Source organism: Falco cherrug, chromosome 3 (assembly GCF_023634085.1).
Source record: "Falco cherrug isolate bFalChe1 chromosome 3, bFalChe1.pri, whole genome shotgun sequence".
In the NCBI taxonomy this organism is placed as follows: Eukaryota; Metazoa; Chordata; class Aves; order Falconiformes; family Falconidae; genus Falco; species Falco cherrug.
In genome coordinates, this window is record NC_073699.1 from 7,861,841 (window position 1) to 8,006,019 (window position 144,179).

The window sequence follows — 144,179 nt, forward strand, 5'->3', positions numbered from 1 at the left end:
TAAATTTATATGTTGATACAACAATGGAAAAGGGAAAAGGAAAGCAATGGAAAATTTTTTTACAGATGTGTTACGCATTGCACTGTGCGTTTTATCTACACAAGTACAGCCAAAGACAATGAACTTCACTGTCTTTGAAAGATTAAAAATCTTATCACATTTTTGAAACCAAATCATTTCATATATGGTAGTAAGATGAAATCCCACCCCCCCAGCCCAGGCCCTGCCATTTTGCTGCTTTGCTTCTTTCAATGTGCAGATGATGTGTTCACGTGCTAGTATAGCACATTACTGAAATGCTGACCTGTTTATCTGCCAAAAGGTTGTGCTTAGGTGGTGGGTCATTTCTGTTCCTGCTGGTGGTTACAGATCTGGGGAAATGACAGCAGATGGTTACATTAGGAAATGATACTAGGCATGATAAGGATCTTGTCTTTCTTTTTTTACTGTCTTTTTGACTGATTGTTAGCAGCTGAAAACAAGCAAAATATTTACTACTAAGCAGCCTATAAACAGTGTTCTATCCACTTCTGTATTAGATCTTCTAATAATGAAATAGTTTCCATTGTTACTTTATTCCTCACTCCAAAGTACATTTTTCAGCTCCTGTTTTAAGAGAATTTGGCTTTTTTTTTGTATTAATAAGAGTTTTTTACAACCAGAGAAAGTCCCTCATAACACTTTTCAGATAGAGCAATACTGACATCCATTGGTTTAATCTTATCTATTTGTTAAATCTCTCCTAAGTAATGTACATATAACTCTCTACAGTATCACAATGAAAGGATTGAACTTGATATGATCCAAGGAGGATTGTGCTAAGTCCAATTTATTGTATTCGAAACATGAGACCAGCACAGATTAACTTGATGAAAGGAACACATTGCAAAATGTTACGTCCAAATACAGTCACTAAAATAAAATAAAAATAGGCATCACAAGCATCAGCTAGGGAAAAAAATATTAATGGGGGATTAGTAGTGATGTTGACTTTTTTTTTTTAATAACCTCTGGAAATGTGAAAATACCTAATACTATATGAACCTGTCTTGTTTTATATTAATCATAAAACTGCTGAAGCATGAGGAAAAATGTTTCTAATCTAATAGCATAAGCAGTTCAATGAAGAAAATAACTACTGTCTGTGATTTCATCTGAGCCCTCCGAGGTTGTAAGTTAATTTGGCACCATGGTTTTTTTTTAATATATATATATATAAATATTCCATAAACATTGCTGTAAGATCACTGATGGTATAGGAAAATGCTTATATTTAATCCAGAAAAATACGGCACAAAAAGTGGTGGTGTTTTCAGTATTTATTAATATGACAAGCTAAGCAGATGAGACTGATTACCTTAGACTTCAAAAACAGAGAACCATTCTGCAAGCGAAGGGAGGGCGACAGGCTTTAACAAAAAAGCTCTCCGTTTGCTGTACCCTCCCACCGCATTCACTTGCAAATCACTGTGTGCTTGGAAAAGCCTGCGCTTCCCTAGTCTTCAACCTTCCCAGGGTAAGTGCTGCGGCTCCATCAGCAGCGCCTCGCTCCGCTCTTGTCCTCGGAGGGAGAGTGAGTGTGTGCGTGGCTCTGCATGTGTGCATGTTGCGTATGTGTGCTGCTGGTTGTGGTGTGTCTTTTTTTTTTTTTTTTTGTCTTTTTTTTTTTTTTTTTTTTTTTTTTTTTAATCAGGAGCTCTGAATGAAAGCCAGTCAGGGGGAGAGCTCCCCCTTAGCTTTGGTTCCTGGCTGTCCAGAGTTAAGCGATGCTGGGAGAAAAAGCCTGAGTTAGAACCAAGTAGGATCTGTCTTAGAAAATAACAGGAAAAAAACAAACAATAAAAGGACTGTAACAGCTCGGTTTTCAGTTTGGTTGGGGTGGACACTACTTCACTTTCTCAGAACCAGAGTAAAAGGTAGGAGCCTTTATTTTATTTCCTTAAGCTCTTTGTAGTTGTTGTTATTATTAGTATTATAGCATAAACGGTATGGTGTTTAATGCAATGCATAGAATTGTTCTACTACATAGAACTTTTTACATTTTATAAATATGCTTCACGAGTAATGAGACAAGGGATAGGAAATAACTGCTGTGTATTCTCTCCTCAAAGTAAACAGATGTTGTATTTGTTCAAGATTGAAACACGAAGCATTTTATAATTTTTTATTCATTTTTTTCCTCCTAGTAAGCAGGCTATCTTTTGAGCAGCAGTTTCCATCTGTATTCAGTTCTTGCAAATTCGGGGGGGGGGGGGGAGTGGGAGCAATACTACTTGAATTGAAAAAAGCACAATGTATCATAGTGTAACTGCTATGAACGTAGCATGAAGCACACATGTATGTGCCCTCACTTTCTGTATACCTGTGTAAGTCTGTTACAGCTTTCACTGCTATTTATTCTGCCCTGAACTGAATTTCAGAATAATTATATACACTCAAAGCAAATGCTTCTTATGAAGGAAATCTCTGTGGAGAGGAATAGCAGGGTGGATTCAGGCAATATTTCAAATTCTTTGCAGAGCTATATACACACAAATGGGGAAAATATTGCCAGGTTTGACATTTCAGTAAAGGGGGTTGGGGGGAAAAAGGAAAAGGTGGAGGGAGGAAAATTTCAGTCTGCACCTGTGTGAGCATTTATTGCCACTGCTGCAATAAAATCCATATTTGATGTGGTGTTAAATTAATGCAGCACAATGCAAGTCTAAATCCATGTTCCCAACTACTAACTATTGACAGCATAGTCAGCTGCATTAGAAATTTACAGTATGCTAATATTCTACATGATATTAGCTGCAGCTGTAAAAATCTAACAGTCCTTCAGCTTAAGAGAATGCATCTGCACGTGCAATCAGTGACAAATAGCAACGAACATTTTAAAAGTGACCTATCATCTCTGTTGCTTCCACACAAATGGAGCTGTTGCCTGTAATTTTCATCTTTCATTTCAGTAAAAGCCTCTGTATTACTTCAACAGCACACTTACTGCTTTAAAGGTATTTTCTGACTTACACAACTTGTTGTGTATGCATATGCATATATGAGTGTGTGATCCCACGGTGTGGGGAAGCAGGTTTGTAAAAAATTGTGGTGGTTTGTTTTTTTGTTTGTTGTTTGTGGTTTTTGTGGGTTTTTTTCAAGATATTAGGCTTTGAATTTACATGGTGATATTACTGGAGGGGGAAAGCAGGGAGTGGGAGACTGGAAGATACTTCTGAATTTCTAAATCTTTTTTAAATATGCTATTTATAGGAATATTATGAGTCTGGTACAAGCATTTATTGAGATTTTCCAGTTATTCAAACTTTTATATTAATTGGTTACTTTTTTTTAATGTAATAGTAGTCTGTGCTATGTTAGAGAGATGAAAGAATGAACTTGGGGAACTGGGAAAGGCAAGTAGAAAAGAAGCTCTCTTTCTCAAGAGTTGAAAAACAGCTTTTTAGAGTCAATATGGGCTTAGCAAGAGAGGAATACTTCTTGAATTATAAACTGGTAATCTAGTTTGTGCCTGAGGGAGTTTTCTTATATTTTTATATACTTTGTTAAATAAAAGTATGAATGAAGAGGTCATTTCTGTAGTAGTTTCTGTTAATTTTAGTTTAGCTTTATGGCTGTGTGTTGTTCATGTGCTGTCAAGATGATTTTGTACACTTAAATAGGGACTCTGTAACATCTGAGGAGCGATGATTATATTTCAACTTGAAACTACTGCTGCTGATCTGATTTTTTGTTGCTTTGGGTAACATTGGAAAACATGTCTTGATGGCTTGCTTTGCCAACAGTTTATAATGCTTTGTAACAGTTAATGGGAAAAAACCAACAAAATATGTCTTAAAGCCACTGTATGTAGGACCTTCTATGTTCTCAAATGGTCTTGATGGCTTTGCATTAGAGTTAACAAGTGTAAATATACTAGAACTTTGTATTTGTATGTTCTCAATAGATAGGATCTGTGAAGAAACTGATGAAATACTGAAATGTGCTCACAGTGGATCTGTGCCTAGCTGTATTTGCAACTGCATTAAAAAATGTTTTATGTCAAAGTAAATGAGCTCATTATTAATTATCTCTTTACATTTAATTATTGTAAAAAAATTACATTTATTCATAAGATACATATCTATACATGCACACCAGTATACAAATTTCGGCTAAGTAATACAAGTTGTTTTCAGCTTGTTAAATAATTAACTCTAAAAGGCACAAAAGATTAATTTGACAATAATATATACCTCTGATTCTGAGAGGGTAATTTCCTGATCTCTGTGTGATTTCCCAAGAAAACATGTGAGTGAAACACAGCCTGTCTCATCTGCATAATTCAGCGCAGGTGACTGTGTTAACCGTATTTACAGCCAGATTGCAGGTCATAGTACAGTTTTATACCTCGTAACAACCACTAGGTTGCAGCACTGGTGCAGGGGGTCAAATTAAGACTGAAGTACCATTGAATGGTGGCAACGGGGTGAAGTTTCGGACTGTTATAATATTATATTTTTAATTCATTATTATCACTTGTCATCAAGTCTGTAAACGCCAAGACTTATTATTGGGACTTCACAATATATTCTTGTTCCTAAATTTGAAAAAAAAATCTGCTGTACAGTTAATTCTTTGGTATTATGTGACAGAAATGGAAGGAAGACACATTCTGCCCAAACAATCAGGGTTTAAGAAAAATTTTGTGAGTGCCTTAAGTAAACCACATAAATAGACATTTTGTATTACTATTGTATTTGCTGTGGGTTTTTTGATAACATACTAATTGATGTATCATTTATTTTAAAGGAGGAAAATTGAAATTGAGAAATAAAACTTCTTTTCTTATGAGCAGCTTAAGTATGCCAAAGTAAAACATTATGAAGGGTGACGGCACGTAAGGATGCCATACCACAGCACATTTTCAATTGCTCTGAATAGTATGCGTCTATCAATGAAAGCTCATGCAAACAGTTCACTGAAATCTTGATTGACTATACAACATGCACACACTGCACATCCTACATCCTCAGGTCTACTAATGTGAACAGTTGCTTTTTGAAAAAAAACCCATACTTCCTCTACTGTCCAACTTCTGGAAAAACTTGACGGCAAGAAACAACAAAGAAATAATGATATTCTGAATTCCGTCCTGAACTAAATGTTCCTTAAACCTCTCCTCAGGCCAAGAGGAACTCCTATGTTGAATGCTGCTTGCTTTTCCCTCCCTGGACTTAGAGCTCTCCAGCTCTGAGCCCTTGTCATGGCAACTTGCCTAACTTGCTGATTTCTGTGGGTTAGCAGCTCTACAATAGAGCAATAGAAAATAATCCTCATCTCTGGAAAGCTGAGTGTGGTACAGTTATCAGGCTGTATTACTACACACAGAAAAAGAATCATCTAGACCTGAGCACTGTTTTTTCCTTTGTTCTGTTTTCATCTGGTGGGAAGCCAGAACACCACCCAAATGAAGTTGGTTATACAAGCTTATATATTCTGTTTACTGGCTTATTAGTCTAATTTTTAATACAGGGAGGATTTGTCAAAAATCTGCCAGTTGAAGCTTTATACGTATTTCTTCATACATGCAGTCTTCCTGATTATTAAACGTCAGTTACCTCAAGTGTGTGTATGTACAGTAGAGGCAAACCAGCAAGCAGAATACTGTACAAATTCTCTCTTAATTTATATCAGCTTTTTATTTGTTCACTTTTTCTGTAAGGTCCCACTGCAGTTTCTTGCTTCTACTAACCTAAACATAGATAATATTTACCACTTTATGCCTCCTGCTGGACACACTTAATGAAAAAGTTCTAGCAGTATCTCAGAGGTACTCCCCAACTTGTACTGTCACAGGGCACCTGATCTGGGATACAAATTCAGCTCTGATAGTTGGAAGTGTGTAGTACTATGTACCAAAAGGCCACATCAGGGGAATATGAAGACTTAGGAAATTAATGGGATATAACAAAAAGTAACATGGCAGATGTCCTTTTTAACATCGTTCCCATGTGCACATCATTCTTAACACAATGTTTTTGGGGGTTTTATTTGTAACTTTATTACAGCATCTCTTAAATGCAACTCCAAGTGAACTTTGAATCACACTTCCAACAGTAGGAAATTATGTAAAGAAGATGGTGTTTATGTGAAGGTAATGACTCAAAGAATGGATTGAGAAGACATGTTTCCAGAATTACGTTGCCCAAGAGCTAGAACTGTGTTCTTCTGTATTTTACAAAAATAAAAATAATTTCAAAATATTTTCTCATTAAAAACTGTTTATCATGTACTATATGTTTGTTTTATGATTTTACTGTTACTATTCCATCACCTGCCACATTACAGATTGGATTTATTGCATTATCCTATTTCAGTGCTTTCCATTACAGCATAAAAAACATGACATACCATCCCTTAGCCTGATCAGATCATGATCCTTAAAAATGAATGCAATCTTTATGAACTCTGCAGTGCTATAATATCCAGATTTTTAAGACATAAAGAATAGATACCAGTTTAATTTACAGGACTTATAAGCAAGGCTCAAGATGCAGTGTCCAGCAGGACTGTTATTTTTTTTTCCCAAAAACTTAACATCAAATTAAAATATAACTGAACTGCTATTGTGTGCTTGTGTCTACCGCACTTCAGTAGTTCACATGGTACTTACACCTGTTTGATGAAAAGATTATCTTGTTAAATGTTATGTTATCCTAATAGTAAGCACAATTAAAACAGAGATATACCTGTGTCTAGGAAATTTAGGTGCTCTGCATTCTGTGATTGGTTCCTCTAGGTATCACAAATGTACAGCTGTTTAACAGATGGAATTAAGAGAATTTTGTATGAAGACTTTCTTGAATATGTTTCACATTTTACATATAAGACAAACTACATGGACAAAATCTTTGAGTTTTTAAATAAAGGTGAGAAAAGAGATAGGAATCCAAAGTATTTGTACTTATTTAGTGGTAATATTCAGGACAGAAGGAGGATGGTCAAGTTTATCCTGCTTCTAAGATTTCTAAGAAGAAATATTCCCTAAAAGTATGAATTCCTTCCTCTTACAAATAGTCACCTGCCCTTTCCTGATGCCTTTTTTGTGGTGAGTGGAACTGGGACCATAAATGCACATCATATCTGAGACACAAGATTCAATCAGTAATGTTGCTGTGTGTACAGTGTTAACATCCTTGCCTCTGTCCCCTGTCCTGGGCAGTGAAATGTCCAGGGCCAAGGCTTCTGTAACCCTGCAAAGGTCTTTGTGCTGGTGCTGTTACCACAGATGTAGACCCCTAAAAATGAATCTGGGCACCATTTTGAAAATAGGTGATGAAAGATGAGGAAAAAAAGAGATCTGTTCGTCACTCAGACCACTGAGATTTTCCTGACTCGGTCCATGTGGTTTAATAAACATAATTTATTTTTTTTTCCTGATATGGTTATCATTCACATAACGTTATCTTAACAATACTGCCCCTCACTAGACCTTAAAATGCTTTCAGATATGGTCTTGACAGGCATATGGGCTTTAATTATGAACTGGGATTGTAGTGTCTTTTATCTACAAGTTCCTGGTTTTTGAAGGAAAGACTGTCATCTTTTCTGTGTGTATCTTTCTGTGCCACTGGTAGAGAGGAAAAAGGGGAGAAACACATACCTAATGTTCTTGTAATACTATTCACAGTTTTCAGTCAAGACTACTATATTGAATTCTTTCAACTCTCAGGTTGTTTTCTCTGTTTTTTAAATATATGCACTTATATTTTCATGTTCATTCTGATCTTAAACATTAGACAAAACTTGACTCTTCCTATTTGGGTCCCTCTCTGTTTTCTGGTACATAATGAGATTCCTTGAAGACCTATGGATCCTTTTTATCTGCATATTGCCAACAAATTAGTGAAAAGCAGACTTAAATATCATCAATTTCTCTACATCAGGAAAATTCTAAGTAATACGTTCACTGGAAGTATACATGTAGTAATTAGATAAATAAGATTTAATTCTTAAAACAATGTGGGGTGTTTTTCACTGTTGAGGCTACTCAGATGACCTGGATTCTCAGTAGCAGACTGTCAGTTGTTAGAAGTAATTGCAATACGAACCCCCAGAAACATAAAAAGAATACAAAGAAGAAAAAAAAAAAAAGTAGAATGTGTTTAAAATAAATTAAAAAAAAAATCCCCAAACATGATGAACTGAAGCAGGAGAATGTCCTGCATTAAATTGTAAGTAATAGTGCAGACCTCAGTTTATGAATGAGTTACTGGGGCGCAGCCCGTCATTTTACAGCTATATGAAAAAAAATTGCTCACTTCTAAGAGCAGGAAACCAAGACATTTTATTCTGACATGAAAGACAGTTTAAGACCTGCTTAAGCATATTACACCCAGGTTTCCTAAATATGCTACTGCCTCCCACTTCCCAAGGCCAAGTTTTAAACAGCATTTTTGTCTCCTACTTCTGCTTGGGATAGTTTCCACAGGCTTTTGGCAGAAATCTGTAGTGTCCATAAAAGAGCAGGACACAGAACACTGTCAAGAATACCATTTCAGTGAAGTGTGGTTTTTTTTGTTTTTCTTTTCTTCTCTGTTGGACAAAGTTTTTTGAGTAGAAGTACGGTGGTCATGGTCAAGATATCACTGAAGCCAACATGTTGATTAAAATGAGTGAATCAAGCTCCAGACATACTACGTACATTTCGTTATTTCCATGACTTAACACTTAGGGGCATTTTGTTGCAGTTTGTGATTAAGAACTTAAAAGCATATGTGTTATGTGTTACTGGATCTACTTTTTTTCTGGTTGTTACATCTGAAAGGCAGATAGATGTATTTTCCTCTGTAACTTTTTTCTTTTATAAAATATATACTTTTTTCCCTTGCTTATACAATTCCTTCAAATTTCTTTTTTTGAGTGATTTCCAATGAAGTAGTACCCTGCTTTGACTAATTGGAGAAAATCTTTTCACCTTTAGAAATTTATTACTTTTTAATTAATTTATATTATTTAGACAGTCTTTAATCCTTCTGATAATCAAAGAAGCTGATCTCTTTTCTAAAATCAAAGTATGTATGTGGAATATATATACAGAATGGAACATTAAGATAAAATCATACATTTCTTCTTTCTATCCTTGACTAGCAAAGCATCTGAAGCTACTCTGAAACACAGGCTGTTTGGACTATGTCCTAATTGTGACTTTGTTTCCTCTAGCTTTTTATTTGAGGTCAGAATAATGAGAATCAGAAAAAAAAAAGATTAACTGAGACATAACGTGTTATAGTAATAATCCCATTAAAGTTCTGATGAGCGAAAATCTTCAAGAGAATTTAGGAATCTGTGATGTGAATAAGTAAGTTCACTGGGCCTGAGCTATTCTAAACTGGATATCTAAAAGTATTGTGACCAACTGGAAAAATCAGTTGTTTAAGATCTGAAATGCAAAGTTTTTTTTTTTAAAAAAAACCCAACAGTATAATTACAATTCATTACATTCGGGGTTTAAATTCTACTTGTTATGCTAGTGTTTTAGAACAGAACTTACAAATAGCCATCTACAAATGAGGTTTTTGGGTTTTCGTTTCTAACACCACCCACTTAGCTGTAGTTAAACACAAATGGTAAAGCTCAAAGTAGTTCAGCCTTGTAAATTGCAGGACCAAGAAAACTTGTGTTAAGACAACAGTAACTTCTTCCTGAATTTTGGGTTATGTACAATCAGGAAAGGAAATAACCACATTTTCCTTCTTCCATGGCTTCAGCCATCAAGACCCAAGTAATAAGTTCTTATGATGTAGGGCTGGAAGTGTATTGCTGTTTGGACCACCTATGAAAGTCAGGTCCAATGGGATAAAAGCAACCTAGGTGGATCAGTCCGCCAGCAGCTAGTTAAGCTCAATCTCTGGAAAAGTACCTGCAGTCTTCCTTACAGATATACATGACTGTGGGGTCGCTTTAGTGATGTGACTTGTTTCTTGTTGCTCTGGGTATGCTGGTGTAGAGTCCATTCCTAGCTTTAGCATATTAAAATCCTTTTCACTAAAAAAGGCCACACAGGTAAAACCATGACACCTCAGCACTAAAAAAAATGATTTCTAGACTAGTCTGGAAGTTATTTTGTTATCGTTATCATGGATTAAAACTGGATTATTGGTTACTGGGACAATAACATGAAAAAATGTGGTGTCATAATGGCATCATGACTGCAAAGAAAAATACTTTAAAGCATTCAATTTTATTTAAGTAAACAGAATACATCTCAATGATCCTAATGTGTAATCAAGCTGACTTCTTAAGGGTGATCCATTAGTGCTTTAAAATACATGAGCTAAAATGATGTACAGAAAAAAATATTTGAAGGTAGTTTAATACGATTCTGTACAATCAGAAATACTGGCAACGAAAATCAGGATAATACTGACACAAATATAATTCTTTAATAGTCTTGACATCGTTCAGGGTCTTTTCCCTTTAAAGGAAACAATTATACTGGCATAAAGAAATTTGCTAGTGAATTACTAGCTTTATGTTCTGAAATGTTCGGTTGCTTTCTGCCTGAAGGCTATGAACAGTTTTTTAATAGTTGCTTTGTTGGATTTTTTTTTTTAATAAATAAATGAAATGTGTTACATGAAATAATTATGTGTAGCAATTACGATTTGAAACTTTTCATCCCCCACAAGGCTTTAAGGTTTTGGTTTGGTTTGGTTTTGTGCCGTTAGTGCAGTCTGACCTGTTCCTATCATAATACTGTTCTTTGTGAAGGATGAGGTTTTGCTGTGGGAATAGAAAAGCATTTATTTGACAGTGAGGTATCCTATAAGCTAGAAATACAGTTTCTTCAATATTTCTTACATTATATACCACACAGCTTTTTTAAGAGTTCACTAAATTTGGGATCAACTTTTTATTTTGATAAATTTTCCTTTGGGAAAGACTATAAAGCGTTGATGAGTTTGGAGTTATTTTTTCTTCCGTCTGTTTAGTTTTTATTCATACATTTACATACGTTCTCACTTTGCTGTCATCAAAAGGAAATATATCATTCCAAATGTTCACTGCTTGTTCATCGCAGTTTGTAGGAAACTTTAGCTTCAGTAAATATTTTTTTCTCCATATTCATTAACTCTATAGTAAGTCTTTGAATTTCAGCAGTTTGTCAAAATAAGAAGAGTGTTTGCAACTTGCTAACCAAATAAAAAGTCAAATGTTGATGGAATTTCTTGTGCAATTCCCTGAAGTTTGTTCATTTTTTCAGATGGGAACCTTAGAATGCAGGTATTTTTAATCTTTTGGTGCCATCTTGTGGCAAGAGGGTACTCTTCTAGCCCACAGTTTCTATGCCTACAAGCAAAATATCCTGCTTTGGTGATAGATATATATGTATGGTTTTTTTATAGCGACTGTAAAATAGCAAACCAATTTATGCACAGGACACAGTTCTCTTTGGTCACTTCTTTTTTAAAAATCTTTTCAAGTGCATTGCTATAAATATTGGAATAGAGAAATCTCGCAAAAAATTTACTATAATTAACACATAGACCCAGATTTTTAATCTGTAATGCATTAGATCTCTGTAGAATACTTAGATACTTAACTAGTTTAAGGCAATTGTCAATAGATTTTTTTTCTGTGTTACTGTGCTAGATCTCTGTAGAACACATTAATTCTCAGCTAGCTCAAGGCAATATATTCACTTCAGCATCCTGTAATGTGTAACAGAAAGCCAAGGTCTATGCTATCATTCTTGTTTTTCATTTTCTGGTTTTGGCTTGGGAAAATTCATACCAGCTTGCATCCAAAAATGCAATAACAGCAGGAATGCTGTTGATTTTCCTGATACTTTCATTGGGATTCAGCAAGACGAGTGGTTTGGTTCTGTGCTAAATAAATACTAGTTTAATACCTGCTTTTTTGGACATAATGCTTGTAGATGTCTGCATTCAGTACAGATCACATTCTTGTTCAATTTCCTAAGGAGTTTTCTATGTGATAGTCCCTATTTGCTTTCTTATTTATCTCGGACTTCCAGTCATGCTGTAAGTTTTTAGATGCAAAAATATTACTCTCTGTCAATAGCTGGAAAAGAGAAATCAAGACATCAGTCCTGCTTTTACTTAAGCCAGTGGTTGTCATTCTTCCAAAAGTAAGGATGAGGGGGGGTTTGTTGTGTTTTTTTGTGGTTTTTTTTGTGGTTTTTTTTAAAGACATTTGTTATAGTCTGGTCCAAATAACATCCTAATATCTTGTAATCATTGAAGATTAACGGCAAATTAGGACTTTGTGTGTTGTTATAATACCTTTTTACAGACAAGGAGTATGAAAGCACATAAAGATTAAGCTCTTGTACCTCAGGGCTAGAAAGCAGACAAATTTTGAACTTCAGTGCAGTACTATAGCCAGAAAAGAAAAAAAAAAAAAAAAAAGTAACAGTATATTCTCCCAGCTGAAGAAAGAACTACTATCAATCAAAATGAACACCAAATGAAAACACTGTTTAAGATCTCACCTCTGAAATGTAAGTAGTATTCCAGTTGGCTATTCTTGCAATGTCAGATACTTCCATCACCTTCTGTAAGTATGACCAATACTGCCTTGTTATGTATTGTATGCTTTCTAAACTTACACAGAAAATAAACATATGATAAGGACAAGATAATACAAGAAAATAAACACATGATAAGGACAAGATAATACAAGACATGTTTTCTAGCAATTAGATGGTATATATTAAAATGATAGTCACTAGAATGTGTTTTTTAATAGGCAATCACTGGCTGAGGTACAGTTGTATGCTGTACCAGCTCATGACTGTGATAAATCAGTCAACACCTGAAGTGTTCTTTTTGAATGGTTAAGAGATTGTGTGATTTCTCTGGTTAGGGTTAGCTGAGTTAGCCAGTGATAAAAATCCATTGCCTATCAGCAGGAATAGAGAGAAGAATCACAACGTTAATGTAATAACATACAGAATTTCAACAGCTTTGTACATATATATGATGGTGTATTTGTTAGAATTTTTCCTTCTGATCAAGAGTAAAATACTCTTGACACTTAACACATTCTCTTTTTTTCTGTATCTTTTGGTGCCTTCTATAGCGTACTTTGCCTACAAGTTTGAAGTGGTAGGTGAATTAACTAAAAGAATTGCAATTGCTCATTCCAGTGAATTCACATGGTGTCAATTCTCTTACAAGGAAGACAAACCTAACTATGTGTCAGTCTCTTTATGGAAAGGTGTGAAGCTTAAGATGGGACTCTAAACAGTATTTGTATAAATAAAGTTATATTATGACATATATAATATGCTAATAATAATTACACTGAAATCCAAAATCTAATTTACACCTTTGCGATCCATATAAAACCAGTTTCTATATCCTTCTATGATTTGTTTTCTAGGCCCAATAGAGACATTTTATAGAACTACAATTTCTGGGCCTGTTAGAGTTTATAATTTCTTACATTAAAAAATAGTCAGTATTTAGTCATTAAACATTAATTTCCGTCATTTCAGGGTAATCTGTGAATGGTCTGTAAAAATGGAATTTTATAAAGCTTTATAGAAAGTTATTTAGCAAAACAGCATCTTATCTTAGTCTGAATATGCATGGCACTGTAATATTCATGTGGTTACATTTAAATCAAATTGAGTACAGAATATTTTAAAGAATGTTCAAGAGGGGGAAAGTAGAATTTTGTTTTATAATATGAAAGTGGTGGTTTAAATTTTTTTTTATGGGGATTTAAAATATATTAAGTTATAAAAGATGCATGTAAGGCAGTCAGCATGCTTTACCTGAAACATGGAACAGGACAGGCAACAGATCAAGCAGAGATACAGAAATATGATGTAGCACATTGTAAGTTACCAAAGGGAAAGTCTTCAATGAGATGTGGTTGTGTTTATGCAGTGTAAAAAGCAGAAAGGTAACTGTGGTAAGTCAATGGATGTTGTAGAGGAACATACAGAGAGTTTCTTTGATTGATACACATACCTGAAGCACTTCAAGAGATTAAGTGAATGCTTATATGAACAGAAGAGTTTTGAAATTTGGAGAGAGAGTGTTGAAAAGGTTGCATCTCTTAATTCACATGAGAATGCGCTGCACTGGCTGTCAAAAAATGGAGGAGGAGCCCATTTGCAAAAGAAGCATGATATTCAGTGATAGAAGAAATAATGATTTAGCCAAGGATTTGAGCAGAAATAGCATTGACATGAGATTAAGAGAATTTACAGACACTGTTATGTGAAGAGGGATGTAAAATAAATTTAAGGAATAACAAGAAAAAGTAGATAGTTAGGAAAGTGCCCTGGAAAGATAAATAATTCAAAGTTTCAATGTCTCCGTGAGGTTAGAGAGGGAAGAGAAAACATGATCAAGTAAAGTGATTAGTCCTATTTATGGAGTTCCAGAGGGGGAAAGAAAGCAGAATAAGGCAATGATTTTGTGATTATAGTCAGGAACATTGGGAAATCTGTGTAGTACCATTTCAGAATATGTTTTTGAAAGAAGTGGAATTGCTAGAATTTCTTCATCTCAGGTTCCAAATCCCTTGTATGCCCCCTCTGCAAACTGCACCTGTTGAATAGTAGATTTTTCTCTTTCAACCCCAGTGTGCATAATTTAGTTAGAATTTTAGGTAGGTAAGTAAATACATTATTTATGCTGGGAACTGTTAGATCCTGTATATAAAAGGGAGAGTGAAAAGTTTCTGTCACAGAACTTGTCTAAATGATCAAAAGGAAAAAATGTTTTTTAAAACTGTTTCTGGGGTTAATCCATCAGATAAGGTTGACTGCTGATCTATGGAACTTGTATATTTAGTGTGTTCTTACTGTCAAAATTATTTATGTCTAGTGTGACTACCAGCTAGTCTAAGCAACATGCACCTAGGCTGTGGCAGTGAAAGAAGAAAATTCATCCTGCTGTACAACTGCAGTAATGTATAACTGACATGTTCAGGGCCTGAATGTCTAGAGAAATTCTAAACAAGATATAAAGGTCACAAAAGCACAGGATCCCAGCAACCATGGGTGCTATTCTTACATGAAAAACATAGGTGTACCATCTTTTCAGACACTTGCAGCAACAGTCTGAATTAGCTTGTTGCTATAACTTTGTCCTTCAGAGATTACAGTATTTAGGGCAACCCAGGAAGTGCTATTTAAGTTTAAAAGAGAACTGCTAAAGTAAGAGTAGCGACACGGACATTTCAGGTTATGTGGTTTTTGGCATTAGATTGAAAGATCTTTCCTTTGCCGAAGTGAACTTGATTGTTTTCTTCTGAAGATGAATGGAGAAGCTTACACATACATTAGCTGCAAATGAAGCACTATTCCTACCTTTTACAGTGTATAAATATTTTGAACTGTCTTTAAAGTACGAATATACAAATAAGACAAAAATTAAAATTATATTTTAGTGGACTAATGTAATGAAGTCTGTGTGCTTCAGTAATAAAACTGTAATTTCCAGCAATGGATTTATATTTGTCTCCCTTGATGCAGAGCATATTGTGACATACTGACATGGAGAAAGCTGTCACTTTTGAATATTATAAAGAGAATTCAGGAAATGAATGACAAAATAAATTGTAAATCCTTAAAAATGTAAGCAAAAAATCCTGCCTTAACAGATTTTAAAACAACAGACACACACACACCCCAATTTAACTATAATTTGGCAATAGCTTTGCAATGTCTTGTGCAGGAAAAAAAAAAATCAGATAAACTAAACCCTTGTGTTTCTAGAACGATCTCTCTCCAGCAGCCTTTAATCAAGTTCTCCTCAGCCAAAGCAAAAAAAAAAATAAAAAAAAAAATTAAAAAAAAAATTCCAGATACTCCAGTAGTCTTATGGTAGTCTTAGACCAGGCTACAACTCTTTTCTAGCTGCTCCAGTTTGTCACAACTGATTTACATGAGAAAGGAATGGTAACAAGGATCAGCTCTCCTGTTTTCTCTTTGTTAGTCCACACTGCTATCCACAAGAATTCTATATTTTTTTGCACTTTGACTATACTAGGGTTTTTCTTGCTCCTCATTTAAAGAAAAAATAAATATGAAGGAGAGTAAATAAAAGTTTACAGTGCCTCTTTCTGTGTGTTTTCGTACTTTCTTTGTAAGGCATTTTGGTTAACAGCAGCAGTCAGATGCTCTTGTCAGTTATGTTATGCTTGAAATATTGTGTACTTGTTCACATGTAAGAGCCATGCATTCAAGAACCTGAAGATGCAGGGCTGGACAGCACTGCAGAAGCTCCTCATTGTCAGTGAATTTCTGGTGCCTTCTTCCTAATTAGGGGGAAAAGGTTTGCCACCAGGGAGCACTGAAAGCCACCTCCTACTATGTATTGCAGTCTTGGAGGATGCACTAAACTGCAGAAGTTTGAGGGTCACGGTTTGTTGTTAAAACTAATGGGCTTTTGTGCATGGGAGACCACAGGATTTTGCAAATGACTTAAGCCTGTGTTTAATTTCCAATACTGTTGACAAAATTTGATCATATATATAAATTTTAGCACTTCTTATTTTTATTTTTTAATGCTGTGCAGATACATACACACTCACACGCTTCGGCCAACGTAGTCCTTAAAGCTGTGCCTTGTTCTGAGACTTTAATTTCCTAGCAGAAAGTAAGACTAAAATGGCCCTGTATTTCTGAGGTTAGTTGGATGCTGACCATCAACCTCATCTGTATTTGTCTCAGTTTGTGCTTAGTACTGTGTTCAGGACTTCTAAGTTTTTCAGACATTTAATCAGTTTCCACCTAGATTTTTATAAAACAGTAATTCTCATCCCTTATGTAATTCTAAAAACACAGTAATTTTTTTTTCCATAACCTTTTAATGATATCCAATAAGCATTTGTCAGGTAGTTGATTTAATTGATTTAAAGACCAAGATGAGCATTCTGCTTTAGTAATGAAATGCAGAGGACAGTTGGAATGAATGAATTATATATAGAATACATGTGATCAGAGTTCATCCTGGAAGAGAAGTGCAAAATGATAACTGAGCTAGGAAGCACTTAACTGCACTTTTGCTTCAGGGTGCGTTAAGCAGAAGTTTTCACATCCAAAGCAATATATAGAATTATATGTTTAATAAAATATCAACATGCTATCTCCTTAAAAAAGCTAAAGTCAAACACTGCCAAATACTATAGAATTGTTAAATCTTCAGCATAAGACTATGACATAAAAATATAAGGGAAATCAAATTACAAGGTTTCACTTCTGGGTTTTTTTTATACACATAATTTACTTCTAAGATTTTAATGATTTTTGTGTTATCCTTTGTATGTTTCTGTTCCTATACTTTCCAAGATTATAGGTGATGTTTTTGTAATGTTTCTTACATCCTAATGTTGCCCAGCTTTACTCAGATCCTGATGATCCGCTTTCTTTCTGCATTGTACAGGTGCTGGTATTTTGGTGTTTTTATGTGATAAGTTCTTTGCTTAGGACATGCTTCTTACGTTCATTGCATCTCACTTCATGTTTCGTGCAAACCACGAATGTTTGACTTTTGTCTGTATGATGTAATATAGCAAAATAAATGTTGAATACTTGCAAATCCCAGTTCTTGTGAATAAGAGTGGGGTTCACTGTGACAAGCTAAAAGGAGCCTGTGAGAAATTTTATTATGTAGCATAGAAAATAGAACTTTTAAAAAAAAAAAAATAAAAAGGAAACAAAATAGATTCATTCTGGCTAGGCATATAAAATTTCTGCTCCAGTGGGTTGCCAAGTACTCTCATGCCTCTTCCGGGTATGCCCGTCCTGGGCTGTATCACCAGGACCATCAAAAACTGGTTAAACTTCTGATAGACCTAAATTGAGTAACAATGCCCTGAAGAAGCATGCCATGTAAGAGACAATGTGTCAAGCTAGGAACAAGAAACATTAAAAAATTGTTCACACATAAACTCTCATGAGATAAGTCCCTTTACATCTGTTTATAAAAAATAGACTGTCTCTAGGTATTAGTCCACACATCCACATACTTCTTTGATACTCTATGGTGTGTTGCATATCCTTACAAATAATTGTTGTTGGAGTTTTTTCTTGTGTTTTTGCAGTCTTTTACTCATTTTTAAACATGAATTTTATGGTATGCTTTGGAGCTTTTAAGAATATTTAATGCTATCAACAGTGTTCATGCTGTACAGCTGTAGTTCCTGGATAATTTGTAGTATATAATGGATATTATTTATGAAGATTTAATTAATTATAAAGATAAGGCAGTTTTCATCATTTATTACCTATTAGTAGGTATGTGAAGTACTGGGGGTTTTTTGAGTTGCAACAGTGTCTGTGCTTAGGCACTGTCCTGTTGTCTATTTGGTCACTGTCTGGTGGTTTGCAGAATAACAAGGCATACAGTGTCACTGAAGAGCTTCAAGCCTTCTTTTTCTCCATATAATACTTATATTTATACCTATTATAATACATTATAATTAATGTACCTAATCACTGCGCCCCCCCCCCCCCATCTACTTTACTTAGTCTGTAGTCCTGTTAACTCCTAGAATTTTTTTTATTGTACAGACAATTGGACAGTTGGACGGACAACATACAAAAATTATTTAGTGAAATATAAAATCATTCATAATTCCATAACTGATCTTATTTGCGTTTAATCCAAACTGAACTAACAATCAGTTACCACTGTATACAAAACAAACTTAAAATCCAGTCTGCCTGATTATTTGGGATTATCAACTAATATCTAATACAGTTATGAGTGTATAGATGTTGAGAATGGCATTCTATCTCAGTCTCATCTTGGTAATTTGTCCCACTCATTGGGCTGCTTTACATATAATCACAGGGGTCTTTTCTTTGTAAAGACACCCTGGTGGGAATTGGGACTGTTCAAAAGCCTTCCATCTGCCTTGGAGTCCTGTTGCATGATACTTGTTTGTGGAAGGATAGAGAAAATAGTGTTTATGGGGGAGAAAACAACCAGGAAGTCTGAGCTACTTACTAGGAGATAAAATGTGTAACTGAGGGTACACATAATGTGTACAGGGACATATGGTTCCCTAAAGGTGTGCAGCTTTAGACATTTAACACTATGCATGAATGAAAAGCAAACAAAAGCATCTTACTGTGGCATGTTGGGGCTTCCAGCATTTAGTAAGACCGTGTAAACTGTTTGATCTAGCTGCTTGAATTTTCTTGCTCTTTTGGAAGTATTTCTATGGAACATTGCATGGAAATGTGGCCTGTTAAGAGACTGTCACAAATATAAGATACTTACAAACTAAGTAAACAAGATTGGAAAAAGCTTGGAGGCAGGGAATAGTTCACAGAGGTTTGAAATAACTTGCCCTAACTCACACTTTGCATCACTTCAAGATTTTTGAATAGAAACTCTTTCTCTGAGGTTCATCCCTGTCCAGTGGCTATGTATTGTATTAGTATGCTTAAGTAAAAACCCCATGAAAATATATAATAAAATAAATGTGGGAAAAGGAAGATAATTTCCTGGGACCTTTTGAGGCTTATGAAGAAGTAGTTTACCAATTTAAAGCAAAACCCCAAAAACCATGTTATTAAGATTTTTTTTTTTCTAGATTAAAAAATATTGATATGTTTCTTCTGCTTCTTCCCACCACAATCTCTTTGGAAACATAATGGCTTGTGTTTGATGATAAGTAAGATTAGATGAATCACATTAGATCTAAGTGTGATTTGAAATGACTGAAATATCTAAAAGAATCAGACATTATATTGGAGACAGGTCATCCTTCAGAGCAATGTGATTACAGTTTTCATACTCTTTTTCCTCTTGACAGCATTTTTTCTGCATACTTGGAATCATTCCATCTTCCTTTCCTTGAAGATGCAGCGGGTATATAAGCTATAACCATTGTGTGTTCAGGCCCTTGGGCTATGTTTCCTGTTTGCAGTCATGTTAAAAGGTACTTCTGAAAATCCAGTAGTCTAAAGTGACAGCACTAGAAAAGCAAATGTAGGGTGAGCTACTACTAAACAAAATATGAGTAGGCATTTAGTTTATCAAATTATGTTTAAACCCTAGAGGACTGTGGAAGCCAGCCTGCAGATATTACTTATTTTATTTTATGTTGAATCTAGGTTAGCAAACCCTTTTATTATTTTTTTATTTCACAAAATCGGGTGTATGTGATTAAGATTGGCTCAAAAAATTTATTTCTCTTACTTTGTTCTACTGTGTAGAATTGAAAGATATCTGAAAACATATATTATATGATAGCCTTTGTTACTTTTTTCATGTAAATAAGATAAAGTTCATGGTTGGTCTTCTGGGTATGGCATTTACAAGATTAAGGATGGATAGAGGTGGAAAGGGAAGTTAATCTCTAAAACAGTCTTAAGAGACGAATTGTACTATGTAAATGTGTGCTAGTTCTGTCTGTAGAAGTGATTATCATTAAAGTTACCACCCCCCCCCCCAAAAAAAAAAAAATCATTTGCTGGGCTGGGTTTCATGGGTTTTCCCCAGCTACAAATCATCTCAGCCATTACTTCATGTCATGTTCAGCAGATAAGGATAACAGATTATCCCCTGTCTCTTTTACATAAGTCATATATTTAAAAGTTGTAACTTGTTCTCCCCTCTCACACGCTTTTCTGATATAACCTAGTAGCACCAGTTTGTTCCCTTGTGCCAGGATAGTCATGGCGACAAGTAGTCTAACCTGACTTCTGCACACCTCACTTAAGGTGTGTGTACAAAATGGATTTATTGTTTCAAAGCTTTGAGCCCTTCCCAAGTGTTGCCTGAGTAAAGAAGTTGTAATTTATTTTCCTTGTAGGTAGTAATCCTCCTTATAGATCAGTTTCTTTTTTGGATCCAGATGATACTGTTAAATCATCTTCAGTGATCTGTTTGCCTCAGTAGCATTGTAAGATGGTTGACATTTACTGATATTTCTTTGTCCACAAGGCATGATAATTATTCAATCATAGAAAGAATTTAGAGTGGAATTGGAGTGGAAAGTACATTTTTAATTTTTAATTTAAATTTAGAGACAATACTGCTGAGAAAAGACATTGCATTCTCCAATTTCCTTCATTCTATCCATAAAATCACTATTTTTCCACTGATTTTTGAACCAAAGTTTTTAATCTTGCCCTGTTGCTAATGCTGTTACAGAATTATTTCATTCTAGATACCTCTGACTTCTCATTTTATGCCTTGGCTTCATCCATTTTACCTCTTTCTTTTCCTGCTATTCCTTTATACTCAATATTCAGCAATACAATGTATTTTATATTTTTTACATGCTTGTTCCCCTGTGTTTTGGATGAAATGACAGTGGCTTAGCCAAAGTCTGTTCTTTAGTACATTTCCTATCCCACTTTTGTATTAGGAAAGCTTTTGTTTGTGCCATATAGCTTCTTTCAAAAACTACCTCTACCTCTGGTATTCCTGTCTTTCCTGCACATAATATTATGATAAACTTCCAGTCCTACGGGATGCTTCACCAGCTCTCTATTATGCTTATGATATGATTTTCAACTTTTAAAACAAGACTTCAAGATTTACTAGGTTTGCTCATTATGCTTTTTGTATGTATTAATGTACAGATGTCAAAGGCATTTGATAGATGACTAATGCAGTACTTTCTCCATCCTTTCTGACTTGCTGTCACCTGTTCTTTTTATCCTCCTTGCCCTTAGACTGGTTTCCAGGTATTTCCTGCTTATACCTAAATTACATGTTTATGTTAGCATACCCATGTTTCATCTTACTTTAAAATCATTTTTACTGTTAGTAACTGAATATTCCTTCTCTATTTCCCTCCACGTGTCCCATAAGAATTCATCTTTATCTAATAGCTCAATGAAAAATTGCCCTAAGTGAGGAAGCCAAAACAGTCCAGATGACACCATCAGTTATGAATTTATTTCCAGAATATTATTTTATAGATGTTTCCTTCCTAATAGGAAGGTTCTCTAAAAGGTAATGAATAAAAGGAGCCTGCTAATGAAAAGAGTAAGACGTGGCTGCAGAAGTTGATACTGTGGACAAAACTTGCATACCTTGGCGTGAATGAGCATTTGTAGCAGACCTCAGCAGCTTGCATAAACAGAGCTTTTGGGGGACAATTTTTCCAAATTAATCAAAAAGGTTGTGAACAGGATTTGGAAAAACACTGAGGCACAGATGCTTTGGAGAGGCTGCTGTCCTGCTGCAGACCAGAAGAAAGGACACACATGCAGCATTTCTCAGGACTGAGAGTAGAAATGACAGCAGCAGTGCTGCAGCTGTGATCTAGTTACTCTGCGACATGACTTCTTGCTGACCTCGTTGTTTGTCAGGTGGTGTTTGACACCTTACCTCACAAGTTGCCAGAATTTCAACCGTATGAAAGTGACTTATATCATATTCAGTGTATGGCATTTTTAAACATCTGTCCGTCTCCTAGAGCTGGTGTATTAATTGTGGTTTTGGAGGGGTTTTTTCTTCTGTATCATACAGCTGTCTTAAAGAGTTGCACTGAGTAATGTGTTGAAGACATTGCAAATTGGACAAATTTATTTGTTTATAGGTACAGGAAAAAATACACTCAAGTTCTTTTGATCTTCACTTATGTAAGAGTTATTAGAGAAATATCTATTTTACTTTATAATAGTGCTTAAAGCAGAGGTAGAAAATCATTGGTTGACATTTTCTGTTTTGCTGATGTGTATGTATATAATATAGCATTGTAGTTCTGTGCTTCTCTTCACTTGGGAAGAAATCCCTAGCATTTCTTTAAATATGGTAATATACACTTTAAATATACATCATATTGAGCTCTGAGTGACACCAGTGAACATCTTCAGCAAGTACACTTCAGTCACTAAAGTAGCTGTCTTTTTGTTGCTGAAACTGAGAACAGATCCTTGACATTCTTCTAGTAACAGAAATATAACACTTTCATTGACATTAGACTCTTAAGCTAGCCTGCCTTTCTCAGACAAGTGTTTGGAAGAGGACTGAAAGAAACACTGGGGATAAAATGAAAATGTTAGGAAAAGAAGGGAAAGCTGTCAACATACCAGTGGAGATCCATGTTAAACATGTAGGCTAGAGCAAGTAAGTAATGAATGACACTGCATGGAAACTGCAAAAATTAACAGAAGGAATCGTAAGAAAAAAACAGTCAATGGGATGTCTTACCATTTATTTTGTGTGACCTTTAAAGCCTGTTGAGAATCACTTTTACTTCCAGTTTGGAACTATTGTTCTCTTGGACCTTAATGAATGGATGTAGGACCTCAAATAACCTTCCTCCTATGTTTGTCTACAGTCCTAACTTCTTGTAATTGCTTGCTTTACTATAAAGCGAGCTATAAATAAGAACAGAAAGCTTTAAATGTTCAGCATTGCTGACACTGGCATTCTGTCCATGCATTTTTCTTGGCAGGTGCAACAAACAGTGTTTGTAGTAGTATGACAGAGATTCAGCTTGATATAAGCCTTCCAGAAGTGAGAGGCTGGATGCCATTCTGTAAAAATATCAAGGCAGATTGGATAAAAGAGTAATTCTTTAGCTACTAGTTAAGTCGTGGTACGCTTTAGATGGCAATGGATTTGCTTCCCCAGGAGCGATTTTGATCACAGATGGTCAACATCTCCTTCATTGACATTTCCCAGAATCTTTTTGTGCAGAAAGTATCTGAGTATATTGTAGCTGTATTTGTACTCTTGTATCTGTATCTTTGTGAATTTATTTCCTAGCCAGCTTTTAGATGATAGGGTTAGTAGAAGAAACAAGATTCTGGTTTTCCTGATGATTTTGCAACCCAAGAATGTTAAGAAGAGTCTATTACAAATAGTTCTGTGTGTTCTATAGTGATTTCCTCTGTTTGAGTGACTTGACGGAATTTGTTGGTAAAAACATACAGGTCATCTGGTTCTTGTTAACTTGAAAGATTACATTTATTTAAGGTAGCTTTCTGTGAGAAAAAAATGGATGTATGTTGTGAGTTAACCCTGGTGGGCAGCTAAGCAAAACACATCCTCTCACTCCCTCCCTCTGCAGTGGGATTGGGGAGAGAAAGGTTAGGATGAAAGTGAGAAAACTCATAAAGACAGTTTCATAGGGAAAGCAAAAGCTGTCCTCACAAGCAAAGCAAAACAAGGAATTCATTCACTACTTCCTATCGGCAAGCAGGTGTTCAGCCATCCCCAGGGATGCAGGGCTCCATCACACATTAACAGTTTGGGAAGACAAATGACATCACTCTGAACATCCCCACCTTTCTTCTTCTCCCCCCAGCTTTATAGGCTTAGCATGATGTCATACAGTCTGGAGTATCCCTTGGGTCAGCTGTCCCAGCTGTGTCCCCTCCTAGCTTCTTGTGCACCCCCAGCTTACTTGCTGGTGGGGCAGCATGACAAGCAGAAAAGATCTTGACTCTGTGTAAGCTCTGCTCTGCAATGACTAAAACATCCCTGTGTTATCAACACTCTTTCCGTCATAAATCAAACGCAGCACCATACAAGCTACTATGAAAAAAAATTAACTCAATCCCAGCCCAAATCAGTACAATGGGGAAATGAATTGGGGCGTTATAGGGTTTTATGCATCTAGTGGGGTTAATCCATCTCGTTGTTTTCTGCCATAGCTGAGTAAATCTTTTCAGTCTTTGAAATTATTAATTGTTTTACAGAAATATGTTGTGTCTGTCCAAGCTATTAGAATTGCTTGACACTATAAACTATGTAAAATATCTTAGTTATATGCCACATATATCTCTATATAATTTCACATACGCAGATTTGAAGGGGGTTGCCTTTAAATATGGGAGAGCTATCACGTTCCAGTCGTCCTAAGAATTTTGTTCAAGGCAGTTTTCTCAGGGAACTAGGTGGTATTTACATCATTATTTTTTCACTTACGAGGATAAGATGAGATGGAAGTCTTTATCACTGAGCAGGCACTGTTTGAATACACTGTTGACTCTTGGAATTAGAGAATTATTTTTCTGCAGTCTCTTCATATTTATTTGTGAACTTTACAAGCAAGAGTTCTCTTCACTTGCTGTTCTAGACTTTTGATAAATTTACAGAAGAATATTCTGTAGAGAAAAATGTGTACATATAACCTAAGACAGCATCAGTCGTTCAGAATTAATATTAAGATGTTGCATATAATACAGCACAAGGTAGGGAATAAGCTGCTGTAAATTCAATTTAAAACTTTTGGTAGAAAAAAATTGCTGTGTAGTCTGTAAGCTTCAAAGATCAATACATCATTAATCACCGATAATTTGTTTTCAGTTTGAAAAAAGACTGTTGTTTAAAAAAACCCTTAAGTTATTAGCTGTGCATATTGTGATGAAACAGTCCCTAATTCTAAAAAGAAACAAAACCCAGAGACTAGCTAATAATTGACAGACATAAAGAATTCCGATAATCTAAATGACTGTATTTCTCTTGCACAATTATTATTCATTCACATTAAATACAAATAAACAGCATTTTTCATACAGAAGTGTGTTTTGACTCCTAATTGACTTCCAGTAAAAACTAAACTATAAACATTTGGTTTCCAATTGTAATAGTAATTTATTCACCCTAGATTCAAAATACAGACATAAAAAAGGAGGCAGATAATTGGAAAAAATTTATAAATACTGAACACATAAAATAATTTTTTGACTTATGTAAAACCACAGAAATCACAGTAGACCAGGTATATTGATATAAATAATTTAGTTTTACTGGGATAAATGTAATCCTACACTGGATCTGTCAGGAAAATTACTGGTATTCTAACTAACTCTATTTGTGGAAATATATAATGTTAATTACTATTCATTGTTTAACAAAAGAAGGAATTGGATAAACCTGCAACATACTAATCCATTTTCACTTAACCATGACAATTACCTTGCTATTGTAAATATGGTATTCTGAAGTTGTCTTGTAGCTGGTTTTAGTTTGCTTGCTAGCTAAATGTTACACCATATACATTGTTTGCATTATGCTTTCTGGCTGTTGTGGGTGCAGTTGGAGAATCATTTGAGCAAAACATCAAGACTCATTGTCACTTTGGATATGGTGTGGATAGTCAAATACTCTACCTAGTAGAGGCCCATGCAGATTTGCATTTTCAATTTGACTAAAGAGAGCTGTTAGGCAAAAAATAACCCCACTGGGTGTGACACGACATCATGGAGGGCTGGTCATTATTGGTTGAATAGTTAATATTGGTTGCTACTTTATGAATGTCCAGTAGCCATGTAAAAGGCATCTGTGACTATAGTAATACAGAATAAAATAATAAAAATAAAAAAGCAACCAGAAGAACAAATGAAGCACAGTTGATCAGAGGGGACTTCTCTGAGAAACAGAAGTGCATTTACTTGAAAGAGAATACGGAACAGAATTAATAATAAAATACAAATTAGAAAAAAAAAAAAGACTTGAATGTTTTTAGTTTTCTCGTACTTTCCCTTCAGAACAGATATTTTTCCATCTTCATATAATATTCTTACTACTAAATAATTTTGATGAATAAGTATCCCCATGTCTGCAGAGTTTATATATACACACATATAGAGAGAGAAACAAAGCAAACAAGTAACTGTACTCGGAGCTAGATAACTTAAAACTGTGTCAGCTGCCCAACCACCTCTCAGATAGCACTTGCAATAAAACCATTACTGTCTGAAGAGCTCCAGTTTTGTAATCCTGGGTTCAAAGCTCTTCACAAAATCATCTCACAGAATTAAGCTAGGAAAGAAACCACTGTAACACTAAAATCTATCCAAAAAACTGATTGTATCTGTACTTCTCCCGCTTTTTTTCATCTTGACATTTTACATTATTCCTAGTTCCTGACAATTTTACCAAAAAATTTACAGATCATTGCTTTGCTTATATGACTATTTTCTTCCTTTCTTTCATTCTTAGTTTTTGTCCAAAAGGAGGATGTCTCCTTTTGAGTGAAAAAGATGAAAACTCTCAGCAGATGCTAGTTTTAAACAATGCACTGGAAGGCACTGTAGCTGCTATATATATTACCTGCCAGTTGCCAATTCACCATATTCCGGTGTTCCAACTTAGAAGTCTGGTTCGCCAAAAATGGTTGTAAGTGTAGAAAGGTAACATCTGTCCCCAAAGCAATCCTTAATGAAGTTCTCACCTTCCAATCATTATTTTATAAATTCTGAAAGCCCACAAAAGTGGAACATTCCTTTTATTGTCTGAATTGTTTCTAGTGAAGATATTGTATAGGAAATTTAAGTTATTTGCAAATTATATTGTAACCTCATTCTTTTTACTAAAGATTATTACAAAATAAAGTTAATTTACTGTGCAGATGTTACTCTATGCCATTCTGCCACAACAAAAACCAAAACCAACCAACCAAACCCAAACCAACAAAAAAACCACCAACAAAAAACCTCTTAAATCTGGTACTCAATGCTATCCTTATTCTGTTAGGTACTGTCTAATGGTTTAATACAGTCTGTTGGATAATTGCTTCAGAGCAATGCTAGTGGTCATTGGGGAGGGGGGAAAGAAGGACAATCTTTTTCTGTGAGAAGGATCACAACCAACCTGTTCAGGTGTCCACAAGTTTAGAGCACTTCAGTTTTCAAAGTCTCTAAATAGAACAAGATTAACCTAAAATTCATGTGTAATTAGAGCTTTTTGTGATTGTTAAATGAAAAATTAGGTCTTGTAAGTCTTAAAATATGTTTTCAAATTGGGTTAGCGCCTTGGAAATTATTGATGAAAGTGCTGTTTTATCCAGGATTTTTGTATGGCTCCTAGAGATACTAATTGATGTTGCAAGCAGAAGGCAAGAGCAGTGAGAAATTGCCAGAATGCAGATTAGCAACAGCTATAATATTCTGCCTAGCTTTGATTTTTCCTCCTCTGAGGCCTTCTTGAAAGGTATGACTACTGGGCAGCTGTCATTCTCTCTTACCTTTTTTTCTGTTTCATCAACTATGAAAAAGTCTAAAGTGTTGAATAATTTCCATGAGAGAGGCTGTTGAGAGATCCTAAGACCTGGTGATCAGAACAGTCTTCAGAAGAGGAATGGCCTCGGTTAACATCCCTGCCTGATTAGCTCCGATCTGTACTGAATTTGTGAATGATTTTGGAGTTAATGAAGTTACACTTTGGAGAGAAAAATATGCTGGGTAGGTGGGGACAGGACACCAGATAAAAAAAAGAAAAAACAACACACCCTACCTTTTAAACAAATCATCCTTTCTTTTTTTAACAATTTTTAAAGTTTGTACTTTACAATGTTGAACCTACACATAGTGCCTGATAAGCTTAATGCCATGATACAGGACAATCTGAGGGAAAATAAAATTTAATACTGTAACTGTGAGTGAAGCTTTTTTTTTTTTTTTAATGCACTCTTTGCTACACCAATAAATTCAAAACTTAAATTGAAAACCTCAGATCCAGTAGAATTTTTTTAGAGACCTGTCTGTCATCTTTCTTCCTTCAAGCAGCCTGTACCAAACAGAAAACATCTCAGATGAATGGCAAGGTCTGGGGAATTTCCCCGATGTTCTGTTGTTTTCTTTCTTTCACAGCTTTTTAAGAACAAGCTTAACTATGATTACATGGTATTATTCCAGGCTTTCTTAAGCCAAATCATTGTGTCAGTTGACTTTCACTTTTACTGGAAGATCTTTACTTTCCAAGCTGAAATAAATAAATATGTACACATACCGATATCGAATAATAATTCCTTTTAAATTGTACTATGAGTCAGAGCTGCTTTCTTGCTTGCTACCTGATCCCTCTCCTGGCAAATGTCATTACTCTGGCATATCTTCATGCTGTACACCACGGATGTTGCTACTTCATTACTTGCTGCTAAGCAAGGTCTGGGGGTGGGAGAGGAGATTAAGAAATGGAGAGTGCTGATCCCCTACGGTCTTTTTTTCCTCTTACTGTCCTCTTTGTCCTGTTTGCCAATCTGTGCATTGCTTAACTATTCATTCTGCAGACACAGTGAACGATGCTTAGACCTTCAGGATACAACCACTCATGCACTAATTACAAATGGCTTCCTGAATTTGCCTCATATATCACATCTTTTGAAGACAAGGCCTGCTCATGCTTACCCACACAATTTCACCGAGTATTTCATCTGACACACAGTTTTCTTCATTTGGGGCAGCAAAGGAGATTGGTTTTGGTGACCTGTATATAGGAAGTATTTAGTATTTCAGTAGTTTTATTTTTCAGCAACTTCTTTCTGGAGAACAATGTCTCTCCTGTGTATCTTTTCAGCAGTTCCTTACACATTGTATGATTTATTCTTCTACTTTTTAACAGTCCTTGACATTTATGTTTTAATAGGTTACCAGCTTAGTCTTTTCATATGTAGTCTTACAAACTTTAATGACAGCCAGCACCAAGTTTTAAATTAATTTTATTCATGTTTGAAAATTACATACGCACACTTCTTGACTGCACACCATTTCTCCTATAATAGCATAATAGCTGCTGTAAAATAGTTAGCCTTCCTACATGCTAAGGAGATTCTGCTTGTTACTCCATTTTGTAGTTGCTCATCAGTCCACACTCAATTATATCAATGCTCTGTTACTTGAGTTACACAGCTATAATAATTTCAGTGTATTTATAGCTCTTCAGAGCATAGCTTTAACCTACATTTAGAAGCTTATTATTTTCTTTTTGTCTACTACACCCCCACACCCCACCCCACACTGAGCAGCTGAATGATTTCACTTGACTAATAGTAAATCTATTAATATTAATAAATTCGATGACCTCATCAAACAGGCTTGAAATAGGGTATATAAGTACAGGATACAGAACAGTAGTGTGTTAGAAGAGGAATGAAAGACCATACAGTATTGTACCTTGAGACTTCAAAAGACGTAGTTTGCCTCCTTGCCTGTCACATACTTGTTCTGCAATCTCAGGTGATCACTTTGTCTTTGCCTGAGCTTCTTATTCGTACAGCCTAGAATAACAGACTAGAATAATACAATAATATTTTATTATTGTGTTCTGTGTATTCCTCTTCTGCATCTTGGATGAAGCAGTAATGAATGCCTTAAAGACTGCTAGTGTTGCTGTAACTGTAATGATCCAAGGACTTACAGATGAGGTATAGATTTTTTTAATAAAGTTAAAATATTTTACTAGCCTGTCTGGGTGTATTTGGGGGGAAAAAAATACATTCTTTCAAGCATACAGACCCTTTCTTAGATCTGACATACAAAAAGTAGACTTAAAGACTAAACTAAAGATGAGGATAATTTCTCTAATTTTAATTAGATAGTTATAAATTACATGAACTCTGTAAAGAAAAGTATATATACCTATATATAGTTACCAGAAATGAAATAGACTAGCATGAGAAAGGTGCTGAAGAGGATTTTAAAGAAGAGATATTTAGCTCTCAAAGGAAAGAGAGATTTGGGTAGTTTATAACCTGCAGACATATGGAGGTTAGAAGGGAAGGGAGAAAGACTATGAAGTTCAGTAAAACCAGAAAATCATATGAGTCCATTGGTTTTGGCTTCTAGCTGAGTTTTGAAGTTGTGCTCTCCATTTATCTTTGAAAGGTATTTTTTTGGTTTCCCCTGAAAATTAAAGAGTGAAAGATCAGAGATGGAATGACTGTTTTGAAAAAAAATGTGTTTCCTGTGGCAGCTGGGTGTAGCCCTTCACCAGTTACCTGTGCAAGCTCATTCCAGTTGCAGATTTGCATCCATTTATTTATCAGAAAAGCATAGAGTACAGTGTGTAAAATGTGATACATTATGGGAAAAAACACATGTAGAATTTAGTGATCTGTTTCTTCAGAGGAGTGTTCTTGTTGGAAAGAGTTCTGCCTCATATTATTGAGGGGGTAATTACAAGTGTATACATTTTTTTAGTAATTTCATCCTGGCCCAACAAACTGCAGTCACCACATGAAGGGACTTTCACTTTGCTGTATAAGCTGAGAACAATAAAAAAAGCCATAGCAGGACTTTTAAATATGCTGAAATAGTTATAAAGGAATTGAACACAAGGTGAAACATTAAGTACGTTAATAAATATGTATAGTAAAATTTTTCAAATGCATTGCAAATATACCTTCTGGTCATTCAAGATATTTTTTTAATGCCAAATATGACATTGATGGGCTCTGTGAATAATAAAGTGCATTTCAATACTTTTATTCTAATAAATGTGAGAGATAAAATCATATTCTTTACCAACCTTTCTTAAAATGTGATCCTCTCTTACATTTCAACTCTGAGCTTCCATGAGAAATGCTTGTTTCCATTTATTCTTGTTTGCTAAGAATGTAATCCTTCTGCTATCACCTAATTAGCAGGAATGGGACTGTCCATGCTGCAGGCACAGGCACTAACACAAGCTTGAGGAGCCACTGTGTAGACATCAATGAACACTTTATTAAATTACACAGTTTTCTAAGCAGGCACAGTCTCTCAGTGCTCCAATTCTTTATGCTTTAGTGAACTGCCTCTGCTCTCTGAAGCTGTAAGATTTCAGCCTCAACTGAAGATATAAACTCCTGATGAGATTATGGCGAGTTTTTAGATATTTGGCACGCTTCTGTGCTTATTCTGTTTCTCTAATAATGGTTAGAGTTAGCTGGCAGGTGAAAGCATTGGATGGCAAAACCTAGGAGATTTAAAATTCCACCTGCCCTGAAGGACAAGAATGTCATTTTGTAACTGTTCAGCATTATTCATTACAATTCACCCTATTCAGGAAAACCTTTCAATACAGGGAGAAAGAACATTCAGTCCCTAGGTCTAGATATTCAGTGATCTCTCAGTTTTGGTTCTTGGCAAAATCCAGACTGAATTTTCCGATCTTTTCATTTCCAGAAAAATCATGGTCTGTCAAAGACAGAATGTAATGAATAATGAAAAGACAATGGGGTGTTAACAAATCGCTTTAGCATATGCTCTTGTGTCTACACTTCAGTGTTACAGTGACACAAATAGATTTACTTTCTCTGATAAATCACTACTTTCCTCCCACTCCATGCTTCTTAAGAGAAGAAAACAACATTCTGGAGCTTGTTTGCGCCTTCCCATCAGAAGGGGTCATTTTCCTCCTCTCCACTCTGACTCTCTTCTCTCCTTCCTGTAGCATGCATGCTAAATATCAAAACAGGTTTGTGGGTTTTTTAAATCGTGAGGGGTGTTTTTTTTCTTGGGTCATCTGTGTCCTGCCCCCCTCTCCCCATTTAAATTAAAAAAAAAATAATAATAATCAAATCCTAAAAGCTATTAACTGGTTTGGGGGTTGGTTGGGTTTAATGGATGAAAGACAGGACTGCTGCCTTTATAACAGAAAAAAATCTGCCAATAATGAAATCTGAATGTTTTAGAAGGTAGCATGGCCATGAGTTAAACACAAAGGGGATAACAACTTAGGAAGGAGTACATCAGGTGAATTCTGGGTGGAGTAGGAAAGAAAGCTAAATTCACTCTCTTATCTGGGAGAACATAGCAGACAACTGATGGGATAAATGCAACTCCAAAGTCTTATGGAGGAAGACTCAGAACTGGCACAGATCTTATCTAAATGCAGGGGAGCCATGTGGCTAGGACTGTACCTTTTGATGTGGAAAAGCATGCTATGCTGGCTGGCAAGCAAGAGAATTTAAGTTGTTTTCAACCCACAAGAGTAAATCTGCAGCTGCTTTTGAGATTAAACCAGATGAATGGGAAAGGATGGGGGTGAGCTGGAATGAATAATACCTGTTCATATATAAGAGAATACGGTGGCCACTGGTAACAGTGGCATCAGACATAGGAAGGCATAGGACAATGACACGGAAAAAGATGAGATAGAGTTCTATAGGATGGAGCTTGAAAAGATCTTGAGAAATTCTCTGGTTGCACCAGCTGCAGGCAGTCCATTTCTGAAAGCAGTTCACTCAGACTGTTCTTCCAAACCTTCAGTCACATCTCATATCTGCTACTGACTAACCCTGCAAACATAGAGAGGTTTTTCTTAATGCTTAACCTAATCATTGTTGTGATTCAAGTAAATTGCTTATACTATCTGTGCCATGCATTAAGAATAATTTCTTATTTTCAATAGTGTTTCTGAAAACTACAGTCTTATGATCTTCTTTATCTTTTTTCCTTCCTGTAGACTAGGCAGAGAGGTGTAGTTGTTCTTTCCTCAAAAATAAGTTTTTTTCTAAAACCTTTTGAGGCTAGCCTGATTTCTGATTATTTACATGTTGGTACTGTCATGTTCAAATCCAGACACAGCATTTGAAATGAGGTTGACTGGAGAGGAAGGATTATTTTGTATTTCTTAAGAATAATACTCTTGTTCATGTATCTCCTTCCCCGTCCTTCCTTTTTTTTTCTTTTTTTTTTTCTTTTTTTTAAAGATGGGTGATAGGAAAGTCAACTATATTGAGATTGTTCAAAACTATTATACTTCAATTCCTTGATTATTTTCTCCAGAACTGTGCCTAGGTAGTTTATTCCTGTATTGTACAGCCTATTGCGATCTTGCCACTTCCTTTTTTTAAATCATATCCTGCACTTTTAGATAATTTCTTTAATTTTATTTTAATACTTTGAATTTTTATTCTGGTGTTTGAGTTTTGTTAGTTAAGGGTGTGTGTTAATGCATTCCATAAATTTAATAAATTAACTCTGTTCATTCAAGTTACGCAGAAAAATACTGGGTAGCTACCAAGACCTTTGAAAGTTAACTCAGTATATATAACCAGATAGAAAAGAAACATCTGGAAGGGACAACAGAATCCAGCGAGGAATGAAATGCTATGGGGACTTCAAAGGGTACAGGAATGAAAAAGATGGAAGTAATTTTTGAATGTCCGCAAGTCACCTACCACTTTATCAATGCTGCATGCTTAACTTCTCCCTCAAAACATTAGATACAAAGGTAAATTTAAGTGTCTAAGGAGAGAATTACCATAATGGTGTGCTACTCTTAATGGCTTGCTGTGAGGAAATGTGAATTCACCATACAGACAGTTAAGAACTACTGTTAGGTATCCAAGTAGTCTTAATTAATACAGAAAAGCCTCATTACTAAACAGTCAAAACTGTTATGCAAGATAACGTGCTAGTAGATTCTGCCTTTTCTCTGGCGGTCTGCTCACCCTTTCCATGTCCTGCTATGTCTTAAGGCTGAGGGTTTCGGTCTTCCCTAAGATGAACAGAGAAGGGTTGTGGTGAGTCACCGGAGATCCTTACACAGAGAAGGACCGTGTTGCCCACAGCAGGGGAACTGGGAGGAGTAAGGTATTAATGGTTTCTTCCTCCTCAGTTCAATGTCTGCTTGGGGTTATTTTATACATTTTTTTGATATCAGATTTACTGAACTACCAGTGGAAGGCAGACTGAATCTTTAACCTTCGACTCTGAAATCAGTATAATGCCTGTTAACTTGTGTTTTTAATAACAGTTAGGATTTGTACCATATAAATACGCTTAAAAATAAGACACAAGGTATGTTCCTGTGTAACCTCTCTGTTGCCGAAAATATTAACTCTTGTAACAAAAGTTAAAATGCTTAGTATTTTCTTTTCCTTTTTTTTTTTCATGGTTTGGTTTTCAGTTTTTCTCCCCATTAACTATGAAAATAATGTGAAAAACTCTGATCTGAGTGAACTAGTTTTCATGATTGGGAAATATGATTAGTATCACTAATTAAAATACATTATTCCTGAAATGTTGGTTTAATTTTTTAGTTTAGCATCAAACTATGCATACTCAATTTAAATTTCTAAGTGGATCAAGTGTTACAGGACTTCATAAAGATGACTGAGTTCTAAAGTTCAAAGGTATAGCTGACTATTTTTGCAAATTCATGTTATAATTTAATAACTTGAATTGTGGTCACTGCAGTGTGTAAGCATTCCACTGGAGCAAAATGAAATAAGCAGCTTTTTGACAGTTTACCAATTATCTCCTTAGTTCAGAGCTAGGCAATTAAATTCTGAGAAGAATTAGACAGCTTCATTGGGATATAATAGATAAAGCAAGGACCATAAATCTATAATATAAGGGACGATGAGATTAGAATCCATTAAGAATTGATCATTTAAAAGAGCTGGGGTTTTTTCTTCAAGTACTTTTAAAAAAACCTTTATAGAAAGTATTGTTGCCTTTTTCCCTGAAGTGATAACTTACACCTCTAAGTTACACTTACAGAGGGAAATACTGCGTTTTGAGTAAGTCTCTTACAAAGGTGTCTGTCTAAAGTACTTTCATCATAATACTGTGCATTAAAGCATTAGAACCTTATTCCTGGCTTTGATAAAGAGATTGCAAATAAGTTAAAACAACTCAATTGGCTGAGCTGCAGGCCTTTCTAAGGTTCCTTGACAATGCTGCTTTTCCTGCACTTAGCTGCCTTCCTAATTGCATTTTTACTAGCTTGTTAAATAGTCCCTATTATTTCAAAACCTAGCCAGAGTTTTGAATTTCATTTATGATATCATAAGCCACAAGGCAGAGTTTTAATGAAATAGAGAGGCACCTTACCAAGTTACCACTTCAAGGAGGAATCCAAACGGTAGCAATTGTATCTCAACAAAATATGCTCCAGTGTCTTCCATTGTAATAAAATTAAAGATTGTTCTCTTTAAAATTCCAACGCAGTTTAACCTAATTTGTCATGAAGCATCTTTGGTCCCCAAAATATCTTTTTTTGTACAAACACAGCTAAAAAGGACTGGAAGGGAAGATTAGAGATGTGAATAGATAGTGGCTCCCCACTGAAACAGAAAGGGAGAAAACAGAAATGTCATTGCATAAATTTCTTTCTTTAGATGAGCTTTTTGAAATGTTACACAATTAAAATTCAGTTCAAGTTTGACCAAGGTTAAATATGGAACAAAAATCATAAATGGCAGCTATCCCTAGTAAAATTGTTTGCTGTTTGAATTTGTTCTTCATAAGGAAGAAAGGTTTACTAAAACTTCTTAATTAAAGAAAACCATACAAGGTTTTTACCTATATTACAGTTCTTACTTTAAATTTAATTATTCTGCCTTCTAAAAGCACCTATACATTAATGTAGACAAAAAGAGGAAATAATTTATTAAAGGAATAACATCTCAGCTGTGAAAGATCAGCCTCCTGGAGCAAGCTGTAAATGGAAGTCTGAGAAGTGTGTCAGTGAAAGGTATCCATGGCTCATCTTATATGTCCATTAAATCTCATGAGTTTCAAATTGTATTAGGTATGTTGTAGTATTATTAGGGAGGGTTGTATGTCTGAGCAAACAAAATATAATATTTTCCAAATTTTGCAAAACCTGCATTTGGAAACACATGAATACAGTTGTAGTTGCAGTAAAATATTTTCTTCTCAGAGATTTAGATGTGATTAACCTGTGGCAAGAGATAACTGCCTAATTGTTTTTAAATTGTTAGCTGAAAGCTAATGGTGAAATTTTTAGTAGCTTCAGTGATGATTGATCCATCTCCTCAATACTAGAAATTGTTCCAAGAAAACCTGCTAAAAATAATTCCAAAACAAAAACCTGTATAAACAAGAGTAGAGTTAGGCATAATGTTCCTCTGTAGTGAGTTTAATGTAATTTAGAATAATATTACACAGAAATATGGAACCTTGCACATATTTAATAGTTTTTAGAAGACAAATTATTTTTTTTTTCATTGTTTCTTTTCTGTTGTGGGAAAATGTTGAGAAAAGATCTTCTGGAAAAAGAGGTAGAGATTTGAGAAGAAAGACTGGTAAAATAGTTTCATTTAAAACTATTTAATGCTATTTAAAATTATTTCAGTTCTTTAAAAAAAATACTTATTTGAAGCCAGCAAAACTATTACAATTCTGCTGAGTTCTCAGATTCTCTTCTAAGATAAGATTTTTATCAAAATTTGGACATTTTTCCAATTAGGTTTCCAAGGAATTAAAAAAATAGATGATAAATTTATCTTCCTCCATTTATTACTCCAGCATTGGTAGGGTAACACAGAACCTAAATACGCACTCTATTACAGAACTAGGACTTCTGACTGTTTTCTGTAGTTATATATTAAAAGGTTTCCTTCATCTAATTGTCTTCAAGCAGTTCCTTTATTCCGGTGCTTTTTATTTAATTGTTATTAGTACAGTCTGATTTTTTTCTTGTTTGTTAGCGTATTTTTAAAGGTAAATGTTATTGGTTTAGTGTAGATTACTATCAAACTCATTAAATTTAAAGCAGGAAGCTGAACAACAGGAGTCTCAAAGGAAGGAAAAGGCCTTATTGATAGTACATCCATTAAGCAGCCATGCTTGCCAAGTCCATCTGCATTAGCCACTTTTATAACTTCACCAAATTTCATCTGAGCTTTTATTCTGCTGACCTAATTTAACAAGGAGGAAATTCAGTAACAACCCCTAATATTGAAGCATTATTTCCCAAGAGGAGTTTAACAACACTTCCACATCAAATAATAATGTGTGAATAATGGAATATACGTACGGCTGGCAACAAGAAAGTGAAAAAAGAAACATCCTCCACCACAGACACACACAGAAGAAAATTTTGTATCACCTTTAAAAAAAAAAAAAAAATTAGCTTTGCAGTTTTTATAGAGAGCTAATTTCAAGTTTGAAATTCCTATAGTCTTTGAGAATAAACATTTCTAAGTATCTAAGAATAAATTGCAGCCCTCCTCTCTCCCTCAGTGTACCTTTGTTTCAAAAGAACATAAATATGGGTTGTGACAAATAATTTCCAAGGTGGAGGATCACATCTCCAGTTTTTACGTGATGATATAATTAAGCATATGTGATTAGTGGTTTATATTAGAACAGATTGATCTGGGTAGTATTCATAGTTCACGAATCAGGTAAATGTCAAGGTTTTAGGAGAAAGGAAGAAGAGGTAAATGAAACAATACATAATCTAATATTTATTTAAACAAATGGAAATGAATGCCTGTGAGCTACTGTGAACAATCATGGAGTTGAAGTCCTTGAAAACAATGGCTTTGAGAAGTTCTTTAGTCTTTCAGATGTTAGAGGAGAATGGAAAACATTCTCCTGAGATAATTTAGCTCTAAAAACAGAAGCTGGCTCTTGGACTGAATCTGTTCAGTTATTGACACACACACACATGCATGCATGCACATAGAGTCTTTTAGCTGCAAGAAATCACTACATTTCATAGGCTTGCTACTCTAAACCCTGATGTTTTATTGCAAACCCTTTAATCAACACAAGCTTACTGGAAATATCTTAAGTAGCATATCACTATCAAACTGAAACACAGAAAGGATTTTTACATAGCTCTGCTTTGAAAAATAAAAAATATTTGAGATGATAATGAGCTATAGTGTAGTTTTATTGAAACCAGAAGACACATGGTATTGCTGTGTGCAGCATTACTTATTTATCAAAATCAGAAAAAAAGGACAAAAAAACTATCAAGATTTTTACTGCTTGGGGTTTCTGCTGCATGTGGAAGAATATACAAGGAACTGCAACCAGCATGCATGCATTCTGTTTCCTGTGGGCATGTTTAAAAAAAAAAAAAAAAACAACACCAAACCATAGCTCAAATGACAAGTCATAGGTTTTCATGATTTACTGAAGGAAAACCTTACCAAATGATCTCACTAGCAAAAAGCATTACTCTAAATGCTGGGATGGAGGTAAAGTGAAGAAAACATGGCTAATTTTTTCCTTCTAAATAACATCTCATGGTTCTGTCAGAAGAAGGAAAAACTAAAAGAAAACAAAGCAAAAGAAAACAAAACAAAGCAAAGAAGTAGAGGCAAGACAAGGATGAGTTAAACAGAGGGGCTTGTCTTCTCTCTGCAATATCACTTCCCACAATAAAATTAATTTTAGTACTTTCCAAAATTATATATTCAGGATACTTGCAAAACAGACAAAACATTTTTCACATACCTCCTACACGTAAGGCTAAATTTGCACCACTCCATAGTGCAAGATCATCTCAAGAACTTTTTCTATTTGAAAGTTTTCTTCTTGTCATGTTGTATTTCTTCTGATGCATATGATGTTCTCTTTTGCCATTTAAAATACCCTGGAGAACTGGTGTTTTATGATTCCCTTACTTCTAAAACTACTTTATTCTGGCTTTTCAGTTCTCCTGATAGTAAGATTAATGAAACACTGAAATTCTTGTAAATCAAATCAGGTGGAAAATGTTTGAAGCAAAGGCAACAGTGTTTAATGTATAAGTTTCAGCAATATTAATCCCCTATTCTATATAAAGAACACTTAGAAGTTTCTAAATTGAAATGTTTTAATGGTGAAATAGTTGTCCATCTCAGAACACTCTTACTTAGGAAGTGTTTTGAAAGCAGCTGCCTAACATATTCACAGTGTTCTCCCTATCTGGATAACCTCTGTATTCCTAACCAGGTTGCTTTATATGTCATAATGTTTTGGATTTGCAGGATACAGTAGCAGGGATGTTGGACACTAGGGAGTGAATGCATTTCAACTTACATTGTCTCTCCTCTGTTTATTTTCAGGAATTGGTTACTATGTACAGTTCAGAGATGAGTTGCTGGAAGCTGCTTGGCTGCATCAGCAACTAGAGACATAAAAATCAAGTCAAGAAAAAACAAAACTGTAGATTCCATTGCTGACCAGCTTGAAGAGCATCAGCAGTGGAGAGCTATGAAAACACAGCAAGTCCTGTTACTTCTGCTGCTCTGGATGTGGCTGCCGCATCCCTGCCATACAGAAATGCTTTTCAGAAGGACTCCTGATCTCAGACCCAAAACCTTTGGGGGACGTACATCAGGGAATGATGGAAAAGCAATTCACCGCCAGAAGCGAGGCTGGATGTGGAACCAGTTTTTTCTTTTAGAGGAATACACAGGATCTGATTATCAGTATGTAGGCAAGGTAGGTTTCTTTTTAAGATCTCTGTATAATTGTCAAGTTTACTTATCTTTGTAGAGCCCTAGTTTCTGTGGTTTATTCTAATGCATAAGAAGCAGATTTCCAGGCAATATATACATTGTTTGTCCTGCTAGAATTGCTAAATTTAATTCTGCTAGTTAATTCTGCTAGAAGGTATTCAGAAATATTTGAATGAAACAAATGAAGAAATCTTTGACAGATTTGTTTGCTTTAGGACATTGTTCTTACCAGCAGCCCATTTAGTATCTCATCTGTATCAAAATATAATTCATTATAAAACTATTTTTCAACTCATTCTCTTTGAATATTTTGTGTTTCATACAAAAGAATGCATTCCTTTTCTCTGCTTATGTTTGAAGAATGCAACCTATTTTGAAGAAAAAATATTCTTCCTCTTTAACTCTCCCTGAATTTCAATGAACTGGAGTGAGTAAGATTCATTAACTACTGTGTGATAGAAATGAGATGGTTAGGAAGTGAGCTACAATACAAGTCAGCAGAACTGCACATACAACTGCACAGCATACTAGATGCATACATAAAGGACACTGGAAGTGTCCTTTAAATTATTTTCAGTTGACACTTAGGTTTTGCCATGTGATTGATTGAAAAATATAAGAGCTACAAGGAATTAATTAAAAATGGTAATTTGCATGAAAATGGAAGTCGATGTCAACAGTAATGGGTACCAGATAGCACCAATGGTTGCTGATAAACATAGAAATCTAATTTTCTATAATCCAGATTTTCATTTTTTACATGATTTTGAATGTGTAAAATACTGCAGAGAGATACTGACTTGTTGAAAATCAAAGAATCACAGAATAGATGACACTGTAAGGTACCTCTGGAGATTATCTAGTCTAACCCCCCTGCTCAAAGCAAAGTCAGCTGGATTTTAAATATCTCAAAGGTGGAGACTTCAAAATTTCTTGGGCAGCCTGTTCAACTGTTTGGCCACCCACTCAGTAAAGAGTTGGTTCCTATATTTAAAGGGAATTTCCTGTGTTGCAGTTTGTACCTATTGCCTCTTGTCCTGTCACTGGGCACCACTGAAAAAGAGACTGGATCTGCCTCCCTCAGTCTTTCCCATCAGGTATTTATACACATTAATAAGGTCCCTGCTGAGCCTTCTCCGTGCTGAACAGTCTCAGCTCTCTCAGCTTCCCTTCATATGAAAAATGCTCCAGTCCCTTAATCAACTAACCAGCCTTTTGATGGATACTCTCCAGTAGCTCCCCATCTCTCTTCTTCTGGGGAGCCCACAACTGGACACAGCACTCCACATGTGTTTCACTAGGGCAGATCAGAAAGGAACAGTTGCCTCTCTTGATCTCCTGCTGGTGCTTTTCCTAATGGAGCCGAGGGTGCTGTTGACCTTTTTTGTTGCAAAAGCACATTGCTGGCTCAGGGTAAGCTTGCTGTCCATGAGAGCCCCAAAGTCCCTCTGCTAAACTGCTTTAACCAGCCATTTTGTCCAAAGCATATGCTGGTGCATGGGACTATTACATTATAAAATGTTTCTTGAAAGGATTAAGAATGCTGGGGGTGGGGGTGGGGTGAGAAAGGAAATGCCTATTAAAATTTACAAAATTTAAATACTAAATAAGAATTTAAGAGTGCAAGCTTATGAATGACTAAACTGCCTTTTTGTTTCTACTTCTTACATGTTGGTTTGAATCTTTTGTAATTTTATCACTAGCATTTGAATGATAGCAGCCATTTCCAAAGCATGTTAAAAGGCCTGTAAATAGTCCCTATGTTTATTTCATACATTTACCAAGTGTAAAATCATGCCTCCCAAGTGTTCCAAAGTATTTAGGCCCGTTCCTCAGTCCAGGCCAGACAGATAGCTTATGAAAATTGACTTTGCCCACAAAATAAGCTGTCACTGTATGGAAACACTATGCTATTGTATTTGGAAGTGTCTTGCTCCCAGAAGCTGCAGGAAATAAATAGCTTTGCAGGGCAGCCTGAATTTAAAATTATTTAGTCTCCTTCAGAAACCTACTGATAACTTTTCTTTGTTGCATTATTTTTGAATATTTATGATCCCAAATCATGAAGTGTGAGTGGTGTTACTTACTTTCTTCCAGTCACGATGAGTGAAGGAAGAGTCTTGTGAGGGAAAAAGGTTAACATTTTTATAGGCTAAATCGTCTGCATTTTAAAAAGAGAGGTGTTGATAAACACAGAACTACTTTGACTGAGAGGAAATAAGCGTTTGCAAATGGAATTAATAAGTAAAGATAAGTAAAATGGCAGACAAAAGAGTACAGTTCTAAGAAGAATCTTGAAGATCAGTTAAGACTGGGCTTTCACCCTTTTTGCTCTGCTTAGAGCAAAAAAGTTGTTAATTTGAGCAAGCATATAAGCATATGAAATTGCCCTATAGTCATTTTATGACAAGTTTGGGGAAAAGTGTAGAAAACACATCTAAAACGAAGAGTATCATAGCATTGTATTTGCACAGGGGAGAGTTTTACACAAAGGAAGCAAAAGGACAGAGATTGTATGTGGAACTAACAATAAACTGTTATACTAAATAATGTTTTAAATGTCTGATAGTCTAAATTCATAAATTATTAGAGAACAAGATAATTAATGATTCAAGTCTTAGTACATAAACTTTATAATAACTATATATTTTCCCTGGTGTCGCACTCTCCAAAGGATGTCTGAATTGTATAGTCAAACATTTTTTGGATGTTTCCTTTTATCTGATTTTATACAAAGCCAAAGTTATTGGCATAGGTGGGTGACATAAAAGGCCATCTACCTGTTAATTTCTCTGAAACATCTTTGGAGATGGTGTTTGGAAATTACGATAGACAGTAAGAGCACAAGTTAGAACTCAATGAATCATAGTCAATGACTAAAGAGAATGTTTGTCTTGGAGACGTTTCGGTCAAAAATAAGTACTAAGTGTGATTTTTAAAACTGACCATAGTAGATGACAAACATGCCAGTAAAATAATCAACATAAATTCTAAAACTGAGGCTACCAAATTCACCTGGATTTGTGATTTACATCTGCTTGCTTTCTGCGCTCATGATTGATCCATTTTTTCTTGCTTCTAATCTTGCATCTATATATCTGTCAAGGGAGCTTGAAAACTGTTGAATATCACATTACTCTTGAAAGCAGTGTCTACAATTCAAAATGCAATTTATGCATTTATTTATTCACTATTTAAGTCAGCTTTAGAATGTTCTACTAGAGTAACATGATGGAAATTAGGTTCAATAAATGAATGGGATGTGTAATCCAGTAACAGCTGAAGAGTTCCTTGTTTAAGTCAACCATGCTTGTGAAATGGTGACAAAGTACATGTTGACTGATTATGGACATTCACTGGTGTCTTCAGGGTGGTATTTATTATTATTATAAGAAAGGAGGTTGGTCATCCTTTCCTTCATGTAATACACAGTATCCTGAGGCTAGAAATCAAAATGATCTAAGTGAATTTTGTATGTGCAGAATCTCAAATAATAAGTACAGCTATATTTTCTAGTGAAGGCTGAAGCCAGAAAAAAGAGCATATGAGAAGCCAGACCTATGTATGCATTACACAACTTATCTTTGGCCTATCTTTGCAAAATATGCTATAAGAAAGTAATTCTGAGATAAAGTACTTTTCCTAGTCTCAGAGAAACACTGCAAGGATATTCTCAAGGAAGCTTAAACCTCATACCAAACCAGCCATTTTATTTGTATTTGGGGTTAGAGTTCTGGTGAATACGTCCTTTATGTCTTTCTCTGTGCAGAAAGTCTATGGATGTGCTATTATTCTTTCTTAACATATGGAAAGTCGATTCATAACTTTGATTTCTTTTTGTTACTATGTAATTTTAAGGCCCTTTTTTTTTTTCCAGACAAAGTGGTGCAATTATAAAGTATTATGCATTTTCAAACTTACTCTTACAATCTTTAATTTATTTTGAGCCTATCCAGAAGAAACATTTTTCTTTTCAATCCCAAAATCATACTCTAATAGTTGTCACCTAAAAGAAGCACTGCTGTGTGCCAACAGTGTCTTAATCCATAGTTATCCAAAAATAAATTTACAAATACATTCTTCATCCACATTAAAGTTGGTTGTGGGTTTTTTTTCCTTCCTTACTATTTTGCCAGATCTTGCCATTTGCTTCATTCTTGCAGATATTTTTCCCACTTTACTATCTAAGATAGATACTGGCTTTTTCCAGCAATTTTCATCATAGTAGTTTTATAGCATAAAGGATCAACTGACATGATTTTTTCAGTGCTTTGAGTGTGCTGGTTTTGACTGGATAGAGTTAATTTTCTTCAGAGTAGCTAGTATTGGGCTATGTTCTGGTTTTCTGCTGGAAACAGTGTTGATAATAAAGGTATATTTCAATTATTGCTGAGCAGTGCTTACACAGAGTCAAGGCCTTTTCTGCTTCTCACCCCACATCACCAGCAAGTAGGCTGGGGGTGGGCACAAGAAGTTGGAAGGGGACACAGCTGGGAGAACCGACTCCAACTGACCCCAGAGGGATATTCCATACCATATAACGTCATGCTCAGTATACAAAGCTGGGGGAAGAATAAGGAGGGGGAACATTCAGAGTTATGGCATTTGTCTTCCCAAGTAACCATCACGTGTGATGGAGCCCTGCTTTCCTGGGGATGGCTGAACATCTGCCTGCCCATGGGAAGTAGTGAATTAATTCCTTGTTTTGCTTTAATTGCGCGTGTGGCTTTTGTGTAGCTTATTAATTTTCTTTATCTCAACCCACGAGTTTTCTCTTTTACTCTCTGGATTTTCCCTGCTCTTCCACCGCAAAGAAGTAAGAGAGTGACTGTGGTGCTTAGTTGCTGGGATTAAATCATGACAGAGAGACTGAAGTTCTTAGTTATACTGCAGTGATTTTTAGTATCTCAGAGGTAGTTTACCCCGTATACTTGCACAAAATTTATCTATAATTTTGTGTTTGCCATATTAGAACTGTTACCAGAAAGGATTGTCCTGGCAGTATTCATAATTGCATACTTCTTAGTGTACTCATTATCTTTGATGGTGTAAAGAGCAGGACATGTCAACCTCACTTAGTTCCTCTCAGTTCAAGAGCCCCAACATAGACAGGATTCTGAGGAAAGGACCTGGAGTATTAGCAACATGTGCACACATCACACAGTTTCAAGAACAACAATTGCTAGTTCATCGCCTGTCTTTTCCTTTTAGCATTTATCTGTGTCTGTTGACACTGTAGATGATATACCACGGAACTGGTACCTGAAGGAGGGTCCCACATCCTTAACTTGATAAAGCCCGAAAGACAGAAATCCCAAAAGTGGCATTGATTTTAGACACCTCAGCAAGAGTTAAATGTGTAACAGAAGTGTCAACAGAGCCCAGGACAGCTTACCACCCAGTCATAAAGATGTAAAAGTAGGGAAGCCTCAGGTGTTGCTTGTGCTCTAGTTAAATGTATATGTATTAGAATTAAATATACTGGTTTAAGTTAGTACGGCTAGCATTCCTTCATACTGCTTAGTATTGTTAATATTGCTTAGTATAGTCCATAATCCAATGAGAGATATTATACATAAAATTTGGTAACACCGGAGATAAAAAGATGTATTTTCCTGAAGTCCATATTCTGTCAACATAAAAACGATAAAGAATGCCAAGATCAAATGTGCATAGAATTGTTGCTGTTGGAGAAACAGTCAGATTTAAGGAAAGAGTAAACAAAGTAATTTCCTGAGAGAAGTGAAAGCCAGAAACCATCCTGGGCAGGAATCTTGAATTTACTTTTCTTTTTGATAAAGTGGCTACTAAATATACTGATTTTGGAGAGAGTAATACAAAAAAATGTGTTGCCTTGATTTGAAGGGGTTTGCTGTCAAAAAAAAAAAAAAAAAAAAAGGGTCCCAGTGAAGTTTTGCTGTTGTAGTGGTAAGATGAAGACTTATCAAACCCTTTTAAAAATTTCTGTATTTTGATTCCTGAAGAGTGTTTCTATCATAGTTGGGGTTTTTTGTAAAGACCTTTGGTGCTACAATAGACTGAAGAGTAGGATTTTGAATCGAAAGCGCTCATATGGAGGCTTAATATTTGGTGTGAAGATGTGGTTGAGCATAAAATGCCTTCTCTTCCAGGTGAAAGAAATCAGCTCTGTGGCACTGAAGTTCTATAGGGGTTGAATTTTCAGCTAGAGCAGATTCTTGTGACAGGGATCAATAAAAAAGAATAGAAAGGGAGGAAAGATATCCTGAAAACTGAATAAATTAATTGTGATTTGCTGTGTCTGGGACTGAGGTTCCAGAGTAGAGAGAGGGCAGCTTGTCCTTTAACAGTTTCCACTTGATAATTTTTTGGTGTAACTACTGGATGCAAAAAGCAAGTTTTTCACAGTTGTGTATCTTCAAAAATCTTACCTCATTGAAGATAATGTAGTGTGGTGGAATGGACACTTGAGGGACAACAACATTTAGCAGTTTATTTCTTTCTCAGACAAACTTAACACGTAAGGCACCAATTTATGGCAAGAATATGAAAGCTTGTTTTTGAGGGTACATGTGTGGGGCCCTAGATATTTCATGGCAGGTCAAGAGTGTCAGAGTGAAATATGTATCAATTTCTTCTCTTTTTGAAGGACTATTGTGGGTTTTTTTTTTCTACCTCTTCTTGTAGTCCAGAACACAGGAGCTATGATGCCTTCTCAAAACACATGGTACAGCCATTGTTTTTCCATAACAGAGGCATCAAAATCTTCCTGAAAGATTGTCCTCGAGGCTAACTCATCTCAGTGAGTGCTGAGATTAAATTCTTTCTCAGATTCTGCTGGGATCCATCTTAGTACGGAGTTTATGACTATGACTGGTTAGATTCATAATTTACTCTAAATTGAAGTGTGCAAAGGGTTTATATTTTCTGTTTGCAAAAAGGACTGTTCCTTATGAAACCTCAGTGAATGTTGGAGTCTCTGACTTCTTGTTTCATTAAACAGCAGCAGAAGGTACTGGCGGCAAAGAGCTGACCTAGCTGAATAGTAAGTTTTTATTCCCATAAAGAATGAATTATTTGTTAGCTGCTGTACTGGACGTATCTCTACAAGACACTGAATTTTGCTGGGTGACACAGGACAGAATTAACAGGTGGTTGTTGAGGAATACAAAGGCTTTGTAATGTCTGCCGTTATTTTAGTGAAGACCAAAGAAGTCACAGTTGTTGTGTGCCTGAATCCAAAGCCAGATAAATTTGCTCAAAAACTGTGGATTCCCAGACCTGGACAGATGTCTGTGCATATGAGTTTCTTCAGAGTGTTGTCTGGTACCAGGGAAGAGGGGCTAAATCATATGAGTAGGGCATACTGAGGGTATACCCAATTGCTTAAGGAGGTGATTCCCAGTGCTCAAATTATCTGACGGTAATTTTGCTCAGATGTGCCAGGCACTGGAAATGAAAGACCAAAAGTGAGCATTCCCATTTGCTGCTTTAGACTGGCAAATCTTGCAGAGGGAGAAGAACAGAGACCAACAGTGAAACTCCAGTGCTTCACAGTGAAATAGTACTGGAATTGGAATGGATTACTGTCCTTTTAGACTTCTGATGCCAAAACACCACAGAGTAACTGCTCAGAGATGAATTTTTGTCTTTAAGCAGCAAACGTATTTATTTCGTGCAATGTTGGGGAGCTAGCCAGTTCACACTGGACAAACTAGCTCCAAAGTTTTCAGTGAAAGTCAGGTAATTTATACAGTTTTCATGTGAAGGTTACATCTTTACATACATACTCATTTAATTTTGACATCTAATCATCATATTCATAACAGGCAGGGTTTAGGCAGAGCTTGAGGCGGAGTCCGCTAGAATTGACTTTTGGGGAGACTTTTGGGTGGTCGTTCCATTCTTCGGCCTCACTTTTGGGGGTTGCTCAATCTTCTTCCTCGCTTGAACTTTTCAACTTTCTTTGTTCAACAGCCTAGTTTCTGGAGCTTGCAAAACCTCCTGACTCATGGCCTTCTTATCTCCTCCAAATGCCCACCTTATCTTTATTTATGACTGCTAGGTTGCTCAGAGTACATTCCACCTATCTCTTACTTTAGTACTGCCAGCGGAACAGAACAGGCCCTGCTGTTTCTGTTGTACCTCACCGTAAACAGAGGAACACCCAGAGCATGGTACCAAACTCATCCTAACTAATCCTTTAAGACCTTGCTCTGTTTCACTTTTACTTAGGGGTGTAAGCCACATATACCAGAGATGAGTGTAGATGTTCCAAGCCAGTGTTGCCCTTCTCAGAGAGTTCAGTGTCAGTATTTGTTCTGTTAAGGAGAAATGCTGGATGTGTTGAATGCCTCTCTGCTTTAAATCTTCCCTTAAAGACCAAACAGTCAGACTGGTTTGGGATTGTACTTTTTCTCTGAAGTGGTAAAGTCAACAGGACTGTTCATCCCACCAGAACCACCTAGCACTGCAAGAAACCTGTCTCATAAAACCAGTGAGGCCTCATGAGTTACTCATAGCTCAAAAGATCATGAGGTATTAGAGGAGATACAGCACACATTGGAAAGGAAGGAAGGAAGGAAAGGGGGAAGAAAGAAGAAAAGAAGGAAGGGTGGAAGGAAGGAAGGAAGGATATAGCCAAAGATAGCAGAATGAAACCAGAAAACTAAAAAGATGAAAAAGTAGGCTAACAAGTGTCATTTAGCATAGCAGAGAAGATCTGGTTTGACAGAACTGAAAGGCAGTATGTCCTATATTATTACTGTATGAGTTGGACACAAGGGAAAGAGCTCAGAGCATGCCAATGCCTGCATGGGTGCTTCTGGGGAAAAGAAGTTATCTAGCTAACGGGCTAATCAAGTGTAATCAAATGGATACATCTTCTTTACCAACTGGTATGGTGAGAAAAGGGGAAGCACTGTGGTTCCAGGTTTGTATCTGCATCACATCTTCAGTGGCAATGAAGTCTGTGCCAGTTGCAGGCTCCCATAACATATCCATACATAGCTACCTGCCACAGGACCTTGAATGATGTGGCAAGTGCTGCCCTGGTGAACAAAGTGAACCATGGCCCCAAGAGACAGAAACCACTGTTTGGAACTACCAGACTCCAAACAAAGAAGCAAGGCAAACCCCATGAAGAACTGTAAGATACTAAATTGCTCTAGGTAGACATATTTTAGGTAGACACATGTAATTATGCCTGTAGACAACAGCTTGAAGTTAGATACTAAGCTTAGTCCAGGACCTTTTCCACTTCTATGGATACAGTTTTATACATACATTGTGTAATTTTAAAAGGCATAATAACTAGAAGAGTTCTAACGAATGAAGTGGGATATCATCTCTGAAAGTCACATTTGTTCAGCTTTCAAGCAAATGCTAAATAGCCTATCCTTATTTCTACCTGGCCTCTATAGGACATAAGTGTTATATTTAGTAAGTTTAACACTGTTTAACATAAGTTTAGTACTGTCAATGGTCTTTAATTGAAATTCAAAGCATGTAAACTGCAATGGAGCCTGAAAAACATGAGGTGGTTTTAATCATTATTTTTTCTTTCTCCTGAAGGAAAACAAACTAAAAGTGTGTACCATCTGTAGGTATTTGTAGGACTTGCAAAGTAAAGGAAGCTGCTCATTGAAGTAGGTCTTGAAATATTAAATTCTGCTGAACAGAGTTAGTAATCAGTTGAAAATTAAATGAACTTTCTAGTTCTTCCTGACTGAAATGACCCTTCACCAGCATTTAAAAGCTTTCTGTTTTAAGCACAGCTTTTACGTGCTACTACTGGTATGTTTAGCTTCTGATGTAAAGGACTAAAATGTATTTCCTATTTTTTATCATATGTCATGAGCAGCATTTTGCCCTTTCTCAGCCCGGCTTTCCCCGAGGCGCCCGCCCGTGGCTGCGGGGCTCAGCTGTGCCCTGTGCTGGGGCCGGTGGAGCCACCTGGAACCAGCTGGAACCAGCTGGAACCAGCTGGAACCGGCTGTGCCCGGCACGGGGCAGCCCCGGCACCACCTCACGGGGGCTGCCACTGCAGCTCCCCCAGCCAGCATCTGGGCACCGGCACCCTATATGATGACATACTTAGCTCATGCATATTAAAGCAGGTTTTTTATTATTTCCTTTTCCATGTGTCTATAGATCTTGGTATTGTAGAATCATACACTATGCTCATATTTAATTTTAATCTGATGTGAGCGCTCCACAAATAACACGTTCAAAACGGTGGGAGGGGTTCACTTCATGATTTTCTACGTACATGTAATTGTTTTTGTGTGTTTACCCCTTATGCAAATACTTTTCAAGTCTACTTAGAAAATAATGCAAACATGAGTAGGGACCACTAGCTGAAATTTGTTTCTTCTTTTTCTGTCAAGTGACTGGAAGCTGTATTTAATGGTGTTCAGTGCTACAAGGTAGTACAGTAAATGAAAGCCACTGGGAAAGTATGAAGGATTTAATGAAAACTTGCTAGTTTTGGTACAAGAGTGAAGATTGTTTTGCTTGTCCGTTTTACCTTTCTTACACATTGATACTTGAATGAAAGCCATTTATCAATTTGATGAGAAAGTAAGTGATAATGAGTCTAAGTGGTCAGTACTAGTCACTGGGGTAGGTTTCCTGCCTCTGCCTTTCTCAGTTTCTGAGAAATCTATTTTAAACTATTTGACTTTTTTTTTCCCCCTAATAATTCCAATAGCAGTGATCGGCCATTTTGAAACTAATTTCTGAAAGCGACAGTTCTGTTCTTTGCAAGCACAAAGTGCAATAATGTCAATCATTTGTCAGGAAGATTTAGATGGAAGCTAGTCTATGTTATGGGCATCCTTCCCATATGTTATGGGCATAGGTGTAAAATCACCAATAAGATGCATTTCGCTGCTTTTGCTGCCTTCGTGGAGAAGAGTTACAGCTCTCTTGGATGGTTTCCAAACACATTGTACCTGATTATACATTGCACTTAAAATAGCATCATGCTTCAAAATGGTGTAAGAAACAGGGAAGTAGTTCAGCCTGAACTCTCCAGTTCCTTTCAGTTCAATTTCTTTTTCAATTTTGTACCTGTTTGTCACAAAAAGATATTCCAAAAAGGGAAGAACTGATAAAACTGAAATTATTTATATTCACTGTCATAGCTTGGAAAAAGTAGAGTCCACTTCATCACAGTACATTCATTCAGTCAAGGAATTAAAAAACATAATAGAAAATGGACCCTTATAAATGTTTGACCTACACCTTGTTTGAAATTATACATCTATAAATAGCCAATAGTTTCAACAGCAATTAAAAGACTGATGCTTTAGGGGTTTCCTTTATTTTTTCTCTCTCTTTTTTTTAAAATCAGATGCAGATGACCTTTTAAATATCATATATACATAGATAGCAAGGAAGAGCCGGGGGTAATACTGAGGGAAAACTGGTGACTTGCAATGAAGTACCCATATGGGAGAAAGTTCAAAGTTAAAAGTTGGTGTTTACCCTTTTAAAATGTTTTTCTGCTGGAAGATTTTCCTTATATTTATAACAGTGTTTTAGTCTTTGACGATAGTTAAATGCAAGCTAACCCAAAAAAGCTGCAATGGCAAATTTTTTCAAACCCTCTAATGCCTTCTGTTTTGAGGCAGTGAATAGCTATACAGTCAATGTATCTAAAGTCCTTGGCAGACAAAGTAGGTTTTGTTTGCAGGAGTAAACAAACAACATTGTCCCACTCACCAGTGTTAATTCTTTAAACTTAACTATGTCTGTGTCCCGAGTCTTTTCATAGCTGTTTAATTGAGGCTGTTAAAGGAGAAGTGGACAACTGAGAGAGGAAAATGCTCTCTAATTTGACAATATTTTGGTCTGTAGCAATTTTATATGTGTACCATAGATGAGTTCATACACTCCAAGTTGTCTTATTTTCATTTCAAAGATCCAATTGACAGACCAGCCAGTTGCGTGAAACACAGGTGCAAGGTATCTTACATGTCTGAACACACCTAGAAACTTAGAAAATCCTTTATGAACAATTATGTGGCTTGGCATGCTAAAAGGCATGTCCAAACAGATTGTATGCAAGCATCTAGATGGAAAACACAAGCTGGAAGAAGGAACATATTATGTTCTGGGATACTCAGGATTTTGGTTGGAAAGGATACTGCCTGCACTGTAAGACTCGGATGGCTGGTCACATAAAATTTCTGTGGGAAAAAGTTATGGATACTCCCAAGAATGTTTGAAATGTGAAGAAAACTTTAGTGCTCAATAGCAATTTTGTTCATCTCTTCTGTTCCCCTTTTCCTAGTTGTAGAAAAACCTTGCTCCTTCATACTGGCTTACTCTGATACTCTGTGCTTTTCTTCTGTTTCCTACATCTGTTCATCTTCAGTCCAGTTATGCTACCTGGATTTAGCATTATTGTCTTATACACGATGCAGAGTCACACCGAATTAATGGTTCTTGGGTAATTTTTATTTTCGCAATAGTGTAGGTGCTCTGTCTGATTCTGAACTTTTATTCCTTGAAGCCTGCCTTTCCTTTCAACTTGCCTACAGTGGTGGGAAGATATAAACATATTAAATTTCCTCTTCATGTAAAGTTTGGAGTAATCATAATGTCCTTCACTGCCAAAATTTTGGTTACCTCTGATATATTTTTATTGTCCATTCTTAAGAATTCTCAAGTATTAAAACAACAAGAAATAGAGGTTGGACTTGATTTGAAATATTTTAGGGTGAAACTGTGGTGCAAAAATAAGCGACAAACAAACAACGACAAAAAAAAAAAAAAAAAAAAAACAAAACCCCAAACCAAAACCCCTCCCCACTTTGTAGAAGAACTTGGAAGATTTCCATTCTGTATATTTGTAAAGTGACTGCATAATAGAGAGGATCATGCAGAATACTTCATCAAAAAACAGCTGAGTAAAGAGGCAACTGCTCTTTCCTTCCATTTAGTTTAGAAACTTTGATGTTACAGAAATATTTTCTAGGTTTTTTTCCTAAAAAGCTTTAATAGCTTTCACAATTATATATCATTTAGAAGTACAAAGACTACCATATAGTGACTAGCAGAATAAATTATGCTTGATATGGAGAGACATAAAGTATAATAAAGATTTCTTCCTTCTGTATTAAGAATCCCATCTTCCAAAGAGAACTTTTGCATATCCTTTTTGGAGGTATGGCGTTTGATGTAAAATATGCATAAATTAAAATTTCTGAGTCTCCATGTTTATGATTGCTAATTCCACTACAAATGGGATCTTTAGGAAGTATAAATATTTAAGAAATATTATTTTGGAGTTAATATAATAATTAACAGCTATTACTATCTAGGCAAGCTTGGTTATAAATTATCTAGCTCAGTACTGAATGATAAAAATGATATTGAGATTTTAAATTTTGACAGTGAGAAAACTTGACTAATGCAATTGAGTAAGTGGTGAAGTAAATGGAGAAAAAAAATGAGATTTCTAGACAAATTTTATGTTTTAAAGAGTAGTAATTTAAAGAAATGTCATGAAACAACCAATTTTGAGGAATGAAACAGAAAATATAGGTAGGGTAATACAGTGTTCCAGGACATGTGACTAAAATTTGGGAAAACTAAAGAAGTGGAGGTATTTGTGAAATGCTAAATTAATGCTACAGATAGACTATATGAGCTTCAGGTGAAGCTAAGCGAGTACAGCCAAATAACAGATAAATACTCTGTGAGGGGACATAGCTAGGAAAGATACAAGACTTTTGTAAATGGATATTAATTTCAGTTTTTACTTGCCAAACTTCACAAAAACTCTCCTGTCCTTTTGTACTTCAAAAATATCAGTCACTTATAAAAAATACTGTACAGGATTATGGCCACTTTTTACAGTGTCACTACTGAGGATGCCAGCTCCACAGAGGATTCCTCACAGGACTTAGAAATACCTTTAGCAATCAGCAGGCTGTCTTAGGTCAATCAAAAAGGATGAGTCCACTATATAGATAATACAGCTGGAAGATAAGGAAACCAATTCCTCAATTACCTTTTATTTAGGTGAGGTTATGTAACACTATTCTCTGTGTTAAGGGTGGCATTTGTCTATTAAAAGCCAGGTAAAATAAATGTAATAACTAGAGGACTACTGAGCAGTGCGACACTGAAAAGAGTTCCATGGGATAAATCAAGGCTTATCATTTAAGAATAATGGTAGAGATTTCAGTAATACTGATACATTTGCTAGGAAAGGGTAATGATGTGCTAGAGAAAACAGAGTAATTGAAGGAGCTGTTTAAAGTGCCATGTAAGACTATGTACCATAAAAGACAGTTAGGAAGTTTTCTAAGAGTAGTGTAGAATTCTTACTGCCAAATGGAGAAAGTAGGAGCTAATAGTGCACAAAACAAGAACTAAAGCTTCATGAAACCAGACTAATTCTGGGAAAAAGAGAATGCAAAACCTCTCTGTAGTTCTCTGAACAAACCAAAATGAATAGAGGGCTTTGGTATAAATGATAAAGCAGCAATTTATGACAAACCAAGGATATTTAAAAACACCCACAAACCAAACCCTAAAACAAACCCAAACACCACTAGCATAACCAATATAGTATATTTTATTGAAAATTAGGAAAAGAGAGATTAAGTAAAGAGTGCTTCTGATGTCTTACAAATGCCAGTGAATGTCATAGAAGCTTTATGGATGTATTGACTGGGCCCATCAGCTGATTACCAGAGTTTACAGAAGTTTGAAATAATTTTCATCAGTGATGTAGTACACAGACCAAATTTTGGAAAACAGAAATGAACACTGCAAGGGAAAGAAATTAGTATGGAGTACAGTTCTTAATCTGTAGTAGCAAAGATCAGGATGGGTATTCTATCTCCAGTAAAAGTTGAGGAATACAGTTCACTACACTGATGACGCTGTCTTGAATGTATACAAATATAATGTGTAATGCTCTGTATGATTTGTGTCAATATTTAAATCCAGAGCTGGGTTTTTTTGGTATTTTAAAGTCTAATAGAGGAATAAATATGCTGCTTTGGTAGGAGAAGTTTTAATTTAAATTTTAATTATAGCTACCTAACCAGTCTTAATACAAACACAGTGAAATTCAGTTAAATTTCGGTATGTAATTGTAATTCTCTATGTCATTGAGGTGCCCACAAGTTGCCTACAAGGCAGCATTGTGGATAAATCCCCCAAACTCTCTGTGGGAAATCAACATGCTGGGATTCCCCTCTTAAGCTCCTGTAGATATGGGGAATAAATGCAATGAATTAGAAATCTGCGTGCAGTTGCAGGGCTGTGATCTTTTGGGGATTATAGAGATATGGTGAGATAGCTCCCATGGTTGGAGTGTTGCAATGGAGGGATACAAGCTTTTTTAGGAAGGACAGGAAGGGAAGACAAAGAGAGGGAGTTGCTCTTTATGTGAGAGAGCAGCTGGAGTGCATGCAGCTTTGCTTGTGGATGGAAGAGGAACCAACAGAGAGTTTATGGATTAGGATTAAAGAAAGAGCAGGCAAAGGTGACATTATAGTGGGTGTCTGACCAGGAAGAACAAGTGGATGATGCCCTCTAAAGACAGATAGGAACAGCCTCACATTCAGAGTCACTGGTCCTCATGGAGTATTTTAAACACCCTGACATCTGTTGGAGAAAATACACAGCAGAGCACAAGCAATCCAGGAGGTTCCTGGAGTGAATTGACAATAACTTCTTCCTCAAAGTGACTGATGAGCCAGCAAGGAGAGGTGCTCTGCTGTACCTCATAGTCACCAAAAAGGAGGGTCTTATTAAGGATATGAAAGTCAAAGGTGGCCTTAGATGCAGTGACCATGAGGTGGTGGAGTTCAGGATCCAGAGGGGAGGGAGCTGGGTGAAAAGCAAGTTCACAGCCCTGGACTTCAGGAGAGCAGACTTTGGCCTCTTCAAAGATCTACTCGAAAGAGTCCCATGGGATAAGGCCCTAGAGGGAAAGAAGACCACAAAAGCTAGTTAATATTCAAGAATCACCTTTTCCAAGCTCAGGAGAGTTCCATCCCAAAGAAGTCAGGCAAAAATGCCAGGAGGCCTGTGTAGATGAACAAGGAGCTCTTGGCCAAACTCAGACACAAAAAGGAAACATACAGAAGCTGGAAGCCAGGACAGGCAGCCAGGGAGGAACACAGAAACACTGTCCAAGCATCCAGGGATCACGTTAGGAAAGCTAAAGCCCCAGTGGAACTGAATCCATCCAGGGACATCAAAGACTTTAAGAAGGGCTTTTATAAGTACATCAGAGGCAAGAGAGAAACTAGGGGAAATGTGAGCCCATTGCTTAATGAGACAGAGGACCCAGCTACGCAGGACAGGGAAAAGATGGAAGTACTTGAATGCCTTCTTTGCCTCAGTCTTTACTGACAAGACCAGCCTTCAGGAATCCCAGGTTCCGGAGACCAGGGGGAAATTTTGGAGCAAATAATATGTATCCTTGGTGGAAGAGGATCAGCCCAGGGAATACTTGAGCAAACTGGACCTCGGTAAGTCCATGGGCCCTGAGGGGATGCACCCATGAGTGCTGAGGGAGCTGATAGATACATTGCAAGGCCTTGATTGATAATCTTTGACTGATCACGGTGACTGGAAGCAATATCCAAAGACTGAATGAAAGCAAATGTCACCCCCATCTTTAAAAAGGATAAAAAGGAGAACCTAAGGAACTATAGGCCAGTCAGACTCACTTCGATCCCTGGTAAGGTGATGGAGCAACTAATCCTGGAACTATTTCCAGTCACATTAGGAATGAGAAAAGTATCAAGAGTAGTCAGCATGGCTTCACCAAGGACAGGTCATGCTTGACCAAATTGATAACTTTCTGTGGTGAAGCAACTGGCTGGGAAGATGAAGGGAGAGCAGTAAATATCACCTATCTGGACTTCAGTAAGGTCGTTGAAACTGCCTCCCATAAGCTTCTCATGAAGAAGCTGTTGATATACAGAGTGGATGAATAGACTGTGAGGTGGACTGAAAACTGGTTTACTGGCGGGTGCTGTTCAGTGGTGCAAAGCCTAGTTGGAAACCTCTAGCTAGTGGTATATCCCAGGCATCGATAGCAGGTACGTTCCTGTTTAACATCTTTATTAATGATCTGCATGATGGGGCAGAGCGTACCTCAGCAAGACAGCAGGTGACACAAAGCTGGGAGTGGCTGGCATGCCAGAGGGTTGTACTGCCATCCAAAGGGACCTTGACAGGCTGGTGAAATGGGCTGATGGGAACCTCATGAAGTTCAGCAAGGTGAAGTACAAAATCCTGCACCTGGGGAAGAACAGTGCCAGGCACCAGTATACGCTGGGGGCTGACCAGCTGGAAAGCAGCTTAGCGGAAAAGGACCTGGTGGTTCTGCTGGACACCAGCTGAACATGAGCCAGCAATGTGCCTTTGTCACAAAGGAGGCTAATGGCTGCATTAGGCAAAGTATTGGCAGTGGGTCAAGGGAGGAGATCCTTCCCTCTGCTCAAAACTGGTGAGGTCGCAGCTGGAGTGCTGTGTCCTGCTCTGGGCACCCCCAGTACAAGGGGGACATAGACATACTGGAGAGAGTCCCACAAAGGGCCATAAGGATGCTTAAGGGACTGGAGCACCTCACATTTGGGGAAAGGCTGAGAGAGCTGGAACTCTTTACCTTAGAGGAAAGCAGTCTCAGGGGGATCTTACCAATGTGTACAAATACCTGAAGGCAGGGTGCAAAGAGGACAAAGCCAGGCTCTTTTCAGTGGTGCCCAGTGACAGGGCAAGAGGCAACAGGAACAAACTGAAATGCAGGAGGTTCCTTTGAACATCATGAAACACTTTTGCCCTGTGAGGGTGACTGAGCGTTGGCACAGATTGCACAAACACCTTGTGGAGTCTCCATCCTTGAAGATATACAAAAGCTGTCTAGACACAGTCCTGGACAACTGGCGTAGGTGGCCCTGCTTGAGCAGGGGTGGTTTGGACAAGAGGACCTCCAGAGGTCTCTTCCAACTTTAAGTATTCTGCAATGTAGTTGTATACAATTATTTAAACTATAACTTCTTTAATTGGTAATTAATATATATATAGGATTTGTCTTGAGAATACTATTCTCTACCATAATGGATTTCATGTTGAACTGAAAGGAAAACAAATTTGATGAGTAAATAAAAATGTGAGTCGCATTTAAGATTTTATACATATTCTACCTCTCTTCTCTCGCAGACCTACCTTTACTAATTTGACTACCCCTGTGGGGTTTTCTTGGTTATAAGATACCAATACATCTCTCCTGGACTATGCATCTATTACATGAGTAACACCACTGATCTCACTGTAATATAAATGAAGCCAGGAGTGACCCACGACATCTTCGTCCCTCATTATTTGAAATCTTATTAGATATAGCATTAGTTCAGATTCATCAGTAGTTTCCTGACATATATGAAAAATATATCTACTCTCTCTTTTTCCCTTTCTTCCCTTCCTTGGGATTAAAATTAACAATTATACTGTATTATTATGGATATCAGTCTTTTGGAGATTATTGAAATAGCTCATTAATGTTTTTTTATTCCTTAATTCTGATATATACCCTCCACCTTAGCTGGCATTTTCCACCTCCTGGGTTGACATTGTCATTCAGTTCTCTGTGGTGTATTTGTTGTTACCTCTAAGTATACCTCTTCCAAAGACATATATACTTATATTCATGAGAAGAAAATACACACATAATAAATGTAAAAAAAATTCACAGCTCTTACCAATTTACATGTTGCAGTGATTTCAGATGGTAACAAAGACAATCTTTAATGTATTTTTAAATGGCCTCCAGCAGTAGGTGAAATGAGCTAGCATCACTATTCTTAATGGGGCTCTGCATTTGTTTAAAAAAAACGCAATGCTTTTTATGTATAATGCAAATTGTACATTAGGATATGTAAAAACTAATGCTGTTTTAATGGTTATTTTGTTATAACTAGGCTACTTGAGGAAAACATATATAAGCTATAATAAAAATTTCTTGTTAACAAAAAAAAAAACCCAAACTGAAATAGCTTCTTAATTACCTCTTTGTTGTCATTAATGCAGAGCATGAGGATTAGCACTGATTTTTACTTTAAAAAACACCCCAAAACTGAACAGAAAAAAACCACAAAGCTTTCAAATACATAAAAGCTGTTCTGAATTCAGTAAACAAAAGACATGCTGTTTTAGCATATTAGATTTCTTAGGCCGCTCCATGATGGAATAGAGAGATTGTTCTGGAAACTACTTAATCCTTTATACAATATTTAGTACAGATTTTTATTTCAGTCCAGAATCAGCAAAACAACATAAAACATAAAAGATACATGTATTAAAAAGTCATCATGAAAATCTTATCGGATGTATTTCAATCCTGAGACCATAGGTTACTGGACAGAGATTACTCATGGAAGTAGCAATATAGGCTTGTACCACATCAAGCTGAATAGGAGGAGAACCAAACAATGTTTCTTCATTTAGTCTACATTTTTAATGAATGGGAACCTGAACAGCAAACATAGGTCAGGTTTTTTTTCCCCCCTTTAAGAATTCTCTTCTGCTTATTCATACCCGGTCACCTACAGGAGGTATTAGGCTAAGCTGTCAGAAAGTAAGGGCACCTGACAGTTCTTTATTTTCTCTGTTCACCTGATGTATGGACTGTATTTATTACATTAAAATTGGACAAGAACATGCATATTGGCTCATGCAAGCGCTCTTTGGTATATGAAATCCAATTAGTCTCCAGTTCATCTTAGCTCAATGCTTGTGTCTTCTGGCGTGGAAGTTACAACAGTCTAATGAAGGTGAAACTTGTTCTAGCTCTCTGAACATCAGCTTGAGGAGGGAGTTTGGTTATTGGCATGTTGATTCAGTGCATCTATATAAGACTCTTTGCTGCTCGTAGGTGTGTTACAAAAAAAAGAAACTGCTTTTCGCAGCAGGAATCCTAGAAGATTTTGTCAGTGACAGGACCATCTACCTTCTCCAGACTGTGAATGATCCCTTTATAATAAGATACAATATTGAGGAAAAGATGCAAGTCTAATGATGAAAAAGTACCTTTGCTGTATGATTAGTTTGTGGAAATTAAGAATCTTGCAGATTATCACTTGGTAGTGAAGATTGTAAGGAACTGGGACAATAATATTTCTAAACCTGTGATAGACATTGCTTCATCAGGTATGTGGAGAAGTATCCTAAAAATATTATTAATTTTGATTTATCTCTTATAATTTTAAAACATTGGTAGGAACAAACAAAAATTTTGAACAGAAAGGAATGACTGTAATCTTTCTCAATAGAAATGGTGTCAATTATTTTTATCTTTTCTTTGGTTAGTGAATCAAGTTAGTAAACTAATACAATATGAAAATGCACTGCAGACTGGAGTTTTTCATTTCTGTTTGTTGCTTCTCAGCAAGCAAAAGAATTTCAGAGCACTCCTCATCTGGCATTACCTGTTATGCTTCCATTTTAGTCTGTTCTCCCTTTATCTTTCCCAGTTGCACAAAATTTTCTTTTTGAAATGTGCCTTTCTCCTTTCCAACTGTGTCCTCTTTAATAACACACAATAGCACAAAGCTGGAAAACTGACAATATAACTGAGTGAGAAAATTAAATGTGTGACATGTCTCATTAAAACTTAGTGCAGATTCTTGCATCACTGAAGAACAGAGTTGCTTTAAATGTTACCTTAAGGATAAATTGAAATAAGTGAATCTCTTTGGTGAGTAAAATCTGGCTTAAAGTCATGCCAGTTAAATCTGGCAACCAAGAGAATACTGCACAGAATAGGAGCTAGTTTGAAAATCTTTCAAAATAAGTGCAGCTAATGTTAAACGAGCATCATTTAATACTTCAGTTCATGATGCTTAAAATAAATATCTCCATTATGGGAATTCTATATGAATTATTCTCTGCTGATTTCAGGCCAAGTCTTCCCACTGTTGTGATTATGGTTGCAGAGACTATCATTCATCTACAAAGTATCTAGTAAAGGTGCTAATACTATATGTGCTCTAGAAAACAGAAATTGTTAATGATTCCACAGGTGTATTTTGGCACAACATGGCTAATATGATTACTTAGAAAAGTAATTACAAATTTCCCTGAAATTTGTCCCCAGAATTAAGAGAAATTCAGGACTTATTTGAACAAAATCTAAAAGAGTAATTTGGGAAGGTACTGAGGTCTCATTGCAACTGTGATACTTGGATTAAATTGAACTGTTGACAAATATATTGCAGAAGAAAGGAGAAAAGATATTTTCTAGATTACACAAATAAAAAGTACTGTTATAAAGTAGGAGAGTAAAAATGTGTTTGGTGAGATAATATTGGGATAGTCTGTCATTTGGTAAAAGACCACAAAAAACTAAACTGTATTGGAAAGCCTTCTGTATGTAAGAATTCAAACTATAGGCTGGTTTGTTAATATAGTCATATTCTGGTCTCTAGCTTGAATACCAATCACTGAAAATTCAGGGGGAGTTCTGAATTTGGAATTCAAATAGAAATAGATGTGACAACTTTTAAAGTCTTTACCTGGCATTGCCATAAATCATTTCCAATTCCAGAAGTAGTTTGTATGATAAAATGGGTCTGGCTAACCTAATCTGCTCTCTGTTTTTCACAGTAGCATATTGTGGCATTTTGGTGAAAATAGGATTAACACTTTCTATGCTATCAGAAAACAGTCCATGACCTTTATATTAAATTAGGAGATTTCATACCTGGTGAAATTCATGGCAGAGTGAGGGGGAGAAAACTCACACTCCTGTAATTGGTGGGTTTGATTTGGATCATTGGAAGTCATTTAGCATAGAATTCTCATGCTGTAATTTTCAAGTAATTCTTAAAGCAGAATTATTATGTTGTTCATGTAAAATTTTCTGAAAGGTATTTTACAAAGCCCATTTTCAGATCTAAAAAATATTGAGCTGAATTAGACTGTGGCATCTTTTCATTAGCACATTTTATGTATGTTTTCATTTATCTGGAAGAACAAGGTAATATATATTAATGAACTCTGGTTTTGTTGTAATTGAAGAAAAAAGAAATCCGTCTTTTATAATGTGGTTTTCTCTCTGTTACCCTTTCTAACTATTGTTTTCAGTTTAGCAATACCTTCCTTTTTCATTTATGTGAAATACTCCTCAGTTTAAAATTTTGTTCAACCAGTTTAGGTAGATGTCCAAGCATGCAAAATTGTTTTTTACAGTAATTGCAATTACTGTATGATGAACCAGGCCTATATAAAATAAACTAACAGACATTCTGATTTTCTATACAGTGAGAAAAATTATATATGAAGTATAACACTGACAGCTGAAAAGGGAAGTATTTTTTTGGAAGAACAGCAAGAAATTCACTGAAACAAGAGTTTACAAAATATCAGTGACAGATATGAAAACAAGACCACATCTTCACAGCTGATCGTTTTGTGCAATAAAATTGCTAAATGAAACAGATGTCTCTCCATTTCTTAGCTTGGCTGACATGAATCACAGATGCCCATTAGCCAAAATAACTATAGGAAACACTTTATACTAAAAGTAGAAGGGAAATATTTTGCAGAACTTCTTTTAATGCTCAACTTTGCAATTCTGATTGACACACTCCTCATGCATTTCAGAGATAAGTAATGATTCAGTGTTCAAGCCTGTCAAGCACATAAGGTGGTCTTTAGCCATCTTGATTCCTCTAATAACATCTGGATAGAATTAAGAGCTAAGAAAATGAAATGAGAAATACTTTCTTTCCTTGCTTATATATAATACACATTTTCACTCCTTTATGTCTGGAAGCTTTGTTCATTATATCTATAGCTTTGTGTTTCCTGATCACCCAAGACCTTCTGAAATGTCATTCTGAATTTGAAGTTCTTCTACAATAACTGTAGACTGTCATGTGTATACGTAAAATATAAATTGGATTACCAATCCAAAGTGAAATTATTAATAATTTTTGTAGAAAATGAAAATTGTTACATCTTAGTGTTCTTCTAAGCTATTTATATTGGTGTTCCTTACATATATGTTAATCTGAAGTGCAACTATCAGTGCCCTAAAAGCCTTTATATGGATGTCTCCAAATCTTATCTTTATGAGAATTGTATTTAGTAAATCTGTATTTAGTAAAGTAAACATAAACATATGTAGCATAAGCAAAATTTAATTTGTTATTCTTTGATAAATATTTACAGTGTTTCTCAAGGCTTATTTCTGAACTGAAATAAAATAGGAAAATATTTATATAGAAATATTTTTCTAAATTTCTACCACAAAGGCTTTGATCCATGATTCTGCATGAACTCCTTCTGTTCCACATATTGCAAGTGTGTGGGAAACATGCAGTCTTTGAAAATGTTTCACAGCAGTGAAGTTTACTGTGTGACTTCAGATATCCTGCCACTCCACTGTGTATGTTTGGTTTCAGCACAAAAGGCAAGGAAAGCCACATTCAAAACCCTAAGAGCTGAATATTCTACCTCTGATGCTGACTTAAAATGGATGCTATGAAACACAATATAAGGGCAGCACAGAAAAAAAGAAAAATATTTCCATGGCTGCATGCCAAGGGGGATATTTATACTAAGCTATGTGTATAATGTTTTCATGGTCTGAAATGTGAGCTTAAATTAACAAAAAGCCTTCACATGACTGAATGTGATCTTACTGCAGTTCTAATTGCTGTTGTTAATGGGTCTTTAAACAACTTTTTTTAGCTAAGGAAAAAATGCACTAGGTCTGTCTTAAACTTTTTGGAATTTTCTAACATTTTTTTAATGTGTTTTTAAAAAAAAAATCTTTATATTTGCACTTCATTTTTGTAATCAGAGCTTATAGTTTTTAGTTTTTCAGACTTTTTTTAGATTTTATCGTTCTGCTCAACATAAAAATAAAAAAAAGTATACATTTCATGGTAGAAATAAATCTGAATGCCAGATTCTTTCAGTTAATTATGAAATCAATAAGATGGAAGGAGCTTTCCAACAAAGTGATGAGAAAAATTATGGCGAATATATTGAAAAGGTGAAATGAGACAGCCACAGTACTGTATTGAACAAAGCAACATAATTTAATAGTTCGGGTTTTTTAATCGATGTACTACAGTCAGTCAGTACTACAGGTCATTAATAGATGAAGTTAAGCTTTATATTACTTAAATAATATTTATTAAATCAATACCTAATACTTAATAAGTACATTTCTTTCCTTTAGGCTATTTACATTAATTTATGGAATGATAATGATAATGACTTTAAATGAAATGTTCTCCAATTTGGGAGAAATATAAATAATATAAAATAAAATCTAAAAAAAAATAAATTAGTATGGCATGGAACCAGTTGTTCTATTTTCCTTAATTGTCATGTATTTTGCCATGTTCTTCATCTGCTTAGTGAATTTACAACTAGCACAGCAGGTTGTGAATTTTTAATAGAATCTTTTCAAGGAAGGAAAAGGTCAGTATTAACATAAAAATCTTCTTTAAGAATTGTGGTGCAAAGGTTTCTCAGCAGAGAACAGGTGTCATTTCAAAACTAAAATCTGTCATAGCAGTCATGTTAAAAAATTCTTGGAGATAAGTTAGGAAACAAATGCCTCAGTATAACACCATGATTGCCAGTTAACAGCAACTGAAAATTATTACTTTTTTTTCTTGGTACTAAACATGTTTGTTGCACATAGAATGATTTAATATATAATAATTAGTTTAAAAATAAAAATTAAAATACTCTTCTTTTTTTTTTTTTCCTTTTCCTTCCTTTTCAGCTTCATTCTGATCAGGACAAGGGAGATGGATCCCTCAAATACATTTTGTCAGGAGATGGGGCTGGTACTCTTTTTATAATTGATGAGAAAACAGGTGACATTCATGCTACTCGCAGAATTGACAGGGAAGAGAAAGCCTTTTACACCCTGCGTGCCCAAGCTATTAATAGAAGAACTCTGAGACCAGTGGAACCTGAATCTGAGTTTGTCATCAAAATCCATGACATCAATGACAATGAACCAACATTTCCAGAAGAAATTTATACTGCTAGTGTTCCTGAAATGTCAGTAGTGGGTGAGTGCTTTAAACTGAGACACAAATGCCTGTTATATGTTACTTGAATAATTTTCCCATCCTCTGAAAAGTCAGTCATGTTTGGAATTCTACCTGATGGATTAAGTATTTCTCATTTTTTTTGTTTTGTACAAATATTGGAATTGCATCCAGAAACTGATTTTTATGATTTTTTTTATCTATTTCTACTTGGAATATTCAAATGAATAGTTTAGAGAGATTTAGAATGTAAACATAAATAGTAGTTAATAGCAGTTAGTGGTGTATCACCCTCCTCATTAAGAACTGTTAAAATAAGATCACTGTGTTAGCCTGTTGAAAGTTCAATGACTTTTTCTTTCATTTTCACTGGAGGTCCCCAGTGGTGATAAGCACTGAATGGAGAGCTGTCTCCACTTTCGCTGTTTCTGTGGCTGAGAGTTATGTTTACTCATGTGCTGTTGATGCACTGACAGAAGGTAGACACCCTCTTCATTCTCTTTGCCTTCAGATTTTTGCTGTGTGGACAAATCCTCTTGGGCTTTCTGTTCTTCCTTCAACTCTCATGAATGGCAGCTTCAAGAATCTTAAGCAGCTGTTCGGGTTAATCTTTCTTCGGTTTGCAGTGTGTTTTCATTTCCTATCTTAACAACAAAGTTGTGGCCTGGATCATGCCAGCTGGTCAGATTCCTAAACAACATTTTGGAATATGAGCTACTATGACTGTTATATTTTCACTGTGCAGTCAAGCATAGCCAACACAGTATGGCATTGCACTATACTGTGAGTCTGACAGGGTGAGATCATTGGAACCACATGCTACCTTCCCTGGAACAGACTCAAGCAAACAGGATGCATGATATGGTGGATTCCCTATACTGCCTCCAACTTGATGAATGTAGTGATTTAAGGGATAGGGGGCAATGGTGACAAGTTGCTACCTGGCAGAGAAGGTGCATCTTCTCTGCGACTACCCCACTTTCCCAGGTGTCTTCCATAATACGTATGAGGGTCTGCAAGTGGAACCCAACAATGATGAGGGTGATGGTTCATCTGGCTTGGAGGTGTTGCTGAAGTTAAATCAAACTATGCCCTGCATGAAAACTGCTTCCATATAGAAAAAAAAACCATGAGTCACTGTCATAAAAGACTCTCCTGAGGGAAACAGAAGGCCCAATATGCCAACCTGACCCACTACTTAGGGAAGTCTGCTGCCTCCCTGGGGCCTGGGTTAGAGATGTGACAAGAAAATCTCCTGCTCTAGTACGGACAGCCCTTGGGTTATCATCCACTACTGAATTTTCATGTAGGCAGCAATGAAGTCACATTAAGAAGTCCAAGGGCAATCAAGAGAGACTTCGTGGCCTTGGGACAACTGGTTAAGGTATCAGGAGCACAAGTGGTGCTCTCCTCTGTCCTTCCAGTTGCAGGGAATGATGAGGGAAGAAACAGGAAGAGCCAGCAGATCAATACCTTGCTCCAAGCCTGGTGTTACCAGCAGACTTTCGGGTTTTTTGGGACTGTCTCCTTGACACCAGGCCTACTGGCAACAGATGGGATACACCTGTCTCAAAAGAGGAAAAGGATCTCATCACAGGAGTTAGCAGGGCTCATTGAACCAGCTTTAAACTAGATTTGAAGAGGGAAAGGGATAAAACCAGGCTCACTAGAGATAAACCTGGGGGATGTCACACCAGTGTTTGAGGAATGGTGTGCTGGCAAGGTTCTTCAGTCCACTCCGCGATGTGCTAAGTACACTGGAGCACATTTGAACTGTCTTTATACTAAGGCATGCAGATAAGAAATAAGAGGAGCTAGAACCTTTGTCCCAGTCGAAGATACATCAGTGGGATAAGCAAAACCTGGTGGGATCAGTCCTGTGGCTGGAATGGCATGATGGACAGTTACAGGCTCTCCAGGAGGTATAGACAAGGCAGGTGAGGAGGGGAGGTGGTGCTGTTTGTGAGGGGTTGGATTATATGGTGCTTACAGCTGGTGATGACACTGTTGAGGGCCTCTGGGTAAGGGTGAAGGGGAGGGCAAATAAAGTGGATGTTATTGTGCGACTCTACTACCAACTGCCCAGCCAGGACAATGACCCAAATGAATTATTTTACAAGGAATTAAGAGATATCTCTAGATCAGCTGCCCTTGTCTTTATGGGTGATTTTAACTTCCCAGGCATTGACTGGGAATAGCATGCAGCAGACACAAACAGCTGCAGGAAATTTCTGAAGCGTGTTGAAGATAACTTCTTGGTGCAGGTACTAAGGGAGCTGACTTGGAAAAGTGCCCTCCTAGATTTGTTGTTTGTAAACAGGCACTTATGCACCACGTGGTGATTGTTGGCTCTCTTGGTCACCATGAGGTGGTTGAGTTTCAGATCATTGGAGACAGGAGAAAAACTGCCAGCAAATCTTCAGCCCTCAATATGGGGAGAGTGGACTTCAAGCTGCTGAAGGACCGAGTCAGTAAGGTCCCTTGGGAATCTGCTTTTTGACAGTATTGGGGTCCATGCAGTAAGGTCCCTTGGGAATCTGCTTTTTGACAGTATTGGGGTCCATGAACACTGGTCACTATTTAAGAGCCATCTCTTAAGATTGAAAGAGCAGGCAATTCCAAAGTGTCAGAAGTCAAGCAAACACGGCAGAAGGCTGTCTTGGATGAGCAGGGGTCTTCTGGGACTTAGGCAGAAAAGGAAAGTGTATGGACATTGGAAGCAATGACAGGTGAGACAGAAGAACTACAAGACTATGTTCGTTACTGTAGGGAGAAAATTTGTGCAGCCAAAGTTTGATTGGAGTTCAAGCTGGCCAGCACTATGAAGGACAACTAAAAGGACTTTTAAAAATATGGTAACAGCAAAAGGGGGATCAGAGATAACATTGGTCTATTACTTGATGAGGTCAGTCACCTCACAAGTAGGGATGTAGGTAAAGCAGAGATGTTTAATGCCTTCCAACCAACTGCTTAACCAACTTAATTTTCTTTTATGGCAAGGTCACCCATGTAGCTGACCAAGGGAAGCCAGTAGATATGGTGGTTTTGGACTTTAGCCAAGTGTTTGATACTGTGTCTCAGTGTCCTGGATAAACTGCCCAGCACACAGCTAGGCAAGCCCATAGTAAGTGGGTGAGCAAGTGGCTGATGGGCCAGGCTCAAAGAGTTATAGTAAATGGGGTTACACCAGGCTGGTGGCCAGTCACCAGTCGGGTTCCCCAGGGCTCAATTTTATGGCCAGTCCTCTTTAATATTTTTTATAACGTATCTGGACGCAGGAATCAAATGTACATTACGTTTGCCAATGACACTGAACTAGGAGGAGCTATGGACTCCCTCAAGAGTAAAGAGGCCTTACAGGGAGATCTGGTTAGACTAGAGAGCTGGGAAGTCACTAACTATTTGAAATTTAAGAAGAGCAAGTGTCAGATTCTTCACCTGGGACAGGGTAACCCTAGTTGTAAGTACAAAATGTGGGACAAGATGCTGGAGAGCTGCCCTGCAGAAAGAGCTCTGAGGGTTTGGGTTGATGGCAAGTTGAATACAAGTCAACAATTTGCCCTGACAGCCAAAAGGGCCAACTGTGTCCTGGGGTGCATCAAGCACAGCATAGCTAGGTGCTGCAGTCCCACCTCAAGTACTGTGTGCAGTTTTCAGCACCTCAATACAAAAAAGGCATCAAACTATGAGTGTGTTCAGAGGAGAGCAAGCAAGATGGTGAAAGGTCTCAAGGGCAAGACTTACAAGGAGTGGCTGGCATCACTTGGCTTGTTTGGCTTGGAGAATAGAAGGCTGAGGGGTGACCTTATCTCAGTCTACAGCTTTCTGAAGGGAAGCAGCAGAGGAGGTGGTGCTGATCTCCTCTCTCTGGTGACCAGTGATAGGATGAGAGGAAATGTAATGAAGCTGCATCAGGGGAAGTTCAGACTGGACATAGGAAAAGGTTCTTCACTGAGAGGATGGTGAGTCATGGCACCAAGCCTGTCAGAGTTTAAGGAGCATCTGGATGATGCTATTAGCCCTATGGTTTAGTTTTAGGTAGTCTTGGAAGAGGCAGGGGGTTAGACTTGATAATCCTTATGGGTTCTTTCTAAATTGAGATATTCTATGATGCTATGATTCTATGATAGAATTATTCACTAAAAATGTATCTATACATTTATAGAATACCTTGCACTCCTGCTACTTTCTGTACATCCAAGTTTGATAGTTCACTATAAATCATTTTATTATGTGGGAAGGCTGGACCACTAGACACGCACATACACATATATATAAACACTGCTTTTTAAAATTACAATTTATTTAAAGAGATATGAAGTTTTTTTATATATAAGTATGATTGGTGAGTGATAATAGCAAAATGGGGTGAATAGCAACTTAAAAGGCATGACTCTCTCACTACCAAATATGAAAAAGGATCTGCTACAGATAGATGGTAGTATTGATCAGATGTCACACCTTTTATTGGGGAAGATAACACTGGAACAATCCTTTTTGTGTATTTGTTCCAATTCTTGTAGAGATTGTCATCATCTTTTATATCCTCTAGTTATCTTCTCTGTATTTTCACCATGCAACTGATGTTTTACAGATGCTAGATATTTGTTCTTTTTTTTTTTCCTTTTTATAATTTAAATTCCGGTCAGTCTGTAATATGCCTGGTAACTTGCGATTTTTATTTATGCCTTTGGGGTCTCTGGTATGTTATTCTAGGACTGTATTCTCAAGACATCTGCTATCATCTGGTGCCTACACTCTCAATCTCAGTATTGAATATCACAGTTTCAAATGGATGGGCCTAATCTTATCTCTATTTTAAGAAGTGTCAAAAAAATAGTCAACTATTCTGCAGTTTTGCAACTGTGATGTCTATTTATACACATCTGTACTGCAACCACAGTAATGAGATGTTCATATTAACTCTATATATGCATTCATCTGAATACCAGAAAGAAGACAGACATGGTAGCATATATTACTATGTAAATTTACTCATTGCTTTTAGAGCTACACTGTATAATGTAGGTAGCAGCTAGAGTTCAGAGCTGTTGGGTTTCTCTTCATATATAGTTTAAGTTTTCAGTAAGATTACATGTATCATTCATTTCATCAGTATACCACCGTATCTCTGTTACTTAATAAGTAAGTAAACTGGTAATTTTAAAATCACCAGTATTTCTTTATTGATTCATAAATGAAGGCTGTTATTACCTAATGTCCTGCTTTCTTCACCAAAACCATGAAAAGAAGTGCAGAAGTACCAAAAACATGCAAGAAGCATCATCTTGAAATAATTTAAATCCTTACACCCCTTGGAATGAAAGATTTCCTCCATCCTAAAATGCCCTGTACTATAAGGTATTGCAAACTGGGCCAGGAGGTTAAAAAAAAGAAGAAAAAAAAATGTCTCTTAAGTCTTTATCTACTCTATCTGCCACCACCTCTAAGGTATGAAATCATGATGTATCCATATACCAGCCTCTTTTAGACCAGAAACAGCAGTTATGATTTCTTCCTCAGGCTGTGGTATTAGCCAGATGGATACCTGAGATATTAGCTATTTGTATTATCAAATAGAGTGACTTGACAAAGGTCCATAGATTTTGTTTTCTTTTTCATCTTTCTTCTGCTGCTCATTAATCATAGTAAAGGCAGAGATAAATTGGCCAGCTTCAGGTTCTTGCAGTTGGGTCAGTATCCTGAAAGATGTCTTGTTTTCCTGAAGTCTTTGCACTGACTGGATGTTTTCTTTTCTTTTACTTTTTTCCTTTCCTTACTTTCAGAGTTCGTGAGTCAGAATATTCTTATGGGTTTGATGACAATCTTCTGTTCTGTCCACCATATTCTTCACCTATCTATCTCTTTCTCCTCATTTGAAGGTTTCTTTTCAGAACTGCAGATGAGTCTTATTTTCCTCTATACAGCTTTTCCTTTGGATTTTGCCTATTGGTATCTTTTAAAGAAGCTTTCAGAACTTTCTGCTATTTAGACTTTTTTTTTTTTATTATCACATCCTCTCTTTTATTTCTTGATGTTTCTCTATTCATCTGTTGTAGTTTGCATACTTTCTAATCATTACTTAACCTTATTCCATCTTCAGTGCTTTTTCTGCTATCTGGTACGCTCTTTAGCTGGTCTTTTATACTTCTGAATTAAGGATATCAATACATTCTTCGTATGTTTCACATTTACCTGTGAACTATAGGTTGGGTGTCCCATCCCACAGTTAGCCTGTCATCTCTGCCTGTGATTATCTTTTTCTCTTTCTCTTCAGACAGCTTTTAGAGCTACTGTTGCTTGGCTTTCTCCCTAGGCTTTTTGTACACTTCCTTATTAGTGCTGTTCCATCAATTCCCAATGCTCAGTCCTCTCTGCCATAGCACTTGTAACACTTCCTTCTTGTTTCTTATTAACAAAGATTTTTAAAAATCTTTTTTCATATCTCTCTCACCAAACCCTTTTGCATCTTCTGACTTACAATTTCATAACATCAGTAAAGACAGATTTTGAAAGCCTGAATTATTATTTTTTTTTTATTTTTTACAAACCCTGATTTCACTTTGCGCACAAATCCTGTCATAAAGAGAGGGGACAAAAAATGAAAGAAAATGAAAACTAAAACACACACACACCCCAAGATTAAACATTATTTTTCTTTATAAAGGGCATCTTAAAAAATTGGAAATATCCACTGACGTGTTTGTTTCCAGCTTACTGTTTTCCAAGTTACAGGAGTACAATGTAGCCAAAGACCTTTCTGACATGAGTTTCTGTGAATATGCAGCCCTTTCCACTTCTTCTCTGTTATTCTACTGAATTAAATGGTTTATTTCAAGGGCAAATGTGTCATTATTTCCTCTCTTTTCTGCTAGAAAGAGCAGAAAAATTATATTAATTTGACTTGTTATTTGTATGGATAATTTACCTTGGAGGGTACTTGTTGTACTTAAATATCACATAATTCAATTGGGAGTAAGGAAAAGGAAATGCAAGTTTCAAAATCACCTCTATAATGAATATTCTGTGGATTCTTTTTCCTAGTTAATTACCTTCAGTGATTCTTATATAATACATCTACATCATAAATGCGTTGTGAGGTCAAAGTCATTAGTACTTGTATGGTGTTTGAAGATGCTTGCAAGGAACACATTAAAAAGGGACAAATATATTAATTACTATTATAGTACCAGAGCCTGGGGGGATTAGAATATTAAAATTATGTTAAAATACATCTTCTGAGAACAACAGTAATCTGACAAATGACTGTTTATTTCTGGGCCTAGCTCAGTACTGTATAATTCTAGTTTAACGTATAATAAAATTTGCAAGTAAACAAGGAGAAAATTACAGAATTCACAGGTCTTATTAATAATACAGCTGGTGCCATATTCTCCAGTATATTATCACTGTCTCCTTTATGCACTTCTATAGAGTTCAGATTAGGCTTTAGATCCTGAAAGTCAAAGACTCCTACCAAATTCATCAGAAGCAATCTGCACCTATGTAAAAGACAAAGCAAGACCCAGACCAAGTAGTACTAAGTCACACCCACACTGTATGTTTTTTAAACCCTGACATGACTGATAATCTTCAATGCCTTTGGATTTCTGGTCCAGATTTCAGATCAGAGCAAGCAATATAATTGTAATATTGAGCATCAGTGGTCTTCAGTGATTTCAGAGAACTGAAGCAAAGCAAAACAAGCTGATGGTTTGACAGTTGATATGCACAGCGTAACTGATATACTGGTGTACTCCTCCTGCTCACTTCTTTCAATGGTTTCTGTCAGGTTTTTCATAGGAATCAGCAGAAGTCTAGAAAGCATGTCTCTCTTCCTCATGAGCAAGGGATCAATGTGGTGACTTCTGCATCCTGAATGGCACGCAGAAGTGTAGCAATGCCCTTGTGCTTTTCCTGCCAGGTACCTCACCAGTGACTGGCCAGCAAAAGCTGAAGAGCTAAGGTAACATTAAAAATTATAGGTTATCCTTATTGGTTTTGGGTAATGGGGTGTACATCATCCTGAGCAAAACCCACTGAGTAAACCTCACTTTGTGATAGTGATGAAATTAAGGAGACCAAGTCTCTTCCCACAGGCTTTGAAGGGAAGATCAAATTTACATTTTTCAGAAGTGCCTGATGGATTTTATTGGGTGTATAAGCAGCCATACTCACTGCAGCTGAAGGGAAGGATAGCTGATATGATTTATTCTATTTCCTGTGTATGTGTATTAAAATAGCATTAATTAATATATTACATGTACATTATGACATCCATAACTAAGGAAGCAGTAACTATTAGACACATATTACTACACTGCAAATTGATATTTTATTTTAGTTAATTTTAAAGGTATTGAACACATTCTTCGGTTTTCTTCTAATTATCCTTCAAAGCTGATTCTACATGCTTTTTTTTTAAATAAAATAATAAAAATCTTACACAATTGACCTATTAATAAATACTGCTAGTTTGAACTTACAAAGGAAATGTGAAAATCAGAAACAAGAAATAATTCAGTTACATGTAATAGAGAAAAATTACCACCTTTCATTCGTTTGTAAAGTAGACCAGTTTCTCATTAATATATTGTGTTGTTGTGATAGGTGCCTTTATGATGACTGTTCTCTGTTTTTACAGATATAACATGGCAGATTTGTAAGCTTTATTTGGACAATGCCATGTTGATTGCTATACTTGGTGGTTTGATTTTTTCCCTATTGCCTTTTTTTTTTTTTTTTTTTGACTTGTAGCACTTAAGTTACTGGACATGGTTTATTCTGTATCTTTCTTTTACATACCTCTTTGCTATTTCAGAGCAAACGTGCTTTAGGAGCAATTATACATTCTAGAACTGCAATTTGCTACATACTAAGATGATTCAAAAAGTGTATTTCCCAGTCAAGGCAACGCTGCTCAGAACTTAGATATATTCAACAAAAAAGCCTCTGTATCTTCTAGCAGAATTTACACAGACCTACATCTACAAATGGAGTTCAGTCTGGCTGGAGTTACGAGACATTTGTGAATTGGAAACCGATGGAGTTTTTAGGACAGCTCTATCACCCCTACATTCTTATATTTTAAAGATGTTCAGATTTTCACTTTCAGCCCTAGTCTAGATGATCACTAAAGCAATCATTAGTACAGTGTAAAGTATTTATAATTTTCATCTTGTTTTTCCATTGTATTTGTATAGTAATGTTTTATCTTTCCTAAATTTAATTTCGTGTTTGAGACTTTGTTCTGTTAAATCAGTGATTCATTCCATTTTAATAACAGTAGTGATATAAACCATGAATCTGTCTATTGTGCCTTCTTTATGAGACACAAGTACTTTTAGGGACTCACTGAAATAAGTGTTTCTGTTCCAAAAAGTTGAAAACTGAACACTTCTGAGAACTCATCTCTGATTCAACGGTTATGCACATGCTTATCCCATTGATATTGGCATTATTGTTCATGTGATTAACAACTGACTTGTCAAAAGCAGATTTGTTATCATCTTTTGAAATAAAAAAACCCCAAACAACAAAACCTGAGGAAGCTTAACATTTACTCTTATTTGCCTTTTTATGTAAGAATAGATGTGTAATGTAGTCAAACTATGAAAGGGAATAAATAATTGTGCAAAGTGCCTTTTATTTACAGGTTCTTTATTGCACAATACCTGGTAGTATTTGATGGAGGAAAATAATTGGGATAAAAGGAGAAATCTGAAAGTCCTCTGATCCTCAGGAATAGCCCATATCTAAACAATCACATGCATATGATGATTTCTTTTCTTTTCCATGTTTTTTTCACTTCTTTCCTATATGCTTAAAATCATATCTGCACTTTATGGAAGTACAGTAGGAGAGATTGATACTTTCTTTCTCTGGGGGAAAAGTTGAACAGGATATAGAAACTATTTTGATTCAGCAAGAAATGACAGAGGCAATGGCAAGCATTTCTTGTTTTGAAGGACTGGTATATTCCACTAAAATTTAGAGATGGTCTTTAAGATTAGAAGATTTTATAGAGTCTAAATAACTAGCAGATTTCAAAGTCCATATGGCAATATTTCTTCTGGTAGTAGCTATCTATATTAAAATTTAGAAAGCAGGGAGAACAGATAACTAATTTTTCCCAAATTCCAAAGACCTATTAAATAATCTTTTTTTGTCATGTTTCTGCTTGTGTAATTTCATATTATGTTGACAGTGTTGGACAAAAAATCCCAAAATATCTGTTGTAGGTAATGGAAAACAGATATTTATTGTAATAAAAACAAGTAAGTCTTCTGAAAACAGGAAGTGAGTACGTAAGTATGAACAATTGTAATTGGGTGAGGATAAAAATTCAGCTCAACCATAGCTATTTTTATGATAATATTATAATTTGATATTAATTAATTAATTAATTAATTAGATAAGATTAGATCTTAATTACGCTTGTGGTATTAGGAAAGTTTAGATTCAATTTATGTAGAATGAGATCCTGAAATGGGTAAGCATGTACCTGACATTGACTCTAAGATCATATATTTGAAAAGTCCAATGGACATTAGGTGAAATTTTCTTTGGGGTCTGCTCAAACGGAAATTGATGTTCTTGGAACTTCACCTCATACCATGTGAAACTAAGTTGACTTTGGACATTTCAGGTACTTCTGTGGTGCAAGTTACAGCTACTGATGCTGATGACCCTTCATATGGAAACAGTGCCAGAGTAATTTACAGCATACTTCAGGGACAGCCATATTTCTCCGTGGAACCAGAAACAGGTCAGGAAAATTGTCATTATTTCCATTTCCCATAAGCTGTAGACTTTTCTTTAATTTTAAAAAATCTAGATCACCTACAAAATTAATTCTAAAAACTTACTGAAATGAAATAATATTTATTGCTTTTTTCCTCCTAATTTATAATTATTTTAAGAAATATAAAAACTTCAGGGTTATTACAGCTGGCATTATGAAGTATAAGTAATTTTACAGTTGTACTATTGATAGCTTAAGTATCTAGTAAACATTTCTAGTAAAGGCAGGAAAGAAGGTTTGTGTCCTAGAAAATGTTGTTCTTTTTCCTTAATGGTTCTAACTTGGACTAATAAAGATGTTCTTCTTTCTACTCATAAACCTTATGTATAAATAGCTTGAATCATTTTTAGTACGTAATGTAAACTGGAAAGGGAGCTGTGAAGTAGAACTAAGGTTTGTTCAACAAAGTAGCTTCTACTGAAGACTATTTGTAAAGCTTATGAACAGAAATTCATACTTTAAACCATGAAATGAATATTTAAGAAATATATTTTACAGACTAATACAAAAAAGATGCAGGAGATTGCTGCACATAAAAAATAAAGTGTTTATTAACAATTTTTTTACAATTATTATTTATATTAGGCATCATCAGGACTGCTTTGCCAAACATGAACAGAGAGAACAGGGAGCAGTACCAAGTAGTTATCCAGGCAAAGGACATGGGAGGCCAGATGGGTGGATTATCAGGGACCACCACCGTGAACATCACTTTGACTGATGTCAACGACAATCCGCCTCGATTCCCCCAGAGTAAGCTGCATTTAATAGTTGCCTTGAACTGTAAGAGCTTCAAACTAAAGAGTTAAGCAATCACCATTTGGTTTAATTTAGAGTAAGTCTAGATTATGCGCACACATGAACAAAAGGCTTATGTACTGATTTATTCACTGTTATTAAAGCATTATATGAAATGTTACAGCATTTGTTTGTTAGAAAACAGTTGCACAGTCAAATATAACTGCAGCACACCTGGAATACTTTCCAGTGCTATGGGAGGGGGTGGTAGGTGGACTCTTATTTTCCCCTACCTATTGCTTAAGTTCTACATACTCCTTATTTGAAAATAAAACATGTAGTAATTCTAGATATGCAGAAATATTTGAACTGTAGTATCTGCTTACAATTTAGTCATGAAGAATATGGAAAAAAACCCCACTTGAATCAAGCAGATTTGTACTTTTTCAGTTACAATGCTACAAAACCTAAAAGAAAATTTCCCAAGATAAAGTAAATGAACAAAATGCAATTTAACTTACTTTTTGTTTTGGTTTGGTTTGGTTTTGTAACATAAAAATATTAAATTATGTAATATCAAACGTTAAAGTTTATACATTTAAAATACATTTGAAGCCTTTTGCATATACTGAATCTGTAATATTTGGAAAATGGTTTGGACATATTTAATAGCTAAAAGATTTAGAGTATCCTCTCTGCTCATTTTTTCTGCTGTATAACTACTGAATCCAGCAGAATCAGCTTCAATTTTTTTCTGATTTTAACATGTTCTTTATGGCACAAATGGAGTACCTAATTTTGTTCAATTTAGTATTGCAGATAAGAGATATGTGTCTTTTAAGATGTTTGTCAATGTGTGATTTCATATACACACTCAAAATAGAAAGATCACAAACAACTGAGTACTTACAGTTTGTGCATTTCCACACAGGTCCTATTCTGGACAGAATTTATTGTTAATGACATTTTATGTTCTTTGTATTTCTACACCTTTTTTATTTATTATTTTTCTTGTTTTCATTTGTATATAGAGGGTTATGGTAATTCCAGTGCTGTGTAGGTGAGGAATGCTATATTCCTTTCTGGTCTTATTGAGGAAGACTATTTTAAAAGAGGTCATGTTCAAAACTATACAGAAAGTTAATTTCAGGAGTTAAATTTAAGACAGTATATAAGCATCAGACATGCACAGTTATGCTATTCTTTTGTTTCTTTCTTTCTTAAATACCCTGTTAGTTTAATACATAGAATGATAGAATCAACTTTATAGACCACTTTTACATGACTTCTCTGGCAGTCCAATATCGTATTTGAGTCAGATGAGAATCTTGTGTATTATCCTAGAAATATCTCTGCATTTTCTATTAATGTCATCTTAAATCAGATGTGACCTTTGCTTTAAAGAAACTTCTAGTAACACTCTCATGTTTGGTTTTTATTGTGGTTTTGTTTTTCTCTCTACTTTCTCTCTGACAATAGCTGTGCTAGATATAAATGTATGTTTCACTGGAAATGAAAACTAAAACATTTATAAAGATGATTCATTTTACTAGATATATGAAAGTAAAAATAGCTATTGACTTTTTAGAATATCTTTATATTTAATCTCAAAATGCAAATAGACCTTATAATGATTTCCAATTTTAATAGAGTTCAATTAGACTACTGGAATTGAAACTGATTAAGTTAAATTATTCTTATTCTGTTCCATTAATAAAAAATAGTTGTGTATTAGGTTCATGAGACAATCATATTCATATCAGATTTATAAGTTACCAGGAAAAATACTAAAATGTCTATTATGTTTTCACAGGACCCAGCAAATTACAGCTACACGTTTCAATAAAATATTTCATAACTTGTTAAACTTCTTCCACAAGAAACTCAAACTCATATTAGAATTGTGGAAAATTCTACATATTATGTTTTATCATACTTAGAAGAGCAATTAATTCATCTGTTGTTTAGATCACAGAGCAAGGACTCTTCAGAACATTTTTCTCCTCTTAAAGAACTCCTGAAAAGCATATCGGTAGCAGCGGCTGCTCTTCTGAGGCAACATGATAAAATTTAAAATGTATCAAGATTCTACACAGAAAGACTGAAATACCTCAGATATTGTGTCTGTTTCAACTGTAACCTTTCCAAGTGTTTTTAGAAGGAAGGAGATTGTGCTGACCAATGATAAATGGAAAAAAAGTGGTTTATGGACTTAGGAGCCTGAGTTTGACTGTAACTCAGTGCATTTTGAGTTACGGCAGCCTATGTCTCCTGTGAGACTATAGCCTCTATCATTCTGTAAGAATATTTACCTTTACATTATATGCCTATTCAAGAGTAAATTGGAAGAAAGGTAAACATGAATAAGAGTGCTTTTTCATTTTTTATGGCTGTCTGAAGTATTTCCAGACACCAGTAGACTTTAATAGTCAGGCTGATTTCCACTCTCCTTAGTATATGGAAAAGCTTCTCCTTGCCTCGATCGTCCCGTTTTCATTCCTGACAGACAAATGAAAGACTATCACTCACTGGAGTAAATGCAAACAGTAAATTATTTTCCCTGAGGAAGAAGAGAAATAAGAGAAAAAGGATTGACAGCAGAGTTTTGCAAGAGTAATTCTAGTTCAGTGTAGTTTGTGTTCTGATACAGTGTCTAAAGCTGCACTGCATCCCATACTTAAGCAATGCACTAAATTTCTTCAGTGACAAAAATAATAAAATGTCTCATACTGTGGTGGAGATTTCTATAAATGGATAGGTTAGACATAATATTATCTTTCAGATGATAGGTTTCTAGTTATTTTCACTCTCTGTTTCTGCTACCTTAGCAATTCAAGATATATATTCTAACCACTTGGTGAACTAAATTAATGAGTTGGGGATTGTGGTGGGAGTCAAAAGTTGTGTCCACAAGGCATGGCTTGGGGATGTAGTTTTAAGCACTCCCCTAAAAAATGTGGTGGAGAATAGTTGTAACAACATAAAACTAATTAAAACATATAAATACTAATTTGGAAAAAAAGTGGAAAGTGTTTTTTCCACCATAGTCTCACATAGTACCAAATAAATACTAAATGGGAGGAGAGGCTATTTTTTCTTCTGTTTTTTTTAATCATTACCCGATTACAGAGAGATTATATACTAACATAGCAAAGTACACAGATTTAGGTATTAGAGAAAGGTAATGAAAATGTCAGAGCAAATGCAAGATAAAACGCATGACTGAGACACTAAACTGTAACTGAATAAAAATAAATTCATATAAAAAGAATGTGAAGTACGGCTATAAAATATTGATTCTGATGCTCTATGTGTTTCATATCTAAAGCTGCCTAAATAAAATTACATGAAGATATTTAATTTTATTATTTGTCAGTCAATATTTACTTACAAACTATATGTGATTGTGTTAATTTTTTGAAATTTTGCTTTTTTTTTAATCACTTTTTAGATTTGGCAAAGTAGAACAGAACAGAACAGAACAAACTAGTTGTGTGGAATGAGAGAAAGTCTCAAACATCCTAATGAATAGTAGTGGGGTTTTTTTTCAGTGAGTGTTCCTGGAAACAAAAACAGTTCCTTTGTCACTCTGTAGCTGGCTTGTAATATAGTTTGAGACACTGATAATCCTCATGACTCACCTGTGCTTTCCTGAAGATATGATAAGATCATGTTGCCAGTGGCCTTCCTGTATCGCAGTGTTCATAAGCCTTATTAAAGTATGAATTAATTGCTTTAACAAATATAGGCACACCTTCTGCTTGTGGATTTTCAAAACCCTATCCCTGCATTAGGATGTAATTCAAATTTATTTAATATTGTATCTGACTATCTAATTTTGAAAGCTGAAATGTCAGGCTGCTGCTCAGAAGTGAGGGGATTCAGTTCTTTGTATTGCTTCCATGACAGAATAGGTGTAAAATGTATCCCAAAGATTCGCCTTAGATATTAAGGGGGGAAAAGCAGAGTGAAGCCTGAAAAGAACACAGAGCAGTCTTTCTAGATGATGTTTCATAAATGACATAGACAAGAAAAGTATGGATTGATTCTTCTTTGAGACAGGAGAATAGAGGTCCTTTTCAACACTACTTTTCTGTGAATTTGTTTTTCTACAATTTTGTTTTCAGGCTACCACCTAAAAGTCTTCCTCTTCTTAGTTCTCTGCCTCACATTTTGCCCATCCTCTTGGTATTAAAGGACACCTTTTCTAGAATAAAACATACACAAAAATATGTAATTAGCTATTGTGTGACACCGTGTTACTTAATGCCTGTGTAGTGGCTTGTGGGGCTTCTGAGCGGCTCTTTGTCACGTTGACAGGTACCATCCACCTCCGCATTCCTGAGTCCTCCCCAGTTGGGACAGCCATCGGTAGCATCAAAGCCACAGATGCAGACACTGGAAAAAATGCTGAAGTAGAATACAGAATTATAGATGGTGATGGGACAGATATGTTTGATATTGCAACACAGAAGGACACACAAGAAGGCATCATAACTGTGCGAAAGGTGATTATTAAAAACATTCACTAAATGATTTTGGTGTCAATTTCATGCCACAAATGTTCATTGCAAAAAAAAGTGCTTGGCTCATATGAACGCATGTTCTAACTGCTTAACATTTGCAAGCATCCCCCATCAGTGTCTGAAAGGTACGATTTCTTTTTAAGATGAAATGGAAATAACAGGTGGTTCCAATATCTGAGGTGTAGCATGGGTTTAAAGCATTATTGCCAGCAAAGTATGTTAAGAAATGGACCGCCCTGAATGTGTTTGTACTAATTATCTCTGTGATTCCAAATACAGATTTATTTAGTATTCCTGTAACCTATTTTCTTCAGCAAGCAATACATAGTTCATTCACTACTGAGAGAGGTAGGTTTTCCTTATCCTAGGAGATTCTCATCAACTTAGGTGACCAGTGTATGGCAGAATACAATCATACGCATGGGAACTGGGTCACAAGCTATGTTGTTTTATTCCTGTTTCCAACATGTAAAGCTGGTTAACACATGAGCAGTAAATAATGATGGTGTCCCTGTTTCAGAGCTAGCTGTCTTGTGCATCAGAGCACTTTCAGAGGTGTAAGATCTCACACTTAGAAATGCCATCCTCCTGTTCCTCAACAATTTCCCTTCCAGAAGTCCCTCAGTCCTTTTCTTTGGGATTTTGAGATGTGTTTCTAAATAGTTCAGGCAGCATTTCTAACATAAAACACTGTTTATATTAGCTTTTAAAACAAATCTCCTTAAGCATAAAGTAACAAATTAAACACTACTATGAAATATATCTCCATATTTCTTGATAATGGCAACCAAGGAAAAGATAAGTTCTGCAAAGATCAGAGTATGTTCCTTTTTAACCTCTATGTTATTCTATAAGCATAGTCATCATTATTTTTCCTTTTCCTAGAACTTTGCAAAGGCTTCTCTTGAGGTGTTCTTGCTTGCTTCATATTTTTGGCACAAAGTGCTATTATATTAAATCAATAGAGTCTTGAAGAAAACAGTCTAATAACTCCACCAAGCATAAAACTCTCATAATTTATAACACAGAAGCTCTGAAAATGTCACCAATAAATACTAACGAACAAGATCTCATTCTGTCATTAGCAATCTGGCACATTTTGCAATTTCCAGGATGCTTTTCCATACCGATAAATAAGTTGTTTATTCGGATAGCACAGACAACAGCAGTAACTAGCAAGGAAGAAGATATGCTCAGTTTGTTAATTTATAAAAATATTCTTTTTTTAATTTGTTTTTTATTTAGCCATGTTGATTGTTGTTTCTGTTTTCAATGATGAGTAACTATGAATAGCTGGAGTTCCTTTACTGATCCCCTAAACTAGTAAGTCTGAATTTAATACCTGCCACAAAAGAACTTTTTCTAGACGAATTCTCACAGATTAAATAATTGCCTTGCCACAATGTCATACATTTGGGCAACAGTTTTGTTCATTACTGGTGATACATTGGAATACCTCAGTAATCCATGCGTTTCATATCCATGTTTTGTAGAATAGCCTGAAGAGATGTCCAAACTGGATGTGAATGTACTAGTAGCATGTTAACTACATCTTCATGGCACAACTTCTGGCCAATTAAGCCAGCTAATTAGAATAAAGCAGGATCAACATGGCTTCTTTGCTTCTAGGCTTGAAGCCAGCACCCCTTAATAGCAGCATATTGCACTTTGTAGACAACCAATGGTCTCATATCTAGGTTACATAGCAGCCCTTTGTTGCGTTTCTCAATTCTATTCATAGATATTCTCCCTTCTGTTCTAACTACCTTTTTAAATCAAGTATCGGGCAGTGAGGAAAATCATTCTTTCACTAGACTTCATCTTTCTGCTTTTAAATAGAATATTTAAATTTCTAGGCTGTCCCTCTAGCATCTTTCATGAACATTAATTTGTATTTAAAAGCAGTTAGGCAGAAAAAAACAAGTCTTCTACCACTCACTTTGATGAATGAAAACCACCAGCTTGATACCTCCCTGAGATTTTGGGGGAGTTAATAGTGTCTTCTCTGTGTCAGTAGGGTAAATTCTGAACTTGCTCATTTCCTCTGTATCATTAACTGTCTAACACTTTTAATCTATAACAGTTAGAAAAATTTGAATGAATAAAGGTTCTTCTCTATCCAAAATAGTTTCTAATTACAAACCTGAACCTCTCCTCCTTCCATTTTAAAAATGAACTTCTGACGTCAGTTCTATTTTGAAAAAAAAAACCAAACAAACTCAAACAAACCCAACAAAATCTCTGATGCTGGATTAATTAAGTTAAATGAAAACTAACAAGATTAAGCTCTTACTGTTTCTCTAGATACAGAGTACTTTGACACATCCCTCCTTCCTTAAAAGAAACCTAAACCATTCCTAATGCTTAAGGCCAGATACATGTTTTTGACAATAAGGATACTCAGACTATTTTGAGTATCCAAGAGTTTATAGCATTTCCTGAGAAATATTAGTATTAAGAACCTTGTTCTGAAATGTCATTATTTCAAGTCTGTATTTTGAAGTATTTTAAATGCCTATATGATTTCTTCATATCCATGTTCAGCTGTGAAACAGCTGCAAAATTCATAAAAATAATTGGTAAATTTGCACTGAAAATTTTTGTCATTGGTGCTATAATAATACAAATAATATTTAGGAAGAGAAACTTCCTCTAAAAACAATGGGAATTTATCACTAAAGAAAGTGATCACAATGCTGTGGAAAATCTGAACTGTATTTGGGTTCCCCCAACTGAGAGCAAGATCTGAGAAGGCTTGAGTCCTCTTCAGTTTCCATTATGTATGTAGGGCAATATCTTTCAATATATAATGTAATATAATAAACTTTATCATCATCTTCATTTTTAGCCACTGGACTACGAGACAAGACGACTTTATACCTTGAAAGTAGAGGCTGAGAATACACATGTGGATCCACGCTTCTATTATCTTGGGCCTTTTAAAGATACAACTATTGTGAAAATCTCTGTAGAAGATGTAGATGAACCTCCTGTCTTCAGCAGATCTTCATACCTTTTTGAGGTGCATGAAGATATTGAGTTGGGGACAATAATAGGAACAGTAATGGCACGGGATCCTGATTCGGCCTCTAGTCCGATAAGGTAATACTCCAGTCTCTGTAAATACAGTGTTTGCTAACAAAATTAACAGAAATAGTAATACAACATGAATATTCATGTACACATTGTGCACAGGAAGATGATGCTAATTTTTTTGTGTTATTTACTAGTGTCCCAGAGATAGACACAATTGAGAATGATGTTATCTATAAGCGTCCAAACACCTTGGGGAACAGCCATTCACTTGACATACAGGAGACTCAGGAAATGTTTTCTAGTACTTCAGATCTCAGAAAATGTATACAATTACATATTGATTTCAAATAGGCCTTTCAGGACAATATCTTGCTTCACACTGAAAAAGTGCCAAACCATTTTATGGCCCAGGAAGGGGACAGAGCTTTAATGCTTCCTCAGGTTGGTCCTGGAAAGTATGCAATGCTGATCTCACCTGCTGTGGTTGGTGCCTCCTGTTCTGCAGGCTTGCCAGAGTAATTGCTATACAAGATAAAATTATCTTTGTGTGCTGAAATACGCCAAGGAATTAGACCTTGAAAAATTAATAACTCTAAAAATCTTTTCTACATATACCACTAGATACTACATGCTACATCGCATCTAGCTGAGTGTAGTAAACTATATTTTGGTATGGTTTTTTTTGTTTGTTTTTCTATAATGCGTAAGATTTAAGAAACAGATAAGGCAATTCAGTCCAAGTTGAACGTCTGTTGTCTGAAATACCGAACAAAGCATAAAAACTATATTCTGGCAAAAGAACCTTGTTTACTGACTTCAAAGTCAATTTCTGCATATTTCTTAATGAGGCCCAGGTGGTAAAACTGAATTAGGAAATGAAACTGAATCTAATTTTCTCCTACAGTAATTTGTGTGTATGGAAAAGATAGGATATAACACCAAGCCTCTAAAATTTAAGAATATATAAATAACTTAGCATTGCATCTTTATCCACTCTAATTGCATGAGACCACTGACAATTTCAGTATTTATATTTTCTTAATCATGACTGTAAAAAGAACAGACTTTGAGCTTTCCCTCATTTTGTTTCTGATGCAACTTAATTAATTGAACAACTGTAGCATGTATTTTCCTCATCACTATTATTTGCAGAGTAGCGACTTAAATATTATTTTATATAACATTTCTATGTCCTATTGATGTTTTGCTCATTCTCCCATAGAAAATAATTTTGAAGAGGCAGGTGGAGCAGGCCAATATTAATAAGAGCAAAGAAATTTCAAAATTTTTTACAAGGGACGATTGAACCCAGATTTAGTTCACTTGGAGAACAAAATTGAAGATATATGTGATAATGCTCTTCATAGTACAGTCATTTCTTTCAGCTTTCATTTAATGTTATCTAGTTGAAGGCAAGAACATTAAAACAACTTCCATAGTGTAGATCAAATTATCTTTAGTATTTGCTCTGTTCTTCAACTTCCAAAGCAACCTTGAATATACATTCAAACAAGAATTAGCTAGGGTAAGTTTTTACATGCTTTCACTTCTTAAATTATCTACACTAAATACAAAGCGCTATGTATTTGCCCCAGAAGTGAACAACTAACACTTTTAACTAAAGTATTTTGAAGTTGGTATATTTCGGAATTAGGGAAGTTTGTACAGTACTCAGATAGTTAGTTAAAAAATATTACAAGCTTTAGACTGTAGAATTGATTCAGTTTTTTGTTGGTTTTTTTTGTTTGCCTGTTTATTTTATTTATTAGTTTCTGTTTATTAAGACTCCATATAAGTTAGGCTTCCTATAAATTTAGTGCCAATAGCTTCCTGTTTTACTAATTTCTATTTTGTTCAATGAATATGGAGCTATTTTGAAAAGATAATAATTCTTGCGCATTTGCAGGTTATTAGAGGCAATATGATGGGGTAAAAATATGTGCTTATCTCATGGCTATGATCAAATGGTATTGAATTTTTAATCGAACAATGTGGAATACATCTCATTAGCTAGAGAAATTGTTATTGCCTATTGAAAAAACGTTAGCTAGAGTGCTGTCAAAATAAGTTCTTTTCCTCATTAAAACTACTTCCATGGATGAAGTAAAATCAAATGCTTATCACATAAGCCAAATAGTCTTAATATATAATTCCTCTGAAAAATAACAGGTTTTTGTTTAATCCTAACAGTTATTATAGTCAGCTAGTAATAAAAAAAAATAATTTAAGCAAATCTTTCCTGCACTTCAGAAGTCTTTTGGGCTGTTCTAATTTCCTTCTGTTTTGTTTCTGTATTCATTTTGTTGTTGGCTTTTTTGTTGGGGCTTTGTTTGTTTTACATATTTGTGCTACCATGTAAAGTGGAGTGACCAAACATAACACACCAAAACATTATAGACTGTATTTTCATATGACCATATTTTTTCATTTTGCTCAATTTAATTAAGTACTGCATATAAAAACAGATACACATGATGAACTGTTTAGATCACTCATAAACGTTAATAAAAATATGAACAATTCTTTCTATTGCACTGTACAAGTGTACTAGCAGACTTTTCTTTTTTTTTAATTTGGCTCAATTCTGCCAATTAGTTACATAAATGTTCTGTACTTCACAAAATCCTACATTTAATTCAACATCAAAGGTTCAATCCTAACTTTGAAGGCAGTGTTAAACATTAGAAAAAATGGAGGAAAGAGAAATTTTTATGATTCTAGTTTGATATTCTGCCATATTGTCTTAGTTTTGCCTGCAGAAGTACGGCAACTATAGTAACATATGAGGTCCTTTAACATCAGTAGTCATGAAATTTCTGCATATGAACTTATTTTTACTGAGGTTTTTTTAACTCAATCTCTAGTAAATTAATATATCCTGAAGTGTAGAAGGTGAGCTTGTAACGATACTTCTGAAAAGCTCATAATTGAGCTGTCAGTCGTAGTCTGAAGGAACAGTACATAAAAGAAAATTTTCCTTTCAGGATTAAAACAATTATTTAATTATTAGATTGAAATTCTGACTTTATTTTCTATGATTCTCATCTATGTCTATAAAAGTTCAGATGATCAAATATTACATCACAAATATTACTATTGTATCATATTTATGAAATTCTTGCAATTTTTATTCTTCATTCTGTGGAGCTAACAGAATTTTCCTAAGTGTTTACAGAAACTAAATGCATGTCTTCTCAAAACTAGCCTTTGTAATGTAACATTAAAAGCTATATTGACTTGTGAAATGTATGTTTTCTTCCATTTTCTATTATTTTGATAATACTTTTCCTTTTTTTATTATATTTAGGTTTTCTCTGGATCGTCACACCGACCTTGACAGGATATTCAATATTCATTCTGGAAATGGGTCCATCTATACTTCAAAGACACTTGACCGTGAGATATCACAATGGCACAATCTTAGTGTTATAGCAGCTGAGATCAGTAAGCCAATTTAGACTCACTCTTTCCGTTTTTCCTTAGTCTGCAAAATTACAGCTTGACTTTGAGGCAAAAAACCTCCCTGCCTTCTCCCCCTGCCCCTTTCTATTAGATATTCTGGGAAAATAAACTGGGGGTATCTAACAACAGTCTCCTCGTTGCTTTTTTTTCTTACCTACTTCCACCACTGACCTTTAGTGTTCAAGTTACTTCTGAACTGTTAGCCAGTTAAATAATAACACTGCAGTAACTCTGTTTTCTTCTTTTTCTTTGATGATAACGACATGATTTTACATTTAAAGTTGAAGAGTTCTGGATAAAAATCTATGGTTTTGTCTCTTATAATTTTCTTCATTTCCTTAGAAACAATTTCATTATCTCTTCCTATGGTATCTACATCTACAGCTCTTGGAATCAATACATTGTACAAGTTAGGTTCAATTTGATTCCTAAGCTGTAGCATTTCTTGGGAGTATTTAAATCAGCTTTCAGTAGATATTTTCACGTTAAAAGTACAAAGAAAGCAGAGATCTTTCTAAACCTGTTACATTATTGAGATTAACTCTAACCACCCAACAGAAAATTTTCTAAAGAGACATACATCTGATCTTTGAAATAAGCTAGTGAGGATCACTTGATTTCAAAGTTACTGGGTTTGGGGGGGTAATTTTATATCAATAAAAAAAGAAAAGGAAAATTAGAAAAAGCTTATCAGCAGTGAAACATGGCTGGCAAGAACAGCACTGCAGAGCCTATTAACCACTCCTAGTCTGCCTATCCCCATTTTTGTAGTGCAGATTAATAAACTGGTTGTATTGAGCACACCTGGTAGCTGTACTTTTTTTCAAAAACCTTTCATTTTCTCTTGTAACGCATTGTCCTGAGCTTACAATCCTTCATAGTGCGGTCCAGTGTTGCAAGAATAGTTTTCAGAAGTATTTATATAATGAAAAAACTTAGTATTTTTGTATGATTATATCACAATGCTAAACTTATTTCCTGGTCAGGATACTTTGAGCAAATTTACATTCTGGACCTAGTTGGAGTAGCTAGCATTCTCCAGAGGTATGATAGTTTTGGAGGAAGAAGTAAAGGGGGAGATTTAGGTCTTTAAATCTTTAAAAATATTACCTGTGAAGCATGACACAATGGGAAAGCAGTGTTAAGATTTATTTGGAAAGTCAGTATAAAAATGCAAAAGACTATGAAAAACTGCCAGACTCTGAAAAACCTGCCATTTTAAACAATTCCAAGAGTCAAAAACATCTACATCTCACTCTTTAGCAAAGATGTTATTAATAACAAATGAATTTAATGACAGCTAATCCTAAATGTTTACTCTTTTATTTGAAGCTGCTTAAAAGAAAAAGAAAAAGGAAAAAAAAAACCCCAAAACCACAGTAATTTTGAATCATCTCTAGTGTTACTTGTCCCATTCATTAACAATAAACAAATTAAAATTGCAAAATCATATGCAGAATTCCAAAAAATGGCTGCATTTCTTTACTCCCAGGTATTATTTCAGATTCTTGGTATGGCAAATAGATCAGCAAGTGAGAACAGGGACACTTGTATTCCTGAATTAGCTGATACTTATGAAAGGACACTCTAAATAATACTAGGGTTTTGTCATTTGGCAAAGGGGAGGTTACTATTCTTGTTCTTAACCTAAGGTCTAAAAATCTACGTTCATATTTTTAAAGGCAATTTAAACATAAAATCTCTGAATCTAATAAATTCTTTACCAGATTTGGCGAGGTATACTTTCATTGTTTTTGTGGATTTTCTCCCTACTTATTAAGGCACAAGAGGAAAGTCAGGCTTGAAAAATTTTCCAAATATGCATGCATGTTGTGATTGAAATTAACTCTATCCCAGCCAAAACCAGCATAATTCACAAAGTCAATAATGTATTTTCTGTGTAAAACAAAACAAATTATGAGTACTTTTAAAATTAAAAATCAAAACCTTACAGCAGAATAATACTCTTCTTCCCACAAAATAATCAAATTTGTCATTATAGTACTGGGCATACTTTTTATATACTGTATTGCATAGATAATTAACAGTTGCAGACCCTATTTACATGTGAAATCTTCATTACTCACTAGATAACAATAATTTAATTTTTACTTAAAGCAAAACATCTTATTTTTCAGGGGGCCTGATTCTTACCTGGTGTAAGTTTGTATGTTACATTTTGACCAGTTTCATACCTAACCTTGTTTGTTTATTGCTCATGAAATTTGAAAGAAAACAGAAAACTTTTGGTAGGAAAATAAATTCATTATTCTTCTCTCTTCTCCTGTCAGACAACCCCAAAGATACTACTCGTGTTCCAGTCTATGTAAGAATTTTGGATGTTAATGACAATGCCCCACAGTTTGCTGTATTCTACGATACTTTTGTCTGTGAAAATGCAAGAGCTGGACAGGTATGCCTTTGATAAACACTTCCTAGTATCCAGTTTTGCTATGGCATTCAACTGTAGATTATTCTTGCCTCTTTCTTGGGAGAAATCATGTCCGAAACAGCTTCTGAAATGTTGAAAATGAAAACAAAGTAACTCTGCAGTTGAGGCGTGGAGTGAAATACCAATACATTACAACAGCATTAGTGTGTGAATTACCACTTTTCTTTACCTAACCCTGTAACACTGTTAAATCCTGAGTAGATATGTCCAAGACACATGGTCATAATTAGTTTTGCTATTATCTTCACAAAGTAAAACGTTATATGTAACTACTAAGAATTTCAATCTGTATTTTCAATAACTCTCAAATAGCAAAATACAGATATATTTCAACCCACGCTGATGGTGGTTACAGACAGCTACATCTCTCATACTTTTGTTTTTTCCCCATTGTTAGCCTTATCTTTATTATCACACCAAAAACTTTGGAAAAGAACATACAAAACATACATTTTTTTAACTGGTGACATAATATTTTGTTTTGCCTCCTAGAGGCTACAGAATGTCTACTTCAATTTAAGTGAAAGGACTGCACTCCTTAATATCTAGTTCCTAACAGTCAGCTGCTTATTAGAACTGTTAAAAAACTGGTTTCCTATTACAGCACAGCATGTCCCAGGGCACAGTCAGCCAATAATAAATCCTTTAAAATGGTAGCAGTAGTATCTCAGTGCAATCATTTTAGCACCTTTGAAATGAACATGGGAGAAGTATCAGTTTATCTTAACTCTTTCAGTACTACAGGTATGGCATTTGGGTTGTATTACAAATTTCACATTCAGATTGCCATCCTTCTTTCTAGAAGTAACATCAGCTGGAAATTAGAACAGAGGATTTAAGGAGCAAATTTATAATGCATAAAATATCTAAAGTTACTGAGCAAGGGCATTTATCTGCCTCAAGGGTTATAAAAGAATTCGAACTGTTAAATAGATAGAAATCACTGGCTAAACATCTAGAATTTTTGACAGTTGTAGTGTCCTCCATAAATGCTAAAAATAATAATTTAACCGTTTTCAGTATGGGATATGGATTAGAATTGGAAAAGTAGAGCACTGAATTTTCCTCTTCCAGTTAAAAAAACCAAACAAAAACAAAACCAAAAAAAACCTGGGTTAAAAAAGTCTATATGCACTAATTCACAAAGTTTACTCATTTGAGGTCTTAGAATCTGTTCTGTCCAAGTTACTACTATAGAGGATGAAGAATTGCTTAATAGAACAGTTATGTTTTCATATAAACATATTTTGAGGAACTATATTTTTTTGAGGTATCTACAGTATTGATGTCAGTATAATTTAAAAGTAAACATAAGTTATTTCTGCATTGCACTGGTTTTCTGTTCACATTCAGAAAATGCCATCAGTTAAAAGTTGAAAAAAACACTTAAATTGTTTATGATTAATAAATGAGAAGATAAATAAGTGTTTGTATCCATGAATATTTATTTAAATTGTTATAGAGCTCAATATTGTCTCTTTTATCAGAAAAAAAGTGCCAAGTTTACTAAGAAGGGCTATCAATATATTATTTAAAAAAAAAATCTGAGTTGCAAATGATTGTTTAAATAATTTGCTGGAAATGCAATGCAGGATAACATGAGTAATCTAATTGAATGTAATTATATCCTTCTTATGGGTAGATAGTAAATAAGACTTGTTATTTTGGAATTCAGTCTGTCCTGAGAGATTGAATGTAATAAATCCATACAGAACATGGTTCCCTTAGTTTTATTCCTCTCACATTTATGCTACTTTTCTTTCCTTTCAGGTTTTCATAATTACATTTGATCCATGATCAAATATAAACCTTCTATTAGATCACTTAAACTATTACGATACGTCATCAATCACAAATTTTGTGGTATACGTTTCAATATTTCCTATCTCCTTTTGACAAACATTTTAATGAATATTGTTTTCCCATTTATTTTTCCTTAAAAATTCCATTTACTTAATTTATATTGAAGCACATATAAAATATATATAAACATATATATACACTTACATATATAGGCACACACACTGTATATAATATATATGGAAGTGTGTATATACATATATCCACAGATACACATATATGCATATGTATAGCAAAAGAGAGAGGGAGAATACTTTTAAAGAAATGTGATTTTTGGAGTCTGAGTAATTCTCAGGTCTGTGATTGTTTTCCTGCATGTTATTATCGTTGATGTCAGATCATACCATGACCTTCCAAATGATGGCAATGTCCTGTTCCAAAAGCTACAAAAAAGCAGCACCTGTGGCAGAATGCCATTTTGATGGTTGTTCTTTCAGCCCCCCAAAAATGAGGACAAACTGGGTGTTGATGGCATAAAGGGGACACAGGCATTCATATGAGCTATACAAGGCTGACTCAGCATGAGTTGAGGGGAAGAAAGGAACAAAATGCTTGGACTGCTGCAGCCCTGTACACAAAGTTCAGCTGTCCTCCACCCCCAGGTGAGAAGAGCCAGGAGATGGACATCTGTGCAGATGCATTCCCACTGGTTTTACCAGCTCCCAGCTGCCACACACCTGGCAGCTCAGAAACCAGCCTCCGAAGATCCTCTAATGTAGGAGACAGGAATCAATGTACAAAGCAGAAGTCACTCCTAATTTGGAGAGATTTTACATGGGAGCCGAGTATATTTTTTTTACATATTCATTTTCCCTATAGTAATGGTCAGAAGAGCAGCCCTTCTCCCTTTGTAAGTGACCTGACAAAAGAAAAGGCAGAGTGAGTTGACTTCACCTCAGCCAGGTGCCCGCCCAGCCACACCCTCTGTCCTCAAGAGGACAGAAAATAAGATGAAAAAGAGAATGGGTTGAGATAAAGACAGGGAGATCACTTCCCAGTTAACATCACTGGCAAAACAGTCTTGACTTGGGGAAAATTAATTTCATTTACTGCCAGTTAAAAATAGGGTAGGATGGTGAGAAACAAAGACAAGAGAACTAAAACACCTTCCCTCCATCCCTTTTTCTTCTCAGGTTCACCTTCACCCCTTCATTCTTGGCCTGTCTACCTCCTCCTCTCTGCCTCTTCTCCCTCCTCAGCTGTGCCCAGCTCCGGCTGGGCCCTTCCCAGGGGCCGCAGGGAACCACCCGCCCGCCGGGGGCTGCCCCGGGCCCGCGGGGGCGTCTGTGCGGGGGCGCCCGGAGCCCCCTGCCCCCTCCCGCTCCCCCCTCGGGGCTGGCCGGGCTGTTTCTCACCCCGTCGCCCTCAGCCCTGGCTGCCGGGCACCGTTTTGCCCTTTCTCAGCCCGGCTTTCCCCGAGGCGCCCGCCCGTGGCTGCGGGGCTCAGCTGTGCCCTGCGCTGGGGCCGGTGGAGCCGCCTGGAACTGCCTGGAACTGGCACAGGGCAGCCCCCACCCCTGCAGCTCCCCACTGCAGCTGTCAGCACTGGGCACCCTGCACCTGACACAAGTATATTTTGATGTTTAAATGAGAATCTGCTCATTTTTCTTTTATTTCACTTTGGCCGTGCATCATCTTCTACTCTGGTCATTGTAATACATATATATACACACCTGTGTCTGGGAGGCTATATACATAAAATTAAAACATATTGAATAACAAACATATGCCAAATCACAAAGGCCTTGCATTAACAGACCTGTACTGTTCCGGGTGCCCAGTGGCGTTTTGGTCGTTTCAAAGATCGTGTCCTTTCCCTGAAGAGCTACCTGCCTGAACCAGGTGCAGGAAGCAGGCAAACAGCACAGTTCTCGGCAGCTTTCAAAGCCCCAAAAGCAACAAGAAAAGTTGTATTTCCATCTGGATCTCCAAGCGTGCTTGCTGCAGTCTTGCTGTTAGCCTTCATTTTACTAGGTCTATGACTTCTTCTCTTGTCCCAGTGTTATATAAATCAGTCTAGCTCATCTCTTTCAATGACATTTTAAAATATTATGACTTTTTTGTTTTCTTTTTCCTGTACCTTAATTCAGCATAGGTTATCTAAACACACTAAGTTTCTTGAACCAATTCTTTTTATGTTGCTCCTTTTCTTACCATGTCATTTGACCCATACAAAAAACTTAGCAGGGATACTTTTCTCACCATAACCTGGCTTAAACATGGCTTTTGATATCTTTATGTTTCCAGCAATTGCATTACTTTAGTCACCAGGTGTCTTTCTAATCATTACTCCTTTTATTGAAAGAAATAACCAAAATATTGTCTATTGAAAAACTGAATACCTTGAAGTTTCATTTTCTAGCATTCAATTTTCCTTTCCTCTTTTTAGATTTTTTATAACTTGATCCTGCCGTGTTATTTTATCTTTATTTATTGCATCTCCCTCATTTCTTTTGTCATACTAAAATTTGTGGTCAACTTACTGACGTATTTTTTTTCTGTTCCTTTTCCATCTTTTCTGATTTATTCTTATTTTAGTTCCTTCAGTGTATTTCCGTAGATCTTACATGTTCCAGTGGTTTTAGTAGTGTCAGAATTTTCTTCTTGCCTTACTTATTTTAAAAACTCTCAAAAGTTTTACTTTGTTTTACTCTGGCAGGAGAAAGTTTTTGTAATGCAAATCAGTGTAGGGTTTCTAAATAGTTGTGGGGTTTTTTCTTAATAGTACATTATATTTTCTGTTCTTTGTACAGAATTTGAAAGCAAATATATAGTGGGTTTAGAAAAAATAACCATTTATTTGAACAGTGGATAGAACTGATGCTCAAAGAGGACCTACCAAGCACAAAGGTGAATTGCGTTGGAATAAACAGCCTACACAGCAAACTTATTTCCATTGTTTTATCAGCTTTTAGTGGCTAACAACCCTCTTTGACTGTTTTTGGGCCCTTAATTTCCTGGCTGTTTTCAGACAGAGGAACATCCTTGGCTTCCCTGAAGTTACTGATTTGTGGCTAGCAAGGAGAAGCAACTTACTGTGAGTGTAATGGGGGTATCCCATGGTTGATTGGTCTAAGGGGAAAACACCACTCTATGAAACCATGTGTAAAACAGGATATATCACATTAATATAGTTAGCAATAGCATCAGGAACTTGTTTGCAAACCATGTAACATAATGCTTTCAACTACTGGGTTTTTTTGGGGGGTTTGGTTTTTTAATGTAAACCAAAATCATTCCCCCTGCCCTGTTCCATGGGAGTCAAACAGAATTAATGTAGGACTTACACTAACTTCTGTATTTGAGCACATTGCCTGGAACAATGGAATGCTAACTAGGCTTGCCTCTCATCAAAACTCCCAACATCAAATAGGGTTGTGCAAGTATCATTTGCATACTGGTATATGTTATGTCATGTAAGACCCCATTAATTATAATTACTTTTGTGTTAGTACGATTACCAGTATAGCTACTCTAGCTACAAAGGCTATGGGGAATAATTTTATGACAATTCCAAGGAAACAAAAGACTTCCCAGATTTTCGTTTTTGGAATAGTACTGATAACTTGTAAACTTCAGACAAATGTTTCAGACAAATAGCTGTTTCCTGGTAGCCTGTCACTTTTTAAAAGTCTAGTTTGTTAAATCAGTTTCTTATGTAAAGGCAGGGGGATAGCAGAAGTTAAACACATCTATTTCCTCCTTCAAAGGGTCCCTTATAACTAAATAGGATTTTCTAATAAGACTTAAGTACTTCTTTCACGGGTAGTTACTGCTGTTTAATTACATTTTTTAAAAAACATAGTACAAACTGGTATAGACAAGTTAAGAAATTTAGGACTAAAACTTTTAAAGATTTAGTATTGATCAGTTTTACTAAGAAATAACAAAAATGTACATTAAAATCAACAGTTATTCTGCTATACTCATTGTGTATATTTACTATGTAAAACTGGGTACTAGATGACCTATAAGGTAGAGTTTACTCTCTGCCATTTCAATTCCTCGCAATTATAGGTGTATATTCCACTAAGATAGGAAAAAGGCTACTAACGTATATGTTGATATATATGATGACAAATAAAGAGGTGTACTCACTACGAAATCTTTTTTCTTTGGTTAGATTTGCATATATTTCAGAGACTTTAGGTAGTTACCCTGCCATCAATTACTTCCTAGAGGTTCAGAGTCAAGTAAGCAATGGCTAGAAACTACAGATAGTATTGCGAGTGGCTGCCTAGCAACTGCACAAAAGGGAAAGCTCGTGCACCACAGGTCCTGTGGTTAATTACAATCTGAATTATTCCTATCAGTTCTGTGCCCACAAACAACTGGACAATAACTGGATAAAAATTGTAGAGTCATTGGATTTGCGTATCAAATAGCAATACACTCTGCTTAAAGTCATTTGATTTCTGAAAATAATTAAAAACTTGAGCAAAGACTCACTTTCATGATATCCATAAGTTACCCCAAGGCAGCTGAGACTGAAATACTAGAGGAACAAGAGATGAAGCAGCATACACAATACACTGAAAGTCTGGAAGATAATATAGTGCGTCAGTCATAGGAAACACTTATTGTCACATCTTGCAATTGGTTGCACAGGGGAACAAAAGGAAGAGTCAAACACAAAGAACTGTCCGATACTGTTGTGTTTTAACGACAACTGGCCACTAAGCACCACACAGCTGTTCATTTGCTCCCCGCCCCCCCCCCCCCCCCCCCCCCCCCAGCAGGATAGGGGAGAGAATCAGAAGAGGAAAAGAAAGAAAACTCCTGGGTTGAGATAAAGACAGTTGAATAGGGAAAGCAAAAGCTGCGCACGCAAGCAAGCAAAACAAAAAATTCATTCACTGCTTCCCATCAGCAGGCAGGTGTCAGCCATGCCCAGGAAAGCAGTCATCACATATAACAGTTACTCGGAAAGACAAACACCATAATGCCAAACGTCCCCCACTTCCTTCTTATTCCTTCAGCTTATAAACTCAACATGGTATTCAGTGATATGGAATATCCCTTTGGCTAGTTTGGGTCACCTGTCCTGGCTGTATCCCCTTCCAATTTCTTGTGCCCCTCCAGCCTTCTTGCTATCAGGGCCTGACAAACTGAAAGTCCTTGATTTAGTATAAGCATCACCCAGCAACAACTAAAACCATCAGTGTACTATCAACATTATTTTCACACCAAATCCAAAACACAGCACTACACCAGCTACTAAGAAGAAAATTAACTCTATCCCAGCTGAAACCAGGACAAATACTAATACTATGTGATGAAAAGGTCTGACTGCAACCCAGTTCTTGCTTAGACAAGTCTTGGAGAAGAGGCAGAACTGTTAAGAGTCTGAATGGATGGTCTGAAAAACATGTGAAAGCAAAATCCTCTATGACACACTTGGATTTTCAGTGTCTCCTCACCTTCATTTTGATCACAACCAGTGAAATAGAGGAGAGTGGAAGAAATAAGTAAAACAGAGCTTAGTTTTTTGTTTTGTTTTGGGGTTTTTGGGGGGAGGGGGAGTGGGGGGAGGAATGCAGCAGAGAGGGATTCCAGACCTCAAACCATTCTCAAACAGAAGTTGTGATAACATTTTGCTCAACAGTCAGGAAGTCAAATATGTCCTATTTATAACATCCAAGCCTGTGATGTTGCGACAATTGCCTGCAAGATAAATGGAATAGGCAAGCAAAGAAATAACCAAAACAACCTATATCATTGGCTATGGACTACATCTGTACTTTTATTGCTTTCCAGCAATGCAGGAAGAATCTGCTTTCTCTCTTGCTTGATTGTATGTAATGTCCATGTGTTGTATGAAGCTTGCTTCACGTACAGGCCTTGAAAGAGCACAAGAGGTCATGCAGTGCTTCAGCAGGTTAACAGGAAGATGCTGGTCCCTCCAAAGACCAAAGGCCAAATAAACTTCACCCACACTGAGTTCCCAGTCTGGTGAATAGCATATTCGTTGTGGTGACATACAGGAAGAACTTCAGAACACCAGTGTGAGAGGAATTTTTGAGGCTCACACAGGAGATGATGAGTACTTGCTCTGTTGGAATGTGTAGATGGCCTCATTTGAAAAGGAGATAGTAATACACTTCCAGTGTTAATTTCCAGTAATAACCTCATTTGAAAAAAAAAAAAAAAAAGTTTAGGTTCTAACTAAGAATAGCAAAGCAAATAATGCTTTTCTTTGTAATGTATTTTACAATTTAATTTAGAGGTACTGTAAATGTGATAATGTATCTAAACACAATTTCACTAAGATCATCCTTAAAACTTTGCCTTTTAAAGAAACGTATCAGCAAGTAAGTTGAAACTGCATAATATTTAGTCAGCCAAATGTTTACTGTCTTTTTTGAATGATCCTTACATTTCAATATCTAAATTATACTTGCAACAAAAAAACACAGGCAATTTTTTAATCCCTAATGTAAGCCAGTTAGCTGAATTTGCTTGCAAAATGTTCATAAGGTTAAACGTGATCAGTATTTGAACAGGGAAGTTCCTAGAGAACTTCAGTTGTTACAAGAAATGATGGATGGGAGAATTAACAGGAGATCTTTTCTTGCTGTCTGTTGTTCTGCTAAGAGACACTGGTTGGCAGTAGCTCAATAATCCTTGTAAACAGTAAAAGATTTTAGGCTATAAAAAAAATTCTACATACTCCTTTTGAACTACAGACACTCAAAAGTATCGGAGTTGATTTTCATCAGCTTAACAGCAACAACTGGACTGCATTCATGGTCTCCAGTTTTGAAGTAAAATGGACTGCTATTTTCTTGACTTAATTTTGCAAAAATCTCTAAAGGTTTATCTGCTAGTTATTCACTAAATAATTAAAAGGTTCTTCAAAACCAAATAGTACATGCTTGTATTATCTGTTTTGTTCATCTAGCAAATTATTGGAGGTTTATGTGAGAAAACAAATTTAGAGAAAGACAAAACTCCGGTTGAGAAAGCAAGCAAGCTACTGTATTAAAAGAAATCTAATCCTTCCCTCCTGAAGAAATTTGTTGCTGTTTTCTGGATGGATAAGATAGAAGCTGGGAGTTAATCAGGCATTTGTGAAGGCAGACGGGAGCACATTGCAATTGTTGATGCTAAAGATGTTCAATCCTGACAAAAGCTGTGATATGAAGAGAAATAGCTGTATCTGAAAGAACTGGAAGAGGAAAAACAAACAAGGTTTAACAAGTATGCCACAGGGAACGAGTAGTGTCAAAAATTAGATGCAATTCCATGCTTGAAAAAACACTGCAATTTAAAACGATGGATTAGAAATTAAGAATAAAAATTACGTAGGCTGAAGATTAACCTATTTTTGGAAGTTAAACTTAAGAACGTAACTGAACAGAACATTTATGCATACATGCACAAAAATTCAGCCATAGGTACAGTTTTTATTGCTGTGGTATAAAAAAAAACCACTCTGACATAAAGCAATAAATATGTCAAAAATATATTTTGTTTGGTAAATGACATTTTGCCACCCTTAGGTATAGAAAGTTCAATGAAAAAAAGCCACGCATTCATTTACCTGACATAAACAAATATTGATAAAGGTTTGCCATTAATTCTCCCAAAAATACCCAGACTTTTTTGTAAGCATTGCAGAAAGCACTCAAGCTGAGTGTTAAACTAACCTGATGCAGTTTACTCTGAGAATTGTGACACCACATTCTCATCCCACTCTGAGGTGGTGCGTCTGTAGAATATGCTACAATGTTTTACAAGAGTTGAAATATACCATCTAAAAAAAAAAAAAAAAGAAAAAATTACATAATCTAAAAAAATAATTTAAAATTATATAATCTAAAAATATATAATCTAACTGACATTTTTAATCTCAGGAATCTTATTGGTGTATTGTGCTATACTAATAAATAGAAAAAATACAGTTTTAGAAATAAATATGCTAAACATCTATTTCATAAAATACCATTTTAATCACAAAAATATAAAATATCCTCTGAATTCCTGTCTTAGGTGTTGACTTGAATTTAGAATGATGAATCAGTGATGAAGAATAAAAACAAACTAGGGTACAGATTAAAACATTTCTGGCAAGTTTTGTCCGCTATGTTATTACAAAGTTACATAAATACATATTGAAAAAGGCTATCAAGGAGGACTAAGGCAGAAGTTGGCCATTTTATACCTGTACATGTACTACCACACAAAAGATATGGATGCTCTTGTTAGAAAAACTTCTATGATACACTTGTTTAACATTTTTTCAGTTAATATGTTCTACAGATTAAGTCAATATGTGTATAGTTTGAATATGATGTCGTCTTAACACTTCTAGTCTTCTTAAAGTAGTCAGACAGCTATATCAAAAACCTAGGTGTATTTGGTGTATTTGTTGTTTGCTTTCTTTTTTTCCTGCAGCTTATTCAAACCATAAGTGCAGTAGACAAAGACGACCCTCTTGGTGGACAGAAATTTTTCTTCAGTTTAGCTGCTGTTAACCCTAACTTCACTGTTCAGGATAATGAAGGTAAAATCCATGCCTGTTCCAGGGAAAGTGTTTTATCTTTGCTGTCTGGCATACATTCCTGAAATGTGTTTGCTTTTGATGTCTATCAATATGTAGAGAAATTTTTAAGGCTGATGCTAGCAAGAGTAATAATTTTACCTCCATGTTTGTGGTTTAGGACATCTGCATTTTATCTGTGTAAGAGAGGTACAAATTTACATGTTAAAAATGTGATAAAACAAATTATAAAGCAAATCAGTAGAAGTGTTGGTTTGGGGTAAATAGCCAGATTAAATGCTTGACTGAAGGAGAAAAAAAGGTTTCAAACATGGCTTAAACTGACAAGTTCAGATTTTTTTAGCCTTTCATCACATAGTTCTGATTCCTCTGTTCTCTTTTGCTTCTTTCTGACCATTAATGAAAATAATGGTTCTGAGCGTGTAGCGGCTTTAACTTTTCATCCTTTGTCAGTCTTTTTATGAGAGAAAATTATCAGAAGATTCTATTGGGGAAGGGGGACTATGCACCCATTGTAGCCTTCATCATCAGTATTGACTAACTGAGAGAGCTCTAGATTACAGAAGAAATAAATGAGGAGGGACAATGGTAGCAGCCTTCAAATGCATTAAAGGCATACAAGCAATGGGCATAACCCTCTTTTCCAGATGAAGATTTCAGAAAGTAATAGGCTGAAAACTGCAGAAAAAAATTATAACAGTAGGTAAAGTTATGAACTGAAATCAAATAGTTTGCGTAATTCATAAAATCCCCAGCAGCAGCGGTATTTAAAGATCCATCAGACACAGTTTCTGATGTCGAGTGAAAACAAATAGCATACAAATACCCAAAACCAATAAAGAAATGTAATAAAGCAAAACTGCATTTCACATCATGGAGGCTATGAAGAAATATGTAATTTAATATTGTAAATAAAGATTATATTCTGGTGAGGAGGTCCTGAGTGTATAGAGGTAGAGATCTTGCTATTTCTTTTGTATCTGTAATTACTTTCTTTCTTTTTCAACATGGGTTATTTTAATTTCGCCTGAAGTTGGCTGGCAAGATAGCTAACTACTTACCTTAAAAGATCCACAAGTATGATGAACTTTTTTCCTTCTAAAGGAAACTAAAACTGTATTTTTTCCCTTTTGAACCAAAAAGTTAGCAGCTCTGGTGTTGGCTCACACTCGTAGTGTTGTGGCACTAACAACAGAAGAAATAGTCTCTCGCTGTTACTCATTTCTTCTCTTTCTTTCCTTCCTTCTGGCTGCTCAGTGAGCAGCTTTTGATGCTGAAGTATACTGCATACAACTAATATCTGTCTGCTACAAATACAGTTTAGTAAGTTCACTTCTCAAAATGTGCAGTAATACCTCCTGTCTTTCACATTTTCTGAATTCCTAAGACAATTTTTACCTCAAAAAAATCTACTCCGTGTGCTAAGGTACAGAACTCATTGTTCTACAGTATGTTGGAAGTGTTTTGATGTGGAAAAGCTCATACTGAGTTTACAGATAGCATTCCCATGGGTGTTGTCACAGAAGATCCGTAGGGAGAATCTTTCAGAACATAATCTTTGTTGAACAGATAAGTGGAAGGTTATTTTTTCTCAGTTGGCCACTTCATTTCAGGGCTTCAGCCCTGAACTGGAACTGTGTCATGCACTGCATGCATTAATCTATAAAACATTTTAAGCTTTGAGAAATCCTCTTTTCAAATCACACTCAGAGGTGGTGCAGGAGCACAGAGGAGCAGACCAGATGTACAGAAAAAATTATAACTAGTTTTCTGATCAAATGGGAATGTCATTAGAAAGAGAGACATGTCACTGTGATATCAGGAACAGTTTCAAAATGCTACCAGTGATGTAAAATATGATGGTTTACATGGACTATAAATTATACACTTCATATCCATATACTCTACAACACTGTATTTTAATCAATTCAGATAACACTGCCAGAATTTTGACAAGAAGGAATGGCTTTAGTCGACATGAAATAAGTACCTACCTTCTACCAGTGGTGATATCGGATAATGACTACCCGATCCAGAGCAGCACGGGCACGCTGACCATCCGGGTGTGCGCCTGCGACAGCCGGGGGAACATGCAGTCCTGCAGCGCTGAGGCCTTGCTCCTCCCGGCTGGCCTCAGCACGGGGGCACTGGTTGCCATTCTCCTCTGCATCATTATCCTGCTAGGTAAGAAAAAAAAAATCATATTCCTCCCCATAAACAAATGCTTTGGGCCTGAATCTTTTTACAAAACTATGCAAGTTGGTAAAATTAATGATAATGGATTTTGCAAGAAGTAGTTCACTGCAATTTAAAACAATACAAAAAAGGCAAAACCTGTTTCTCTGGGAATTGGCCATTATAAATAAGAATTTCAAGTCCCAGACTGTTAAAACTATCAATGTGCAACCAGAAGCTCATTTTTGTTCTTTCATTAAGTTGTCCAAAAAAGATCAAAGAGGAATAGCATAATCAAAAATCACTTTAATGTCTTTCATTTTAATTTTTTGGTTGTTTTTTTATTTAAATAACCATCTGAAGTCAACATGCAGTATATTTGACACAGAATATGCTAGTAAATAGTACTTTTACTATATTGAAGCACTGTCTATCCAGAGGTTTCTGTGCTGTCATAAAAAAAATACGTAAATTTTGTAAAACTGCCCATTTTGTGGTTTTCAGAACATCACTTAATGACCTACAATTCACCTCAAAACGAGTTTTTAACAGCATACTTTGAGCTTAAAAAAGGAAAAATATCTTCAGAACAGACCTAGCTATTTTGAAACTCATTAAAGTTACAGAAGGAGCGCATAGTCAGGCTCATGGCGGCAGAGCACACAATGTGTATTCAAAACAGCACATTTTGATATAGACCTTACTGTGGTACCATAATACAGATACAGGTATTTATCCATTTATCAGACATACATGAATTGTTGAAATGTCGCTCTTGTACCTGGTGGATTTGCTACTAAGCAATTGCTAAACAGAGATCTTTAGCCATTCTTTGTTTCTCACTTTAAGTTATAGTGGTGCTGTTTGCTGCTCTGAAGAGGCAACGAAAGAAGGAGCCTTTGATCCTCTCTAAAGAGGACATCAGAGACAACATTGTGAGTTATAATGATGAAGGCGGTGGAGAGGAAGACACCCAAGCCTTTGATATTGGCACACTGAGGAATCCTGCAGCTATCGAAGATAAGAAGCTTCGACGAGACATTATGCCTGAAACTTTATTTGTACCACGGAGGACTCCTTCAGCACCAGATAACACAGATGTCCGAGATTTCATTAACCAAAGGCTAAAAGAGCATGATACTGATCCTTCTGCACCACCGTATGACTCGCTTGCAACCTATGCCTATGAAGGAAATGATTCAATAGCTGAATCCTTGAGCTCCTTAGAGTCGGGTACTACTGAAGGAGATCAAAACTATGATTACCTCCGAGAATGGGGCCCTCGGTTTAATAAGCTAGCTGAAATGTATGGTGGAGGAGAAAGTGACAAAGACACTTCTTAACCTACAGTAGGCTACATTTTTGTTTCCTTTGACTGGAAGTAATTTTACAGACACCTTCTGCACTCAACAGTATTTAACATTCAGGAAAATTTTCCTGCCACTCAACACAATTGTTTCTTTTTAAAATTTGTTTTAAATTTGTCCATTAATGTCAGTCATTCTTTCTAGTAGGATGTCACTTGGAATATATACAGCATTTTATTTAATCACCTTCCAAGAGCCAAAGCTATGGAAATTCAGTGTTGTCCATTTTAGTAAGTAAAATAAACAATATCTTACCTTCAAAAATTTGAACAGGGTGATAATCCCTTAAGCAACCTCATGTACAAGCCGCTTCTGTTAGGTACATGTCCTATCCTTGCAAGTACAGCTTTTAAGATGGCAAAGAAGAAAAAATCCAATATGTCCTGTTCTGTACATTAAAATTAAAACAAAATGTACACGTGGTGTTAATAAGTGTAATATGCAGCTGGTTTAAAAAAAAAAGTTTGTGCAACTTCATTTCATCAAATTCTATCTGCCAATGTTTTATATTTATATTTTTGTATTTATTTTTAAGAAATAAACCAGTTTTTACAACTACGTTGATGCTTGCCTCCCTGTTCTGGCCATGAATTCCAGGACTGAAGAGAACATGAAATTTCTATGTTGACAGCACCACCAACTGCTAGTACTGCTATGCTGCAGTGTTGTCCATACATTTAACACAATCTGAAGTACTTTTGTTCACATGGGGAGGATCAATTTATAGACCTATTTGCTTGCTCAAAAGTGCTACTTCCTACAGTTGTCATGTTTAAGAAGAGTTTTATTTTTGAGCTGAACTAATGAGGATGTATTCTATAAAGATGAACTGCTATTTTGTCTCAACTTGAATTACCTTAACCTAAAAACTAGGTACAGTGTAAATAGTATAAATGACAATTTATTTTACCCCTTGCCATATCCTTGGAGTTTTATTTCCCAATAAAATTTAGGAAAAGCAAAAATAAAATCCATTTCAGCACTATAGACGTTACTGTGCAAATAGCATTTTCTGTATAAATATATACCATTTTACTGTAAAAATACCTCAGCCTAATAAAAGTGGGCATAGGCACATACAGCCACCTTGCAGACAAATCATAAAAAAGCATTCAGGAGGTCATAATTCATTACCTTATCTAATTTATTTTAGGAACTGGATCATTTAAGCAACTGAGTCCAGTCTTTAATATTACACCCGGTCACAGAATAGTATACTATGTTCTCCATGCTCTTATATGCCACAGATAAAGTCATAACATCTTAGTCAAATGTAAAGCCATATAGTAAAAGATTAAAGCTGTGAGTATCAGGTGTCATGGAAAGGGAGAAGACAGGACTCATGGGCACTATCGCAGCATCTTTCTTATAATAGTGAGGAACTGGAAAATGAAACTCCCAGACAATTCAAGGTAGAAAAGGTGTAAAATAGGATACCTGTTTCCCCAGTAGTACCTGCTAAGCCTAGTCACATGAATTTGTATGAAACCTAACAAAATGTAACAACATGTGGTAAACAAGACCCTGGTATTGTTCAGTCTGAATGAATTTTCTGTACATTCTTACGAAAAAAAATGCCACAGGACCACACAAAACAAAGACAAAATATGTTAATATTGCATTTCAGGTCGAACTTACAAATGACTTGCAAGAGTGACCTTATAGATGTTTCAATATTCAGAAATATATCGTAACTATTGCAGTCGCTGGACCTGCAGGAGACAGTGAGTTCTTAGAGTCTGTTGCAAAAAAATGGTATTTGGGGTTTTGTAAAGAAATTATGTGAAAGAAGGTGTGTACAAGATCTTACATTAACAACAGCATAAATAGTAATATTTCATGAGGCCTTCAGGGAAGAGGTGGTGGTAAGAACTGTCTAAGCAGACTGAAAAAAAAAAAAAACCCAGGGAATAAAACAAGCACCTACATCAACAAAATCCTCACATTGCACGTGATCAGGTCAATATCCATCAGCTGCCAGCATTGTATATGTAGAAGTTTTTTCACTTGTTCACTGTTACAAGGTGTCACATTTCTATTTGTCCTTTAACTCCATTTAATACTATTCCAAGCACAAAGTTTTTATCAATTGTATTACTGTCTGTCAAGAAGCTAACCTTCATTTGTCTCATTCATTGTCCAGTGTGACTCTATTGCCCTTGAATCAGATGTTCCCATAGTGGGTTTTTTTTCCAATTCTGCTTGTGCTACCTACCACAGAAAGTGGAAGAAAAAGAAGGAAATTTGCTACATTATACTCATTTAAACCTGTTTTTACAATTTGCTTCTGCTGGAGTAACTACAAAAATACCTATTAAGGGCTGCAGAGCTGCTAACTATGCTAATCATGAATGATGGAGATAAATATTTCTCCAGGTTGTTTTAGTCTGGTTTGCCTTTATTCTAACAGAAGACAAATGTTTTACAGTGTCTCTTTAGGTTTATCCAACATTTGGGAAAAAGTAAATACTTCCTTTTGGCCCACCACTAACTCCTCCAAAGAAAAATCAATGAACTTTTTAAGGAGCTAGTTATCAACATATATCTGATTTAAGCATATCAACAAAAGAGTTTAGGCTTTCATTTTTGTCAAGTGAGTGAACTAGAGATCTGACTATAATTCAAGCCCTGTATTATCGTTATCAGATGCACATGAACAGCACAGAAATCACTCAACAGTAATCTGTTCATAGCAAGATGAGCAGATAGATGTTCAAGCTAAAACAATTTCACTTATTCATAACAGTGTTATTTATTATGTCCAAAATCATTAAGTAAATAGCAACCATAAGGAGATAATAGCAAATATAAGGAGACATGTGAATACAAATATTTTTTTTCAAGAAATGTTATGGCTTCTCTATTGTCTCTCCAAATTTTCAGAGGCTTATTCAAACTCTATTCTAATATGGTTGAACTGGCTGAAAAGTCACTTTCCACATAACTGAAGATCTAAAATATAGTAATAAGAACATGGGAATTGATAAATATATAAGCCAGATATAGAAATATTTTATTATTTTTTTATTTTGTGTTCTCTTCTTTATATCTATTTTTGTTTTCATTTTAAAGTAATATAGTCAATTGTGAAATCAAAGTGTCAGTTTTAAAACTAACTTTTTTTCTGAATGCAAGTTGCTCTTTTTTCAAAAAATAATTTTTCAAACCAAACATTTAACATTTCTCAAAGCTTCATTGTCTTTATGTTGATGTCAGCCTCAGTAAACGATGAAAAATAAAAAAACTCTTTGAAAAGAAATATGAAAAATACTCTTTCTTTAATTTTTGGCTACAAACCAGAGATCAGATATATTTTTAACATATACTTGGCAAAATACTACTGAACATTTCCACTAACATTTGAAAAATAATATTTTGATTATTGATTAAGCATAAGAAGGAAAACATTTTCTAAATATACTTGCACCCATGTTTAGGTATTGTGTGTGGAAACTTTTAGCAAGCTTCTCTTATATCCGTCCTTTTGAGGGAAACAAGAAATTCTAATTGTATAATATTCATTAAAATGCAAGAGGAAAGCCAACAGTTTAATCTAGAAAGTATCTTTTGTGTTCCAAACAGGCTATAGGATGACAAAGTAGTGACTTGCAGCTGTACAATTAGAAGAAGTACAGCAAATCCAAAAAAATAATTGTTAACTCCTGAAAATCTTAGGAAGTCATGACAGTATTGACAAACTTTATTTTACAGAGGAACTTTGATATATTTAACAATGGTGCTTAAAAAGTGTCTTCGTCATAATGCACATCTCTATTGTGCATGTACCCTCATGAATTTCATCATTATAAAGAATTACAGAAATAATGAACATTTGTAATTTTGATGGGTTTCCACATAGTTTGGTAATCTGCTTGTTCATGAGGACATGTTCATGTCAGAAGATTTGGTCACCTTCAGGAACTTCATTTACTTGCTATGAATCAACAGTCATAATCTTTACATGTAGAGGACGGAACTCCAGATTTCATAGTCTGCTTAGATACCCAAAAGGTGAGAGACCTTGTCAAACATCAAAACTCATAAGAAATTAAGCTTCCATATAAAAAAATGGAAAGTCCTTATGTGGGCAAAAGACAGAAAATCAATGATAGTAAATATTCAATAATCTTAGTAGAGGAAGGCCAGAAGTAGAATCCTTCAGGAGCTGCTCTTTTGATGTGCAAAAGGACATGAATAATGGAGTTAGAAAGCTTATTTGTGTTTGTTACTAAGTTTAAGATGAGTAAATAAAATGGCCTGTCATAAGAAATGGACACATTGCAACTGTAAATGACTGGACAATAATCTAGCAGATAAAATCACTATAGATTAATGTGAAGTGATGCAGTGATGGGCATGGTTATTCACAAATGAAATCTTGTAGTTCTATTATCTAATTATGGGAAAACTTTAGCTCAGCATTAAGTAAATAAAGGAAATGAGGAAAAGAACAAAAAAAATTGTTTTGCTGCTATCTGTCATGTCCTTATATTGAAGGTTTTATCACAGTCTTTATCACATTCTCCCCCAGACAGGATATTCTAAACTAGAAAAGATAAAGAAGAGGTTAAGGGATGATCAAAGGCAGAAAATGGTTTCTTTGGGAGGAACAATGAGGTAGGTTAGGATTCTTCAGCTGATAAGAGATATGTCATGTCTGTGAAAACATAAATGATATAAAGGATCTACTATTCACTTTGTTTTTTAATAAAATAAACACTAATCATTAATAAATACAACAAATATCAAGTTCAAAAGGAGGAAAAAGAGGTTCTTTTTCAGAGAGAAAACACATAAAGCTGTGGAGCTACTTGCTGCAAGGTTTTGTAGATGCTAATTGCTTAAATGGATTATAAATGGATTGTCAGTGGTCATAGAAGTAACTTCTATATGGAAGTGTCACTACATGTTTACTTTATACTTCCATTCTTCCCAACCATCCACAGTTGGCTACCATCAAAGACCTTTGGATTTCTAGTATAATGACTTGTATGTCTTCATTTTTATGACATTCCCCCTGCACCCAAAAACAAACCCCACCTATAATTCTGAATGTAAATGAATCAGCAATCCTGGACATTCTTTCTTTATATCTGCAACTGCTACTGAATCATCACGGGATAATTTTACAGAAAATGCTTTAACAGTATCCAGAAAAGTAGACCAGGAAAACCAGGTGGTATTGATAGAAAAACTTTATTTTACCTGTACTCAGCTAAACTTACCTTGCCTTCAAGACAGTTGCCCTTTTAATGTAAGTGGGCCCAAAATATGAAGTTATTTGGAGAAAATTTAGGGGCTACATTTTCAAAACATTGCTGGCATAATAGCTAACAATCATTAGGTTTAATGTACCTACATTTAAATCAACATTTAAAATATTTTACTCTATATGAAAGTCCATCAGACACAGTAAAGGATATTATAGTTAATTTAGCTGTCATAAGCAACACTTTCTTTAGTAACAGAAGTTGGTGAAACTTGTTTGCAACTCAAAGGCTGATGAAAATTCTAATATTGGAAGGAAACTGTTGTCCATATTCTCTCCTTCCTCCAAATTATTGTTTGAGAAAATATTATTTCTAATGTCAATATTCCATATACATGTATGTGTATGTATGTGTGTTCTAGATAAATATACATATATATTTACACAATATATATGCATGACATGGAAAACAGTCATGTTTCATTCATATTAACAAGGGACAATTTTGGAAATGTCACCTTTCCAGGTGACACTTCCAGCAGAGAAACCTTAGACAACTACTATGCACAATTATCCGAAAGATATATAAACCTTCCTGCATCATCATCTCAAAACAGTGACCTAAGCATCCTTGCTATAAATGAGGCTGGAAGACAGAAAAAAAGAAAAGCATGAAAATTATTTCTGACCTTTAATTATATCATCTGAAAAACACGTTTTGTAAAAAAAAAAAAAAAAAAAAAAAAACAACAGTCCTTTGTAGCTAAGGGCTCAGTCTGGCATTCTTCCATACTACTGCACTGTTGAGGGAGAGAGAAGAAACCTTCTTCCTTATTGCAGTTTTCCATATACCCCAAGTGTTACAGAAACTCCTACATTCTCTGCTCTCTTAGTTCATATTGCTCTATTTTCCTCAGTTACACACTATGTAGCTTGTTTCGGGAATGGTTCAAGGCTACTGTATGACTATTTTGGTTAGACATTTGCCTGACTGGATACAGAGATCGGGATCTGCATTACAAATATTCCAACAAAACCTATGCTTTTCCAGGGAAGCAGTTTTCTATTTCTAGTTCTACTACAGTCTTAAAATAATTATTGGTAATCATAACCTATATAGTTTTGAATTTCTGAGCTCCAACCTTATGGAAAAATGTTCCTTGCATGCAAAACTATCAGACCTTAAGACCAAGAATTCACAGCTACGTATCTCAGCTAGAAAGTATTTTCTTTCTTTAGTAGTTATTCCTCAGCTTCTTATTTGTAAAATACAGATAAATAAAACTTTTACACCATGAGAATTTTTCTAAATTAATTGTGAAAACTCATCTTCTATACTGGTGAGCACCATAGGAATTCCAGAAAGAAACATATTACTTGATAGCTCCTTCTGAGCAGAACAGTGCAAATGGAATGTATGGCTACATGTTGGACAAGGACAATAGTTACTTACAAACTGGATGCCAGTTTTCATTCAGTAAAGGAGAAACCTGGAAAAAACAGCACATGATTAAAACTAGCTCATAACACACATAAAATGAAGAAATGACAGGCAATCACAATAATGGCATTTCCTGAGTTGCCTTTGAAACCTTACTAATGTCAACTAATATGATTTTAAAGTATGATGTTAATTACTATGCCATAAATGTAATCAAATTTTCCTTATAAGTTCAAATTTTCCTGTTTTGTAATGTGTGATAAATGATTTCATAGGTACAGTTTTTAAATGTAACTAGTCTAAGATTCCTTTGTAGCTTTAGCATTCATAAAAATTGGAGTTTATTTCAAATGCAAGGAAAATACATTTGTTTCTCTCTTTCCTTTAAATGAGGGTCTACCAGATTATTGTTTTCTAAAAAACCAGAATCTTCTATTAAACTTCCCAATAAAACTTCAGAATGCTTTTCTGTCATATAGCAGGATAAAAAAATATATCCCAAACCTTCAAATAATAAAACATTTAAAAAGGAAAGCCTTGATATCAGCAGACATAAGATCAGATTCTGTATTTCCCTAAACCTCCAGCTCATAGGGTAAAACCATGATTGAATGATGAGTTGTAAATATTGTTAAAGTAGATTTAATTTTTTTTTTTATTTATTCCTTTATGGTAGCACATCAAGAAACACCCAATTAAGACTATGAGTTATTGTTGTCATTTTACTCACATGCATGTCCCTGACTAATACTGTAGGCCTTTTCTTGACCCTTAAGAAATGTCAGAACAACATCAAATATTGAATGTGCATTGCTCAGCCTTCTTCATTTGGTTCAGGGCATAACATTCTTGCAGATATAAAACATGCTTGCAAACTGAAACTGTGTGTTTTAGCTAAGACAGCAAGCAAACTATCCTCAAATATCTGCTTTCAAAGTTCAAATCTGTTCTTCCAAATCTGTAGTTCCAGAGCTACAAACCTGATTGATTATTCATCATTACAGAAGGATGCTAGTTCTTCCACCATCAAGTACAGCATGTGTTACAAAAGAAGCAAGGGCCATCTATTTCTTAAGTATGCTTTAACGCTATTAACATGAATGGGAGTAAGATTTATTGGAGATGCCTAAAACCAGATTTGAGAGTAACTTTGAAGACCTGTAACAGGAAGATCAGAGGAAACCTTCCTCAAAATTGTTTGTATGAAAAACCAGAACAACTCACAGAGCTAACAAGGAAATACATTGTCTAAATAGTTACGTTTCAACTTTGTAGCTATTTTTCATCTCTGTCCATTTTGATGAAAACAAAACATTTCTATGATTACATCCATTAATTTAATTACAATAAGTAAAAGCAATAGTAATCAACATTTATATGTGCAGATAGAGTCTGTGTAAGCCCACAGAAAATGTCCTGGTCACTGTCAACTATTTATAAATTTCTAAGCCATTAAATGCACAAACAATTACCTTACATAAGGTATTAAGAGAAAAGCAGTTCATGTTCAAAAGGAAAATGTCAAACAGGAGAGAGGAGCAGTTTGTTTTTTGGGGTTTTTTTTGACTAGTTTTTGCCTCGCACCCAAATACTGTGAATGAACATGAATTCATACTGCAACTGGAGTTTAAATATAAATTCATTCCGATTTATAAAACAGTGCAAGCTGAACAATTAGTTTCATTGATTTTTGTGCAGTGTTGCTACAGGACAAAGTATTAAAATACTGTAACAATAAAATGCTCTATTACTTGCAGAGATGGGAGATGTTTCCTTCTACCATTGTTTTGGCCCTATTTCTTCCATGTTAACAGTGTATGTACCTCAAACAGTTAAGAGGTTCAGTACAAAAGAGTCATTCACAGTCTAATTTAATATTTTTAGGCCCTTGTCCCGCCTGGTGCCTTGATCTTCCTCTGCTGATGTTAACTAAAGTAAAGCCCTAAGTCTAGTAAAATAGTTTGATACATTATGAGACAATAACAAAAACCTTCAATTAAAATATTTTGTTTCTGAGAAACTGAAAGTTTACTGTTCCCTCATTTATTCTTCAATATAGAAGAACAGTCACAGAGCTATAATAAACAAAGCAGCATACTGTGGATTTTTTCACTCTTTTCTTCCTCTTCTTCAGCAGAGTCATAACTTAATCTGTGTTTTGGTGTCACATCCCACCAAGAAGGGAAGAGTGACTGTTTCGCTGATTACCCTGTTTGCAATAGGGTATACACAGAGGTCTGTAGGTAAACAAAGACTTTTATTCCATAGTCAGGCTCACTGATAAATAATCGGGAAGCAGAAATGCTTATCACTTGCCATGAATATAAAGGTTTATGTCTTGCATTACTTACTAGAAAAAGGTAAAAGAATAAGAGAAAAAGAAGAGGGGGGAGGGAGAAACACAGAGAGATCACCAGTCTTGGATCCAGCATCAGACTTGCCAATGAGGGGTATTGCTTGTAGGAGCACTTGTCCAGAAGTCCCTTCTTCTATTCTTATTGCCTCCTAAAATGGTGCTTGCTTTCCTCTTTTATTCTTATCCTTCAGTGTGGACCATCTCTTATTAAAATCAGCCTTGCTTGCCATGTAAATTAGCAACCGTGCTCCTTACAGCTGGGAGGGGTGGGGAGCGGGGGCAGGCGGCAGGCAGGTCTTTTTGGTCTCAAATTGGGTCAGTGGTCACGATCTTCCCCTGCCACATTTGCCTTTCCCCAGGTACTGCAGATTCCTGCTGACTCTGCTGCTTCTGGGGCCATTATTCACCTTTTGGGAGGCTGTTCCCTCTTACCAGTCTTTAGTTCATACAAAGGAACCTTTTGTTTGATCTTGGGAGTGTTTGAAACCTGCCTCAGACAGGCTCAGGGGATCTCCACCCCCTATTCCACCAAGGAATAACAAGCAAGTTGTTATTCCCACCTAGCTTTTTTGTTAGATTGTTTTTCCAGTTGGTCTCCTCCTACATCCGGACATGAGGGAGATTGAGCATGCAAAAGTTTTAGTAGATTCTAGTAATATATTCTGGTGTAATTCTGCAAAGAAGCACCATTATTTTAATGGCATCTATCCCAGATGGATAAGAAGAAAAACAAGTTTATGGAAAACACAACTCCAAAATCTGTGATACTGCTCTGATTCATAAAAACAACTAGAAGTAGTATAGCAAGGTTTTACTCATGACTTTCAGAAAACTAAAACTGAGGATGACCTGTATTTCTGCCAAGCATTACTATATTTCAGGGAAAAGTTGCTGTATTTCGTAATTTCTTTGAGAATCAGATGTATATGTTAATAACATACTCGTTTACTAATTGATTTTAATATATTTGGTTACAGGTACCTGTTATCTTAACCTGAACACTTACGAAGGATGGCAAGAATTATACAAACATGGCCCATTTTGTGATCATCTTTGCTAGTGCTCTTCCTAAAATGTATACATTTCAAAAATATCACCTAGGCTGCTAAGGAGAGATTCAACATACAACTTTCTACAGTACATTCTGTATGCCCAAATATTTCTGCTTTTCAGTGAGAAACTCTGTATTTCTAATGGCTGTGTAAGATATCATATGTTTTGCTGATTATGCAAAGATCAAGATATTTCAGTTATATTTTCTTGAGTATACTTAAATAGAAAGCCAAATATTCAGCAAGCAACAATGATGTTTTTACATGGGGGGAGGGGGGGGGGAAGCGAGTTGCTTAGTTGCTTAAATGTTAGGTATTATGATATTGCCAAGAACTTGTATCAAACTGAACTCCTGACTGCTATGTTAACTGCATATGACATTCTAGCAAAACACATTTTAGAATTGTACAGGAATCTAAAAAATTATTTCAGTAGTACTACTATATGTCATAACATTTACACAATATGGGTGTATCAGCTTCCTCTGATGGAGAGCTCTGATCAGCTCCCTCTATTAAAACGTATCTGGTTCACATTTCAGTATATCATTAAAGGTATCAATTACACAAAGGTGGAGTAGCTCAAGAAATATGTCATATGGTTTTGTGACGACACAAGGCATACATAATATTATACCACTAAGAAGCATATAGGAAATGGCTCAGGAACTTTGAATTAGAACTCTTGAAATCTCTTCTCTAGACAAAGCCATTTTACAAATACAAAATTAACCACTGAAAATTAATTCTTATTCCCAAGTAAGCAGCCTCTCATTCATAACATTTTACTTCAGCACTGTTTCAAGTAGGAAAAGAATGAGTTACATCAAGGGGGAAAATAAAGTTTATATTAGCTTATACAAGTACCCTTATTATACTTTTATTAGCTTAGTGAGCTTTTGCTTTAGGATAACGAATCAGGACACAGTGAAACATTTCTAGATTTTTTCAGTATAATTGATGTGTGAATTGATGAAACAAAGCAAAGAAATAAGTAAAATCACAACATAATCTAATGCTATATTTGGAAATAAAAAGACTTTTTAAATGGACCTCAAATCCTCCTATTTTGATTTGTGGGTCTTTCATCCCCCTTACCCACTCTGAACATATTTTTTTTTGCAACCAGATTGACATTTTAAGCAGAGATATATTATGCAAAAATGCTTCAAAACTGCTTTCACCTTAATGTTTTGGGCTCAGTCGCATAATGATATTAATTGATTCCACGTGAAAGATTAGATTGCTGGAATAATTTTTCTTTCAACTGTATTTTATTTAAGGTATCCTCAAGTACCTTATATCAATACAATTCATAAAATACTAGGAAGGGTTAGAAAAAGGAACAAACTTTAGATGTTTGTTAAGAGATTTTGAGTACAAATGTAACATCTGTAAAAATGCTCTCTTAAAATTTTTTTTTTAAGTTCATATTAAAATAACATGATCCTCATAACAAAAGGTCTCATGTCCCACCCCCATACTGCATTTCTCAGTGAAATTCTTACAGAAACTTCTCAATACATTTTACATAAACCATAAATATAGCAAAAGATTGCCACTCCCTTTAGCATCTCTTCTGGGTTAAAGTCTCAAAATTGTTTTAGCTTTTCTCCAGCTTCTAATGGCATCCTGCTCAAGACTTTGAGAGTCATTCTTGGCCAGTCAAATCCTATGTCTGATGCCTGAGGCTATGACTATTCATTCTTTCCATGGAAATCTCTTGGGGAGGTTCACTTCATGTATAAAGGATCTGTATTGTTTTTTCAAATACCAAGATAGGAAAATACAATGGTGTTCAAAGCTTTCCTGAAGCTTTACCCCTTTTCTCATTAAATGTGAGACATTCTTCTTTATGGCATTCACAGTCTTAAAGGAAGGGCATATAATTTCTCCAAGGCAGCTAGATCAGCTGTTGCAGAAGGTTATGGAACATTTTCAGGCTGAGACAAAATGTAATTTTATATAGCATCTCATCTTTCATAAAATGCTTTGTAAAACATGGCAATAGAATACCTGATTTAGCCAATTCAGCTTCTACCATCATAACATTTCTGGCAGTGAAACTGTTCTCATTTTCCTTCATCCAAATTTTGAAGGAGAGTAAGTATATTTCATGAAGTTATTTTAGGTTTTAACAGGAAAGAACGACAACTTGGTATCCTTTTTCCAGATAAACACTTGAGATTTTTTCTCAAGTATCCTTTACTGGCAAAATTCTAAGCAGTAGAGGAAGAATAGCCAGGAGTTTTCTTTGAAAATAACCTAGCCTTATTTCCTTTAACCCTTTTGAAAAGGTGTTTCACACCTTATTTCTGCAGATGTTATACCCTGTGAACTCTTTCTTTTACTTTCATGGTAGTTAGTTATCTCACATATTTTTTGCAGTTCTGTTTTTTCTGGCAGTTTGTGAGGGTTTGCAGTACAAAGTGAATAGTATCATCCTGAGAGAGGGGAGTTCTCTATTAAAGTCAAAACTCAATGTCTTACTTTCTCAAACACCCACTGCTATGCATGCTGTTGTACAAGGCTTGACTGTTCATAAACCATTTTCCTTTTCTCTTGGTCATTTAATAGATTTTGGCTAAGAACTGAACAGGTGTGATCAAATACAGGAGGAATCTATTAACATAGAATACTAGCATAGAGAAAAATACAAAATGTTAATATGAAATGTTTCTCCCAAGCTTATTTTTGAAAACCACAATACTCTTGTGGAAGGTTTTGTTTAACTTGTGATTAAAGACAATGTTACCCAAACAGATGGGCCAGCAGTATTGATCACCAGTGGCCACACATGGACATATGTCATTGGATGGGGTTCAAGGGTTTTTGTTGCCGATTTTTTGGGGGTGGGGGGTGCACTGGGGATGCAGGGAGACCAGAACAGCATTTCCAGCCAGAAATGTGAAAGCTGGGTCATTACTATTTATGCATAAAATATATGCTCTAAGACACTAAACTGTAGAAAGTTTGTTTTTTAATGTAAACCAAACCAAATACATGTTGCAACAATGTCAGTTGCCAATGTTTGGAACAGATAATTGGAAGTCTTTGTACTCTAGTTAAAACTTAAGTTTTGTTCACAACTGAAAATGTTCTATCTTTCTGCGCTGCTCTTGGTTTTTTACTGAATAAACAGTCATTGATCACTCTTGATACAAACACACTTTATACAACTATGAAACATAGGCAACAATAATTAAACTGACCAAGCCAAACATTGTCTTCAAACTGTTCAGGTTCCAGCTTTGAGTCCTATCTCACCAGCCCTTGTTTTTGCATCATTCTAGTTTTTCAAGTATGAGCAATCTTTCAGTGGAGAGGGATAGAACTTTACTTACCTGTTTAAGGCGAGAAGTAATGGATAATTGCCATATGGTAATGACGTTCCTTTTAGATGTAGTGACTTAATGTGCATGTGCCAGTTCATGCATGCATTTTGCATAGATTGAAAAAAGTATGATGATAACTTGCAACCTTCTTTAGTATCTCTTCAAGGATCAGGTCTCAAAATTGTCTTTGCTTATTTTCATTTGACAACAGCATGTTACTCTTCTAGAGACAATCCTGACCAGTCATGCCCTATGAATTTTCTCAGCTTATAATACATTGATTGGTTTAAAACTTTTTTAACTTTCCTGCTTATCTTTGGAAAATGCCTACCTCTTAATTTGACCAGGCATGCAAGCAGCCTCTTTAAAATTGACCAAATGCCAACTTAACAACCTCAAAAACATCTCTGGAAAGTATGAAATAAAGCAATAATAGCCATTTTAAACTTGGCAATAAGGTGCTAAACCAAAGCTGTGTGGATGATAACTAACAGTGTTTGATTGAATTCTGAGACTGCCTAAACCTTTATTAGAGGTTACAATTGAGTTACAGCCATCAGGAAAGAATTCAACACAAATAAACCAGCAAACAGCTTTACCATCAGGCAAACTCTACTGTCCATGCTGTTTCTCCATGCTCCAGAGGCCAGATCACACTCCTCCTTGCCTCTGCTTCACCCAGAGCCTCCTCTCCTACACTCCTCAGAGCTATTTAACCACTTTGCTGTAGGATCACAGCTGCACATCATCAAAGCAAGGCCACAGCTGCATATTATCAATGTCAATCAACCCACTGTCTTCATTGCCCTACAATTAGATACCTTTTCCATTTTTGCCCCATATAGAGTCACCTCTGTCTAAAAAAATCACAACATAGATTTAATTAACTGTCTGTTAACAGCACAATTAGATAAATAGAAGCTAGCAAATATAATTGATTTTTGCACTAAACAACCGCATCAGACAGTTGTACATGAGTGGTGATGAACACAATTGTTTTGATACATTCTTTGTCTTATCTGTTTGAATGCAGAGAGATGGAGCTACAAATGAACAACTGGACCAAGAGTGTCTTTGCTCCTTAAGTCAGTGGGTTAGAGCACACAGCTCCAGGTCCCACATGCAATCAAAGTATTCTCTTAAACACTTTACCACAGCTTTTATTTAAACACTATTGCTACCCAAGATTACCCAAGATCTGGAACCATGTGAGTGTACTCTTGTTTGGGTTTTGAAGAGGACTAGCTTCTGCTACTTTTTCTCCTTCACTGCAGCCATGTCCCTCAGCACTTCTGCTTTTAGTGCACTGGATAAGATGGCTAGACACAAATGGAAATCAGAACTCTAGAAAACAATGAAAATGAGTTTTGTTTTGTTGGTGGGTTGTTTTGTGTCTTTTTTTAACATAGACCCCATAATTTGAAGTACATTAAAGTGCAATATCATTGCACAGCTGGAGGTGAAAATGCTGTTTTTATACTAAATGAGTCCAAACGAGTTTGTGGAGACATTAACCTTTCAGGAGAATGACAGTGATAATGAACTTCTGCAAGATGGCAATTTAAATGTCTTGTCTTCATATGTTATCAAGAGAGAAAGGCAAAGTACTGAGTTATTTGATGGGGGCATTTCTTTCCTCTGATGAAGGCAGAGGTGTATTTATGATAGCCTTTTAAAGTCACAGGTAGGACAAACAAGAAGCCTGAACTACACTACAAATGTTTATTTATATAAGGGTATTGAAATTGCAGCCTACCAAACAGGGACATAGTTAAACAGTAGAGATGAGTTAATTTCGTAGCTTGCTGACACCAAAACTAGAGATTTTATTCTTCATAAGGTTCTCCTCTGCATCACCTGAATTTCTGAAACATTCTGCCACATCCTAGGTGCCAACTCTGGCACTTCTTAAGCTGACTGTTGAGGAATTGACCAAAAGGCAAGTAAACAACTCAGCAAAACATGGAAAACTTGGGTGTTCTTTTCGGTTTGTTTGTTGGGGGTTTTTTTTGTAGGATCAGAAACAGATCAGAAAATTAATAGAGGAATTGCAAAGGAAAAAAAACAAAAACCAAACCAACAACAAATCTTTGCTAGCAGCAAGCTTTTATCTGAAAACAGTCATATTAAGATTGCTCAGATGAACTCAGGATCTGACCTAGTAACTCAGCATAAGATGTCACGAAATGCACAAATATCTAGTACATGTTTGAGATATGCGTAATAGAATGTGACTCACTTGGAGAAGCTGACTTCTCAGGAAGAAGAGTCTTAACATTAGTCATGAGCCTGATGTATGTTTTTCCTCATTTTATTTCATTTTTCTCTAAATGTAGATATGACAAAAATTTGCAGAAAATGTTTAAGCACAAAGAAACCAAGTGACTGGGAATGACAGAAAAGAAGGCAGCAGAAATTATCAGGATGCTTTGACTTAGCCCAAGGCCTACCAGAAGAGGTTGGAGAAGTTTTTGGATGATAAATGGGTCTGCATCAAGCGTTAGAAAACAGTGATTACCCCTTGTAAGTCTGGTAGGGACAACTCTCCTTTTGATATGTAGAAAAGTAGCACATTAACTTGGGACACAATTTATTTTAATTATTGCATAATGAACAGCTTTATATTTAACCTTTGGGTTTATATGTATGCATGCATAATATATATTTTTATAGACGTTTCTATATATACATGTATGAGAGAAATTAAAATACTCTTCTATACAGAATATTTATGCCTCCTGTGTTGGTGGGCACAATTCTTTGAGAGACTACTTTTCCTGGTCTAATACCTTTTCTGCTTCACTGACTGTAGGTCTTCACTGAGCCACAGCACTCCTTTCTGTACAGTGTACATCCAAGAACAGCCATGAGATTATTATGTGGCAAAGAACCTTCAGTTTTTCACCTAAATACAGGAGTTTAAAATTAGCAGCATCTAAACATTTCCTTAAAGCATTAATCTTAGTAGGAACATGTCCTGGATTTGGCTAGGATAAAGTTAGTCTTCTTCTTAGTAGCTGGTACAGTGCTATGTTTTGGATTTAGTATGAGAGTAATGATGATAAGAAGCAGATGGTTTTAGCTGTTGCTAAGTAGTGCTCACTCTAAATCAAAGACTTTTGAAGTTTCCCATGGTCTGCAAGTGAGCAGTTGCACAAGAAGCCACAAGGGAGCAGAGCCAGGACAGCTGACCCAAACTAGCCAAAGGAATACTCCATACCACAGGACGTCACGCTCAGTATATAAATTGGGGGCAGTTGCCCGGGAGCTGCCAGTCGTTGCTGGGGGTCAGCGGGTGGTGAGCAGTTGTATTGTGCATCACTTCTTTGTTTTCCCTCATGATTTATTCCTCTCTCTCCTTCTCCTCTTCATTACAATTGTTTGTTACTGGGTTTGGCTTTGTTGTTATTATTATTATTATTATTACTTTACTTTCTTAAGCTGTTTTTTTCTCAACCCTTGAGTGTTACCTACTTTCTGATTCTCCTGCACATCCCACTGTGGGGCTGGGGGGGGGGGGGGGGGGGGCGGGGAAGGGGCGTGTGGGGGTGCAGTGAACAAGAGGCTGCATGGTACTTTGTTGCTGTCTGGGGTTAAACTGTGACAGAAAAATATATCTAATTAGAACAGTAAAAATAGCTTTGAATTTTTGTCTGATTGATACACATTAGTTGAGCGAGTATTAATTTTAATTTCCCTTTTAAAAACATGCAATCTTTTTAGCAATTTGAGACTTTAGTTTCCAAAACTTTAATTGCTTCATACTAAGACTGCTAAAGTATAACTTTATCAGGCTGTTCTTTGAAATGATATCTAAAAACTTGGGATGTGATTTTGCTTACTGTATATTAGGATTAATTCTGCTGAAGCTAATAAAAGACAGTAGTATAAACCTGTTGTGAGGCAAGTCAACTCCTTTGAATTTTTTCTACTTGAGTTTACTTCTTGTGAACTAGGTCCTGAATTTTCTTCATCAAATTTTTTCTATCACTGTACAAAGCCATTCTAAAACTTCAGAAAAAATAGAAGACTCAGAGGTTTGACTTAGCAGTCAGTGGCAGTCTGAAGATCTCTGTTGACTCATAATTCACTGCAATATATGTGCACTATTCTAACCAACAAAACAAATAAATAAAAGAAGGAGTGTTACAGAATGAAGTACTTAAAGTAAGTACTTGACATCTGATTTTTCAGCACCATTAAGGAAGGACAAATAATGTTAAAGCCAAGATCCAGATTAACCTCTCTTCCATTTACCAATGGTATTGAAAATCAAAAAAGATGGCAAATTCATTCAAATACATGTATGTCTATGAACAAACACACTTAGGAGCAACGTATTGTACCAGAAGAATAGAATACATACATACAACCCTCACAAGGGGTCAGAACACTGTTCTACCCCATGAAGATCACATCACATAATATTTTGACAGGGTCTAAGCAGAATAAAATTAACATAGAATTTATATGAACAAGGCCACAGTTTTTACTCTGGCAAAGGCCTAGAAAATGCCACATACTTGCATGTTGTAGTTGTGAATAATAATTAAATGAAGCAATCAGACAAGCAAGCCACATACCTAAATACCACTACAAATTGAGTTTTCATGTGCATTATTTCAAGCTACGTTGTCCATTTTGACACACTGTAGTTCAGGAGTGGATTCCATACATTTTGACAAATGTAATATATAGGGAGGAAAAGACTATCAAAATAAAATACATTAAAGTACTAAATGGATTATCCAGGTAGGGAAAACCTTCTGCTGAGCAAATACAACTCCTCTTAAATGCATGTTCTTCACAAAAAGACATCAAGTGGGGAAAGTAAAAGGTAACAGTTGCAGGACAGATAGATGATAACTGTAATTCACATTTGAAAAAAAAAAAAAAAAAAAAGGAAAGGAAAAGCTATTAGTTTTTCATTTATGAGATTGGGTATAAATATGACAGTTTCAACACAAATGGAAGAGTTCTCCATGTTTTCCCACCCTTCCAGAAGCATTTGCTTTAGTCTTAAGGTCATAATTTTTCCTCTCCTCCTTCCTCCATTCCACACTCCCTACATCAGCTAACAGAGAAGTAGCAAGCTCGCAGAATTGGTTATGTGCCTCATGTTTGTGGAGTAGCTCCAGGTGACATTATACACACTGTAGGAATATACATATCTTAAGGCAGTTCTGCACCAGTTCTGTCACAATACGATAAATTTAACACTACTGCCCCTAGGGCTTGTACGTATTTCATGGTACCTGAATGATTAATATCAGTTGATTAGCTAGCACAAAGCATTCTAAGTAAAATGTGAGAGAAAAAGTAGGCTAAGCTTGTACCTTACTTAGGATCATCTCAGCATGTCTTCAAAATTAGATTCATTTATTATCTTCTAGGGCAGTTTCTGCAACTATCTATTCATAGAATCCCCAGTAACCCTTGTCTGCCAAAAATATATTTCATGTAGTTTGCAAATGTCAGAATATTAGTACATATGAGTGAGAAGATTACCGTCTCCTTAGTATTATTACAAAATTAATATTTTATATCAAAAATCAAACATTCACTAACTCGGTCAACCCAGTACTACTCAGTAGCTCTGAATTACCTGTAAGCACTTTTCAATATATTTTATATTCTGTCAACCTGTAGATGTATGAAATGTGAAGTCAGGCCAAAATATTACTTCTTCCTCTGTGTGAGATATACTTCTACAATTTTTATCTCTTCCACATATATGTTCCAAAATTTTACACAGAAAAGATTCTTTGAATTAGATGTCTATGTGCAAAGTTATCTGACATTGCCTGTACAGCAGGTTTTTGATTTACAGTGGCTACTAAAGTGATGCTGATTATGTGATAACTGAACAAGTGCCAAAGTCTTCTCAGCAGCCATTTTCTAGAGGAAAGGCTGTCCAAGACCAAAGTTATTGCTTAAACGAGGTTACCCTTTATCTTGGCTCTGGGCTAAGCAGTACTGGGAGGCTACCCAAAGACTCCCAAACTGGTAAATTATGGCACATTATCCATAAAAATTGCCACCAATCAACAACATTTGTGGCCAATGAAAGTGCCTCTCCCTATTAGAGACTTTGGATTTGTCTGGTTTGGAGAAAGGGAGGCTGAGGGGCAACCTCATTGCTCTCTACAGCTTCCTGGGGTGGGGAAGGGGAGAGGGAGGTGCTGATCTCTCCTTTCTGATAGGATGCATGGTGATGGCTCAAAGCTGCACCAGGGGAGGTTTCATTTGGACGTTAAGAAGCATTTCTTTACCAAGACAGTGGTCAAACACTGGAACAGGCTTTCTGGAGAGGTAATTGATGCCCCAAGTCTTTCAGTGTTGAAGAGGCATTTGTACACTGCCCTTAATGACATGCTTTAAATCTTGGTCAGGCAGTTGGAATAGATGAGTGTTGTAGGTCCCTTCCAACTGAAATATTCTTTTCTATTTTATTGCATTCTGTTCTATTCTACTAGTCCAGTTTTTGCATTCTGTGTTTCCTTTCATGCTCCCTTTTATTGTTAAAACCCAGAATGGTTCTAATAATAGATCTTTACATTTTATGTAATGACCATCTAGTCTTTACATTTTACAAAGTCAAACTATTAACAATTCCTTTATGTCTGTGCAACGTTTTTAGGTACTGCATGTCCAATAATGGGATTCACCTTTCTCAAAGGGGGAAGAGGATCTTTGCTCATGAGCTAGCAGGGCTCATTGACAGAGCTTTAAACTAAACTTGAACAGAGAGAGGTATCAGGCTTGCCTATGACAAGCTGCAGGCCAACACATCAAGGTTAGAGGGACAGGGTGCTAGTGAAAGCTCTCAGCTGATTGCTCTGAGATGTGTTAGCTACAGTGAAGCATACCTGAAGTCTTACGGAGATGAGTCAGGGGCTCCTGAGGTAATAAAGGCCAACAGTTAAATACTGGTGAAACACTCCAAAGGAATTAAGGTGTGCTCTTCTGAAAAAATGGCACGGCCAACAGCCCAGCTGAAATGCCCTGTCACCAATGCACGCAGCATCGGCAACAAACAGGAAGAACTGGAAGGCACCGTGCTGCTAGAAAGCTATGGCCTACTTGCCGTTGCCATTACTGAAACTTGGTGGGACAAATCCCTTGACTACAGTGTGGCTATCGATGGCTGCAGGCTGTTCAGAAGGGCCAGGTGGGGGAGGAGGGAGTTGCCCTCTATATAAAAAAAAAAAAAAGATAGATTGTGAAGAGCTGTCTCTGACTAATAGCCATGAGCAGGTTGAAAGCTTATAGGTGAGAGTTAAAGACTGAGGCAGCAAAGGGAACCTTGTGGTTGATACTACAGGCCATCTGATCAAGGGGACCCTACTTATGAAGACTTCTTTCAGCTACAGGAGGCATCATGCTCACAGGCTATTATCCTGCTGGGAGCTTTTAACTACCCTGACATCTGCTGAAAAAGTAACATGGAGAGCTGTAGGTAATCCCAAAGACTACTGGAGTGCATTAATAACTTCTTAAGGCACATAACAGACAGCCCTACCAGAGGATATGTGATACTGGACCTCTTGTTCACCAATACAAGTGAGCTAACTGGTGACATCGAGACAAGGCAGCCTGGGCTGCAGTGACCATGCCCTGGCGTAGTTCATAGTCCTGGGTCACATGGGTCAGGAAAAGAGTAAAGTCAGGACCCTGAATTTTAGGAGATCAAATGTCCAGCTGTTCAAGGAGTTAGTCAACAGGACTCCCTGGGAAACTGCCCTCAGGGACAAGGTAGCAGGACAGAGCTAGCCGATCTTTAAGGATGCTTTCCGTAGAGCACAAGGGCTCTTGATCCCCAAGTGTAAGGAATCAGGAAAGGAAGTCAAGAAACCAGCATGGATGAGTCAAGACCTGCTGATCAAATTGAAGGGCAAGAAGGCAAAGAACAGGCAGGGACAGATATCCTGGGAAGAGTATAAGGACACTGCCTGGTTGTATAATGATGTAGTCAGGAAGGCCAAGGCATGGCTGGAGCTGAGCTTGCAAGGGACACAAGGAATTATAAGGACTTCTACAGGTACATCTGCCAGAAAAGGAAGGCCAAAAAAGGTGTACCCAACCTGATGAAAATGATCAGCAAACTGATAACAATGGATGAAGAGAAGGCTGAGGTACTCAACACCTTTTTTGCCTCAGATGCATCCCAGAGTCTTGAGGGAACTGGCTGATGTAGTTGCCAGGTCACTCTCCACGATATTTGGAAAGTCACGGCAGTCCGCTGCTGGTAACTGGAGAAGGGGGAACATTGCACCCATTTTTAAAAAGGGTAGAAAAGAGGACCCTGGGAACTACCAGGCTGTTAGCCTTGCCTCTGTGCCTGGGAAGATTTCATGGAGCAGATCATTCTAGAAGCTATTCTAAGGCACATTGGAGGTTGTTCAGCCTGAAGAAGGCTCTGGGGAGACCTTATTTCAGCCTTTCAGTACTTAAAGGGAACTTATAAGAAAGATGGGGACAGATTTTTTCATAAGGCCTATTGCAATATGACAAGGTGTGATGGTTTTGAACAAAAAGAGGGTAGATTCAGACTAGATACAAGGAAGAAATTTTTTGTTGTGAAGGTTATGAAACACTGGAACGAGTTGCCCAAAGAGGTGGTAGATGCCCCATCCCTGGAAACAGTCAAGGTCAGGTTGGAGTGGGCTCTGAGCAACCAGATTTAGTTCAGAATGTCCCTGTTCATGGCAGGAGAATTGAACTAGATGACCTTAAAAGGTCCCTTCAATCCAAACTATTCTATGATTCCATGAAGTCATTGCACGTAAGTTAGAAGTTAAAAGTATTAAAATGGATTATTACATTATGAAGTTTTTTTAAATACTTGAAAGAGGAATACATGCTATGCAGTTTTCTTATACTGAAATATTACTTGTAATAGTTGTCTGCTTAGACTTGCATATATTTGACATCCACAATGAATATTACTTCATTGTTATAGGTGTGTAACCATGTGCTATCAAAAGTTCATGCAAAAATGATATTTTGAGGGACCATATAAGTAAGCACATCTCATCACAGACTCTAGGAGTTTGTGTACTTAATGAAGCAAATTGGTAGTGACCTATTTATAATCATGCAGTAATTACTTCTGGTGATGGCTTCATCCTACTGAAAATTACCTCATTTGCAACTATTAATATCTATAATATGGTAAGTTGTTAAACCACATAGAACACTGTTGGAATTTTTCATACAATTACTGACTCACTCTTCATTGCAAATTATCTGCCTTTTTATCACAGATGCATAATTTCCTTTGTAATTTATCTATAAATTAAATGAGCATTTTGGAGAGAACAGCAATGAAACAAACTGCAGTATCTTTGCCAAAGATCAGTATTCAACAGTTCTCCATACTAATATATAGCCTTCATTGTCTAGAAAGAAATATGATACATGTTACTCAAACAAAACAATTTTTTGTAAAGATGATTCTGCACTGTAATCCACAAAAAGTGAATTCAAAGTGGATTATTTATTCCTGGTCAGTTATATAAATTATTACAGTTCTGATTTTTTTCATTATCATTGAGCACACAATTATCTTATTACTGAAGATAGGTTACCAAATTAAATAAATAACAGGAATAGAACGTTTCAAGAAATAGTAAGAGAAGTTTGTTTGGGGGAGTGGCTTTTTGCTTTTCATTTTAAAGAACAGAATAGACAAAGCTATTGAAAGAGTAATGTAGGATAAAAAAAATAAGAACATGATCAACAAGCTAACATTCCTATGCATATAATTGCTTAAGATTTTAATTTAAATTTCAAGGATATGCAAAACTCCAGTTAAGGGAAATTAAGAAAAGTAGCAGGAAAAATTAAGAATATTGTTCTTGCAGAATTTTTTGAGATCTAAAATCCTTTCTGGAGATCATTTGCAAGTATTTAAGACATCTTATGAACTAAGAATTTTCTCTTAATACTTTTAAATATAGGTTTTAAGCCATAATATTTTTGATATATGCAAACAAACTTTAATTTTTAATATTACCATATAATTTATAGCTTAATGTTTACAAAATGTTCCAGTCTGCTCATTAATAAGGTATGGTACTGAAAACTGGCAAGCAAAGAATTCCAATGAAACATTTATGTAGGCTGCAACCTCTCATGTTTCAGAAACTTTGGAAAATGCTTAACTATGAAGGTACTAAGAGTCACTTGAAAACAATGAGATTATTTAGGTTAGTATGGCTAGAGTGTATGTATGCAGAAATTGTATGCTTGAAGAATCAGATTTAGGTCCGTTGTCTATTTAGTGACAATGAACATAAACACGAATATATATTTTCAGGATTTCATACATCAGATAATTGTTGTTTTTTAAATGTATCTACTTCAAATAATAAGGGTCTTCTTATATTTTAGGTCCAAGTGCATGACGCTACATGAAACTGGGAAAAACAGAATATAGTTTGCAAGGTCCTAAGAATGCATTAATCAGCATTTCATTTGTTATTACTGCCTATAGCCTGATTTTTTAAGAAAATAAGGTGTTTGTGTATGCACACACACACAAGCAGTGCTGTTGTATGTAAATCCTGCACTAATGACTTGCAAATGAACTGCCCAATTTCTACTAAGTGTTCAGTATGCAAATTGTTTAAAAAGATACTGTTTCTACACCCTTCAGGAAAATAAACACCCAGGTAGAAAAGAAAAATACATATATATTTATTCTCTAATCTAAAAAGAAGACATCGGTGAATCCAGAGAGCTTTATACTTTGAACACTCAAATCCACCACAAAAATGGTTTAAGTAATTCTACTGTTTGCAGAAACTTCCTGTTTTACTTTCCAAGTTAAAAAGTAAAAAATTTTTATGCACTTGGTAGAAAGCATACATAAAATTGTAAAATTTTCATTAACACAATATTATTAAAGACAATCACAATTTGCTGGGAATGGGTGACATTTTCCTGTAAGACTTTCTTCCCACTCCCTTTATTTTCAAAAGACATTTATTTGTAGCTGCTCAAAAATACTGAGAGTCAATATATGTTTCAGTTAAGAGGAATGAATGGGAAAAATTATGCAGCCTGGCAATAACAACTGTAGTCTATTAAATTGGTATGCAAGTGAGTTATGGTGAATGGACTTAAATCCATCTGGCAGCTAGTCACAACTGGTGTTCCCCAGGGCTCAGTACTGGGGCCAGTTCTGTTTAATATCATTATCAATGATTTGGATGAGGGGATCGAGTGCACCTTCAGTAAGTTTGGAGATGACACTAAGTCAGAGTGTAGATCTGCTTGAGGGTATGAAGGCTTTACAGAGGGATCTGGACAGGCTGGTTCAGTGGGCTGAGGCCAATTGTATGAGGTTCAACAAGAAGTGATAAGTCCTTCACTTGGGTAACAACAACCGCATGCAACTCTACAGGATCTGGGAAGAGTGGCTGGAAAGCTGCCAGGCAGAAAAGGACCTTGAGGTGCTGGTTGACAGCTGGCTGAACAAGAGCCAGCAGCATGCCCAGGTGGCCAAGGCAGACAGTAGCATCTGGGCTTGTATCCAAAACAGTGTGGCCAGCAGGACAAGGGCAGTGATTGTCCTCCTATACCTGGCACTGGTGAGGCCACACATTGAATACTGTGCCCAGTTTTTGGCCCCACACTACAAGAAAGACATTGAGGTGCTGGTGCGGGTCCAGAGAAGGGCAATGAATTTAGCAAAAGGTCTAGAGCAGAAGTCTTATGAGGAGGAGCTGAAGGAAATGGGGTGGTTTAGCCTGGAGGAAAGGAGGCTCAGGGGAGACCTTATAACTCTCTACAGCTACAACTACCTGAAAGGAGGTTGTAGAGAGGTGGGTGTCAATCTCTTCTCACAAGTAACAAGTGATAGGACAAGAGGAAATGGCCTCAAGTTGCACCAGGGAAGATTTACATCAGATATTAGCAAAAACGTCTTCACTGAAAGGGTGGTCAAGCACTGGAACAGGCTGCCCAGGGAAGTGGTTGGGTCATCATCCCTGGAGGTATTTTAAAGATGCATAGATGTGGCACTTCAGGACATGATTTAGTGGTAGACTTGGCAGTCCTGGATTAATAGTGGGACTTGATGATCTCAAAGGTCTTTTCCAACCTAAACAATTCTATCATTGTATGATTCTATGAACTGCTCTCACTGATTAATCAATGTAGATGTGAAGTATATCTACCTTAGCATAGGATGCATCATTATACTGGTTTTAATTTTTTTTGGATAGTAGGAATTCTTCCAAACTATTCTTCCCATTACATAAAAATGTATGCCTGCTGTATTTATTGACCAATATTTTCTTTTTATGCTAACATTACAATAATTGTACTTTGCATGTAAGATACCAGGGTTGTATATTAAAATGACGTTTTTATGCACTTTTATTAATATTCAAATAGTTTAATGATTATTGCTATATTAAGAAGATATATAGTTCATATTTTTAATGTTTATTGTAGTATAAATAGGATATATACAACATTTTTGTAAAGGTTACTGCATTTCAATAAGATATATAGAAGAAGTTTATAAGATGGAAGAGTATTAAATACCTTGCTGACTATAGAATAAGCTGTTACAATGCACACTGTAAGGCACAGAAGAGAGATGTCAGTGATTATGTGTAATAAAGGAGAGCTATATAGCATCCTTATAGATGCTGGATATTTGTACTACAAGATAGCTTAGGTTATTAATTTTAAAATCATTTCCTTTAAAATTATCCATGTTTTATTCATAATAATAAAATACTGTAACATTTTGTCCAGTCTCAAATGCAGCACTAAATTCTTTTCTATGAAGAATATGATAGAATATGCTTTAAGGGGAAAAAAACCCAAATGTTTGAAAACAAGACTCATGGGGAACAATGAATGAGAAGAATATGAAAACAACTGAAAGCACAATCCCACAAATTTTAGTTATTTAGTGAGAGCAATTGTAAACGAAAATGTTGATAAACATTTCCCAGTTATATAAAGTCTATTATTTTATTAAAGTTCAGGAATATTCAGACTCCAGGTTTCCAAGAATGAAGTCAAAGTAATTGCTTACTAATTTTTGTATGTACTGTGGCAGCTTCTATCAGATCTACAGTCTCTACACTACAGGACTCATTGGTGAAGTCATGAGAACCTGAGTACAGACAGAAAAAAATAACTGATGAACATGTAAGATGGAAATCTTTAAACAAATTAGCATTTTCCAAGATGCTCATAGTTGAATCTTGAAGATGCTTTTTGTGCTTAGATTTTTGTGTCCAAAATGCTTTAAACAACAAAGTCTACAAACATACAACTACAAGAATGTGACAGAAAAGACAAGAAAGGCTTCACACAGCTTTAGTTTCAGTGCCTTGTTTTTCAGAAGGGAACGCAAAATTAGATGCATAAACTAGGAGGTTGTTTGGGGAGAGAACAACACCCGTCTGGAAGACAGTGTACAACTTTTATATTGGCTTCTTCATCTTTGGATAGGAAGATTATTTGAAAGATCACACAAGCTTTTTTTTTTTTTTTTTTTCTTTTTAAATTTGACAGCTCACATCTTGATTTATTTAAGCATCATGAAAATGATACACCAGAAGATCAGATAGTGTTCAATGCAAAGGAGTAGCACACCACATCACCTCCCAACTGAAAACCCCCAAATGAGGGATATATTCTTAAGGTCTTCAACCCTTCTTCAATGTTCACAACCCCTGGCCTCATGCAAATCTTTCAGGTTGTGAATTAGCCTGTAGCCATTGTTCAGACTCTTTAGGTACCTATCTGCTTTTAAGGGCTGAGGCCCTGTCCATCCTACAGTACCAGAGTTTCCCTACTGTGATCTACATGCCTTAATATTGCAAAGAATTTGATACCAAAATACTGGAGGTTTAAGGTTCATACCTATCCCAAAGTCCGGGCTTTTCTGGCTCATACTGTGGGAGGCTGAAAAACCCAGTTATGCATGCAGCATTCCTGCCCTTTCCAAAAGGAATCCCTTTTGCAATATTCCTTTGTGAAAAATGGTAATACAGTGTCATATTGTGTAAGAGTCTCCCTGCTGACTTCGTCCTCCTGAGTGGATGGGTAGGAACTAGTTTCCTGTGTCTCCAGAGGCAAAATGGGTGACTGCCTAGTGAGTACACAGTTATAAACTTTCTCGTTGAACCACACAGCACAACCTACATGGCTTCCTTTCTAAGGTTTCTTTTCTAAAAGAAAGAACAGAGGTAATACTTTCCCTAAGAACAGCACACATCCTGCACCTAGGTTGGCCGAAACACTTACCTGATGAGTATTCAGGGCATAACCTTCCATTCAAAACTATCCTCTAAAGGAACCCTGTTCTCCGGTAATTGTTTAAAAAACCAGGTTGTTGATGGAAGTGCACTTGTTCCCATTACACATATTCAGCAAATGTACAACAATGACAGATAGAAATAAAATTACTTGAGAACTAAAATGCAATTGTCAGAATAGGAATAAAATTGAGACATTCAGAGCCTCCTTAGATATCTTGTTGATAAGTGTGTCTTCTTCAGTAACATATATGTAAAATAGGTTGACTTTATCATAATTATGACCAAATACTATATAGCAAATAAATGCAAAATCAGCCTAAGCTTCTTACTTATTTTTGTTCATTTTGCTTCATACATATTCATATAGTAATTTGCTTCTCTCGGTATTAACCTTTAAGTACACACAGAAATACTGCGTAGAACTTATACAAAACACAGGCTACAGAAATATTGAATTTCTGTGAAATGTTTTCATCACAAATAAAGAAGCTAAGTAGGTGAGGCTTGATCACAGTAGTATATTTTAGCATTCTACCACATTATTTATTGTTATAGACACAAAAGCACTGCACTAGAAAACAGCAGGTATGAAACTTAGACCTCTAGTACGTGTAAGAGCAAACTTCTGCTGTTTGTACTGAAATTCATTTAATAATGTATTTTTTTATATGGTTTGGTTTTGGGTTTGGGTGTTTTGGTTTTTGGGTTTTGTTTTGTTTTGTTTTTTTTTTAATGAGGATTATCATAGAATCATAGAATCATTTAGTTTGGAAAAGACCTCTGAGATCAGAGTCCATTAACCCAGGACTGCCAAGTTCATCACTAAACCATGTGGCTAAGCACTGCACCTACACATTTTTTTGAACACTTCCAGGGATGATGATTCCACCATCTCCCTGGGCAGCCTGTTCCAATATTTGACCACCCTTTCAATAAAGATTTTTTTTCCTAGTATCCCATCTAAACCTCCCCTGGCACAACTTGAGTCCATTTCCTCTAGTCCTATCGCTTGTTATCTGGGAGAAGAAAACTACCACCACCTGTCTACAACCTCCTTTCAGATAGTTTTAGAGAGCAATAAGATCCCCCCTCAGAATGTTTTCTCCAGGCTAAACAACCCCAGTTCCCTCAGTTCCTCCTCATAAGACTTATTCTCTAGACCCTTCACCAGCTTTGTTGCCCTTCTCTGGAGGCACTCCAGCACCTCTATGTCTCTCTTGAAGTGATGGGCCAAAACTTGGACACAGTATTTGAGGTGCAGCCTCACCAGTGTCAAGTACAGGGGGACAATCACTGCCCTATTCCCGCTGGCCACACTGTGAAAGGTATTATGCAGCTTTATGAACTGATTGATAATGAAGTGACTAGATGTGACCCTAGCCTTTCAGTCCTTTGATGTTTCTTTACTTATTAAAATCTCAGGTAATGTATTCCTCTTCCTATTTATGTTGTTAATAGCACTTCAACATTATATCTTTTTAACTTACAGTATTAAGTGTTTAAACTGACAACCTGAGAACTAATTAATTGTTTATTCTTTTCATTAAAAATAAATAATCAGAAATCTTTCTAAAGGTAACTGTTAACTGTAGATAGTATAATGTACAACTGTCTTTATTATTAGAGGATCCTAATTTCTAAACAAGGCAATTGTAGAATTAACAGAAGAACAGAACATAATTTGCTTGACAGAAACCAATCCTGTGAATCATCTAATGACAATGACTGAAATAGGTGAATGTCCTACCTATAACTTCTCAGTTTTCTCTGTTCTGTTTCCTCTTACTTCACTCTATCCTGCTTCACCCCAGAAAAGAAGAATCATACATTTCAAAGTTTGTGTTTAGTAGTTGCTGAAAATTACATTCCTTTACAGCATCTCGTATTAGCTATTAAAATAATAAAAATCATAACACCTGTAATAGCTGCTGAAAATCTTGATTGGAGGCTGAGGATCATAAAATCATTCACATGTAATGGAACTTACCTGTCTTATTTAAGCTTCATTGTGACAAACTTCACATTTCAAAGCAGCTCCAGTATGGTTTTTTCCTAACAATAAATAAGTTGTTCCAAGGGAAATGAAATAATCATAGAATCATAGAATGGTTTGGGTTAGAAGGGACTTAATAATGAAACAATTTCCTAGAGATGAAAAATGTACCTTAGAGTTCTCTTCATTTTACAGAGACCTTTTCCCTCATACTTATATTTCCCATATTTCTTCCACCACCTTTTCCACTCATTTTTATAACAGTACCCACATTTTATTTCCTGATCAAGACATACCAAGTAACAAGCCAGGCATTGTTTTTGAGGTCACATATGAGTGTCTCTTTTCTATTTGTCTTCCAGCTTTCTAACTTATATGATGTTAATTCTAAGACTTTTACATCTTTGAGAAATTTATTTGTAACCGTTCACGGGTTCAAAAGCTACTATGGGAAATGAGGTAGAAGGCAGACATTGATCTCTTAATTCTTGTTGCTTTAGAAAACCATAAAAAAATTCTGATCATAGAACTCTCCCAACAAAAGTTAATTTAAAGCCATTCTGAACAGAAAAACTGAAAACAAAATGTGAATGTTTAATTATCTCTAAGTTTAAAATATCCAATTTCTGGATCTTAGCTGCTCTGCTTATCATTCAGAGATATGGGACCCATCCAACTAACTCATATCTTACAATGAGTTCTACATGAACTAAACAATATACTTCATAAGCAGCATGCTTCTACCTTATACAATCTCTTAAAAAAATAAGTTACACTTTCCTACATAAAATATGGCAAGAAACTTATCTTTATCAAGAGAACTGTTAACTTTGTGTCTTGGTTGGTGACAGGGTTCACTCAATTTTCATGACTTCCGATGACAATAGTTCATTTACTAATCAAGAAAGCAACAGGAAAAATCCCAAGTTTCTAGAGAACTTTGGCAGTGTTCTTCATACTCCAGTCTATCTAACAATAAGACTCACAGAACTTAATTGGTCCCTGGATTTCCATCCATTTTGACGTCTACATCCCACTTCCAGAGCTGCTTCTGAAGAAAATGAAATTTAATTGAAGCAAGGTCTGCATGCCATTTTTTTCCAATGTACTTTTCCCAATAGGACGAGTGGTGAAAACCCAATTGGGGCTTATTTGGAGCATCCCTTTTTTTCATACTTTTCAGAGGAAAACATATAAAAACCTCTGACCAAATAGGCATAGGAAGACAGCAGTCATATTCCAGCACCTACTAAATTTAGATATATATTTAAGTCTCTAAAAAAATACTGTTTTTCTTTCCGTTTATACATCCACAGTAGGAAAAGAAGTATCTTTTGTGAATTCAATTATTATTGTTGTCAATATCAATACATAACCTCAATTTTGTGTTTCTTAAGTCTTTTTCCTCAGAACTAGCCCTCTATCAGTTATGCCCTATATTTGGCTAAAAGTAATACTCTTCTAAATCTTCTGGGAGAAGAAGCAGTGATGACAGTCTTACTATCGTCTACCCATTTACAACAAATATCTAGCTACTTGTAATAATTTCCCAAATGCTTTTCTTTCCTTCACAGGAACAATAAAACAAACTGAAATTAAGACTATGGCATTCATATCTAGGGACAAATGCATTACTGAAATCAACAGTGATATTGTAAAAGATTTTCATATAAACTGTTCCAATTAATGAGCACCATTACAGAGAAGAATTTAATATCACAGCAGAAACATGGAGTAATCTGAATGTAATGGAGCTGGACTAAAGTAGAAAACAGATTCAGACCTATCATGTTCAAGTCCAGGCATAAATGCTTTACAGAATAAGAAGTACTCTGTGTTCAAATTTAGCTGTAAGACCAATTCTTTAAATACTAAATGGTATTATAGTAGTAGTATTTTAAAATGTAAAGAACTATTAAGAAAAAAGTAAGAAAAATTAATTAACATACCAAAATAAAGTCTGGAATATATTCTAAAACTCTAGTGTAGATTGGCTATGAAATACAACTTTAAAAAAAATATGTAACCATATTTCAACAGTCTTCCAGACATACACATTGTTTCCTGTAGTATTTTTCCTTTACAGCCTAGTTTTATTGTGTTAGACATAGAATCAAATAACTTAAGGGCATTTACAGATTATAGTGAGAGCAATAAAGGGATGGGACAAAAGAAATAAGAATGAGAAAAGCAAGCAATGTTTCACACTCCTACAAAGATACTTGACAGAGGCTACATTGAAGAAATTAATCATGAACATGAACTAACTTTAACATCCTCAAAGTACATCAAATTACAACCTGAGATTATAAAATTGCCCTGACTTCTCTATGAATGCTGTTTAAAATAAATTTTAAAAGAAAATGTTAACAGTTTAGCAGAGTTCTATGAGCCTAAAGGCTCAGAAAGTAATGAAAAGTCTCTCCATAGACATAAGCAATTTGTTAAAAGAGCAAATTCATTTTGCATAACAAAATTTTACTCTTTATTATTTTGACTAGCATTTATGTAAAGGACAGAAGAAAAATGTATGTAGTAAAAAAATAATGAGAATTAGTAAACCTGTTTGACAAAGGGACTGTAAGAACAAAGTTAAAGTTTAATAATTTTTTATCCTTAACTTACAGGCATTACCATACACATACCTCCATGGAACCAAAACTTTTTATTATTATTTTTTAATATATCTTATTAACTATGCACATTTTTGCAGGGCCAAGATGTAACTTGTAATCTAGAGCATGGATACTTTATTTCAAACATAAGGACTCAAAAAAATTTATCTCAGAATTTAAAATATATTGGTATGTGGAGTTAAAATATTAATAAAAGGGAGAATTCATATTGTTATAAGACAGAAAAGCATTACTTCAGTCAAACACTGTTTCTACTAAGTAATAAGGCTGTTGCTGTAAAACAAAATTCATCATATAACTAAAATAAGCAAAGATCTCTGAATTTCATAGAAGGTTCTGATAAAGTTGAATAGCCATAAAATTAACTTTTTTGCAAATCACCATGCCAGCAATATCAAAGCTGCCAACAAAGGCTGAACTGCTAGTTCCTTTGTAGTCTTTGATTTTTAATCACAGAAGAGTCAAAATGAGTGGGAACGTATTCTATAATTTCATGAAACTTAATGTATGTTACCAAAAAATTATTTGGAACTGTCTGTGCCAGTAAAGTCCTAACATTAATCTCATGTTTATAAAAGCTTGCTGACATTCTAGCTTACATCAGCATTAGCATGTCTGACAAATTTCCTCGGTTCAACTGACCTACGTTTTGAGGTTAAAAAAAAGTAAGCGTTCTCATTGCATCTCTATAATCTGGCCAAAAATTGTGGGAAGAAAACACTGGATATAAGGCAAGACAAGATGGCAAGAATGAAAGTGCCATATTTTCAACACATGTACCCTGTGAGTAAAACAAAGAAACAGGTCACACAGGTGCAATGATAATAGGAAGTTTACTGCATAGTTCTTTCTACACCGATAGCCTTCAGTCTCTAACCTGTCAGAGTGGCTGTCTTTCTCCCAAAAAAGTCCCTGTTGCCAGTTGCCCGACTCTTTTTCAACTTTTGTGAGGGCTTTCTCATACTGTATGTTATTTGAAAAGGACTGTGAGTCCTTTGTACGGCTGTAATCTGTAAGAAAGATTATGCATGAAAATAAGGTATTTTCATTCTGTTTATCAGTATGATACACCTTCTATGGCTATATGAGTAATTAAAGTCTATTCAACAAGGACCTGTATGTGAAATCTGGAGGAATAGCCTACTATAACTCATAGTTTTCCAACAAAATAAATAGAATATTCGCATTTTTAGGTTTCCTTTTTTTCAGTTTCTAAAACAATATTACTTTCAATATGGCAGTAAATTAAAAGGCCTAGGAAGGTATGGAGATTAAGCTCCATGCTTTGTATTATTCCCTTTTTGGTTCTGTACGTTTATTTTGCAAACAGCCTGTGGACTGACCTGTTCCACAAGTGCATTCCAAGCTGTGTATTTACAGGAGCCTTTCAGTCTCCCTGAGGGGGTGGCATAGATATTGCCATAGGACTGGATAACATTTAGAAACAATTGTTGAAATATGTAATTTGAAGCCTCTAAGACAAAATTTAGCTGATTTTGAGCTTAAAGAAGAGTTTTAATTCAATTCCCTTCCTTGTTATAAAGAAAGTGCAATCATGTATCTTAGAACTGTAGCAAGTACTCAGCACTAAGTAAATTTTCTCAAAATATATTTAATAATAAAGTCTTCATAAATGCAGAAATACAAAAAAAAAAAAAAACCCTCTTATATGCAGAATGGAAAACCCACTTCAAAATAAGGGGCCACGCTGCTATCTGCAAACTAGCTATCTCAAGACATCTATTTAGCTGCCTAACCCCAGGGGCCGTGGTACTTAAACCATAGGCTTCATACATGCCTTCATCATGGTCGTTCAGACTTGCTAAACTAGGATCCTCTAGTTCCCTGTAGAGGCAATGCCAGTAGACATATGTCTTTAAGAAGTGATTCAGTGTCTAATTGGAGCATTTTTACCATTCCTTATTGGTTATAGAAAAGCTTTTGTGTTCTCTGAGGCAAATTTAGTACTTCTGTCCTGTACCGTGGCACCTGTTGCCTACAAGGACTATGAGGCAAAGAGATAAACTGCAACAGAAACCTGTCAGTCTCTCACAAGTACTCCCTGTATTCACATGGGATCTGGGACAACACACCAGTTTCTAAAAGTGAGGAGGAAGAGCAGATATCATTTTGTGGTTGCAGTGCTGGTCCAGGAAATAAGACCAGACTTGATCAGGTTTTGAAACAGATGAGATCCCTTCTCCTCCCTGCCTGATGAAACTTGATCGCGGTGCAGATAGAAATGTAAGATTTATGTGGTTTGAAGAAAAGAATTTTAGTGTGTAAATCACTGCTGAAGATGCTTGCCTGGAGGATAAAACCTAGATTTTAGTCCCTGATCCCTGTGTTTTTATACATTTTATCTGATATTTCTCAAATAAAAATTACATGCATTTCCAAAGTTCTGTGCAGATACCAAGCAGCTGTATGCCTTAAAATGACAGATCCAGATTTATTCCAGATATTTGCAACAAAAAAGACAAACCTCTACAGGAAGCTCATAGCAACATACTAAACCAGAGAAGAAACTGAAAAATCTCATTTTTTAATAGATAATGAGTTCCTTTTTGAGAGCTTGTCCTCTAAAGGTTTTAATCATCAGTCTTCCCTTACAGATGATCGATTAAAAAAGGGTATGAACAAGCATGCAAGGGCTATTGTGCAGAAGACAGCAATGTTGAAGGAAAGAGCAGTAATATGAGGATAAGTGCAAGTAAATGTGTTAAAAAGCTAGGCAAATTTCAAGACACTGCATCTGACAAAATAAACTGAAATCAGTGTGCCAGAATGTTCTGTTAAGAGTAGTGTAAAACATTTGCATTACTAATGTAGCCATTTAAACTTAGTATTTCACACAATTGAAATTAGAATAAGGTACGATTTTCTTGAACTTTCTTAATTATGTGTGGGATGGTTGGTTGTTCCTAAAAAACAAAGATGTTCAGATTCAATTAATACAGTATAATCAGCAGCAACTTGATATAAAATACTAGTCATTGTAAAGCTGGGAAATCAGAGATAAATTTCAGATAACAGAAAAGAAATGCATTTTAAAAATGGAAATGCAGAATACTCAATATCTGTAATTATATCTTGTGGCCTCACAGAGAGAAAGAATATATCTAATGTATATTTTAAAAATAGCCTGTTGTCTAAAGCATCCATGATCTCTGACGTGCGTTATTCACTATCAAACTCTTTTTTTTTTTGCATTATTGCATACATAAGTTTGTGTGATTAAATGAATTATACCCAAAAAAAAGGCTAGGAACAGTAGGGTTTTATATCAAAATATTAGCAAAAATTTGAAGGTAAATAACTATCACAATGTTTTACTTAGTCCGTATGCTGTTGGCAGTATTGGCTGGGCATCCATTCATGAGAATACAGAAGTGAAACACTTGTTAGACCTCTTTGTTTCATGCTTTACTCTTTCAACATATTCACATATATTCAAATACGAGTGACAGAATCCACAACAGCTGAAAAATTTTCCTCATGTAGGGTACTTGTTGGCTTCTAAAAAGGACTGTAGGAATATTTTAGCACTGTCATTAGAAGAGGACAGATTAGTGGCAACAGACAAACAGAACGGGCCAACTAGCTTTTTTGGAGTAGAAAAAAAATTAGAGGAATTAATCAGGAATTTAATTAGGAAAACTTTCAGGGTCACTTTTCATGAAATAAAAGCACATACCAATAAACTCATGGGTTTGTTTTTGTTTTTTTGTTGTGCTGTTGGGTTGGGGTTTTTTTCTTTCCAGGCATAGCTGATGTACTATTTTTTAGGTATATTCACTTACAAAAACATGAAAATGCCTGAAAAGTTACATGCTTACTCCACTTTCTGCCTTCTACAATGGAATATTTTTATTACATGGGATTCTACACCATTTGAAAGAAATGAAAGGGCAAAAAAGCTGGTGAAGGGTCTAGAGCACAAGTTCTATGAGAAGGAGCTGAGGGAAATGGGGTTGGTTAGCCTAGAGGAAAGGAGGCCCAGGATTGCCCTCTACAACTTCCTGAAAGGAGGTTGTAGCAAGGTGGGTGTCAATCTCTTCTCACAAGTAACAAGTGATAGGACAAGAGGAAATGGCCTCAAGTTGCACCAGGGAAGATTTACATCAGATATTAGCAAAAATGTCTTCACTGAAGGGTGGTCAAGCACTGGAACAGGCTGCCCGGGGAAGTGGTTGGGTCATCATCCCTGGAGGTATTTTAAAGATGCATAGATGTGGCACTTCAGGACATGATTTAGTGGTAGACTTGGCAGTCCTGGATTAATAGTGGGACTTGATGATCTCAAAGGTCTTTTCCAACCTAAACAATTCTATCGTTCTATGGTTTACATAGCTCTAACAAACCGTAAGTCCATGGGTTCACTGTTCCATGTAGTTTATTTTCAATATTCTCTGTGATTTAAATATTACAATTACTATGACTATTGCAACTTAAATGCTATGTCTGAATGTGGCTAGAAGCATAGGAAGTCATGGTATATTAATTTCAGAAAATTTTACAGAGTACAGACCTCATACCTGTTTCCTGATGTAGAACCGTAATGCTGCATTAACATTCCATCTCAGAGCTATTCATGTTCTGTATCTTGCTACACATATATATATCATATAATTCAAGGTAGTGCAATATTCTAGTAAAGGCATAAATTTATGAAAAACCTGCCACAAAGTATAAAGTGTTTGATTTTTCACCCCTAACTTGCTAGCAAGCTGGAATCCAAATCATTATTGATTGCTGATTTGTAAAATAAATGACTATAGTGATATTTTAAATGCTTTACAATCACAGTAGAAAGCAATAACATAGTGGTATTTCAGATTAAATATTCTATCGTTATTTTCTACCTTATTAAAATTAATTAAGAACATATTAAAATTTATTTATAAATAATACAACTGATTTTGATCATAATAAATTTATTTTTGTAATAGGAAAAATATGGGAAAATAAAACTAGAGAAATTTGGAATTAAAAAATCAATTTGTAACTTTATTTTAAATTTAGCAAAGGTAAGATTGTAAATAAGCACAGGGCATACCTCTAAAACATGTTGTAGTCCAATACATGAGCATTCTGTAAAGACGTTGAGATGAACATAGAACATAGGGACTATGTTACTATTGTGATAATTTTTTCTGGGTTTTTTTCTGAATGTTATAAAAAAAATTGTAAAAAAATGTTTATATCATCAAGTAAGAAGCATTGAAATATTATGTTGTCCAAAATATAGTCTAATTTCATTAACTGAACTGAATTATAAAGACTAGATTTCATTCATTGCACTCACCTAGGTAGTGTCATAGAATGACAACAAATGCATGCACATGAACAGAACAACTCAGATTATTAGATATATTAACAATTTACAGACACTGCTTTGTCTGCAGTTATGAAATGTTTTCTGGTCTAATTCTACATGGTCTTGCAAATTGTTCAGAATTTTTATACATAAAGGATTATATAAGTTTAAGGGTATATTCAGTAGTTCTCAGGAAGCACTTCTAAATCATTATATAATGTCTTTCTCTGATTATTCCGATCTGCGGCGAATGAAGAGACGGGACGCAGCTTGATGCAAGCAAGTTGTCCATTTATTAGTGATTTTCTTACAATTATATACGTCTACCTTCTACATATTACACACTGATTGGTTAAATCTTAAGCGTAAAAAACACTGATTGGTTAATATTTAAGGCACACCGTTTGAACAATAGGAACTTATTAGTTTATCTTGACCTAGCAATAATTTCTATTCCAAGGTTAGGGAGTTTCTTTCTACGTGGCTTTCTTGATTACATATCGGCACCATCCGTTCCCTTATCTGGCTACTTGTTTCTCTGTCCGTCTGGTTGCCTCCTCAACTGTAACAGCTCAGGGGTCTGCAGTTAGCTTGTTCCTTTGTTCCCAGGGCTTGTGCCCTATAAGTTCTAACAAGTCTATTCATCAGGCTATCAGTACTTGGACTCTTGTCCTTGAGGCCTTGTCCTACACCGATCATCCTATGAAACTTGTGTTCATTAACATTTGACCATAGGAGTCCCACCACCAGCCCGTTAATGTCTGGTATGCTAAAACAAATCATAACTAAGCTGCAAGGTGTTCTTAAATTGCCACATAAGAACATGCATTACTACCCCATAATACATTCATATTATTCCAGTGTCTTTAAGGAGGATATCATTCTACACAATCTGGTTTTTCTTCACAATAAAGGGTAATTTTAAACACTGTACAACAGTTCTGGAATAATCTATTAAAATCCAGTGTTTTAATGCATTATTTGGAGAACGGTATAAATAAAAGTAACATTAGACATTTCTTCCTCCCTCCCCCTTAACACAATATCAAAATCTTTTGATTCATTTAGGGTAAAAAATCAGGAAGATGTAGATTCAAGCCTGATATGGGGTATAAATCAACTTCCTATGAATGTGAAGATTTTATAGCAGCATTTATAACTGAAAAGCCTGACATTTATACAATACATGCATTTCTCCCTTGTATGTCACATCCCTGAGATGAAAGAAATTTTATAAAACAAGGTCAGAAAAATATTTGCCAATGTCGCTAAAAACAATAAAGGGAAAAGGCTAACAACAATCATAGAAAGCAATTTAGCATTTTTCTAGTCTGCTAACATTTAGTACCTAATGTCCATTCTCAGACAGAATCAAGGAAAGAGGTAAAAATTCCTTCTGTAAGATAGAGGTAAATTCTAGGTAAAGAATCTTTTTCACTAATGTAATGAATACCATTGCTCATTGGCCAACTAAACAGTTGGAGCCACTCTCGCAGGACCACAATATCTTCTATGTCTGATAGATGGTATGACCAGAACAACCTCAGTCACAGCAGGAAAGAGACTGAACAAACTGTCAGCATGATTTACATACAAGTTGTCAACAGCATCTGGCTTGCTGTGCAGAAAAATAATGGACAAAAGATATGTCTAGAAATGTTCCCATCTGCCCTATTTCAATATACAATCCCTGTGAAACAGTGGGTTTCAAAGGCTACAAGAGATCATCCTGCTCTGATTTTTCAACTTTGATCCTACTTCCTAAAGCACAAAATCTCTACCAAAGTATAACATATCCAACATACAATTACTTGCTGAATTATTGCTGAGTAATGTGCAGTCTTACCACTACTACAGAAAACTGTAGGAGAGTATCCAAAGGTGATTGAACCAAAGTGGTCGGTGGTGGCTGAGGTACTTTCAGCAGTCTAAACCACATTTTCAAGTCTAAATGTGCTTTTGACCTTTTAACAAAATCCTGCTTAAACTAATAAATACATAACAAGTAGCTAATTAGTATCCCTACCAACTCTCTAACTCTAAAATATCTTTAAAATAAAAAAAAATTAAAAATCATTTTCTTGGTAGCCCATTTTCCTCTCTTCAAGAGAACAACTTGCTTTTCCCACAATTAACTGTTCTTTATTATATATAATTATTGGTGACAAAAAACCCCAAACAAAATCTTACTGTTTCTTTTTTATATATATATATATATATATATGTATATACTAATAAATACATATCTGTGTGTGTAGCTATATATATAATGTTTATGCATTCGTGTATATACACTGAAAGAAAAAGAATCCAGCTCACAAAACCTGCATTGTTACCATAGTTCATGCTTGGCAGTCAGAATGGTGAAAATATGTGATGGTGAAAAAAACCCCAGTCATCACCACCTTTTTGCAATATAACCTATTATGTCTTTATTGCAGTCCTAATTATTGCTTTAAGTTTGTCTAAGTTGATTAATATTGCGTAATGCCATGTAACAGCTATACAGTTCTCTGATAGTTATTTTTTTACAGTTCTCTGATATATAGTCAGTTATTTTTATGTAAACTGCAAACTGAAAGATCATGTGATAAAATTACTATAGTATTAAAGCAAGAAACAACTGAAAATAAGCATTTATGAAAATATTATATAATGACTCTATGGAACTAGTTAGATTATATGTTTTCTTTGCAGCAGAAATGAT

At 35.7% G+C, this 144,179-nt stretch overlaps 1 protein-coding gene across 1 annotated transcript; it reads left to right on the plus strand.

The window, feature by feature from the left end:
• The first annotated feature begins 1,696 nt into the window (after positions 1-1,696).
• Positions 1,697-104,391, plus strand: CDH10 (cadherin 10). Its single transcript, XM_005434820.3, has 12 exons — positions 1,697-1,916; positions 39,478-39,856; positions 64,640-64,934; positions 75,562-75,681; positions 76,303-76,470; positions 80,776-80,963; positions 83,830-84,083; positions 87,325-87,461; positions 89,771-89,892; positions 100,189-100,297; positions 102,227-102,478; positions 103,319-104,391. The coding sequence occupies exons 2-12, from the start codon at positions 39,626-39,628 to the stop codon at positions 103,810-103,812; spliced, it is 2,370 nt and encodes a 789-aa protein (XP_005434877.1). The 5' UTR covers positions 1,697-1,916; positions 39,478-39,625; the 3' UTR covers positions 103,813-104,391.
• The last annotated feature ends 39,788 nt before the right edge of the window (positions 104,392-144,179 follow it).

Excerpts from the sequence above, each read along its gene's own strand:
- CDH10 (XM_005434820.3), top strand. The coding sequence starts at position 39,626 with ATGAAAACACAGCAAGTCCTGTTACTTCTGCTGCTCTGGATGTGGCTG. Across the intron at positions 64,935-75,561 it reads TCCTGAAATGTCAGTAGTGG|GTACTTCTGTGGTGCAAGTT; the intron begins GTGAGTGCTTTA and ends TGGACATTTCAG. Across the intron at positions 102,479-103,318 it reads CTGCATCATTATCCTGCTAG|TTATAGTGGTGCTGTTTGCT; the intron begins GTAAGAAAAAAA and ends TCTCACTTTAAG.